General features: G+C 40.9%; 9 protein-coding genes across 17 annotated transcripts in view; 3 read left to right on the forward strand and 6 right to left on the reverse strand.

Annotated features, from left to right (window-relative positions):
* Positions 1-5,553, forward strand: part of bcorl1 (BCL6 corepressor-like 1) — a 19,186-nt gene extending 13,633 nt beyond the window's left edge. For all 3 annotated transcript variants that reach the window (XM_084085873.1, XM_084085874.1, XM_084085875.1), the window contains exons 7-12: positions 1-231; positions 344-510; positions 1,334-1,479; positions 1,621-1,698; positions 2,782-2,956; positions 3,492-5,553. The exon at positions 1-231 is cut by the window's left edge and continues 36 nt beyond it. In XM_084085873.1, the coding sequence (XP_083941999.1) occupies positions 1-231; positions 344-510; positions 1,334-1,479; positions 1,621-1,698; positions 2,782-2,956; positions 3,492-3,852 (1,158 nt within the window). In that variant the 3' untranslated portion in view covers positions 3,853-5,553. The remainder of the gene's footprint in view (positions 232-343; positions 511-1,333; positions 1,480-1,620; positions 1,699-2,781; positions 2,957-3,491) is intronic.
* Positions 5,554-18,360: 12,807 nt separating this feature from the next.
* Positions 18,361-20,659, reverse strand: mid1ip1l (MID1 interacting protein 1, like). The gene is made up of 2 exons (XM_084041012.1): positions 20,532-20,659; positions 18,361-19,798 (listed from the first exon to the last, which is right to left on the reverse strand). Exon 2 carries the CDS (start codon positions 19,718-19,720, stop codon positions 19,232-19,234), a length of 489 nt encoding a protein of 162 aa, XP_083897138.1. The 5' UTR covers positions 19,721-19,798; positions 20,532-20,659; the 3' UTR covers positions 18,361-19,231.
* A 4,254-nt stretch (positions 20,660-24,913) lies between these two features.
* On the reverse strand, positions 24,914-29,886 carry tspan6 (tetraspanin 6). Its single transcript, XM_084041181.1, has 8 exons — positions 29,634-29,886; positions 27,094-27,285; positions 26,933-27,007; positions 26,741-26,836; positions 26,326-26,481; positions 25,816-25,899; positions 25,556-25,640; positions 24,914-25,376 (listed from the first exon to the last, which is right to left on the reverse strand). The coding sequence occupies exons 1-7, from the start codon at positions 29,718-29,720 to the stop codon at positions 25,572-25,574; spliced, it is 759 nt and encodes a 252-aa protein (XP_083897307.1). The 5' UTR covers positions 29,721-29,886; the 3' UTR covers positions 24,914-25,376; positions 25,556-25,571.
* Positions 29,887-31,478: 1,592 nt separating this feature from the next.
* On the forward strand, positions 31,479-39,857 carry srpx2 (sushi-repeat containing protein X-linked 2). Of its 2 annotated transcripts, none has more exons than XM_084041082.1 (10): positions 31,479-31,735; positions 34,920-35,006; positions 35,663-35,854; positions 35,981-36,157; positions 37,104-37,227; positions 37,315-37,436; positions 37,562-37,741; positions 38,060-38,193; positions 38,338-38,459; positions 38,567-39,857. In XM_084041082.1, the coding sequence occupies exons 1-10, from the start codon at positions 31,693-31,695 to the stop codon at positions 38,745-38,747; spliced, it is 1,362 nt and encodes a 453-aa protein (XP_083897208.1). In that variant the 5' UTR covers positions 31,479-31,692; the 3' UTR covers positions 38,748-39,857. The 2 variants fall into 2 exon arrangements, with proteins under 2 accessions (XP_083897208.1, XP_083897209.1); XM_084041083.1 differs by lacking the exon at positions 31,479-31,735 and adding an exon at positions 33,131-33,237.
* Positions 39,858-40,151: 294 nt separating this feature from the next.
* On the reverse strand, positions 40,152-50,608 carry sytl4 (synaptotagmin-like 4). 2 transcript variants are annotated; one of them, XM_084041080.1, is made up of 17 exons: positions 50,309-50,608; positions 47,847-48,013; positions 47,083-47,298; positions 46,553-46,662; positions 46,077-46,188; positions 45,791-45,964; positions 45,598-45,712; positions 45,369-45,474; positions 45,174-45,274; positions 44,923-45,015; positions 44,101-44,279; positions 43,322-43,424; positions 42,449-42,610; positions 42,108-42,210; positions 41,911-42,019; positions 41,230-41,438; positions 40,152-40,697 (listed from the first exon to the last, which is right to left on the reverse strand). In XM_084041080.1, exons 2-17 carry the CDS (start codon positions 47,963-47,965, stop codon positions 40,549-40,551), a joined length of 2,160 nt encoding a protein of 719 aa, XP_083897206.1. In that variant the 5' UTR covers positions 47,966-48,013; positions 50,309-50,608; the 3' UTR covers positions 40,152-40,548. The 2 variants fall into 2 exon arrangements, with proteins under 2 accessions (XP_083897206.1, XP_083897207.1); XM_084041081.1 differs by having other exon boundaries at positions 47,239-47,298; positions 50,309-50,607.
* A 5,008-nt stretch (positions 50,609-55,616) lies between these two features.
* On the reverse strand, positions 55,617-62,182 carry trmt12 (tRNA methyltransferase 12 homolog). Of its 2 annotated transcripts, XM_084042132.1 has the most exons (7): positions 62,043-62,172; positions 60,250-60,415; positions 59,654-59,852; positions 59,415-59,565; positions 59,208-59,317; positions 58,743-58,900; positions 55,617-57,315 (listed from the first exon to the last, which is right to left on the reverse strand). In XM_084042132.1, exons 1-7 carry the CDS (start codon positions 62,093-62,095, stop codon positions 56,938-56,940), a joined length of 1,215 nt encoding a protein of 404 aa, XP_083898258.1. In that variant the 5' UTR covers positions 62,096-62,172; the 3' UTR covers positions 55,617-56,937. The 2 variants fall into 2 exon arrangements, with proteins under 2 accessions (XP_083898258.1, XP_083898259.1); XM_084042133.1 differs by lacking the exon at positions 60,250-60,415 and having other exon boundaries at positions 62,043-62,182.
* Positions 59,497-95,287, forward strand: zdhhc9 (zDHHC palmitoyltransferase 9). Of its 4 annotated transcripts, XM_084042128.1 has the most exons (10): positions 65,816-66,799; positions 74,825-74,985; positions 78,655-78,813; positions 82,019-82,156; positions 83,467-83,513; positions 84,170-84,274; positions 87,804-87,907; positions 88,836-88,935; positions 90,866-91,201; positions 94,726-95,287. In XM_084042128.1, the coding sequence occupies exons 1-9, from the start codon at positions 66,633-66,635 to the stop codon at positions 91,187-91,189; spliced, it is 1,305 nt and encodes a 434-aa protein (XP_083898254.1). In that variant the 5' UTR covers positions 65,816-66,632; the 3' UTR covers positions 91,190-91,201; positions 94,726-95,287. The 4 variants fall into 4 exon arrangements, with proteins under 4 accessions (XP_083898256.1, XP_083898254.1, XP_083898253.1 ...); XM_084042130.1 differs by lacking the exon at positions 65,816-66,799 and adding an exon at positions 59,497-59,573 and having other exon boundaries at positions 90,866-95,287; XM_084042127.1 differs by having other exon boundaries at positions 90,866-95,287.
* Positions 95,288-95,377: 90 nt separating this feature from the next.
* Positions 95,378-119,080, reverse strand: sash3 (SAM and SH3 domain containing 3). Its single transcript, XM_084042131.1, has 8 exons — positions 118,835-119,080; positions 115,665-115,766; positions 112,040-112,177; positions 111,047-111,191; positions 110,040-110,197; positions 98,038-98,250; positions 97,554-97,698; positions 95,378-96,465 (listed from the first exon to the last, which is right to left on the reverse strand). Exons 1-8 carry the CDS (start codon positions 118,925-118,927, stop codon positions 96,182-96,184), a joined length of 1,278 nt encoding a protein of 425 aa, XP_083898257.1. The 5' UTR covers positions 118,928-119,080; the 3' UTR covers positions 95,378-96,181.
* A 3,454-nt stretch (positions 119,081-122,534) lies between these two features.
* Positions 122,535-139,773, reverse strand: part of xpnpep2 (X-prolyl aminopeptidase (aminopeptidase P) 2, membrane-bound) — a 17,367-nt gene continuing 128 nt past the window's right edge. Inside the window, exons 1-21 of the mRNA XM_084085805.1 lie at positions 139,706-139,773; positions 138,162-138,220; positions 136,758-136,868; positions 136,299-136,362; positions 135,195-135,299; positions 134,638-134,718; positions 134,320-134,463; positions 133,726-133,827; positions 131,280-131,361; positions 130,487-130,688; positions 129,827-129,916; positions 128,591-128,700; positions 128,017-128,094; positions 127,617-127,688; positions 126,998-127,058; positions 126,454-126,523; positions 125,350-125,454; positions 124,644-124,703; positions 124,325-124,401; positions 124,079-124,168; positions 122,535-123,108 (exon numbers count right to left, since the gene is read on the reverse strand). The exon at positions 139,706-139,773 is cut by the window's right edge and continues 128 nt beyond it. Of these exons, the coding sequence (XP_083941931.1) occupies positions 122,908-123,108; positions 124,079-124,168; positions 124,325-124,401; positions 124,644-124,703; positions 125,350-125,454; positions 126,454-126,523; positions 126,998-127,058; positions 127,617-127,688; positions 128,017-128,094; positions 128,591-128,700; positions 129,827-129,916; positions 130,487-130,688; positions 131,280-131,361; positions 133,726-133,827; positions 134,320-134,463; positions 134,638-134,718; positions 135,195-135,299; positions 136,299-136,362; positions 136,758-136,868; positions 138,162-138,220; positions 139,706-139,754 (2,013 nt within the window). The 5' untranslated portion in view covers positions 139,755-139,773 and the 3' untranslated portion in view covers positions 122,535-122,907. The remainder of the gene's footprint in view (positions 123,109-124,078; positions 124,169-124,324; positions 124,402-124,643; positions 124,704-125,349; positions 125,455-126,453; positions 126,524-126,997; positions 127,059-127,616; positions 127,689-128,016; positions 128,095-128,590; positions 128,701-129,826; positions 129,917-130,486; positions 130,689-131,279; positions 131,362-133,725; positions 133,828-134,319; positions 134,464-134,637; positions 134,719-135,194; positions 135,300-136,298; positions 136,363-136,757; positions 136,869-138,161; positions 138,221-139,705) is intronic.

Genomic DNA, 139,773 nt, shown 5'->3' on the forward strand with positions numbered 1-139,773 from the left:
GCCTCATTTGCATTAGATGACGATAGCCCTGATGCAAAGAAACCAGCCAGCCTACCAGTCTCTCCAAAGGGCTTGCCGTCTCCTCCATCAACTAAGAGAGGTTCATCAGGAAAGGGCGTTGCATCCGATTCTCCTCCCAGAAGGCCTGTCCCACCGGAGGTTCGCCGCCTGATTGTTAACAAGAATGCTGGGGAGACCCTTTTACAACGAGCTGCCCGATTAGGCTACCAGGTAACATTTTATTTAGTTAATAACGCCAACTTATAGGTACCAGCGCATTGATTTACCCTCTACCAACATGTAAATGTCACACCACTTATCTGTTTATTACTGGGTTGTTTAGGATGTAGTTCTCTACTGTCTTGAGAAGGATATCCGGGAGGTCAATCGTCGTGACAATGCAGGTTACACAGCTCTCCATGAGGCATCATCCCGAGGCTGGACTCAGATTGTCCAGATGCTGCTGAAACACGGGGCTGATGTCAACTGCAGTGCCCAGGATGGAACGCGGTGAGGATTCATTTAGTATGATTCCGAAATTTCACAGTGGTTGGATAGCAGCGTGTGTACATTGTTATTATCCACTTAAACCCCACATGGGTAACCGGAGTCTCTCAGGGCTCAATACTAGTGTCTTTTCTGTTCTCTGTTATTGTGGGGAAAGCCTTCGCTGAAATTTAGCCGATCGACAAGCTCACAACGCGATGCAAGCTTGTCGATCTGCTATTTTCAGCGAAAGCTTTCCCCACAATACCGATGCTGGGGTTTAAGTGGTTAAAAGCAATTATTCAACCTGTTATTGTACACATTGAAATGGGGCATTATTCCTGGAATTATATTTTGTTCAATGCTAAAATGTGGCTTTGTTATATGTTTTGTCTTTTACAAGTCTGGGACAAATTATATTTGAACATACTTTCCAACAAAATTCATATAATGTAGTTAAAGGTAGGGTAAGTGATATGTTTTGGTTAAAACAAAAAGTTTTTTGTTAAAAGGTTAAAGTACCATATTCTGGCTTTTAATAGTATTCCAGTTCCAATTTTACCTGCTCATTTCTTTGTGTCATCACTTTCAATTCCACTTGTTTAATCTGTATCCTGTCTGAGTTCTCTATACTGATTGGATAAAATGTGTATCCCGACCTAAATATGCATTTTCTGTTTAATAAAAAGCTAGAGAGACTCCTGGTACCGAACAAACACTCTATAGCGATGAGTACTATCAGAATATAGAGCTATTTAACACTTATTTAAACCAATGAAAATCACTTACCCTACCTTTTTTAAGGTTTGTTGTAGGTATATTATTTCTGTTTTTTATGTTTCCTCAGACCCATTCATGACGCAGTGGCAAGTGATAATCTGCCAATAGTTTGGTTGCTGCTCAATCATGGTGCCGACCCCACGCTTGCCACCTACTCTGGGCAGACCGCAGTCAAGCTGGCCCATAGTCCAGACATGAAGACCTTCCTCAAAGGTAATCATCTCTGCACACCTTTTGTATTTGTTGAGCAGTGTGGTATGTTACATGTTAAATTGCTATGGAGAAATGTCTCTTCTTTCTGCCTCTTGCCTCCGGTCAGAATTTCATACAAGATGTTTCCTTCATGTGTTACAGAATATTTCACAGACCTGGAGGGCCGTGGTGAACAGGATCCTAGTTTACCCTGGGAATTCTTCAGCAGCTCGTTGTTTGGTGAGAAATTCTTAATATTATGTATTTATTATTGATTTTCCCAATACGTACCACCTCATATTTCTCATTATGTTCATATTGTGATGTTTAACTTGTGTAGTTCAACTTATTTACTATTAACAATAGTAGATACTCTTTTTGTGTTTTCTTGTGGTTTTAAGTGCAGCCATTGCTGCTGTTTTAGATATGGAGCTGCTCATTGTCATCATCATCTCTAAGCTATTTCCCCTAGTTCACTGATTGGTCCGCCTTCCAGTTTTTGGGCTCAAACGATTCTCCGTAGATGTTTCCCAGGCTAAATATCTTGCAGCAAAAACCTAGCATGTGCGATTTAGGCTGGCTTTGTGAGGATCTCTAAGGGAGAGCAATTCATGATAGGGCAAGGTGGGGAGGTGGAAGAATGGGCATGTAGCTGCAGGGAAGGTAAAACTAAGGTGGTAGTAGGGTACAGGACACGGGCTCGAATGTAGGACTAGAACTTGAATGTTGCCTGGAGGTGCAGGGGTGCGGCTCCTTTAGTGGTTTTCCATTCTGCCATCAGGGGTGTGAATTTGATATGAGCAGTTAGAGGAAGCCAGCGAGGCAGTGCAGGAACGACCATCGTGGTGCCTAGGAAAGGTGGGCCACAGCATTCTAAATGAGATGTAGGGACTAAATCATGTTCATTGGGTGATTTATTGCTACTGCACCACCTTTATTTTAATATAAATTTTGTCAAACATCGCTCCTATACTGATCTATTCCTATACTTGCAATATGTTTCAGATTTGTGTTTTAAACTTTAATGTAAACCTGTAAAATGTCCTTGCAGTTAGAACAGAAATATGTCTTAATAGTACTGGTTTGCAAGACTGCAGCTCAGTATCACAGGATGCTGATTTGCACATGAGTCACTGCTATTTACTCAGATCATCTCCAGCAGTGATTTATTTATGAATCAAGTACAGTACTATGCTTGGTACGATTTGACTGTCCACTAGGGGGTGTCCTAAGCCTTCTCTTAGAAGCAGCTTATTGGCAGTTCAGATCCGTAGGAGTCCCCCCTGCACTCCCCTGCTCACCTCAGCGAACCTTTCTTCACAGAGACTGACCATGAGCCGTGCTGGGACTTCTTGCTCTCTGAGCAAAATGAGGAAGAGGAGGAGGAGAAGGGATTGGGGAGGATGGAGAGAGACTCAGACAAAGATTGCCTACTATTTGAGTTCTCCTCCGAACCCCTGCTACCCTGCTACCATGTCCAGGTGTCGCTGACCCAGGGGTGAGTTGGCAAAGATAAAAGTGATTATCGTGCAGTTTGCTTACATTTGCATACATTTATAGTAATGTCTCTGTCTACACCATTGGTTCTCAAAGTGGGGTCCGGGGACCCCCAGGGGTACTTGAGGGGGTTCCAGGGGGTCCCCAGCTAAATGATAGACAGGAACCAAATGGACCCTTATGGGTCTGTAACTCTGAGAGTGTACAAATGGAACCAAATGGACCCGTCAGAGTTAAATTAACATTGATTTCACGATATGAATTGGGGTCCCATAGATAGAAATGCCATTAAATGGGGGTCTGTAGCCCTAACTGGGGGTCCTTGAAATTAAAATGGTTGAGAATCACTGCTAGAGCCGTAAAAAACCTTCTCTTATTGGGGTCCCTGGATTATCTTTTCAAATGGGGGTCCGCGGGCTAATAAGTGTCAATTTGGGGGTCCTTGACATGAAAAAGTTTGAGAACCACTGGTCTACACATTTGATTTGTTTCGTGCACACCTTTGCCTAATGCAAACCACGTTTTTCCTCTGGCAGCTTTTGCAACTGGTTCCTGCTGACTGATGTCCTCAAGCGTCTGAAGATGTCTGCGCGGATATTCAGGGCACGTTACCCACACCTGGAAGTCGTGAGCTTGTCAAGGGTGGAGCTGTGGAGACAAGTGTCGGTCAGCCAGGTGAGCTCAGTGCTGGCAACACCCCATAGAGACAAATACAAGGACAAGGAGGATGAGGAGGAGGAGGAGGAGGAAGAGGAGGAGGAGGGGCTGGTGGAGCTGGTGCGTTGTGTTCCGGAGCTTCAAAGACTACTGGGATCCTCGATCCACATTCTGCAGGAGGAGGGGGAGGAGGAGGAGGCGGTGGTGCCAACAAAAATAGGCAAACCACGTGGCCGGTAGCCCCTCTGCCGCTCTGCCGAATAGACATTGAACCTATAGCCCCTTTTGATGTTTGAGTGTGTCAACCCCCAGTTTAAGGGAAGACCTTTCCGTCCATTGTAATGAGGGTTATGAACTCCAGCTACAGCAATGAGTTAACACTCCCTATTATGAAATGTTGACCTCAGCCGCAAGGCAATTAGCGTGGTCACAGCAGCACCACCTCCAGGACTGGCACATTGGAGTGGTCAGTGCTGGAAAAGCAGCATTCAGGTTCCTATCTTGCGGTATATTTGCGTACCTGAGAAACTATTGAGAAAAACTTTTTTTTAATAATTATGTATGTACATGGTGGTGTATATATGTATATCTTGCCATCAGGGTTAAAACATTTGGTTGTATAAATGTATTCTCGTGGCAAGGAATTGATTATGTTGAGGACTCTTTTTTTTTTGTTGTTTAGTTTGTTTGTTCCTGAGGGAAAGCGAATATTTTTCAATGGGAGATTATCCAAGGCTTTTATCTTGGTGAACTCTTGCGTAAAGCTAAGAGGCTTATGGCCAGCTAACGAAGTCAGGGAGGCCACTGGCCCAGATGGTTTCTCTGTCAACCTGGGAGACCTGGAGAGAAGAGACCATGGCACATATATTAACTCACAAACAAGAATTCATATACCCACCCAGCATAGAAGCTGAAGTCCATGCCCCAACACCCATTCCCATCTCCCCAGCTCGTAACTGGATGGATATGTAGCTCATATAGCTTGTACTGATGCTTTATTTCCTAGCGCATTTTGCCATTTGTTGTGCACATTTCACTATGTGATATCTTGGTTCTCCCTGGTCGCTGCTCAGATGATAGATTGTTTTTGGACCTTACAAATGATATGTTTACAGAACTGCACAGTCTTGCAAGGTGCCGTTGTAGTTTTCTCCACTCCCCAGGTCGCACTTCTGAACGGACAGAGAATTCTGTAGATCACCCTCAGAGGAACAGTAAATACCATCTCTGGAGTCCAGGGCCTGCTCCCGTGTTCGACCAGTTCTATGGGGAGCCACATGCCCTCTTTACTGCAGCCACCGTCCCTCCGTCCTCATGGCGTTACGGTTATGGACCACCTTCTCCACCCCAACTGTGCTTTGTGTTGCAAATGTTTTATTTTACACTGTTTGTCGTTTGTGCTTAATTTAATAGCCATTAATATATTTGACCTTATCTATTTGACAAAATTGTTTATGGAAATTGCTTTGTATGGTTGGTGCTTCATTATGAAATGTACTCATTAGGATCCCTTTATTCTGAGACTTTTGTCCCTCGATTCAAAAACAGTGTTTCAGCAAGCTAAAGTACAGTTTTATTGTACTGGTGCTAAACTAGATTTTGTGTTGACAATCAATGAAGTTTTTTTGTTTGAAGTCACAAACTAATAAAATATTTAAGATGAAGAGTCTGAAATGTAAAGAAAGTATAGTTTAGTTAAAGAAAATGGGATACATACAGCAAGACTTAAAAGAAAAGACACTGAGCAGCTTGTTTGAGAGCAGGAAAGAACCTTTAATTTGATTCTTATTTCTTTTTTTAAGAAATCAATAAGAATAAAGCATGATTGTGAATTGATGGGTTTATTTGACCTCTTTATCAATGCGCGTTATGCGCCCATGATAATTAAACTAAGTGGATATTGAAGATGTATCTCCTAGACAGAAACCAAACAACCAGGTCTGTCTGTTCTCATCTCTGGGTGACATCTGGATGCTCTATTGAGATTATATGAGATGGGATAGGTTTTTGCTCCCACCATGAAAGTGGAATGGGAAGATTGGTCTCTGTCTGTTCGTCCATGCATTCATTCGTCCGTCATACTTTAATGCTGACTTTGGGCACCATATGGAACCCCGTTCCCTCCACTGGAGGGCACCAGACTTAAGTTAAGGTCACCACCTACACACACATCTGATCCCACTCTGCTCATCAGCTGCTCTCCAGTCCACACCTAACCTCGCATCACCAGTCTTTCCACCTCGGAGGAAAGCCTGGTCTGCGTTCCAGAAGACAACATATGATCCGGTCTAGACCACGCCTACTGGAAAAAAAATGAAAAAAGAATCCTCTTTCCGGATTCTGCCCATCCGGTTTTGCGGTGCCGCTTTGTTTTGGTTCCCCAATCCCTATTTAAATGGAATAGAATTTCCCCGTGGGATAATACCGACGCTAAATAGTCTCCGGATAGTGCACGCACATTTACATTTAAAAAATAAGCTAAACAATGCCGCATCAAGGATTTTATTAGCACGGACCTATTTTGGGGTGAGACGTCTTTCCGGTTCTGCCCATCCGGCCACTTTTTATTTTTTTTACTTCCGCTCCCGACCGGATCATATACCCGAAAATGGAACGCTGCCCAGGCTAGTCCACACCTGACACAACTGACCAAGCCATTGGAAGGGACAAAGCTCTTCAGCAGAGGGCTTGCCCCCTTCTCCTGCCCACCCTATGCGGAAGGACAGCAGAAATGAGTTTAACACAGAACAAAAAAGCTGACCACTAGAAAATGCATGCGTGTTTCCCCACGACACGTGACCCTGATGTCAGGGGGTACCTGGGTGAGACATATCTGGCATTAGCCCTTATGTTATGTTCAAATTGTATTTGTTTCTTATTGTAGGCCTATTTCTTTTTGGGGGGCATTACTAACTGTTAATTAATGCTTATTAACAGGATGTCCGTTTAAAGTGCTACCAAGGAAGAAAACCTTCTCAAGGAGTGGGAGCCATTTTTATTTAAAAGATGACCAGCTAAAGAAGTTGACCAAAGCTGCATCATTTGGTAAGACTGTTAAATGTGACATAATTGCATGGTGATGATGGTAAATCAGTTGCAAGCAGTAGGCTATATCATTTCCCCAGGGGTGTAGTGCTACTTTTAGAAGTGGGGGAGCGCATCAATACCACTTGTTTCCCTCTATACCAGGGGTTTTCAACAGGTGGTCCCGTTGACCACTGGTGGTTCGTGAAGGTATGTGGTCCCTGACCATGCATTTAGTAATGTAGGAAAGTGACCATGCATTTGATAAGTGACCATGCATTTAGTAATGTAGTCCACGGAACAGTGCACCTATTTTTTTGGACCACTCTTATATTTCAGTTAAATAATGCCTGGGCTTGATATTATTTGTTGCACGTTGTATCATGCAACAAATGAAATCAAGTAGTCATTATTTAATTTCAAGCTTTTTCTCCTACACCACGCCTATTAATTCAAAAATGTTCTGACATTTGATTATATATTTTTTATTTATGTATTTACATTTTAAAACATTTTCCCTTGGACCACCTGCAGGCCTAATTATGCCATGGACCACTAGTAGTCTGTGGACCATTGGTTGAGAAAAAGTGGGATCTCTGGGATGTATACTGTAGACATGGGATGCATAGCAAATGTTACCAGATTTACCAGGACCAAGATTCAAACCCCCCAAAGCTTGTGAAGCCTCTCCTTTTCTCTTGTAGTCCATGAGCCAGACAAGATTTCATTATCAAATGAGTGGGCAAAACCATACCTATATTAGATTGTTTGTACGGTCATTATAAGTAAATTAATATACGATACGGATAACCCTTCCACAGGATTAACTTTTTCATTCCATATTTATCACATAAGTTGTTATTTTCACCTATATACATGATAGGTGAATAGGATGAAAAAATTAAGAAATAGTTATCACCATGAAACTTCCCCAGTTGATTACTTACATGAAGACAATGATTTATCGTATCTCAAGTTTTCTGAAATTGTATATTTAAATATGCATATTAAGCATTATAGGAAAATATACCCACATTTGCATAACTTTCCAGAATCAACATTGGAACATTGGATAAAGCCAGAGTCAACATTCTTATTTAATTTTGTGTCAAAGGTTTTTAACGAGGGAATATTCAATATCTATATGTACCACTCCATGAATAAGAAAATACTGCATACTTTTATGCTTTGTTGTTTTGGTGGCCAAATTCTAGTTTTCTTTTGTTTGTTTTACCTTTTCATACACCAAAGGACCAAATGATCAGTTTATCAAGTAAGATGAGTTAGTCATGTGGAAATGTATAGAGAAAGTGGGACCCAGAAGACAGATGGAGGCTGTTGTATTGGTGAACATTTCAGTTTTACTTATACCCCTCCCTGCCAAGGGAGGGATATAAGTGAAGTGGCAGGGAGAAGGTTCAGGGGTTCTGCCTCTGTGATAATCAGGTCCTCTTTTTTTCTATAGACATTAGGAACATGTTGGTTCACAGCACATACTTTCAAATTGGGGATGTTTACAAGACTTATTTTCAAATTATTCGATTTGTGTGCAACATCTTGCATTAAAAAGCCAATTAAGCATATATGGAAGTATTGAATAAGTAAAATAACCTTTCAAATCAATTCCCCATACTTGAATTGTGCAGAAAATTGTGTTCATAGGTCTCTACACAATAATGGCTCAAAAGTTGTTCATATATTTGTTGCAACAATTTGCTTGTGATAATATAGGGGTCCACATATTCAATGCATGATAACTACCACTAAGCTACTAGTCTGCAATGGTTATCATACCAAGTTGTGACGTAGAAATGTATAGCAAGTTAAAAAAAACTCAGACCTAGCTTTGCCCACCAATTTGATAACCATGGCTCAATTTTAGGCCCCTGGCTCATGTTATCACATTAACATAACAGTGTTTCTGACTGTATCTCTAGAGTTACAACCACATGTTACCACTCAAATTAAAGCTTAGAATGGTGAGCAGTTTTCTATAGCCATTAGGAACATGTTGGTTCTCAGCACACACTTTCAAAATGGGGATATTTACTAGCCTTATTTTAAAATTATTATATCTGTGTGCGGAATCTTGCATTGAAAGGCCATTTAAGCATATATAGAAGTTTTGAAGAAGTAAAAAAAACATTCTAATCAATTTCCCTTGCCAAACTGTAGATTTGACCACCCATTTGATAATCATGTTCCAATTTTGGGGCTCATGGACTATTGGGCCACCATGCTTTTCACAGTAGTAAGATGTTCGAGGGCATATTTCTGTGGCTGACAGAATGACTGAATCTACAGATTAAGTATGATAAAATACCACTTTACACTCATGGCATTCCGCATATCAATCAAATCAATGATCATTTACAGGCTGAACTGAACTGCATTGTTTTGTTTTGAGCTATTCTAGTTACTCAGGGATAACAAATGACATAAATTGAATCCAACCACTTATTTATTGCAACAAAAAAAAACAATCAATTTAGACTAAAAAGTACAGGTATTATGGTATTGTATAACTTTAACAGTACTGTATGGCATTTTGTTTAAACTAAAGTATTGCATGACTTCATTTTTTATGACAGTATAGTAGGACACAACAGAAAAAACAAACAGGGATTTCTGAGGCTGCATGGTCTCAACCAACCTAATTATATCCATTAATACATGTGACCACCACACAAAATAGAAGACTAAGATTCAAACCCCCAACCATCAGATTGTGAAGCATCTCCATTTCTCCTGGGCCACCAGGCCTTTCACATCAACAAGATGTTTTAGGGCATATTTGAGGTTGAAGTGAAAGGTGGCAGGTCAAAAGATGAAAATCTACAGCACACAACGCTCTCTCTGACAGATGAATGACTGAATCTGTACATCCATGATCAGGGTTCACTATTACACAAGTTTCCCATATTGTTGTGTGTAAATCAATTTTATAGATCATAGATGCCATTTTCCTCAAAGAGACTCCCTGTGAGACACTAGGGGGAGCCGGCGACTCGGTTACAAAAAAGTCTCCAAGCCACTGAAACAAACTTCCTGCATTCATGACAGCTCAGCCAGTTTCTTATTCACTCATTGTATTTGATCATACACACAGAGCATAGCTTACTGTTTTTTATGATGAAAAGGGCATGATATGGAAAATTGGAATTATTACACTGACGACAATTAAAGTAACTGGACAATAATGAATATGTTGCATGTCGTAATTAAAGCCACTTTGTAGCTTTCAACCACAAAACGCAGATATGGCTATATGCTATAGCCATGCACTCAGTTGGTATTGGAAACAGTGCATCTTTATCCATTATGAACGATTATTGTCACATCAGACATCACAGGTATACAGGTGTAAAAAGTGAGTGAAATTCTTTGTCATACAAGCACCCATCATTTGCATTCTTTCAAGAAAGGGAAAAGGAGTAGAGATAGACAGGAAACTAGGAAACAGGTCACATATGTCAAATATTACTCATAAAGTAGAGTAATATTAGTAGTAATGATAATAATCGGTTGGCACTTTTTTCATTTCGTTGTACTTGTGACAATATAGCTACTACTACTACTACTAATAATAAAGTAAGATGCATGGTTAAAAGAAATGGCAATGAGGCAGTTAAAATAGGAGCTGATGCCTGATATAGTAACATTTAATACGTAAGGTACACAGTTTAAAAAACAGTGCCAACTATCAAGTGTGCTTCTCTGTCTTTGTCAGGCTGGGTTGCACAGGGCCCACATATTACAGAAGGCAGTCATAGCCAAAATTGGAATGGAATCAGAAACTCTGACTGATTCATCTTTATCTCATGATTCCAGAGAAAATGTGTACCGATTTGTGTGAGTTTTGGACAACATTTGTAAGAGTAGTACCAAAATATTTGTGTTGACGAAAACGCAGGACGGATGGACAGGAGCACAAAACTTAGTCTCCAGTTTTCGTCTGTCCGGCCTGGCGGAGACTATAAAATAACAGATTAAAACAAAACATAGTCCCTTGTATGTATAGTCTCATGTGCAGGTGAGATATCCTTTAGCAGCAGATATCAGACATGTATCAGTGTAAACTTAACTGGCTGCTCCCTCCAGTGCAGCAAGTTATGAGAAAGGGATACCTCTATAAATGTTCCATCTACAGTCTGTGCTGGGGAGGACTGCAAGTCAAAGATCAGTCTTGTAGGCCTTGTATAATATTTCGCCTGGTTACGGAAAAAGCTGTTGCTGTTGTGTTGAAGTGTAACTCAATAGATCTAGGAGCAATATTGTGCTGAAAAATGACAGAGCAAACAGCCCTTCACTGGGCCCCATGCTACAGATGGTCTCAGCACGGAAACCTGTGCAGGCACCGTGAGGTTACATGAAGTCACTGCAGACATGATTCATCACATGCTGGTGGTGTGACTGCGCCCTGATCTAAACTCAGTCTAGAAATGTTATCTGCAGTGAAGAGTCAGAGTGAGATTCTCACAAGTACTTTGACAACTGTATAGTTTACTTTTAACAACGTTTGAAAGTGTAACGAAGTTAAAAAATGCACAGTGTTATTCTCTATCAAATGATGCCTAGTAACTTTTTCACCAGTTTCTATATCATTAATCATGGTCATTTGAGGGCAATAGCATTCTTGGGAAGCCTGACTGTTGGCGCTGTAATGTAGCGCCTCATACTCATTACATCACATATTTTACTGGTCCGCCCACTCACCAAGCCCCTGTGCAGAAGGTGCTCATTGGACCACTGCTGTGGGGAACTGCATTGTGATTGGCTTATAATGAGGGCAAGTCTCTACAAGTAGACCTACTGACTGACTGACATGGAAAAGGGGAAGATAGTGCAGCTGGGCAGTTTTGCATTGTCCAATGCAGACTCCTGCACAAACGGACAAAAGGACAATACAACAGATTATGACGTTTCTGTCAAGCTGGTTTGTTTAATAATGGAGGGCCATTAGTATATAGAATAGATTGCCAAAGACTGGTTGTTTTATTATTGAACGTACTCAACAAACATTGTGTGAATAAGAATGCGATTGGTCCTGCTTTTTAAATTGTCCAGCTACATCATTCTTCTGTTATGAAAATGAGCTGCTCTTCCTAACATCTTGATGAATTTCTCTCTAAAGTCCAGTTTATTCTAACTGATTATTATTATTTTTTTTAATAACTTTGTCTTTATTGCAGTTTCACATTGACATGCTTGCACTTAAATACTAACTGATCTTTAACTGAAATCTGTCATTTTATGTGAGCGACATGATCGTACGATGAAATGTAAATTAAGGTCAATGCACTTTCACAAAACCCCTCCCTTCCACCCCATTCCACTGGGTTCACCAAGGCCGTCTGCTGTTGTGTTTGTACCAGCCTTTTGCTTGGCTTACATAACAGCGTTCTTGTTCTTTGAGAAACCCACAAAGGGGAGGTCCCCGCTCACTTGGTTTGCCACACCAGCACAGCCTAGATACTTCCTTTTCTTCAATTTCCTATTGAAAACGACTGAGCATATCACTCTGTCAAGCGTTGACCAGAATCTTAACCACGCCAAAGTAGACGGTGTAATCAACGCCCTGAATTATTCTGTGGGCCTTTCAGACATTTTTAAAAGGAAGGAGTTTAATTCCATCCCATGAGAGTTGCCAGTCTATTGGTGATTTTGTTGTGTGCAGCAAGATTTTAGATAAACTTGTTCTCAGTACAGAAGGGGAAGTTGGCAGGACTCTGTTGTTTGTCTATTGTATCAATCACATTGATGCATTATCCCAATGCCCTGCATTGAACTTCTTTGGCATGAGCATTGAAATGTTTGTTTTAGTGGCCAATCATTTCTTGGCTGCTATTAATATCCTGACCTCTGATGCCGTCTAATCTCTTTCTATCTCTGACTTAAGTCTGGTTATAAATATAACCATAAGGGAAAGGACCATCATACATGCCCTGTTTTTTTATTTTTCTGGCTGAATTTAATAATTATATTTAACCACATTAAGCCCGGCGCCCTATTTTGGGCATGTCATTGTGGGTGAAGATTTTCAAAGCATATTTTTTTAAAATACCAGCTCTACAACATCACCATGTTTCACGATGCGTCATGATGTTTTGAGCTTGTTGATTGACTACTATTTTTTAATAATTTTAAGTAGGACTTAAGTGGTTAAATGTCAGACGTATGTGGGGTATGTGCAGATCTATTGATTGATTGAATACTTTGTTAACAGTTTGCTAAATGTACAGAGGTACAGTTATACTATAATGTTAAAAGGATAACACAAAAAGCCCTGAGGGCTTGTTTCCATTGTGGCACATACAATTCAATACTATACAAGAGATAATCAATACTAGGAGCAGTACAAGTATATTTACAGAAAAACTGTGGGGGTAATTTCTTTTGGCAAGCAAGAATACTTGTCTAGGTCCAGTTGTAAATTGCAACTGAATCTGTTAGACTAAATGCTACATCTAAATGCTGGCCATGACAGTGCAAGGTCAGCGCATTAGACACTTTGAGTACACGATTGCTTAAAACTACGATATCTGAAAGTGTGTTTTCTCTCCTCTATCAAGGTTGGGGTTATGTCGGTTTCTATTCCAGGTCACAAAAACACTTGATAATCTAAGGCCTCTGTAGCTAATGTAAAGATTAGGTTGAAAAAAGTAAATAATAATATTTTCTGTTATACAGTCCATGTGTTTTTCTATGGACTGTATAGTTTTCCAATGGCTCCGGCGACAACACAGATGGGCCTCTTGTAAGCGAATGTGGAATCGCTGACTTGCATAGTGAACACACACAGGCACAAGGATGCACACACACACACACACACACACACACACACACACACACACACACACACACACACACACACACACACACACACACACACACACACACACACAGTCACGCCATTGTGTAGTCCTTGATTTGCAGATTAGATGAAATGAAATAGCTGGCATGGGATGGATACAGGCGCTGACCTGTGGAGAACTCACCTCTTTATCTGTCTGTGATTCCCACTGGCTCTGTGACTGAGAACACAGCTTTTCAGCAACAAGGAATTTGCCTGATTGTTATCACCTACCAACCTGATAATTAGAGTAAACTGATTCCTAGAGGGACACGGTGGCTTTTATATACCTGTACAGCTGTTCACAGTGATAAACTTTATGAAATGACACAAAATGTTGATATACAGATCATCTGCAAATATCATCCTGATTTTGGACCATAGTATATGATTGACAATTGCAAGATTATTTTCTTGTTTGCTATACCTACAGATGGATGCCTGTAGGATTTAATAGAGAATGACTGAGGGGGCACATTTGCAGTGATGGACAGAAGGCCTCATTGACCTACATAAATGGCACAGATTGAGCTGAGACAATGCAAGAGGCATGTGTAAGTGCCCAGTGAGACTGAGCAGCGGGGATTGTCTTGCTCTGAGAGGCAGTCTGTGTCAGGCGTCTCCGGCAGGGCTCCACGCCCCCTTGAATGTTACATAACTCTAAACTGCATACATTCCGCCTCTATACAGTATGTTCTGAACATAGCCGGCGTGCTGATGATGCCTGCGTGGTCTAAAACATCAGGACTGTGTGACTTAACGTATCGCGTAGCTATTGCTTTGCCCCAGATCCTCACAGATTTCATGTCATTCTCAGACTGAATTCATACAGCCAAGACAGCAGTTTGCAACACACAAAACGATGTGCGTTTACCAGGCTAATTCAACACTCTGACATGCTCATTTGAGGGGCCTGGACAAGAACAAGAGTGCTTGGTACAGTCCAGCCCAGCCCCTATCAAAAAGAAAAGGGAATAGGGATCAGGGAAGGGTGGGAGTGGGGTGCGGTTGGGTGGGGGGGTAGTGCTGGCTCCGTGTTGAAGGAGCTCAGTGCGAAAGCATCTGCCCAAAAGAGAACATAGTGTTCCCGGTTTCACAGCTGCGTCCAAGAAGCTGACAAGACAAAAGAGTTACGGACGATCGCTTCCTTCTTTATACTGATATTGCTGTTTAGAATATTGCCTTGACCTGGAGATGGGAAAATACAAAATTGTATAAACTGAACATGGTAACAGTGACAATCAAAGGCTGAAGTACAAATAATTCCACTTCTTCCTTTAGTATTTATGTCAACAACCACAGATAATTTGGGGTTGTATTATATTGAGTAAAAAAAATGTGAATTCAGGCCAAGATTTCTATTAATGTTCTGACAATAACACTTTGTTTATTTTTAATTTCTTTTAATCAATCTAGTACTGAAGCAGTACTGAAGCTCAAGGACAGATTCCTCAAAAAGTAGATACAACTCAGACTACCAGAACAGGACAATTCTCTTCTGGGAGGCAAACAGCAGTAGTTCCGTTCTCAATAGTCTTGCTGCTCTTCTTCAGTTCAAGAGTTAGTTGTTCATGTTTGCAGAAATGTTACTAATGATTTGATTGAGCATGTCGGGTCTCATTAGGTTTGCCGTGCAGTACAAGGCAGTTCATTGTAAGCTTAAGCCATGTGCTGTGATGTGAGTTTCACCCACTCTAAAACCAGATGATGTTTACATAATGGTAATGCGCCTAGCAACACTGATCTGCAGGCATGCAAGCAGTATACATTACTGATCATAACAACTTGGAATAGCCTGTTTTTCATATCCCCAGTTAATAAAGTCAAAGATGTATTATTTATTTATTTATTGATGTCTGTCCTGATGAAGGTCTAACGACCAAAACGTCGACTTAATAAAGAGCAATTCTTTTGCAAGTTCCAGACAGTATGCTGGACCTCTTTCTATGATTTTATTATCAGAGATCCCCATTTGGATTATTTATTTTGTTGTTTGTTTTAGACATCTTTAACATTAACATTCACTTAGAATATCAAAGAATGGAAAATTGGTCGCCCATTTGTTTCTTAAGCCTGAATCACAGGTTGCAAACTCCAGTGGTTTATTTAAACATGCCAGGAGAACATAGAAGCAAAAGACATAGTCAATAGATTCAGGTGTTTGCTCTGGGAGCAGTGTTGTTGCCATAGCGAGGTGGAGACAAACACCTGTAAAACAGGCTACAGGTGTGGCAACCAGGAATATCAAACTACATTTGCTTTACTAGATAAAAGGCCTTATTTAAAGTCACGTGTATCAGCCCTTATACTGCCCTATCCAATGTTGAAATTGACCTACTTCATAAAGATACCACTCTAGGTCTGTGTCTGCTGGCTGGTTCTGTGCTGCCAAGTGAGAGTGTTACAGCCATCAAGCACCCCCTCATCAGATTGTTGAGGTGAAGTAAAGTTCAAGTTCAATATTTTATTACCATTCCAACCATGTTGAAATGATGATGACCTGGGCAGCAATACAGAAATACAGAAATGAAATGCCATGTAAGACATAACTAATATCTGCCAAGTCTCGTCTCTGTGATCACGCAGTCTATTGCTGGCCACAGCGGGGCCATGGAGTGGCCACGGCGTGTGCTATCATGACTTGCAAACTGCAAAAACCATGAGAGGCCTTTCAACATCAACCCGTCTTCTACAGTATGTCCTTAGCTCTGGACTCTTAATCCCCCATGAACATGTTGCATTGCACCCATAGCCCTTTGTGAAATGATTACCACCCAACTGCAAGACTGACACCAATGATATCAGCATTACAGCAATGGATGAGACAATAATGTTCAATAAAACATTGGATGACACAATCATCTTCAATATATTTACAGTATCAAAAGTGATAACTTGGAACGAGCACAACATGTCACCTGGTGTTAGAATAGTGCAGGTGTCCCAAGTATTGGACTTTGTTGCCTTATACTTAGTCCCTCTCCTTCCTAACACCTGCTGAGCAGGTTGAAATTAATCACGTTCATGCAATGCCTGGAGAACTCTCAAGTCTTGACTACAACGAGTGGTTGTATATGCTGGGAAGGGGCTCATTTTTAATTGTCCAGTCACCTCTCTATTTTATTACAATAAATATCACTGTCACTGACCTTTAATGGTAGTTGTATTGGATAATGCATTTTATCCTTAGAATATTATTGCATTTGACTAAACTGTCATTTAAATTGCTTTTACCCACCCTCATGTACCATAGATTAATTCTGATGTTTCATGGAAATGTTGAGTTTGATGCAATTAAATGTATTGTGATACTGAATGAGCAGATGCTGATAAACACTGGTCCTGGATTACATGCCATATTTGAAAGGAACCCCCATTTAAATTCATGTTAATTTCACTGTCTGACCACCAGCTGTCGTCTGTGATATTGAAGATTAACCCAGTTAACTTCAATGTGCTGAAGAACTGACCCATGCAGTCATTTGGTTTTGATTTGCTGCCATTTATATATGGTCCACTGTGAAGTAAAATGAAATAGGGACCATAGGCTCACACAAACAAAACTTGAGCCTGTCATGCAAGCTCTCAGTCCCAGCATGCTCCTAGTTGGGTTGGAATACCATAGTTCTTTCACCTTGCATTGCATGCAGGATGCCCTCCACTCTCTCCGGATGCCCTTCACTACTCTCCAATCTTTTAATCATTGCTATGCCTTTGAGAGAGGGGGGGGGGAAAAACCTTTGTTACCGGATTGGCTACTCTTGGTCGAGCTGTTGCTAAGGGGAGGGGTTGAGGAAATGATGGAGCTGGTGAGGATAGACGTTTTGAGCAAACTAACAGCTAGCTGTATATTAATATAATATTGTTTGTAATTTGTATTGTAATAGGATTTTGCAGAAATTGTTAATGTCTATGTGCTGTAATTTTGAAATCACCTTCATATTTGAAATGTTTTCTCATTGACAGAGTAATGACCTGGTTTAGCTGTCTCCCACCCAATACATTCTTATCTCCTGTCATGTCTGATTAGGCAGGGTAACTGATTTCTTTATAGCTGTCTTTAACCTGTTATAACCTTGTTTGAAATTAACAGCTGTGCTGCCAGTGTGTGAAATATGACATGGACTGTGAACTGCAGGTGTCTGTGGTATCATTGAATTATCCCTAGGTAACACATGGTTATTAGGTCTAGAATAGATATTTAGCTAGCCTCTCATTTGTCATAAGACAGCTTGAGGGCATTTCCCTTTCATATGTTGTGTGAATTCATCTGCATGTTTGGGTGTGCACATATATAGTTATAGGGATTTCCATCTGGTGTCATCTTTCAAGTTTTGGTCTTAAGTGTCCGTTTAGAATGTAAACATTAGAGATGGCATCATTTAAGGTCAAAATATGTTTACGTTTCAAGGCAGAGGGTGGAAAGATTTATTTACCACCAAATGTGACTAACGAGCTTTTAATGGCTTTAGTTGTAATACTGTATAGTGCATAGTTTTTGCAAGTGAAATTCTGGATTTTGTGCCATGTTCACCACAAAGCTTAGGTAGCATAACATTAACCATCTTGTGACAATTGTGTTTAATAAGCACTTGGTTGTTTTCATAACCCATTTCAGTGAGCTGTTAAAATCTGGGAGGCACTGGACTCTAAAACAATCATTTCACTCAGACGACCTTTAACTAAAGGATTACATGTATTAGGTTATTGAACTCAGAGACAAAATAGCACATGAAGTGGCAGGAGGAAACCAAGTTCAATTCATAAATCCCACCCCTCAAGCATGTCACACAATGTGCGTTTAGTATTCAGATACACCAAAATTGCTACTTTAGTAAACTAGTAAGGTGACAAAGTTAAAGACAAAGAAATTTGTTTTAAATTCTTTATTTAATTCTTACTGCATTTCTGCTCAATATAAAAGTTGTTCTTGAAATATTCAAGGAAAACATAGAAATGACACAACACCTTGTTTACCATCTTTTGTACCAGTCAGACAATGGGGACTAGAGATAACGGCAACTGAACAGGGCATGAATTATAGAAAAATTCAAGGCACACCATGTTACACGGGAATACCACTCAGTGACGAACAATGTATAAAATTCTTTAAATCAAGGCCATTACAGCCCAGATCACACAGTGTCGGACAGCCGTGTCACTCCCCGATAACAGATTGAGAAGTTATTTTTGGCAAGTGACGCAGTTGTACATCAAAGTATAAATAATTAGCCTTAAACCCTGCGTTAAAGAATTATTTGAAGAGGGACAGAATAACCAGCATTCCAAATTCTCATTCAATCATAACGTTTTGTTTTTGTAGTCAAGCCATCACAGAGACCTGGTTTCATTGACAAACTTTGAAATGAAAGACAGGGGAAGCTTCTGAATATCTACCAGAGCCGAGAATCATCAGGAACTTAAGCAGTAAACTCACAGGCTTAAAGTGTCCACTCTCAAATTGACAATGAGTTCACCTTACATTCCAAAAATCATTTTCATCCATGCTCAATGACGTCATATGCAGGTATCATTCACTTTCGAGTCATAAAACCAGTGGGGAAGGAGGCTGGGCGACTTGGAGTGTTGCTACTCAGAGGCAAATGCCCTGGTACGCTCACCATTCACAGGAGAGCATTTAGAGGAGATGGGGGAGGGGGGCTATGTGCATCAAGCAGTCCAGGTTAAAAAAAAAAAAAAGTTAAAGAAAAAAAAAAGTGGGTTGGTTTTGAGGCGCCTATCTCATCTCATGAAGTTTCCGCCGCCGATTTCCCTCTTGTAGCGGCTGGTGAGGTGGTCTGCTTGCACTGTGAGTTTTGACAACACTCCAAACAATCCCCTCAGGTGGTAGTGGAACTGATCTTCAAGGTCTGAGTTGTCATCAAGAGGAAAGTCCCCGGTTACCGGCTGCTTTTCCTCCTGTTTGACTGCCAGCTCCAGGAAGCTGGCCCCACTGCTCATTTCTCTTTTCAGCAGGCCCCATTCCATGTCGTTTTTTATGGACTTGAGGAGGAGGTAATGCTCATACATGTCCCTCTGCTTGTTGGGGCATGGCGGCACGTTGTTGTTGGTCTCCATCTGGCCAGAGGTCTGGCCCTCCAGTGGCACGTCCCTCAGCATGCTGGGTACCATGATGGTTTCATCCATATTGTTGGCCGCAGCTATAAAGCGGTGCATCATGTTGAGGAGGGAGTGCTTATTGCTAGCTGGGTCAATGTTGATCTGCATCATGGTTGAAGGCTTTGTTGGCTTAGTTATTGCAGCAGGTTGTTGCAGTAAGGCAGAGTTGCTTGATGTTGAGATTTCACTCTGCAAGGGAACGACATGAAAACGTGACTAATATGCACATCAGGTCAACTACAGCATTTGATCAGTCTTGCTAGCATCTGCATGCCTACTAAAGTAACAAGTGGGAGTAGGCTAGAAGGCTTTGTACAAAGTGTGCCTAGTTAATGCCAAGGTTTCGCACATAAACGTCTATTCAGCCCCCCCCCCCCCCCTTTTCTACTCTGTACAGTGTTTTATATTTGTTATATTATTATTGTATGTGTAATTTTTTTATGCTATGCTGATGAATTTAATACATAGGAGCTCAATGGAAACAAGTCCACAGGACTTTGGGGTTATCCTTTTAGACCAAGTGTATGACAGAAATGACTCGTGCCGTTTGCATTTCTGTCTAATAAAGTAGTCAATCAATATCCAAAACATCGACCGAACCTATAGTGTGAAGTGAAGTTTGCCAGGGTATGGTGACATTAACATGTTTTAGGAGGCAATTCAGTGCGTATTCAGCCTTCAACCTGATTAAAGCATAGAGTTATAATATATCGGATTAAAGCAGCACGACTTCCTGATCTGCTGTGTGGAAACCATCATGCATTTGGAGGGAGTAGCCTAAGCTAGGTTGACAACCGAAAGACAACACCTTGCCGCATTGACAACAAGTCCCGTCAGGCTGAAATTACATCCAACTTGACCTTGACATCGGAGTGAGTAAACAAACATACAGCTCGGAGATGGCATTAAACATTGTACCGACCTGAAGTACGAGGCTTGTTGGACGATGAAGTGGTTTCTTGATGATTAATAAATGTCCAATTCAAGCTTCTCCTCTGACTGCTACACACCACCCGCCGGGAAGAAAAGTGACAATTTCCCCACCCGCTGACGGGCGTAGCACGCTCTTTATAGCAGTGACACCGGGTTACACTGACACACGCCACGCCCCCTGGCCGATGTACAACTCCAGCTATTGGATAATACCGGTGACTATGGGCGGTCCCTCGCGTTGTCTGACACGAGGGAACCAATCACAGACCACATCATCAGTGTCAATCAATATGTTGTTTGTGGGATTGTCTGCGATCAGCCGTTAGCCCACGGCCCCACTTTAGTGTTGCCATGTCCGCTTATTGTAAGCGACTTGTTTTTCTGTAAAGTCGCTTGTAATTTAATATTTGTTAGTTGCGGGTTGCGGCTTTTGGGGCTTGTTTCTAAATTGTAAGTTGCTTATTTGTGCTTGTTTCCTATTGTTGATCAAACCCAGTGGTTCTCAAACATTTTCATGTCAAGGACCCTAATATGTATTTGTCTCTGCGGACTGAACATATTTTGTGCCATGGACCCGTGTCCGTATAACAGACTTGTGTTGTTAAAAATATTCCACATTTGTTAAACGACGCGTTGTGAGCTTGTAGATCGGCTATTTCCAAATAGCCGATGCACATAGGTGCTAATGTGGTATAGTGCTAATGTGGTATGGGCCCAAGTTGCTTCTTTTGGGCTTGTTTGCCTAAACCTGGTTGCTTATTTCTCTCAGAAAATCTGGCAACACTGTGCCCCGCTCGCAACTGCATACTTGCCCTCTTTTACCCCCTCTACCCCCGTGTGCACTGTGCAACCTCTAATACAATGCTGAATACACGAGTCTTTTTTCTTCTTCTTCTTCTTCTTCTTTTTTTTTTTTTTACAAAGTAGCACGTTCATTTGGTGAAACGAGTGTCAACATGGATGCATTTTTTAAGGAGCTTTCAACGGGTGTGGTCGTGATCGTTCCAATAATAAACGGCTTAGTTAATTATCATTGCCAATGCACGCAATAAAACACCAGCTGCCAATCTGCCAGTCTGATTAGATAGGCTTATTAGGCTAGTTGTTGCACGTTTCAACTTGTGCGACTGCGACTTGATCGTTGTGCAGTGCACACACATCCCTATCATTCTAGTCTCTGTAACCTAACCAGTCTATGGGGTTTCATCACCCTGACAACAATGTCTTACACAGTACTGCCTCCTGGTGTTTAGACTAACCCATTGATTAAAATAGTGGGCTGCATCACCAGTTCAGCCTCTGGGGGAAAGAAACAATAAAGTGAAATAATAATCATGATAATAATCATAATCATAGTTGTGTCTATGTAGCCTACGTCCTGTATTTTAAAAAGGAAAAAACCCAATTAAAATGTATTTAAAAAAAGATAATAATAAAATGCTCTTGTCAATATTTCATACATTTTCATTATTGTAAACTAACCAGGGTGTATAGTAGCCTATATATGTGAAATCTCACTTTGTAAGTAGCTGTGGATAAGAATGTAGCTGCTAAATGCCTAAACTGTCATTGCCCTCTATTACCGATCAACACAAATAAGATAGGTACAGTATTGATTACCCCCCCCAAAAAAAATTAGACAATTCCATTGTGGGTAGGCCAACCACTGACAACTAAAAAGACTGAAACTCAAAGTATGACATCTTGTTCTGTAAACACAAACGCTTATTAAAGTGCTATACAAATAAGGTTTATTATTATTATTAGGCCTTGTATTGTTGTTGTTGTTGTTGTTGTTGTTGTTACTACTGCTACTATTATTACTAGGCTACTGCTGCTGCTTCTGCTACTACTACTACCAGCTGTTTTGCAAAATGCTGGGAAAGATAAAGGCCCAATAAACAAATAACCATGATGGTGAATTCTGCTTTAATTAACAACAAACATGGCCTATCTCTTCAGATTGAGTAGTTCAATTCATTAATAAACTCTCATCTCCCAAAGTAGACCACACTACCCTCTGGTGCCAACAAGCACCCTGGAGTCACTATTGACATGATAATGAATGGAGCAATGTTTCCCAGGGGTGTCATTCTGAAGTAAAAGTTCACTATTTACTGTTGAAATGTCGCCTACTGTAGAACGGCTGGTGTGACCCATGAACTTCATTCTGGTACAACAGTTCTGAAGCACATAATCCTACCCTTAAAACAACAAGAAGAAAATTCCCTATTTGAAAATGAATCAGTAAAATCATGTCCATTGAAATGAATGGCCCCCAAACACCTCCCAAATATGTTACATATGTCATGTAGGCCTACATGGACAATAGATATTCATATGGTGCTAAATGCACACCTGTTGTCCTATATACTTCACTGTATGACAAATAGCGAAAATAGCTGATATACAAGCTTACAACCTGTCATTGTGTGAGCTTGTTTATCTGCTATTTTTGAAGATGTTAAACATTTTGCGACATATTTTTTGGGGGGTTCTCTCTCCTGATTGGCTGAAACTGGCAACCCACCTGAAAATGTATTTTCTCTTTATTTAAGAGATGGAGAGACCCCTGTTACTGAACAGTCTATAGTCTATATAGACTGTTCAGTAACAGATTACTACCAGAATATAATGATTTTAAATGATGTGTCCCAGCTACACCTGAACTGCACACACAAGCGCATCTTCTTTGCCGGATTAACAGCAGCAAAAAAAAGATGGTGGCTACGAGATGAAAACCTCCTCATACCTTAACATTTCGCCAATGGGCTCTAACATTTTTAGATATAGTATAGAACTGTCAACGACGAGATTACATGGAGCAAACAAGAAAAACGTTAACATATGGTCTAACATTGCAGATACGCTTGATTTAGGCTGCCCTTACACAGTGGTGTAACTTTGCACAGGTATGCATGGTGTTTTGCTGGTGCCTTGCTTTTCTGGGTTCCTGGGTGGGGTGGGTGGGTTTGCTAATTATTTTCTTTTCTTGAACCTTTGTGTTGTTTTTATGTTGTGTACGTATTTGTATCTAGTTTTTGTTTCGTTTATGATAAATAAAAACAATTGATAACAAAAAAATATATAATATAGTGATTTAAGCTTTTAACAAAAAAACGCTTTTTTAAAAACAAATAATATCACTTATCCTACCTTTAACTATTATAAGTCATAAATGAGGTGTCACATTTTGACCTGGCCAGTGTAATTGGGTGAACTTTGGCACATGTAAATGGGTGAACTTTGGTCAGTGTAACTGGGTGGACTTTGGCCAGACAGTGTAAATGGATGAACTTTGGCCAGTGTAACTGGGAAAACTTATCCTGGACGTTCTGGGTCACTGTGTCAACATGGCTTGAGTATAATGTACCTATGGTTTAAATGGCCAGGTCAGGAATGGGAATGTGCAATGATTACAAGGCACACTGCCTTGTAATCATTGCACGTTCCCATTCCTGACCTGGCCATTTAAACCTATAGGTCCATTATACGGAAATACCAGTCCATTTACAAGTACATATTTAGTTTCAGACCTTTGGAACTCTGTTTATCTGGATTCTTACCAGATTTCACACACTGATTTACACCTGTAAAACATGTGATGTGACGATAAAACTGATTCTGATAAGTTTTCCATGTGTTCATTTGGGTATCATACTATAATTCTAGTAACCTCTGTCCGTTTGTAGTGAAGGGCGTAGTGGTGAGTAGGTAGGTGAAGCTACCCGGTTCTCCTCACTGGCTGGACCAATTGCTCTGATTTTGCACACAGCCATTGACCATTACCATCTGAACTTAACTGTGAAGCAATTTTCAATTTCATCAAATCTCAGCTTCTTATTAGCGTTTATGTGTCAAACACTGTCGCCATGGTTACGGGCCTGCCCAGCTATGGGACGAACTGCCTCCCGGGTTGCCAGATCATGTGCGCATATCCCCCCACGCATGCGTCGACCGGGTATGGTCTAGTAAATATAAATGTTATATGCTCTGAACTAAATAATGTCATCTGATCACAAGACTCAAGTCAGTTATCATTTCCATCATTCTGTGATGTAGGAAGTTGTAGAACAGTAAACACGAATTAAGGGGCTTTCTCTGGATTCCTACCATCATGATCTCCTTTAGAACAAAGAATCTGTGTCAAACCCTTATGCTACACGCATATTAAGCATTTCACATACATTCACAAATAAAGAACCATTAACACTGACAAGACAATACTAATGTGAGTGCACATTTAAAAGCAGGCCAAAGCTACACCCTGATAAAAATACAACTTTTATACAACTGCCAACATCTGACCCTCAATCTTGCTTTTGGTTTCTCAGTGATATTGGCTTCATAGACACAAAAGTTCACTCAGCATTGCAGAGCATTCAAACTTTTATCAGCTTATTTTTATATGTGGGTTCGTAGAGAAAGATTACAAAATAATGCCACAATATCCAGAGACACTCCTTGGAGAGAAGTGGAAATCGTTACAAATTGGCACAGTACACCATCAATTCAAATGGTAAGATAATACATCAGAATGGCAACATGGAAACCATGAAGACTGCTCATGGTAACACAAAAAAGTCAAATCCCAAGAACACAAAATTAACTACAAAAGCATATAGTTGCTATTCTTCCCTTTTACAATCTACACAGCAAATACTGTCCCTTGTGATTTCCTTTAATATTATTCCCTTCTGGTTGGGTGATACAAATGGGATCATAAAAGAAGCAGCAAGAGTTTTTCTCTAAAATACAACAGACACAAATACAATATTAAAATAATAGGAGGCTCCTTTAGCTCAGCTTGAATCAGGAGCTGTCCCTCAGTGACCTGTAATGGACAAACGACATGGTAGACTCAAAATAAAACAATAATAATCAGTTATCAACTCTCATCACAACAAAGGGCTTCACAAAAATACAAATAACAGTCATTTATATTGCCTTTATTAGAAAGAATAAATGACAATTGAATGTGTTTGATTGTATATATTGAACAAAAAGTAGTACCTTTGGAAGAACGCTGCTAAACCATTTCATACTGGTTGTTGGTTATGTACCTTGACAAGCAGCAAGCCAAGAATATTCCAATGAGCTGTGCAAATTAAAAAGAATGGTCAGTGATGACTTCCACAAACAATTTGATCACAAGAGACAAAAATAAATCTTAGTTCTTCACTGATTTAAAAACACAATCAGCACTAATGGAACATAATTATGTTTTAGGATTATCCAAAGAACAACATGTACTGTAAGTATTATAATTATACCTGGAAGAATGCAATTCCAAAGGAGATCCCTGCAATGATTCCAAGGTTGGCCTCCATCACTGTTGTCACGAGTAAGTAACAACCCTAAACATAATAGAAAAATAAGATCATATTCAACTATTTAGATAATTGTTGAACAGGAAACAAAGTCTTATGCGCCCTCGATCGGCTCAGAGACTACTGGGTGCGTAGGCAGGGATCAAACGTAGAGAATCAAATAAAATGGCCCGCACACCGTCTGCACTTGCACAATAGGAACAATTTGATTCAAGCAACGTTTCGGTCACATAGACCTTCTTCAGGCATCTGACAGATGCCTGAAGAAGGTCTATGAGACCGAAACCCTGCTTAAATCAAATTGTTCCTATAGTGCAAGTGCAGACAGATAATTGTTACTATATTACTATTAACTTTAACTTTCCCAATACAAAAATGAACTGAGAATTAATTTTCTTAATTTACACAAGCCATTTTAAATCCACACAAACCAAGCTTCCGCAATGACCTCACCGTATTGAAGACTTCTTGCCCAGCCTTTTTAGGGTCCTTAAGGGTCTCTTGTGAGCACTTAAAGGAGTCTCTGCAGCAACTAATAGGGATACCCTTCTCTTTGAAGTAGTCTGTATGAAACCAGTCAGTGTAATTTGTCTCCCCGCAGCAATGGAGCTAAACAGTGCAGACAAAAAAATAATAAAACAGTACATTTAGTATAAATATATACAGTATATCTTCATGCTAGTTGGGCTATATCGGAAATTAGCTCATCAAACTATTTAGTACTGCTGAATATATATTATGCTAACTCAAAAGGAGTCCTAACATAAATGTGAGAGTTACTGGTAGTAATACAGCCACTGTTTCCTAGGAAGAGGAACAAACTGACTAAAATCATATAAAGCAGAGTGATTGCAAAGCTCCCACTTACAGTCCTCTGAATGGTGTCAACTGCGTTACTTCGGCTGTCGGTGGTATTGTAGTTATCCACAGCGCTTGAATAGGCAACCTTTAATATGGCCTTGATCTGACCAATCCAAAATAAATTGTGTTATATTTTGCGACACTTTGTGTTTTACATTTTACTGTAATTCTGTGTTCGATGTCATAATATTAATCTCACCTCATGTCTAAAGAGGAAGCCTGAGATTCCGGCCACCAGCTCTGCTAGAAACACCAAGGTCAGGAACATAGCATACTGAAGGAACAAACAAAGACAAAGTAGAGATTATATACAAAGGGCATGTCTGAAGGGTACTTGGGAATACTGACTTTTGCACTGACCAGTTTAAGCATCCAGGGGCTTCCTCGGCATGTAGCGAAGCAGCCGAACAATCCGAAAATAACGATGGTGGCTCCGGTCCCAATCAGAACATATGGTGCATTGGTGGTAGTCTTGTCAGAAGCCAGGGAGAAATAGGCCTCCAGGCTCACCTTCCCCCACACGCCAACTGCTAGCAGGATCATTCCTGTGACCTGGAAGAGGTTTGAGGGGTAGACCGGTTCTTAGACACAATCATATGATTTAAGGCTCAAAACCCGGCCACTAAATAACATACCTACTAACCGCATCCATCATTTTCACTGACGTCAAACAGCAGAGAAGCTCTTTGGGATTTTGCAGCGTGTGTAAACTAGTGCCCATATGAATATATGCATGTGTAAATATTTGTACCCTTGCACTTTATAAAACTAATGTGCAATTTGACAATGAAAAGTGTTGAAATTATATATATATATGTCACAGTACATGTGAGAAACCAGTACAAGTGAGAAAAATGGAATGGGAAGCGCCCAATTTTCAGGTGCAGGAGGCCGGGGCCGGGTCCCTTTGAGGCCGGGCCCCCGGTGGAAAACGAACCCCCCCCCCCCCCCCCCCCCCGGTCAGATGTCCTGTCAGCTAGTTGCAGGCTTGGGCCTGTCAGCTAGTGCGGTGGGTGATAAAGTGTGACAGACAGATAGCAGACTACTGAAATGGCTAGGCTTAGAAGACTTAGATTAGAATAACTGGAATAATATGAATATTTCCCTTTACAGTCAGAGGTGACTATAATACGTGAGATTCGGTATTTAGAGATGATAAAATGTTTATTTGGGACAAATAGAAACAATAAGGGACAAATAGAAACAATAAATATCAATCTGCAGGCTGGAGTACTGTCTAATTTAAATCTACTCTGGTCTCTCTCTCTCTACCACAATGTAGTGAACTGAGTTACATTAACTCGCATCATAATTGGACACTCCATCTCCATATATTTTTCATCACCTTTCTCTTAGTTTCTCTTAATCAATCTGTTCATTGAACAGTTTTCACCACGGTTGCAGGCAAGGCAACAAGGTTTACTGGGTGAGTTAAGAGCCCCTCTCTGAGTGACTAAAAACACAATTAACTAATGATGAACAGAGATAGAACACACTTTGTCCACTGTGTCTGTCACCAGAAATAACTAAGGCCTATGAGACTGTAGTCATTAGCCAATATTTATGGATATGGGCGCAAGAGAAGATTTAAAGGACCAAGGAAAACTATATAGCTCCTGGTAGAGGACCCTGGAAGACCCTTCTAAAAGGGGGACACAACAAATACAGACTGGACTTTGCCCAAATGCATGGAATACACAGTCCTTATGGGAGAATGTACTTTGGACAAATGAAACCAAACTAGAGTTTTGTGGTAAATATCACACCTCTATGTTCACACAAGACAACATTAAAGCTTTCAAAGAAAATAACACCATGCCTACACTGAAACATGGAGGCTAAGTGATGTTTTGGGGATGGCTATCAAGGTATTTTGTAGTGAAATGTACAGCCCAGAATGCTGTGTCTGAATCACAAGTCACGGGTCTTCCGGCAGGATGAAACATTATCCAAAACATACATCAGAAATCATCCAAGAACAGATGAGAAGAAAACATCTGTATCACACTAAACATCTGTGGAAAGAGATGAAAGTTGCAGTTGGAAGACAGACAGCAACCAAAACTGAGAAAACTAGAGCAGCTTGCTGAAGAATATTACGTTGTGGGTAATAATATTTGTGTCCATTATGTTGTTTATTTGTTTTTATTTTAAATATGTTAAGTTGAAAAAGTAAAAGTTTCTATTCAATGTGGAATAGAGAACACTTCTGTCTGTTTCAACTTAATTTTGGATACCAATATTTTCAGCCACGTTACAGAGGGCCACCAGTGATGCAATACAGCCACATCAGCTGCACTTAGATTTGAGGCACATTGATGTCAGTCATAATGCAGTCGTTTTCCATGTCATGCATTTATGCAGCAGAGATTTTAGGCAAACACAACCTAAGGTAAACAAACACTAACCCCCAGGGGGCTATAGTTGCGTTAACACCGCTGCTTCTTTCTCTTTTACACAAGTCATTAGTCTGATGATAAGAGCCTCAGCTCATCCAACCGAGAGCAATAAATGGACAGATAAAAGCATCGACCTTTAAGCGAAAAAAACAACCATACGGTTCTGTTTGTCGTAGCCTACGTGTTGCACCACCGCTAGAAACGGCAAAATGACAAAATGTTAACAACAGCAGCACAGTTAACACTGTTTTTCTTTGTGTTGTTGTCCTCTACAAAATAACCGGGTCGACATTTCAACAAGTGTTCTTCCCTCCAGAGAGAAAAATCACGTTCGTTTACTTTAAACGAGGGACATTTATGCATATTTTACAGAATCATTTTGGGTTGACCAGTTGGCATCCATCGCCGCTTGCTGCTAAGCCCATTGTTACCTCTTTAGCTTGTTGTCGTCCCCCCACCCCCCCCCCAATATGATGTGTCCCCATGGCTGCAACAACTTACCCAAAATATGAGACTGTAAGAGATCAGAAAGGTCTTGAGACATGTAATCACGGGCTTCGTCTGAAGCCGCCTGGACGGCGGAGACATCGTGGCTTTTTCTTGTTAGGTTGTTAACAAAAAGAAGAGAAACTATGCTACTTGGATGACTGTCTGTCTGTCGTTGGGGGAGAGAAAAAACTTTGGACGATAAATCCAACGAGAGAGAGTGAGCGAGCGAGAGGGAGAGACGGGGGAAGTGTCGTCACCAACCTACATCACTTTCCTGAGGGAACCGCTTTGGGGGGACGGGACTGCTTCGTTCTGACGCGCGTTCGAAAATAGCCGATCTACAAGCTCACAACGCGTCGCACCGTGACGCGTTGTGAGCTTGTAGATCGGCTATTTTCGAACGCGCGACACAGTCGTTATAAACCGGGCGAAGTGTAAACCTGGGCGTTATGCTGCGCAATACGACGGTGTCGCTTCACTCGCTTGATCTTTTGTTCATTTGATTTTTGACTGTCCGAGGAGAGAAGCAAAGCTTTTAGTTGCAACAGATGAACACAATGTTCTGTTAATGAATTCCCAACCAATGCCCGGCATCTAAGAATTATCCAGACTTTCTAAAACTATTAGATTATTAGGCCTACAGAGGGCAGGCTATCCACTCACTAGCCATGGATCACACGACGGTCGTCTGTCATGACCGTCATGCACCTTCTCCCTTTTTGGCCCGTACAAATACATACACGTTCAGATTTCAAATATAAAGTGTTTAACCCATGGCCATGGATGTTACAATTCGGTACGGACCCTCAGAAGTACCCGTATCTTCCGTATTGTTCAATAAAAAGCATTTTAATCCGATTGGTGGCCATATTATCATAGTTATAACGATCAGAGTGCAGTACACCTCCAAACCGATAGGGTTACGTAGTTGAAAGCATACGGAGGAAGTACGAAGAAAATGGCCACCGATTGGTTTCAAATGCTTTTCATTGAACAATACGGAAGATACGGGTACTTCTGATAGGCCGTACATAATCATAACATCCGTAGCCATGGGGTAAGGACTTTATATTTGAAATATGAACGTTTATGTAGATGTATGGGCCAAAAAGGGAGAAAGTGCAAACTTCATGTTGAAGATCATCTATGACTGTGATATAATATATGACAATCATGTTTGTAGTGTGGATTGGGCAAATGAATCTATCACGTTCCCATTATTATTATTTCATTTGTAGCATTTGTTCATTTGAGTCCCAAAGGCTTTTGTACAAGTAAGTGCTGTTTGGAGGAGTGGAGTTTGATAAATATCTAATTATAGGCTTATCTTCATGGAAATATGGGAGGTAGCAGCCAACCTAAACAGTTTTTTTTAAAGTGCCACAGCGCCACCAAGCGGAATTGGGGTTTCTTGACGAAGTAGAAACAAGGATCATCATCAGTGTTGCCATGTCCGGTTATTATAAGCTACTTTGGGCTTCTTTTTCTGTTTTTGGCTTGTTTCTAACGTGTACTTGCTTAGGCTTTCTTCCAATTTTTTTAAATTATTATTTAAACCAGTGGTTCTCAAATATTTTCATTAAAATGTTTTGTGCCAGGCAGCATTTGTGTTGTTAGAAGAATGTTTCAAAAACATTCCAAATATTCCACATTTTATTGCAAGCGTTTTTGAAAATAGCCGATCTACAAGCTCATAACGTGTCACGAGCTTGTAGATCGGCTATTTTAAAATAGCCGACGCGTCGGTTTAAAGTGTGACCCAAGTTTCGTTTGGGCTTGTTTTCCTAGACGGTCTAGACCTGGTTGCTTGTTTCTCTCACAAAACCTGGCAACGCTGATCATCATTTGGGTCGAAAACTGCGAAGACACTGGTCTGACTAAAGAAGAGACTCCGCTTGGTTTTTATTATTAGGTTAAATAAAATACGTAGTTTGTCAACTCTGGATGAACTTATTTCATCTCGGAGTCTGGCTTCTGCACAATAGGCTAACACAATTTAAATCTATCAAATGAAGCCATTATTAGTAATAATTTATTACTCTGGTGTGCTTGAAGACAAATAAGTTTGACCATGTCACCCAACTGGATTGCTGTATTCATTTTATATTTCACAGGTGAGTTGCTGGGTCTTAACAACGACGGTAAGAAAAGCCTGTCTCTTCACTTCTCTTATGGTATTTGCAAATGCCATTTTATTCATCTTCACCAGATCTTCACACATAATAATTGAATAGATAGGATAGGCTACACAAAAAGCTGCGGACTCAGTGGTTATTAAGTAACTACGTACATTTACTTCAGTACTGTACTTAAGTACGATTTCGAGGTACTTTTACTTTACTGCAGTATTTCCAATTTTCAATACTTTACTTCTCCACTACCTCTCAGAGGCAAATATTGTACTTTTTACTCCACTACAATTATTAGAAAACTTTAGTTACTAGTTACTTTGTATATTTTGATTATTATTACAAAGCATGCATTAGGCTACCCACTTCAGCCCTATATACATTTCGGCTATTTGAAGTGATGTTTATTAAACATTTTATACACTTGAAAACATGTGAAATGGGACATTGTCCATAATGATTACTTTTACTTTTGGTGCTTTAAGTACATTTTGATGCCAATACCTTTGTACTTTACTCAAGTAAATGTTGAATACCGAACTTGTACCTGTAACAAGAGTATTTCTAAATTGCAGTATCGATACTTTCACTTAAGTAAAATATCTGAGTAATTTTTCCACCACTGGCTACACAAAAAGCTGCTGATACTTTTGTATTGCGCAAACCAAAGCCTTGTAGAGATAGTCCTCCTGAATGCAGATGTTTTTATTTTCTGTCTTTTTTCCCTGTGCGCACAGAGGAAATACCAGCTGCAGTGTATTAGATACAGATGTGCAGATTGTTTTCAGAAAGACACAATGGAACAGTCGATTGAGGACTGAAGAGCCTACTTGGACTCAATCTAAACGATACTCACAACCTTTAACTTTATGATGTGAACAGATGTTTTGTTTTTTTGTTTATTCCTTTTATTTGTAGGCTATATGTACTGGGACCATGTAGCCTACAGCATAGCCTACATTATTCTTAAACAAAGAGTAAAGATGCTTATTTGTAGGCTACCATGTTTAGCTACTACTATAGCTATCCATAGTTCCTCAGCAGGTGCTTGTGAACAGTCAGAAACAGTATATAGCACAGAGCATCATCTACACACACACACACACACACACACACACACACACACACACACACACACACACACACACACACACACATGGAATAAAATTATATATATACATAGGCTACATACATCCAAAGCTATAATAAAACAATAATCAAAATGTGAAATTATTGCTGACAGGACTTACTTCCCCCTGTGTGTGTGTGTGTGTGTGTGTGTGTGTGTGTGTGTGTGTGTGTGTGTGTGTGTGTGTGTGTGTGTGTGTGTGTGTGTGTGTGTGTGTGTGTGTGTGTGTGTGTGTGATTCTTCCGATTCTGAACATGCATGTCCTTGTCCCCCTTAGATCTTTGTATAATTACAGCACAACACAGATCACTACTACTTAATTAGTGACTTGCTGTGGCAGAGCCATCATTTGATCCAAGTGAGTGACATGACCTTGGCTTAGATCCACCCAAATGCATCCCAGATAAGGTGTCTGCAGGATTTAATGCTTGTTGTTTTACTCACGTTCATTGTCAGATTGTCTACTGTCCTCCTTGAAGGATAAATTCTCAGCAATGACATTTTAAACCTTTCAAAGATAAATGAAACATGTTAGTCAGCAGTTAATTGCAGAGTTGTAGCCTGGTCTGCCATCCCCCACCCCCCTCCCTGCATGTGTGTCTTCCTGGTTGCATCAGTGCTGAGAGTAGTGGGATTGGTGCCTGGTCTTTCTGATGCATGGTGTGTCAGAGTCTGGCTATTCTTCAGCCCCTCCAACAAGACTACCTCAGTATAGTCTACACTGCAAAACCCCTGAGTGTTCTTTTAACTCTAAATGTATAAGAACGGATCACTAAGGACCCATTTTTGCAGTTTCAGAGATAAATGAACACTAAGGATTTTACTGTGTGAGTAATGGAAAAAGGGGCAGCCACTTTTGGTTGTGAGACTTATTCAGGACGTTTGTATTCTATACAAGTTCATTCTTGTCTGGGTTTTATCTGGCCAAGCAAAGCCTACATGTAGTTTTCACTTGGATCACATTACTTAAGCCCTTTCTTGTAAACAGACAGTAATATCAGAAAGAACAGGGCTGTTGATCTTATAGCTTCTTTATTTCCTCTGTGCCTAATTTGCTGTTAAGGGAGACATGAGTGTTAAGTCGGAGAACATGCCAGTGCATATGGAACGCATATGTCATTAAGAAAAAGCTGATGAGGTGAAATACTAAAATCACTGGAACATTCCAGAACATTTTCCAAAGGGGGCACCCGCTGACTGTTGAATGTGCCGACACTGACATAATTTGGAACTTTATTCAGATAAACTTCATTTGGGTGTTAAAGTTAGTGTAGCCGCCCTTTACAAAGGATCTGATTCGAGGTGGGTTGCGTGAAGGTTTAAGGACTGGAAAGTCTCAGGCTGCTTGGCACTCATCTCTAAACATGCAGTCATTGGAGATCTTCAAGGGAGAGGGATCGTGTTCATGAACCACAAATGCTGAGTAGGAATGATGGTGGTCGGGGAGACTCACTGTACGGAAAGTTCGATTCAGCCAGTGCAGATTTTATAGGGCTCTTGTTTTTACTTGTGAACTTGTTAAGGAACAAATTCAAAGTGTCAAATGAAGACATACTGGTCTGTCACCTTGCTGGTGAAATAACCAATGCACCACGTGCTTCAACTATGACTATGAATCAATGAGGGGCAGTAGGAAGGGTGATGTTTGAAGCACCAAAACTGTTTAATTTAAGCCTACTTTATGACATTGGTGTGTCCTTTCCTTTAAAGTGTAGCCCCTATGTCTATAGGTATGCATAGTGTCGAGTATGCTTTAAAACCCATAGTCCTGGGGAGCTCCCTGTGGTCTTGCAGTCTGCTTCACAGATTACATATCCAGGTGTCTGGTGTGGAAAGTTATTGAGCTGCTCAGTAAAGGGACCTGAATTAAGTTTGTGGAAATTGGCTTATATGGGGAAATCCTTTGCATCAATGCTAGACCATACCGTTCCCCCAAAAAAAGAAGAAAAAGAAAAAAAAGGGGGAAAAGGAGCATAGTTGCACACAAGAGCACAAGTATGTTAATTCATTTTTAAATACATTAACGTCTGTTTGTTTCAGGTATCTCTGGGACCACACATGATAGCAGCTACTACAATGAGTTGGAACCAGAAGAGGAGGACTACACTCCAAGACTGGACTACAATAGTAAGTAAGAGAGGACACCTTAATTATAGGTGTATGCCTGCAGGGATGAGGAGCACCTTCACCGACAGGCTCATCGTACACTGGCACAAGACTTGGCCAGTCATTTGTTCCGTTAGCCATCAGTTTGAAATCTAGTTTGAAATGACCAAACCTGCCTACCGATGATGTCATTGCTAGGCATATTTCTGAACTGTCCACAGCTCACCCCTCAAGACGCAGAACAAGTAGACAGAAATTGTGCTATCTTATAATGAGTATTAGTGCGCACCAATTAAATGAAGATAAGGTTAAAAATGGGTGAAGTGCTCTTTTACACTGTAATGCAGTGAGGTTCAGCCAACATTGACTCAATTATTTAGATAAGTTTGGTAATTCGTTTTAAACCTCTTTTGTCACGATCATGGCCTCGGCCCCTGCTGTGTACCCTTCCCCTGCAACATTCTGGACACAAGTTTGGTCATGTTTTAATGGCAAAAATGTAAACATGCAAAATCTAAAAATAAAGCCAAAGCTTTTGCTGACACATATTGATGCCGGTATGGACCTTTGAGCTACTTACTATTTATTTTCAATGTACTGTAATATAATGAGGGTTCAAGGTTAATATGATGACATGTTTGTTGTGCTCTGGTAGACTCATTACCTGTATTATACAGACCCACATTGGTGTCATTCTCCCAATATGCCCAATGGGGAGGTGACCTGCTTCTCCCCTCGTGGAGGAAACTACCGCAGCACACTGGGCACCCGTTGTGAACTGAGCTGTGACCGTGGATACAAACTGCTGGGGAAGAGCTCCATTCAGTGTCTGGCCAACCGCCGCTGGTCTGGCACGGCTTACTGCCGAAGTAAGTGGAAGCCGTAAATGCAAAAGATCTTTTGTCCTCCTTTTTCTGTGTAGATTTCTTTTTTACACTTGTGACGCAATGCTACAAAATTGTTTTAATCTCTACTCGTTAAACTTGTTTCTTCAGAGGTGCGTTGCCATGTGCTACCCCTGATCTTTCATGGCAGGTACACCTGTACCCAAGGCTTTGTGGCAGACTCCAGGTGTGACTTCATCTGTAACCCTGGTTACCGTTTTGAAGGGGTACCCTCACGCACCTGTCTGGTTGATGGGTCATGGAGTGGGATTGAGCCCGTTTGTTCAGGTACATGTCAAGCTCTAGATCAGGGGTTCCCAAACATTTCCATGCCAAGGACCCCCAAATAGCTATCCTCTGGATGCGGCCCCCTTATTGTAAAATAACAAGAAAAAAAAGACAAAAAGACACTATATACAAGCTCAAAATGCATTACGTGAGCATGTAGATCTGCTGTTTTTGCTAGATGTTTGAATGTTTGAAAAATAATGACATGCCCAAAATAAGGACATCAGGTTGAAAGTGGCTAAACTAGTTATGAATATGAATCACTAACGTTATGAACTTGTTTAAATTAATGTATTACTACTATTTGTTTTTAATTATAATTTGTTACTGTTATGATGGTTATTATTACTAGACTGGTGCCCATTGGGCACAAGCCTTTTCGGTAACGATGCAAGTTGGACTTCCAAGCATCCTCCACTTTGAAAAGATGTGCTCTGGGCTCGCTGATCAAAAATACAAAAAAACATCTTGTTCGAAATTGAAAGTAAGCAGTGTTTGAATTGATTTCCCATCAGCTATAAAATACCACTGTCAACTCGACCGTTTACGTTTATGCTCCACTGAGGAACAAGATTCAATCCATCTGCAGCTCTCTGTATTTGTCTGTTGTTCTTTCAATCTTTTATAACCCAGCGCCCCAAGCATGCTGTCTCCCACCCACACAAATAAAACAAACATTTTCATCTTGCAGCTCTGTCTTTCACATATTTCCTGCCCCTCTGTTCTCTGGACTGCCTCCAGCACCATAGGGTATTATCTCCCAGCCCACAAATTCCCCTCTCCATAAAAAGGAATTGATGCAATTAACCCACAGGCCAACAGTGGATGTTAATACACAACTCGTGGCATTTACTTTTTTTTTCTTTCAATTTTTACTTGAATATATAAGTAAAAAAAAAAAAACGGTTGCAATTGTATTTACAAATAGATTTTCTTGTCTATTCAGACTACGATCCACCAAAGATCAGGTGTCCTTTGTCCCGAGTCAAGGTCGCGGAACCTGGGAAACTAACTGCCAGGGTAACCTGGGACCCCCCTGTTGCCACGGATACTGCTGATAAATCACTTAAGTATGTCACTTCTTCTGTTTCCCGTCCTTCTCCTTTGTACTTTACAAATGACATGGAGTGAAACATCTGTCTTTTTGTCTCTTAAAGTGTGATACTCGTAGACCAGGGGCCAGACACCGACTTTAAAGAAGGAGCAAACATTGTTCGCTACAAAGTCTATGACCAAGCCAGGAACAGGGCTGCCTGCAAGTTCATTGTCCGTGTTGAAGGTAAGGCACAAAAATCCTTCATAATTTTAGAAAAAACAAAAACAAAACAAAATGCTGTATTTAAAATATTAAACCTATGTGGTGAACACAATCTACTATTGACAAAGTTGCATTATTACTTCCAGTGAGAAGGTGTCATGAACTCAAAGCACCTCTGCATGGCTACCTGACCTGTGACTCCGATGGGAACAACTATGGCGCGGTGTGCGAGCACCACTGTGATGGGGGATTTGAGAGGAAGGGCTTGTCTAGCAGAGTGTGCCAGTCCAACCGCAACTGGAGTGGAGAGCCTGCTCAATGCGTTTGTAAGTATTGATGACAATCAAATTACATTTGTCAGAGGTTGCCAAACTCTGTGCTGATGCACACTGGCGTGCTGGGAGACAAGACCAGGTGTACTGTGAGACACACAATACAAAAAGTACGGTAATTATTTTTAAATTTATGATGCCAGTGCTTTGTGCACACTGTATGCCATTAGATTTCGACTTGCCCATTGGTGTGCCTTGGGCCCCAGAAAAGTTTGAAAACCACTGAATGATGTCATGGTTATGAAGATGCGATGCATCAATGATGGTGTGAAAAACCTTACTGTAGTTTCTTGTATGAACGTGTATGTGCAGCAATGCAATTTAAGACCGATGTGAAGACGGCCGGTGCGCTACTGGATCAGTTCTATGAAAAGAGGAGACTGTTGATTGTATCAGCACCCGACATAACTGACCCAGATTACAAGATGCAGAACATTATGATACAGGTGAGAAAAACACATCGTCCATGAGGGCGTTCTCAGAAAATATTCACCAAAAAGGTCATCGGAGAAAGTGAGAAAGAAAGTTTGCTATGACATATTTGGCAGGCTCACTAAAAACAAATTGTTTCATTTTTGCACCCCGTTTAGAAATTAGACTGTGGCTTAGATCTGAGACACGTGACAGTGATTGAACTCCTCGACTCACCGCCTCGGGAGCACGGTCGCATCAAAGAGAAAGAGCTCGACTCTGAAGTTATCGAGGGCCTGAGGTAACAGGTGGCTGGCAACCTGAACCACTCAAGGGTTCACTCTCAAATATGCTGCTCATTATGTTTAACCAAATGAGCTGCTAACTCTATTTTGTGTTGTGGTGTAGACAAATCTTCAGAATCACCAGATCCTACTTCAGCATGGTGCTGCTGGATGAACGTGGAATAGACCGAGAGAGATTCAGGACCACCGTGACCTCAGAGGAGATCTTTTCATACATTGACAACTCCCTGTTGGACGAAGAGGAGCGAGAAAGACTGGAGCTCCACAGAGACTTCTGTGATTAGGTGAACAGGGCTCCCTGTAGCTACAGGAACACATTGATCAGCACCATTAGTGACTGACGTGGAAGGCAAAAGTACAGATAAAATATGGGTGATATTGACCAAATCAAATATCATGTTGTATTTGACCAAATACCTCTATATATATTAAAATAAAATAGATGTTCACAAGTGAGTGTGAGCTATTTCCCTATGTTTGAAAATATAAAATAGGGCTTAAGTAAATTACATTTACTAGACCATACCCGGTCGACGCATCCGTGGGGGGATATGCGCACATGATCTGGCAACCCGGGAGGCGACATTCTTTCACACATAAACGCTAATAAGAAGCTGAGATTTGATGAAATTGAAAAACGGGCTTCACAGTTAAGTTCAGATGGTAATGGTCAATGGCTGTGTGCAAAATCAGAGCAATTGCTCCAGCCAGTGAGGAGAACGACTGTGTTGACCGGGTAGCTTCACCACTACAGACAGTCACCACTACAGACAGAGGTTACTCAAATTATAGGAGGATAGTAGGATAGTAGGATGATACATCCTGATATAATATCCCAAATCCCAAGATATCTAGTCTCATATCATGATATTGATATACCATTGATATATTGCCCAGAATGTTACATGGAAGATGAGGACCAAAGAATAATGCAGTTCCTTCCATTCAAATGTCATCATGATTGTACAACAATGCCGTTAGTGGTTACATGCACATTGATTCACCTGCAGTGGACACTCATAGTCCACATTGCTAGGAAAAATACAAGAAGAAAATTATAGCTTTTAGTTATCTTTCATTTAACTGTTTTATGAATTAGAGGCAAAATGGTGAAATGGCTGTGGAGCCAAAACCAAATGACCTTGCTACAATTATAGAGGAAACACATTCTGGAAGATAGCCAGTCTTTGGAACCAGCTGGTTTGTACATTGTTAAAAACAGATGCAGACATTTTCCTGTTTGTCATGTTTTTATTAGATAGAATAGAATATTTAAATCCAACATTTAGATAATTCTGATGGACACTCAGATTAGGTCTACAAATAAAAATGTAATTTGATAAAAAATATAGATTTTGTGCAAATTCTATAAATACAAGATACGTTTACATAAATGTATGAAGCTTGCCAAAACATGAATTACCATGGACCACGTTAGTACTGCATGGACTGAGCTATGCTCTGTTTTTAAACACCAACATTACAGTATCATGATCAGTTTGCCAAGTAGGAAATCATAATGCAACATTACTCCATTTATTTTATGAATGCCGTGTGATTTTTGAATACGCAAAAATATATTATTAGTTGAAACCAACCCTAAAGTGCATTGAGGCACTTAGATAAAATAATCTAAGTGCCTCATATGGCTGCAATGCTTATGGCACATTTTCAACAGTTCAAAGAGAACAGTGACAAGAAAACAATGAATTCCAGCAATAACGTTGGTGCTTTGTGAACAGGCCCAAATGGCAGACAATTGACTATTCACATGACAGCCATGCTGTTCTGACATAATCTTGTGTGAATATGGCCAATGTCATTTTAAGACTTTAAATATTTGTGTCATACATAGAGGCATGCGTCATGAGCTTTAGTGTTCAGCAGGCACATAAGCCATCTGTTAGCTTACAGTAAATAATATTAATGTTTGTTCAGACAAGCCAATTGGGCTGCTGGTCAGCTTGGCTTGCAAATTAATTCAAGTCAATCTCACAAATTGCCTCTTGTCAGCAACTCAGCATGTCCCCATCTTGGTGTCCACACACCTCTTTGAGTTCCAGTTTGGAGTTTATAGTTGTGTCCTCATTTGGCCTGGGTCTTACCCATAGAGGAGCGCAGCAGAAGAGTACCCTCTGCCCATGAGTCAGGGTACTGCATCATCTTCTGCCAGAGACTAATCTCCTCTCCAACAGAGTCCATTTCCACTTCCTCCTTCCCAGTTGTCAGAATGCCTGCAGAGGCAGAAATTACGTAGTGAATAAATGTGTACACTCTGCTATTGGGCATGGTGACTGCCTTTTACTGAAAGGCCTTTTCTCAGCAGGGTAAAAACCCTCTCTTTGAATGAGGCTTTACTGTAATGGAAATTTGTAACCTGCTCCGCTGACAAAAAATTATTACATTTGGACATGGATAATACCATTTAGCCTTTCTACAAGCTCACGTGTGTTCTGAGCTTGTAGATCGGGTCTTTTCAGAAAAAGAAATATATATATATACATATATACATACATACATACATACATACATACATACATACATACATACATACATACACAGTTAAGACAGGTTCATTCAGAAACATTTTAATGACTATGAAGGGGGGGGGGGGTCTAAAAATAAAGCCATTAACAGGGAAATATTCTGTTTTCCTGTGTATGGCTGAAGCCGTGAATAGACAATGACATGTATTGATGCCAGTATGGTCCTTTGGGCCCTGAACAAGCAGGACAAATGCATTCATGTTCAAAATTATATACGTACCTGTGCCAGTGCTGAGGCGAACCCCTCCCAAAAAGTCATTACTAGACAGGGCTTCTCTGTCCCACACAGTCAAATCCAGACACATGTCTCCAAGCTGCTCCAGGCTCAGCTCCTTGTATACAAACGTGTGGTCATATTGAGGATTCAGACTCTTCTTCACCACTGGGGTCTTCCTCTTTGTGGACTTGGCCTTCGCTGGTAATAAGTATCTGTGGTGGCAGAACAAATGAGTGTTTAGATAAGTGACATTTGCTTATAAAACGGATTGACATGTTAAGGGCGGATACAAGGAGAGTGGGCACTAAGGACGTAAAATGTGCTATTTTGTCCAAAATGTTAAAAAATAAAATATTTGAAAAATGGTCTTAAGTAATGTAAAGTATACATGATTTGAAGATGCACGGTAAATCGTTATCAGACTTACATTTACCCTTCAACTTATTGTTTATGCCAAAAATGATTGGATATACAGGTTTTGTAGCATTTTGAAGCAAAAATAAATATTAGACCCTAATTGTCAAATGCTCAATTTGACAATACTTTACATTACTTAAGACCATTTTTTAAATATTAAATGTTTTAACATTTTGGGCCAAATAGCCAATTTTACATCGAGGTGCACACTCTTCCTTAGTGCCCACTCTTCCTGTTACCGTTAAGGGTGCGAGGTTTGCCACTAACCCTTTCACGAAGGAATCTGACGTGCCCCCAGATTTCATTGCCGTCAGACTCTTTGCCTCTTTAATCAGGACGTGCAGCTCTCCCCCTTCTTCAGCCTTTGCCTTTTTGCCTAGAGGGAGACATCGACACTCGCATTAAAACACAGGTTAGAGCTGATTGTGCGCGTCTGCTACGCTCTTGTACAAGTAGTACCTTACCTTTGCTTTTGTCATCTGTTGGCTTTCTGGGTGTGATGTACTTCAAGGAGATTACCAGCTCTCCTCTGTACTGAGCAAAGATGGAAGCCTGGGCAGGCAATGCCTGTATGTAAGAGAACCATGTTACTATTAGATTACAATGAGAACAGGCACTATTAACCACTTGAATCCGAGCATCCCTATTCTGGGGTTAACATTTGCTGAAAATGGCAGATCTATAAGCTCTAACTCGGCTATTTTCAGCAAAGACATTTGGTGTAGAGGGAAAAAGTACAGAGCCAACTCAGGTCAAGTTTACTAAGTATAGAGTGTTTAAGTTAAAATCCCTTTCCGTGACATACCTTTCCCATGAGTGGAACACATTCCTCCTGAGGAGAGTCCAGGTCCTGGCAGTCCAGGGCAACCTCCACCTCACCCAGGAAGGCGTTGCGGCTGATGCGACCGTGGTGCCATACCGACAGCAAAATGGAACGGGTCGGCAGCTGTGAACGACCGATGGCATACTGGAAGAGGACATGGAGTGTCTCATGGGAATCAGTGTTTCTCAAATGGGAGGTACGCAAAGCCACTACAGGTGTTATGTGAAAACAGAAGAATTTATTGTACTGTTCAATTTAATGATAAAACATTGTCAAACTTTGTGTCAACCTCCTGAACTATAAAGTGTTAAACCAGATTAAATCAAATTGCACAACTGTTATTAAATAGAAAGCAATAGTTATTTGCACATTATTTGAATATTGACATCAAAACTGAACTGAAATTATTATGACCACAGTTTCAAATACATATCCTCAGGAGGCACTAATTGCAACAATATTGTTATATAATGTTTTATAAACGATATAAAGAGCTTGTTAAGGCTATTCATTCTTATGCCTTCTGCCACTGTATTTAAGTTTCTTCTATACATTTGTAGGACGAACAAGACGGCAATAAAATCAATATTGGTTTGCCGTCTACAATGTCAACATCAATCTTAAAAGGTCTCTGTAGGTGGAGTCATTATCTAAACGAGACATGGAGTGGAATCAGTAATCAGGGAGTGTCATTAAGTCCACAGCCTCTGGCCATCACACTTTAGCGACTCTCTATTCTGGAAAATAGGCAATCTACAAGGCTGGGGATTTGTTGAAGAGGGGAAAAAAGTGGGGAGGCCAAGTATAGACCCCTGCGGGACCCCAGTCAATGAAGTATATGAGGTGTTTAATCACCTTCAATGTCTCTTTGAAGATGGGATTCACTGTGTTCCTCTTGGTACTGGTTTTCCTTTTGCTTTGCCGGGTCTTCTCTGGGAGAAGGTAGCATTTGACATATCTGAAAAGCAATATTGATTGATTGAATACTTTATTAACAGTTGGCAAAAAAAGGCACAGTGGCACAGATTTATACAAAAGAATGCTAAAATGATAACCCAATAAGCCCAGGGCTTGTTTCTATTTAGGTCCTGTGTAATAAGTGGGGGGGGGGGGGGGGGGGGGGGGGGGGGGTAAATTGTCCTAATAAAATGTTTTATAATTGGTGCAGCTAACCCACCACAACCTTCCGCAATCCCTGCATTTCTCAAATAAATGGGATTAAAAAATGTCTGTTGACTTTCAATTTCCTGTGGAACTCGAGTAATCACCTCTAGGAAGTCATTATGTAAACACAGCAGCCCCCGTATCTAAGTTGATCAAAGTCAAGTTAGGGGTGTGTATGGAGTAAACAAAGATTTCTTGGAGTCACGTTGTGTTGAATCAACACTGCTGCAGCCTTTAGTTTGAAGGGTTGAAATGACAGACATTGGAACAGCTATACAGCAAATAAATTACTGTATATGTGGGAATTAAGTGCTGTAACTTCGAATCACCTCATCAGTACTGAATAGTGTTATGGATAGAAGAGAAGGCTATTCAACACGCAGGGTTGCTGAAAGTTACACTCTTTGCTGTGCTTTGGTCGATCCCCACAGTAACCTGGCTCAGTGGAGTGCTAGCTAGTGTCTACTTACGGGTTTGAGCGCTTCCGAGAGGAGTCCCCATGGGCCAGCCGCTGGCACTCCTTGATGAAGACATTCAAGCTCTGGGTATGTTCATCATAGCTGAGAGAGAAGATGATGTCCCCACTCACTTCTACACTGTCATAGTCCCCATTCTCACTGTAGATACTCATCATACTGCCCAACGTGCCCTGGAGAAACATGAGAGACCTGGGATGAGGTACTGTTGAATAATTCTTAGTTACTTTAAACTGCACATACACACATCAATCTTAAAAGGAGATTTTAAACCAAATCATGTAACCACTTAAACCCTCTATATTTAGTCAACTTGACCGGTGTCGGCTCTGTACTTGGTCCGCTTTCGTTTTTAGATTTGGGTTCCCTAAGGCTTGTGCACTGGTAACTAGAGAAACATATTTAGACGATATCACATTAACTTCACAACACATCCTGCTTGGTGACACAATAAATGACTGTGAAAGTTATCCAACATAAATTCCATTTTGACAACCTCCAACACTGCTGCTGTTCAGCAATGCTGGGATCACACTGACGCCTTCAAGGCAACATGCTACAAGACATTTTCAATGAAGACAGGGACATGATGACACTTGTCACTGCATGACGCCGTGCTATGCAAAAAAAAAACTCCCCTTCTCTCTCCACAATTCCTGCTCCGTTCCGTAAAAGGAAGAAAAACTCACAGTTCCCGGTGCTACTTACAGTAACACTTCAATGGCGACCTGGCAGCAATGTAGCTAGCCAAGCTTGGTTGTTTCGTTAGTGTGTGAACACAGCATTAGGAGAAAGATCAATGACAGTTAGTTTTACCTTTGAACTGGCCAGACTGGAGGTACTTGAGTTCACCGTCTTTCTATGAATGCAAACCAAGTTATCAATATCCTCATCTTCCTCCTCGCCTTCCTGTAGTAGTAAAGTAAACAATTATAAGTCATGGACACAACAGCATCTTTCCCCGTCAACCTGTCCTTGTTGGTTGGACCGATGGATGATTTATTGATCAAATAGGACAGATACCATGATTAGAAATTGTGAAGGAGAAAAGGAGGTTAAATATTCACCTGCAAATCAAGGCCTGGCACAGAATGGCTCCTGTTGCCCATAGAGGCCTGTGATGGCTTTCCACCTCCCTCCTCACGGAGGTCCAGGGCTGACGTGTGCTCTGTTAAAACATAAGAAAGTAGCCTAGATAACACAGCTCAATCTGACACCAGAATTCTCCAATGCTTGTAAAAAAAAGGCATACAAGACCTTACCTGGAGGCTTTGGACCGCGTTTGACACTCTTCTTGAAAAGTCCATCGACTTCCATGGGACTTCCATGGGCCTCAGAACTCGAACTGACCTGTTTAGCCTCTGAGTCCTACAGTAAGGGGTAAATTAAGTTACAGTCGGCCTGTAACTTCAGGTACAGATCAACTGTGAAGTCAAACTGTTATTGAACGAGCTACAGTATACAAAATGCACGTTTAGTAGGGTCTCTCACAGTGTTTGCTAAAGAGTTGGAGCTGTCAATGCTGACTCTGTCAGGTTTGATGGGGGCGGTCAGACTGGAAGCACTGGATCCAGCTGGACTTGATCGACCCACAGTCTTCTCTTCCCTGGAAGATGATACCAATTAAATGTTGTCAAACTAGCATGTACCGCTATTACATTTGTACCTCTGTATGTTAATTTACCTCGGTAGGTCAGGCGTCGAACGACCAGATTCGGTCTCCGCTTTAGCACTGCACAGACTGGCTTTTTCTGCAGACTCTGTGTCGCTGCGTTGTTGCGGGTCCTTCGACTCAACATGCTCCTTCGCAGTGTAAGACTCCCTCGACGCAACAGATCCAGAATTCTCACTTGGTGGACTGTCAAGGAGAATGTGTCAGCACTGGTTGGAAATTTCATGAATCCACAAATCAAACATTAGTGTAGAATATATTTCAGGAATTCAATTACAGAATTCATGTGATTCATCACCTCTTGTTCATTGTCTGATCTTTCTGTCTGGGTCGAGGCACGGGGGTGGGGAGGCTGGGGTTCAACTCTGGATTCTTTAACAGCAGTTCTCCCATTGTCTCCCTCTTTTTCACTGCGTGACAAGACAAATATTTAACTTAAGCCCTGGCCTGTATACTTTGTCATAAGACGAATAGAGAAAATAGCTGATCAGCTTGTAGATTGGCCACTTTTGTTATTCAGAATTTTGGGGGAAGTTTTGAATATGTTTACCTGTGATGACATGCCCAAACTAGGGACACCAGGTTTAAAGTGCTTAAATCACACCCGAGCCTACTCGCAGAAAGGAATGACTACTTTTTTTCCTTTTCCTTGTACTATTTCCTCATTCCATTTATTTCTGACAACATTCCAATGACCCAGACATTCCTTTCGGCCCAGGCCGAGCTCTGCTTAACTTCCTTGTTCAACAGTGTATGCCCTCTTTCTGTACTCACATGGAGGTCTCTTTTTTAGGGAGCTTCTCACCAGGTCATGTCCAGGAGTAGTGGAGAAACGGTTGACCCTTTGGTCATAGAACCAGTCCCCTGTGCTTTTCTTTATATCCCTACAAAAGAAAATAATTTACTTCATTATTGCAATGAGGGTTCTATTACACAGATGCAGGATTTGCGAGTGATGATGGTGCCACAGTCAACTCTTGTGTAGTAGCCACCGGAGATCTCCGTCTAGTCTACCGATGATATGGTGACATTCCAAATTCAATGTAGGGGCTACAACAGCGGAGAAAACCTCTGTTAACAAACCTACGCCCACTGCTTTGGAAACCAATCCAGATACCATCACAATATAAAGCACTACCCTAAAGTCGTTATACTGGTTCTGTAATGCAGTCTTTTTTAAAGTTTTAGCCTCTACATTGAATTTAGATGTTAATAGACGTATCGGTAGGTGGATATCTCTGATTGTCTGGCTACACGAGACTATGGTCAGTCAAGTAATTTACACAAAAAAGGGAGTCTCTTACGACTCTTTGGCACACACACTGCACAGCCAGGATCCACTGGGCTGGGGTGTTCGGCAGTTCCGGCACACATGGTGTTTACATGCCCTACATTGGCTAGAGGTGAGAGTCAGGCGACTCAGAGGCTCCTGGCAGCGGCCACAGCTGCGTTGACTGTACCTTCCACTGGCACGCTTGGCCCCCTTCCTCTTGATGTCCAGCATCTCTGCCTTCAGCTTCCTGAAACAAGAAACACTTAAACTCATCTGCAAAGCACATTGCTAGCCTGAGGACAAGGGTCTTAGTTTTAGCACACAGAGAACAGCCCTGTGATTCTAGAAAGATCATAATAAGGCAGACACGTAAGTACCAGACACTGCTAAGTGCTAAGTAGCTGGAACAAGAGCCGTAACACTTGCAAGTGTTTAGATGCCACCTTTGTGACTTAAAGGCAGTCCCAGTCAAAGTAGTGCTTGTTTCATTACACAATGTCTCTAGAGGTCATAATGGTTTAGGATCTAAAAATCTGCTTACACTTGTGAGTTGGGGAGGTTCCTTTTTTTTACCTAAACTTTAGGTAAAAAGGAACCCACCAAATGTGCAAGTGTAAGCGCATGGACACTGCTTCACTTTCGCTCCCAAGTTAACGCAGCCGTTCTCACTGGACGCTGCTGGTGAGAACAGTCGTGCACAACAAAGCGTGTGTGTGCGGACAAGCATCTGGTGGCTTCCGTAAGTTAGGCAGCTCATTATGTCAGTGGAGTGGATACAAAGCTTGTTCTTCTCACCGTACACGCTGCCCCTCAGCCTGCCTGAGCTCCTCGTCCCTACGCAGGACCTCGAGGATCACCTCACGCTCACTGTCAGTCAGGAAGGCCAGGTTAATCATGTCTGCAGCCTGGGGCATCGTCACTGCACAGGTCCTGTGCACAGGCTAACCAGCCCAATCCAGGGGCTGTAAAAGAGGGACAACATTGATCAAATACTGACTAGTCACTTTTTACTAGAAGTAATTTAAAAAGGTGAATTATGCTTTATTCATGACTTACAGATCTTCAGAAAGTGAATAATGAGAATGGAAGCCACAGCACCTCTGGGCCAAGCTACTGTTAGTCACAGCATTGAACGTCTTAGCTACTGTGGAGTTGTGTACAGAGATGGATAGAGACTCTGACTAAAAGGACTGGTAGTGATCTCTACCCCTAAGGGGTACACTGCACAATGGGCACAGTGCCTGCCATAACACTCACAGGATGACCACACACACACATCACAGGTAGACACCTGCCTGAGGCAACACTTTACACTGAGGGCAGATTGTGAAGTCAAATAAGGCATCACTTAGTATACAATGACATAACTTGCCAAGAATGCCAATTGTATTGACACTATTGACAAGCATATTATTTCCAAAATAATTAACGAGTTCCCCAAATTTAAAATCTAAATATTTCACACCCACACCAGTCATGTGACTATCAAAAGACCATGAGAATTAAGTCACCAGGTTGGGCTTTAGTCAGAGCCATATTTCCACTGTGTCATGATAAGAGGAAGTATGGCATGAGGACATACATAACATGGCCTATTTTTTTCTTAAATCAATAAATCAAGATTCAAGTCTCCCAGCGACCAGGATGTCTGAGACTTAAAACCCTGCAGGGCGCCTCGGCCAGGGTGAAAGGTTAACTTGTGGAGAGAGTGGGAACAGGACGGGCAAAAACAACAAGGGCTCAACCTATCCTAACAGGGCTCCCACCCTCTAAGGATACAGAGGGCCGGGTGGAGCTCAGCTGCTTAATCCTGATAATTATGAAGGTTGTCATTGGCCATGTTCCTATCTGAACGTCACGCTCCATTTGAAGCGTCTTAGGAAAAGTTAAACCAAGTGTTTGAGAAGACGAAGTAGAGGGGAAAAGTTGAGTGTTCAGATGCGTGCTTTTTCTCTTCTTGCCGTGCCCACAGGAAAGTCAGTTAAAATGCTTGGCTGATCTATCTGGAAAAAAATAAAATAAATAAGCTACAAAGAAAGAAAAAAGGCTTGGCTGAACACATCAGATGTGTGCTGATTGTCTTCCACACACATCCAAATAAGGAAACTTTTTCCTCATTGTTTGAATGCCTCAGGCCACCCGACTCCGTCTGGCTCAAGAGCACACACTGTAAAATACCAGTAAGGCAACTTCAGGGAATTATAACCTTCAAGAAAGTAACGCATGCATGCGTCATGAAGAGATGACAGTGAGGATATTGCACTAACTAGAATAATCTTTAGAAAAAAACAGGCATGAGACGTATGGGGTTAGGAATATCAAGCTACCTACCTACACTACATTCAGTGTCTCAAATTTCAACAACTAATTTCCTCTTCACCAAACTCACAACAGTAGACATAGTGTACGTTTTCTTTGCACAAAAATACATTTCTAGTTTACTTATGGAGATTCTAATGAATTTAGACAAATAGGCTGTGATAGGAATACAACAGACAGACAGAGATGTTGACAGATACCAGTGGTGGAAAAAGTACTCACATGTTTTACTTAAGTAAAAGTAGCCTATCAATACTGCAATGTAGAAATACTCTGTAACAAGTAAAAGTCCGGAATTCAAAGTTTACTTGAGTAAAAGTAAAAAAAAAGTATTGGTCTCAAAATGTACTTAAAGTACCAAAAGTAGAAAGTACTCATTATGCAGAATGTCTCATTTCACAAGTTTTCAAATGTATAAACTGTATAAAAATATTTTGAAAATAGCAGATCTACAAGCTCACAATGCATTGTGAGCTTGTAGATCTGCTATTTTCAAATGGCCGAAATGTATATAGGGTTAATGTATGCTTTGTATTAATCATCTAAATCTACAGTAACTAGTAACTAAAGTTTTCAAATAATTGTAGTGGAGTAAAAGTACAATATTTGGACCTCTGAGATGTAGTGGAGTAGAAGTAAAAGTACTGACATTTGGAAATACTAAAAGTAAAAATACCTCAAAACTGTACTTAAGTACAGTACTTGAGTGAATATATTCAGTTACTTTACAGATACAGTAGATCGATAATATATGGAATACATGCAAAGTATGTAATAATAGCAGTCATTGTATGGCTAGTAATAACTGATCATTCACGCGCAAAATCGATATTCGGTCAACAAACGTGCACTGATGCAGTTGTGCAGTCTTGTGAAAAGGTAACACAAGTCTGCACAAAGTCATGTCACTGAAAAAAAAATGACATACTGTACAACACCTGTTGTTCAAAGTCTCCTCCCGGATAGAATGGAACTTCTTCCCACACTGCGGACGGGACGGCGGAGGACAATCTCGCAGATGTAATAGGAAAACGTGTTCAGAATGATCAAGTACTTTCATGATACCTAGACTTTACACGGATGTTGTTGGTGTGGTTGTTGTAATGTAAACAGATCCATTAAATGACCTCCCTCTCCTCTCCTCTGCGGTGCAGATCGTCTCGCCCAGCCGTCCATACACACACTGAGCTCCGCTCCGTGTGGAGGAAGCTTCCAAAGCACCCGGAAGATAAGGAAACGTTGTGGTTCTACCTCTTCAACAAGTGCAGCTCAGCATTTTCCATGACAGGTGTATAATTACCTCTCGGCTCTGTTTGCCTCTCTCACCGTCTATGTGGAAAATCCGGGCCATTATTGAAATTCTGCAACAGTTGTTGATTTCACCAGTGGTGTAAAGTAACTAAGTACATTTACTCAGCAAAGTACTGAAGTATTTTTTATTTAAATGAGTTACTTTTTCTGACTTGTATTACTTTTAAGTATTTTTTTTACAAATGTGCATTACTTTAAGGTATGTTTTACTCAATGTATTTACTTTTAAGTATTTTTACTGATATACTTTTAAATATGTTCTACTCACTTTGATTACTTTTTACCCCCTGTGGTGCCTTTTTAGTCACTTTAGTTACTTTTAAGTATTTAAAGTACTTTTACTCAAATAATAGTTCATTTTAGTGTGTGTGTGTGTGTGTGTGTGTGTGTGTGTGTGTGTGTGTGCACATGTGCTGAGCCAGTCTTTGTGTGTGTTTGTGCATGTCTTTAAGTGGCGCATTGCATGCGATGCACTGTCTACTGTTTGTGTTTAATAAGTGTAACTGGTTGCATCTTTGTGTTGCAGCTGTTGTTGATCACCGCTCAAAAATGTGGTAGGCCTACTGTTGATTTCTAGAGAGGTCGACTCAACCCCTCCTCATCGAGTCAAAAGTATACTTGGTAAGTAAGGCGTTTGCTGCATTGGCTGCATTGGTGGGGAAGTGGTTTCATGGTGGTTTTTGGTGTGATAACATCAGGCACTAAATACAAAACGTGTGATGAAAGTTATGTAACAAAAACAAAAAAGTGGCTGACAAAATGGGAACTGGTGGAACACTAATTGAAATTGACAAATGGGTTCTCTCTCCTGATAGGAAATTATTGAGCAACCTGAATTTATTTTCAGAGACCCCAGGCCTACACTACACAAAGCTATAACAGTGATAATGAATGAAACAAAATTATAACATATTTCATATTTAAGACAAATGGACCATTTACAACTTTTAAGATGAAAGTGTCTAGTTGTATTAACAAAATAATGGAGAGAGGGCTTAGACTTTAAGTATCATCACAATTTTGTATTGCAAGTATGCGCATAATATGTGGAAACTCTTTGCAACAAATATATATATACTAGAGTTTCGGGGGGCTACGCCCCCCTCAACCCCAGCCGCGCACGGGGCCCAGCGTGGGCGTGTGTATATTGGGGGACCCAAATCGCGGGAGTGAAACTGTGGAAAAGTTTTTTTGAAAAAGGAAAAAATTTGAAGAAATAATATTTGTTATGTTTCAGGGGGTCCACAGGGGGTCCGCGGACCCCCTGATGGTCCACTGACCCCCTGTGGAGTGTTGGGACGCGCGGGGACACCCCTGGAACATTGCGGACCATTTCGGTGTTTTTTTTTTTTCATGAAGGTGGTTGCTTGTTTCTGGCGCAGGCTGTGCAAACCTGGCAACCCAGCGCATGCTGCCGCACGTTTAAGTGGCGTAGCGTCATGAGGGTCAGTGGGGCCGTGGCTCGGTCAGTGAAGAGCCTGTAGTGCGGATGATATGTGGCATAGAGGGGCAGATTGTAAATCCACAGAGGAAACATCCGTGGGCTACCATTGGTTCAGCGATGTGTGCGGTCGCCCTGCGGCCCCTCCTCCTCCACCAATGTGCAGTATTGAGAGCCCTGACGTCACAACAATTGGAGCGATGGGCACTGCACTGTGGTTGGTTATGGTACACCTAGGGCCCAGGTAGAACCCAGTTAAAGCCTGCATGGGCAAACCCAGTTAGGACCCGCCTTGGTCCCACATAAACATGGCTAGTTGGGGCCCACCTAAGGGCCAGGTAGAAGCTACTTATAGCCTGCATGGGCATCGCAGTTGGGACTGAAGTGGATGCCGCTGACATTGCTGACATGGGGTCCATATGGTTTAGCCCACCTTGAAACCATATGGGAACTACGCTGGCATTCTGGCTGTAATGCAAACGCTGCATCATACCTGCAGTGTGTAGTTTGATGTTGTGTGTGTAGCAGATATACCTGCAGTGTGTAGATCAATGTCCATAGGAAAGTCAATGCCCAGCAGTGTTTTTTTTCCCCAGCAGAGTTTCTAGTGTCTCTGTGTCTCTCTGGAAGAGGTTGCACATGAACTCTGCAGCCGCACTGAGGCGCTCCAACACAAACACTCTGACATTAAGCTGCTTCACACAACAAACATCAGCACCACGCTGCTGTTTGTCCAAAAGACACAATATCTCCTCTCCCACCGACGTCATGTGTTCATTTATCGACAGCCGTACAGACTCCTTTTGACACATTTTACGTCGTTTATCCAGCTCTCACTGACTGTCCACATCGGGCTGTTATTTTGCTGCGAGCAAGTCAACGATGTGAGAGATTAGCTATCACAGACGGACGGACAGGGGGTGAAACATAGTCTTGCGCCATGCCTTTCGGCCTGGCGGAGACAATAAAAAACCTAAAGTAAAGGAAATGGCCATTTCTGCAACAGAAGTAGTCAATAAACTATGCTATGAAAACATGGGCCACATTGGCAAAGAATGTAAGAAAGAGGCAATCATGTAGAAAATAGCCGATCTGCAAGCTTACAAAGCCTCTGAACGTGAGGCGTGTCGAGCTTGTAGATCGGCTATTTTCACAATATTTACTTGTGGAACGGAGTCAAACAGAATGGGGGGTCCCAGATCAAGTACGTGTATTTGGGGGGGGGGGGGGGGGGGTGGCGGCGTGAAAGGGTTGATAAACACTGCTGTAATCGGAGCGAAATTATCTGAAATTACTACATGACCATAATGCAGCGTAACATGCGTTGCACGGGGCGGTCCTGCCATTAGGTTAGTTACTGTAGTTGCTGTGGAGCTACATAGTTCTCCAGAAGACACACACAAACATACACCATCTACAATGGACGAACTGAGCAGCAATATAGACATTCACCACACGAACGTGCATTGTTGACAAAGTGATTGCACAGCCGCTGCAGGCATGACAACCAGGTTAGCGTTAGCGACATGGCAGCTATCACAGCGCCCTGTCCGTCGTGCTGCAACTGCCTGTGATGGCTACAGCAGTAACAGCAAGCTGTCTGCGATGCCATTGTCTGGAGACTGCTGTTAGCGTGACACGACCAATGAGAGTGAGCGCTGTAGTTGTTGCTAAGATACGGTGGCGTCTCTGCCCCATAGCTTGTAGATCTCTCACACATGATTGGCGTAGGCTGCGTTGCCAGGTCTGACTTTGTGTCTAAGCAATGGTCGGCTTATTTTTGCGCGCCTTTGGGCTCGTTTGCATTGTGCGCACGGCAGCGCTTGTTTAGCGTACGTCAGCGCGACGTGGCAACGGACGTGGCAACGTGAAAGGTGATTGGCTGGTGAAAAGAAACACCCGACGTTACACCAAAAATGGTGCCTGGAGAAAATGGTGACCAAAAAAAAAGTTTGGAAAAAAAGGAAAAAAACCCCGCAGCGGCTGCGTGCTGTTGTGGTGATGAGGTCGTGCGCACGGTAAACGGTACGAAGCTGGCTCCCCTTCCGTTTTGTCCGACATTTGGTGAGTAGAATTAATTATGTTGCGCGGTGGAAAAGGTGTACTGAGCAGTGAGATGTGCCCTACGCGAGGCGTAAATTCAGCGTGGCCGCCGTGGCGAGTCAGTTGGCCACATGTGGTCTGGCGGTGCGTTGTTTAGTCGATAACAGAGCTGTGGGGTGTGGACACCGAGGGTGCGGAAGTTGGTCGCCATTTATATAGTTAGATATGATTACGATTCCTCAATATGAGGAATTTGTCTTGGTTACACTGAAGCAACGGTCGAACAGTGTCATTTCAATTCACAACTATTTAATTTAAAATATGAACATAAGCTGAAATTCCTAGAAACTACATAATGACAAATACAATGTACACTATAAACTGTAGAGGCTGGTGTAGTAGCATAGCTACCTGCAGATACAGTAAATTAATATAATTACTGTACATGTTTAAAGTGTACAGAGTGTTTGATAGAAGTTGGCAATATTCTCTCCTGCTCGCTTCGGCTGTAACCAATGACCACATTGGCTGACTGGATGTTCTCTATCATATCAAGACTGATGGAGAGATAGTCTCTCTGCTCAGAAAACCTAGGTTACAATTACAATGTAACTTTCATCTGCTGCTGCAGTCTGTCCTTGTCAGTACGAGGCAGCCAACCAGATGGTGGTGGATGCAGTGAGGATGGACGATTCAGTGATGGCTGTGTAAATCTGGACTATCATTTTCAACAGCAGGTTTAATTTCTTCAGATAGTGCAGGAAGAACATACAAAAGTAGCAAAAATAACCAATCTACAATAGCTGATAACCAATATTGGAATGCACAGTGTAGTCATGTGTGAGAATAAACGTATTTTGTGGTAGCACTTGTGACACCTAGACCCTGAGGATAAATTACAGATCTTAATTATCTCATTTAAATCACTTAATCCATTACATCAGGGGTTTGAACTGATTATGAACCAGGGACCACCACCCTGTCTAAGAATCAACCTGGGGACCGATGTTGTGTTGGGAGGGGGGGATATGGGCATGGTGTGGGGGGTGGGGGGGAGCTTGAAGTTAAATAATGACTGTTAATGGCTTAATTTAATTTGTTAATTTGTGGTGAATTAAATCAAGCCCTTAACAGTTGTTATTTAACTGAGATATGCTAGTGGTCCAGAGCTCAAAAAAGATTGATAACCACTGATCTATTCCTATCCCATGGTTGCCCTTATTCTGTTCTCTTAACCGTCTAAATAAACGCTAATGTTAACTGATTCATTGCAACTTATGTATGAGTGAGGAGATGCATGCGATTGATTACGTATATGGGACATAATTTCTAATACTGGTGACTCAACCATAGCTCCCATAATCCGGTATACTTTCCCTTGAGATTCTAACTCCCTTTTCTGTGGAAGTAATTGACGTCCGACTTCCCAGTAATTTAGTGCACTGTTTCTAAACTAGTGGTTGATAAAAAAAATACTTCACTTTCCTACATTACTAAATCCATGGTCAGGGACCACATGCAATGCCTTCACCATTCACGGACCACCAGTAGTCCATGGACTACCAGTTGAAAACCCCTGCATTACATGAATGTGTATATAAACCAAAATCCATGTATTGTATGGAGTCTGTGTCAGGGTGCCAAAAGTATTCAGACAATACAATAGCATTTTAAACTTTTATCTTTTGCGTAGCCTTTAGCATTCAACATTAGACTACACTAAAAAGTCTTGTTTTTGGATTAAAATAGGTAAAATGACAAGGTGAATGTCAGTTCTATAAGAATAATGTATGTTCTGAAAATGGGGAGGAAGCTGATTAGATAAAAGATTTTGTTAATCTTTACAACAATATCAAATATATGCATATTGCCCGTTGAGTCTTCACACTTAAATAAAAATTCAGGCACCAATGCATATTTACACACAGAAGTGAAAGATATGTTTTGACAGCATCTGTCATCTCAAGTTTTTCCAGCACTGCTGCGAATTCTTTACATTAACAATTATTCATCAGCATCATGAAAAAATATAAATAGGTTTTCCTTTCTCTTTAAACAATACAATGTATAACCTTGCAAACAAGGCTTAAAGGATTTGTTAGTTTGATCTTAACAGCTGGCCAGGGCCATTGCTAGGTTACAGTAAGATAACTAAGGAGGGTGCTCAGTGCTGATATCAATAAATATGGTGGAATAATATCTCATTATATAACATAGTAGAGCGGTACTTTGAAGTTGAGACAGTATGTTGAGCACACATGAGTTTGGGTTGCCATTTCAAGCATTCAGTGAAATGGGCAATCTAAAAGTTCACAATGTGTTGTGAGTTTGTAGATCGACCATTTTTGCTACTTTTGTGCAACAAAGTATAAAATCATAAAAAGATGCAATATGGATATACAGGGTTATACTTATAACCATCATTGGAATGAATTAATAATAATAATGAATTGCATTTTTATAGCGCTTTTCCAAGTGCTCAAAGCACTTTACAATGGTTCATTCATTCATACGGGAGGGGGGGACATTGGGAGGTGAAGGGGCGAACAGTCGACGCCAGCGTCCTCACTTTTCCCACCAATGGTGGCAAGCTAGCACCGACTAATTAATTGGAGGCAATGTAGGGTTCAGTGTCTTGCCCAAGGACACTTGGGGGGCCGGGATTGAACTGGGAACCTCGCGGTACCCAACCGGCCGCTCTACCAGCCACTCTACCCCTGAGCCACTGCCACCCTAAATTGTAGTGTTACGTAGTTTAGCAGTCAGTTCAGCTTAGAGTGGTCTGCACTCCAGGTCCAGCACCACATGGTGAATATGAGGTGCATAAGACTTGACATGCTCTATATGCTGGATACTTGTTGTCCACGGTCCGCAAGTGATGTCTTTTAATAGAGCGGCAATTCGGTTTGCTGTGTCATCAGCCCAGACTTGCCAAACCTCTCTGTGGGTCTTCTTCACAGAGGCTGTTTGGTTTAGTTCACTGGTAGCTGGATTGACTGCTGGGCTGTGTACTGGTGAGGTAACATTCTGGTGAATGTGTAAAACACCCCCAGTCTTCCTCTTCAGCAGTCGACAGGCAACAGGCCAGCCCTCCTCAGAGCTTGGTATTAGTCCAAGGTTTACTCTGTCTGCAACATCACACAGCTGGAGCTGAGAATCATCAAGCAGATTGGTTGTTATATGGTGTTCGAGTTGCCCCAAGACATTTAAGTAAAAACAGTACTACTGTAGTAGACAGAAATGTGACCGCTTTCAACCTGGCATTCCTATTTTCTGCATGCCATTGTAGGCGAACATTTGAAAAATCTACAACTCACAACACATCAAAATGCACTGCATTGTGAGCTTATAGATCAGCTTTATTTATTTATTAAATATATATATATACACTGCTCAAAATAATGAAGGGAACACTTTGATCCCTTACATTTCTTTGAGCAGTATATATATATTTTCTCTTCTCTCTTATCACGGTCAAGTAGGTTCACAATCACAAAATATCCAGAATTCAGCGTTTATTTATTTTACTGTTTTTGAAAGTATAAAATAGAGCTTAATTGGTTAACTAGTAGCTGTATTACTGTATGATATATTGTGTTGACCATTTCCATATTCTGATGGAAAAGTAAAAAAAAAATATTTTACAGTTTACAAAATGATTGGAACGACTGCTCTCTTTCGTGGAATACTCACTAAATGACTCCAACTGTATTTTTTTGTTTTTGTGTTTGATGTGGACTGAAGCATGGGTTGGGCAAAAGGGGTGCAACTCAACATTCAAAGTGTGTTTCTAACATACACCTAGGAAAGTTTTAATTAAAGGCCCATATCTATTCTTCAGTATTTTCGAGATGCATAATTCTTATGGATTCCCTTCCCCAGTCAACTGAGACTCTACTAAAGGAATACTCCACTGTTTTTCTACGTCTTTATTGGTAGAATTAATGATCACTGCATGATGCTAACGAAGTCTGTCAATGCTCACTGTATTGCAGAAGCAGGAAATTGAAAGGTTGTCTGCGTGGATGGCATAATCATGCAGACATCAAAACTACAGCCAATTTCCACTCTCTGCAATGGCCTTGAGAAACAAGATTTCACAGTGAATTCTGGTTATTGTAGGACCAGACATCAAAGTGCCTGGCATCTCTATTGGGCATGTCATTATAGGAAAACATTTTCCAATGTCACATCTACAAGCTCACAACACGAATCAATGCAACATGTTGTGAGCTTCTAGATCAGCCATTTTTATGCAACACCGTCATACAATCATAGTATAAAATAGAATTAAGTGCTTAATGGTTTATTGCATGATTAAGTGGGGGAAGCTTCAGTCATTGTAAGTCAATGATGATTTATGTTGAAGAGTGAAGTAGTCCCACACAGCTTATAAACTTTAAAAGTTTAATGTGACGTTTCGGTCATAGACCTTCATCACAAGCTGCAGCAGGGTGTGGAACTCCTTCAACATGTCTTTTTGTTTTACACAACTGCTCTAAACGAATTTCTTCAGGTGTAAAGTGTCTTATTTATTCTTATGAAATGAATGCTATGAAATGTAAAAAGAGACTTACTTGTCTGTTGTCTCCATAGTGAACAGTACAGCGATTTGATACCTTGTTTTCCTCAAGGTTTTTCCTCAGTGCTATCACTGCATCAGCATTCCATTCACAAGCATGAATGTGGCTAGCTCCTGCATGCACCAAATATGGGAGAGTAAAGTATCCAATACCTGAGACAAAAAAAAGTTAGGATTAAGTGTACTTATTCACTAAATTTAAGGGGATTGTGAAGTAAAATATGTGATTCCTCTATGTATGTATGTATGTATGTATGTATACAATAAGAAGTGGATGAAAACATGGAAACTAGTTTCAGTTAGCGATGTATATGTATTAAAATTTCGTCCAATAACCGATTTAATGTTGTGGTAACCTTTTAAATACAATAACAATCCAGATAATTTAAGATGGAATCACAGATTCCTGTGTGTAAAATATTTTTTATTTATAGATGATGGTTCTGTATAGTTTTCCTACCTGCATATAGATCCACCACGGTCTCCCCTCTGCAGTCAAAAGCAGCTACCCGGAGCTTCTCTGTGATATTTCCAGCCGAGAACATGGATTTGGTAACATCAAAGTCATACCTGAAACAATAATAGGACTTTTAACAGATGCAACTTCATATGTGGCACAATGTATAACATAAAAAGACAGTGCTGATTGATTAGGCCTATGTTTCACCTTATTCCATTGTCTATATGTGTCACCCAGCTGTGTTCTCCTAAGAGCATGGTCACCGTAGGCGTTCGAAAACCATCCCTGGAGATTTGGCTCATCTGTGCCAGGCGCTTTGCACACAGCCCCTCGGTGACGGCTGGCCACAGCTCTTGACCTAGTGCAGTAAGTATAATGTATTGTAACTGAATATTTGGCACACCTCTTGATGAAAGCAAAGTGTAACCGAAAGGTAAGGCTGTTACCCATTTTCTTCCACACTGGCAGAGAGAAAAGGTTGTCTGCCAGTATTACCAAGTCTCCATGACGTTGGTAGCTGTGAGGAATGTCCCCTTTCAGATCCTCTGTCCAGCTCTCTCCATAAGATTCCAACAGATCCTGCAGGACTTTAATTAGTTTATTGCCAGTTGTCCTTCCCCTCTCCCTCTTTGATTTTTGCAGTGCCTGTTTCAGAAACGAGACCAAACAGTGTGAGTGAAATGTACTGCATTTTTAAACAAACCAATTCACAGGAAAAGGCAAGGTCTTATGCACACCTGATCAGCTCAGAGACGGGTGCGTAGACAGGGATACAGCTAAAATACAATAAAATTAACCACACACCGTCTGCACTTGCACAATAAGGACAACTTTATTTAGGCAACGTTTTGGTCAATAGACCTTCAGGCATCTGTTGCCTGAAGGTCTATAAACCGAAACGTTGCCTAAATAAAGTTGTCCTTATTGTGCAAGTGTAGACGCCGGTCATTTTATTGTATTCTATACAAACCAATTCACCCATTGATAATACTGGAGGTAGTAATACTGAATAGTACTACTCGAACACAACAGCCTCCATTACCTGACTCCAAACAATTTCACAGATACCATTGGAAGCCACTTGGTTTTTGAGGCTTTGCAGAAGTTTTGATAGACAAGAAGGTAAGATGGGCAGGGCCACTCTCCCATCATAGTTTTTCTGTAGACAGAATCTCAGGTCTAGAATTCCTTGGGACTGCAAATCTGTCCTATGAAATAATAATAATAAACAAACAGTAAAAGAAAACAAAATCAAAATAAATTGTTTGATCAAAGGTTTACCAATCAACTGTCTGTATGCAGGATCACAATGGAAACCGGAATTATTTTTGTGTTATCCCTTTAATAATCATTGTAAATTCGTACCGTACTTATTTGCAAACTGTTAATGAAGTGTTCAAAGTAAAATTTTACTTGAGTATTTCCAATTTCCAATACTTTTACTTCTACTCCACTACATCTCGGATCCAAATATTGTACTTTTACTCCACTACATTTATTTGAAAACTTTAGTTACTTAATAGATTTAGATTATTACAAAACAAAAACACAATAACCACTTCCGCCCTACATACATTTCGGCCATTTGAAAATATTTCCAAAAGATTTTTATACATTTGAAAACTTGAAATGGGACATTCTGCATAATGAGTACTTTTACTTTTGTTACTTTAAGTACGTTTTGTTTTGATACCATACTTTTGTACTTTTACTCAAGTAAAATTTTGAATTCCAGACTTTTACCAGAATAGTTCTACATTGCAGTATTGATACTTGTAAGGAAGACATGTGAGTACCATATCCACCACTGGTGATATGACATACATTTCATGTATTCCATACATTTCTTCCAGTGCAGTGAGCGCATATGTATGGGGCACACAAATCGACAGGTGATATTAATTACCCCGCAATAAACAAGTCAAGTGGCAACTGGCAACCAAGTCCCAGCATTTCATTATTGGGTGAGTACAAATGGAGCGCTATGAATGAGTCGCCGACGCAGGAGGGCATAGGAGAAGTAGCCTTAGATCAAGACTATCGTATATGTGTTTGATCGTTTTGTCATTTTTATATCTACAAGAGTCTTAGCGCCCCCCCCCCCCCCGTTTGCCCTGGAATGTCACCAGTAAAGCCCGTATTTCTCCAAACAAATGTACAAATGTACAATGCAAAATATTGCCCCACATGTTAACTAGGTGTCCGGAGTATTTGTGCAGTGTATTAGTCCACATTTTTCAATAAAGAAGAGTTAATGCCGTCTGTGTCCAATTCTGTCGGAAGTTCCCAATGGGCGGTAGTGGCGGGGCGCATCCGGTGAAAGCCAGAATTACACTAAATGTAAACAGGAAGTAAACGAGGGGGGGGGAATGGCGTTCGGCGAGAGACGGGATTAAAACACTTCTTTATTGAAGAATATGGACTAATACATAGCACAAATACTCCGGACACCTAGTGAACATTTGCGCCAAGCGGGTAAGCACCTTATATTTTGCATATTGTACATGTTTGGAGAAATACGAGCTTTACTGATGACATTCCAGGGTAAACTTTAGTATCTTACTCCCGTAGATACGAAAGTAAAAGTCAGACTCGATAAAATACATACGATTGTCTTGATCTAAGGCTAGATATGTGGCTGTGTATATAAATGGAATACACTAAATGTATGTGATATCACAGCTAGCGATTTAGTAGCCTCAGAATGTCTATGATCTTACATTAATTTAGTGTATTCCAAATGTATGTACCGTAAGATCATAGGCATTCTAGGGCTAAGCGATTTCGTTGCAATTACAGTATATTTAAGCAAATATACGTTCTCAACCGAGGTACCTCATTTTCTGTGCATGGCATTGCGGGACACGGACGCACGGAACGTGTTCCATTTCAACGGCCCACGAATACAATATTTGACCAAACAAAAGTAATCGTGAAAAAATGATATCAGGAAGAAGACCTGCAATGTAATCTTAAACATGTTCCCTGTCGGACTATTATTATGACCGGACAGTTTGAAGTGGAAAACTTTATTGTAAAAAAAACAGACAAGTAATGATGGACTGTAGGTCGTGTACATCCATGACTGCAAATAAGAATCTCAAGCAAAGATGCCTTTTAAATGCAAAACATTTGAATGGGACATCACTTCAGTGACTAAATTATATCGCAAGCTCACGGCCAGTCGGCCACTCTGTTGATGAAGGTATCATCATGTACCAGTAGGTGGAGACAAAGAGCCAAAAGCTTACATTCATAACAAGCTTGTATTAATAATGGCATGTTACATCATAAAAGCTAAACCACGTTTATTTCCGTGATATGAGCAATTCCTTCTTCAAAGGACTGATCTCTATTAATTAAATTGGTGGTAAATTAATTTATGGTAAAATGTTTTTTGTTTATGAGCGGTGTTTGTGTATGCTGAACATCTAATTGAAATGTCTTTGATAAATGTATTAACAACATAATACTCAAATGAAGGGCATGAAGGCAAGCTGTCCCCACTGTCCAACAACATGTTATGACCATTAGACTCTGAGGCCGAACTAAAAATTCTGGCTTCAAAAGTTATTGAAGCCAGAATTTTAAGATTCTAGTATTTGAAACATTTGCACACTTGACTTTGGATTCATCAAGCTCTCCTCACACAGCTTTTATTATTTGTGTATTTATATTTCAGACTGTCCTGAGATAAAAAAAACGACTTCAATCACCTATTCCCATCCGCTCCACATAAAAGTGGCACACAATATCAAATGTTTGACTTTTACCTGCCAGTACACCTGGCATTCAGCCTGAGTTCGCGGTTCAGCCGAGGATACTCCTGACAAGCCCTTAATCACTTATGGCCCTCCGTGGGTATTGATGTAAAAAGCGAGACTCCAGCTGATGGTGAGTGATGTGTGCTATCTTATATCTACTACTTTACAGCTTCCGGTACATTAGTGGAAAGGACATCTATTATCCACTCTGGGTCATTTATGGTTTTGTCCTACCTGCTGCTCATGGTAATGTTATTGTACATGTCATCTATTAGTGTAGTCCTTTGTGTGCACACTTAAGGTATACAAATGGACCCTTAAAACAAAAATATTTTACATCATAATATTCCTTTTTACGTTTTTTTTCTCTTAATAACACCGTCTGGTTGTAAATACTTTACTTTACTTATAGTGTTATGACTTAGTCTAATATATTGATATTTATATTGGATCTGATCTTCCTACACGCAAATATATACATATAACTTCTGCTTCATTGAATAGTACAGTTGAGATGCCCCCGGACATAGTACACAAAAGCAAGAAGTGCAAAAAAGGCCTCTGCTAAGTATGAGAATAGATGATTTTCCCCCCACACATTATGTATAACCTTTGTTAAACATAAAAACTAGTTGATTATTATTATTATTTTTGTTGTTGTTGTTACTACTAGACTGGTGCCCGTACTCGTGGACCATGCAAGTTGGGAACGATGTAAATCAGGAACGATGCAAGCTGGGAATCCACGCCCACATTTGAACATTTGATTGTGTGTAAAAAAAAAACGAAAATACTTGAAAACCGCAAAAAAAAAGTGAAATATAATATAATATAATTAAATATTCAAATATTTTTTGACACAGAATCAAATGTTTGATGGTCATGATTCAACAGGAGCCTGAATGGCTTGGTGCAGGCTTAAAATAATTTATATAAATATTTTTGGAAATCTCTATGGGAAATGTATGGGTTTTCGATCTGTGGCACCACAAAATGGCTGCAACTGCTATGCCCTGTACCAGTTGTACACCACTGTCAGAGTACTCACTGTACCCGTTGTTAGTTAGGGCACCCACTGCGGTACCTGCGGGCACCGGCGTACTCCATAACGAGTATATGCAATGACACGCCATTGTACTTGTTGTCAGAGTACCCGTTGTAGCAATTCTGAGTACCCAGTGCGATCTAGACAGATTCAGCTCTGCACCTGCAAATTCAAACAAAACAAAAAAAAAATCGGGAATGCAAGTTGGGAACGATGCAAGTTTGGAATGCATGCCCCACCCATTTATGCAATATCCGTTGTAGCCTACTTGTTGTACTTGTCAGAGCTCCTGTTGTACCCGCTCTCAGAGTACCCAGCGCAGTACCCACTTGAACTTCCATACGACCGATCGACTAAACATGGAGATACAGGGATCCCTGATGTCGTCAAAAACTGCAGACGTTGTGTTGATGATGTACATGCATGGGCATGCACGGATGGAGTTCCATTGTACACACTACTAGCACTTGGTGCAGCAGCACAACGTGAAGCAAAGCTCGGCCAATCCGTGAAACCACCGGATTGTCCGGAAATGCAGAGAGAGAATGCACAGAGATTCCAGACTAATATCTATGCAGTGATATTGGTCTGGCCATGCCAGGCTAACTCACACACACACACACACACACACACACACACACACACACACACACACACACACACACACACACATACACACATACACACATACACACATACATACATACATACATACATACATACATACATATATACACACACACATTTGAAATATTTATGTCCACATAAACAGAAGTACAAGAATGCCTTGTACAAAGGACATAAACACTGCCAGTGCAGTCAGATAATGGGAAAACTGCCAGTTACAAAGTGCATGTAAGGCAGAACATTGTTACATATAATAATGTTGGCATACTACTTGACAAACACAGCAGACAACAATCATGGGTAAAGGAAACAAGGCCTCCTCCAAATTGAGCGGCTTCCTATAGCTGATATTGAGCAGTACCTTGCTAACTGTTTGGCCCTCCTTTTGGAGAGGCCAGCCATTTGAAGGCCCCTCACAACCAACTTGTGCATGTGCCCTATAGGGCCTAGGCTACCAAAGATAAAAACCTAAAGTTTACATCTGGAGCCTAGCTCTAAGATGGTCTGCTCTAGCTGATGATATTTTAGCACTTTGGTTAGGAAGGCTTCCTCTAAGCTCTAATCAAAAGTACAGCCGACCTCGAGAATGAACACGCACACGCACACACACACACACACACACACACACACACACACACACACACACACACACACACAGGTTTTGTGAATTTAAAGATAGATAGATGACTAGCTGATGTTTGGAAAAGCCACCTCAGATGATTGCTAAAGAATGTGGCTTTAATTTGTCATTTTCTTTATTATATAAGTGGTAATACTTTGGAATATTTGGTCCCAGCATTTGGTGGACTGATAACAATTATATGATGCAGATAATTCAATAAATCAGATTTTTTTTCTAACAATCATGTACCATATACTAGTGTAGTTTTGTTACACAGGAAAATATTCCCTTGTCATTGGAATGTATAGGCTTTAGAGTGACCACTTGAGGGTATAACCTCAGAAAAATGTGTAGCTGATTAAATTCTTTATTTATTTTGAAAACAAAAGTTGTTTTATTAGATGCATGTGGTTTACATTTTATGTTTTTTCCTTTGTTCTTTCTTATTTTATTTTACCTGTTCTGTCCCTTTAAGATTAGACAGTTCAATCTAGGCGTGTTTCCTGCTACCATTGACTAAACCAGACAAGCATTGCATCCTGCGGGAAAGCACAGCAAAATACACCTTATCATACAGGCCAACGACTATTTTTATTTGCCTGCTCGGAATCGAAACGAGGAATTATTTTTTTTATTTTCGTAAAGAATTGGGCTTATGCGCCATCTTCCAGTATATCTTATTCTCTTATAATTTATTGGAACATGAAACATTGCGCCTGTTTGATCATTTATGATTTATCGAGATGATATGAATGTCAACTGGCCAAGGTCCAGTCTTCAAATGCAGGAACCACGACTGGATATTTTTTCTCGTCGCCAAAAAGATCCGCCGCAAGCATTTGGATACATTTCAATCAACAACAGTTTACAATATTCAAGGGACAGCAGCAAGGAATCGAGATTGTCAGCTTAATAGAGGCATGGGAGCTGGATATCATCGGAATGAGCTGGTGCATTCATGAGAAGAGAAGCACTTGTCTAAAAAATATGGATGGAACGTTAGTGAAGATATGACCGCGACGCATATACATACATTGATAAAGACGCTTTATATACATTCGTCGCGCTGAGATACATTTATATTCAGGCTGTTATAGAACCGGTCATGCGTGTTTGGATTGTGTGACATTCTTATTCAGCAGTATTTGTTAGTCTACTACCCCAGGCTGTACGACCACACCATCTTCATCGATTTATTGGCCTGTCATTATTTTAGATCATCCATGGACTGATTTAATACCACCACCACCGGAATGGACAAGGCTTACACTTGATCTTTTTTTTTGTATTTATCTTAAAGCTAATGAATCCTGCCATTTAGCAAAAAGGACACCTATACTGGCCCGAAACCGAACGAAGGCATCACCATGTCGGCGGTGATGATGATAACGCGCAAGGTGCGAAAATGGGAGAAGCTCCCGGGTAAAAACACTTTCTGCTGCGATGGACGAGTGATGATGGCCCGACAGAAGGGCGTCTTCTATCTGACCATGTTCCTCATCGTCGGCACCTGCTCGCTCTTCTTTGCATTCGAGTAAGTGACAGTCATTCATACATAGCCTTACATAAGTTGTTCTCAACCTTTTCAGGCCGCGACCCCCCAAAATATTCATATTTGAACTGGAGACCCCCCCAAAATAATCATATTTAAACTGGGGACCCCCCACCCTTGCAAGCACTTGGAATTGTAGGAGTTGAGGTATTACATTTTGTTTGACTGAGTTCCACAGATAAATATTGTGAAAATAGCAGATCTACAAGCTCACACGTTGTGAGCTTGCAGATCTGCTATTTTCACAATTTCTGCCTCTTATTTGACAATTTTATAGGTATTAAAAAGGTATTAAAAGTCCTTTAAATTGTCACTTAACTGTCATCTGGGGACCCCCCCCAAAATCATGTGGGGATCCCCCTGGGGGTCCAGACCCACAGGTTGAGAATTGCACTGCCTTACATCTCTGGTCGTTGATGGCCAATAGCGGCTTACTGTCAAAATAGTGCAGCTATTGTGACCCACTCACACCACCAGCTCTGCTGAAGGGGCCCTGTAGCATGTCTTCGATCAGTAGACTATTGTTTGTTTATTCTGATGCATGCTCTACATTCATAAAGGCACATTCTGTCAGACACTCAAACTGGAGCCCAATATTATGTCCCCATGGTCAGCAATATGGACCGTTTCGGATTGTGGTCTGTGTCTACTCTTCGCTCAAAATTCACTCCAAGGGACAGCAGGGATTTACTATTGACTACTCCTGTAGTGTTTAATATTTAATTGGCTCTGTGAAAGGGCCTCTTGTTGTCTCAGCATTTCTCCTACAGTATCTATCTCAACCCACTAGCACAACCCAATGGATCCATTAGAACACACACCATCAGCAGCTCATCATTTGCAGCATGTGTTTTCCCAACTACTCTTAAGGATTTGTCTTAAGAGAACACTTGTTTTTATTTATCAATTTACAGTATAGTCTATCAATTTCTCAACAAAACACTAGCCCATGATCCCACCCACCCCATTTCCCTCTTCCTCTCTGTCCTCCTCTCCTTTTCTCAACTCTACAATCCCACATATCAGGCACAATCAAAGTCATGGCACTGTAACCGTATTTTGAGTATAGGTGGGCCACAGGACAGCTACCGGCACAAATTGAACGAACCAGCTAGTTAGCCGGGCATTGGCCAGACTGATAACGTGGATTCATTCTCACGTTCCCCCCCCCCGGTATCAGTCTGGACTTCGGCCCATAGGGAGCGAGGATGAGAAATAAGAAAATTATTTTGATGCTTTTCACTGTTGTACGGACAGCAGTTGAAACGCAGTCACTGATTGGCCCGATAATTTTCTGATTTCTCATACTCGCTCCCTATGGGCCGAAGTCCAGACTGATACCGGGAAGGAACGTGAGAGTGAATCCACGTTATCAGTCTGGCCAATGCCAGGCTAGCTAGTTGCTGCTCCTGCATTAGCACAAGCCCATCCCATCCCTGACTCCTCTGTACTGTTATGGCAGTGTGCTCTCCTCTTAGCCTGGACAGAAGGAGCTGTTGTCCGGCTTGGGCGAGACTGATACCAAGCGCCAGGGCTCCGGGAGGCCTTGCAGTGGCTCTTGGCTGGAGGCTCGATAGCACAATACGTTTATATTGCAGCCCAGAATGATCTCTCCAGGGGCATAGATATCAACATGGAGATTGAGCCAGAGAGGGAGGAAGGGATCAGGGTGGAGGGGTGGGGTAATCCTAAACTCAACCATTACAGGGCAATTTGAGACATTATCTGATTTGAAACCCCTGCGTGACAGAGTGTGGCCATACTCTGCGATAAGGCTTTGAGTTTTGGATGCATCTAATGCATCTGGATGAATTAAATGCTGACATTTGATATAATAATTTGTGTAGCTGTACCAGACCAATAAGCAAATGTGTTGTGTTAAATAGGCCTTTGGGCAAATAAGCAGGAGAATATTATATAATATACAGTACATGATTATTATTATTCATTTTTTCATTTTATTTATTTATATTTACCTTTTTTTTTTATCGTAGAACTGGTTAGTTGTACCAATAGCAATTCAACCCCTATGTTTTGATATGTAACCATTATTATTTGGGTGTAATGGTACAAACAATCATTGTTTTGAAGATAAAGAATGAAGATAAGCATGTTAATTTTCAAACGGCTAACCACATAAACCTTGGTGTCGCTATTTTGGGCACATTTTCTAAAGTTTGATTGGCTATTTGTCATATAGCAGTAGCAGTACTATGTATGTTGTTGTGTGACAAATAGACTTCCTCTATATTAACGCCTTAAGCCCTATATTATAATTAGGACTTAATTATCTGTGAGAAAAAAAGTACCAAATTTGTGATATACTATTGTTATAACCATGATCCCTGGAGGAGAACCAACCTCTTGCTTTCTTTCAGCCGCTGGTCTTTCTAAAGCGATTCCAGCGAGTCAATTTGTTTGAGACCGTGCAAAGTACTGATGATGCGTTCTTATCTCATCATCATCTGAGCTCCACCACACGCACTGCCTGTAGCACTACTCTCTGAATGTGAGGATTCATTGCTTTTGGTGTTGGCTTCAGGGTGAGCCGTAACGCGCTGGGGCACAGATGGAAGAACAGAGAGACCAGTGTCCATCAGCGTAGCCTGGAGCACTTCCAACAACAGCCAAGCAGACGTCTCATTCTTATCGCCGGGCATCAGCAGCCCATGTCGAGAGGCGGCACTATGCAAGAACTAGCGCTAAATTGCGGAAATGAGCTACGAATACACAATCAGACAGAAGGCCAAACAAATGGGTGTGTGAGTTGGTGTACCCAGTCTGTTTTCTTACTTGCTCAGCAGATTTAATTCAAGGATTGTGTGTTGGTTTTGCCCCCCCTCTAGTCAGCAGTGATTCTATTTTTAATTGGATTTAACATATTTTCATTACACTGACTATTACTGTACTGTATGCTGTAAACGGGAACTTGCCTGTGATAGGAAGAAGGCTTGATTATCCTCTGGCTCATATTCTGCATTTCATGTCCCCTAACGGTACGTTTTAACAGCGGGCAACTCTGGGCGATGCCGGGCGACATCGCCCAAAAAGATAAAGAAAATCCATCTTTTGGACGATGTCGCCCGGCATCGCCCGGCATCGCCCGATCGCCGGCTCTCATAGACTTTCATTATATTTTTGGGCGACGTCGCCCAGTATTGCCCGCTGTTAAAACGCAGGGTTAGAGCTACTCACATCCTATGTCACACATACAGTACATGTAACACATACATTACATCCATAGTGTGTCTCTCTATGTTTGTGTCAGGGCTGGGCAATATATTAATATATATTTATATCGATCGTGTTATATGAGACTAGATATCGTCTGGGAATTTAGATATCTTAATATTGTGGAATCGTGATATGGCATTATGTGTCTTATCACATCATTATCATCACACAATACGATATCGTCACAGACTCACAGTATCGATATCAAGGTATTTGGTAAAAAATATTAGATTTTGCTCATGTCGCCCAGTCTTGGGGTGTGTGTGTGTGTGTGTGCAGTAGTTAGCGTCCATGAAACTTAGCCAGAGGAACAGGAGTCTACTGGCAGTGTGTCACCTGGGATGACGAGTCATGCCAGCAGGGAAGGCGCATGCATGTAGTGAGGAAGACTGCTTGTTTTGTCTGTGTGTTGTCGTGTGCAGGTGTTCACAAGGCCACGTGTGTGTGTGTGTGTGTGTGTGTGTGTGTGTGTGTGTGTGTGTGTGTGTGTGTGTGTGTGTGTGTGTGTGTGTGTGTGTGTGTGTGTGTGTGTGTGTGTGTGTGTGTGTGTGTGTGTGTGTGTGTGTGTGCGCTTTATTAGATTATGGTGTCATAAGGTGGAGGACACAGTGTGCGTAAAGTTGCTGATGGAGTGGCCCCCTCCTCCAGTAGTGGGGTTGTAAGGAGGGGAGGTGCAGTGCTGACCATGCAGAGCGTCTGTGGCCAGGGGAGATCTGGTAACAGAGATCTGAGTTCCCCCAGCCACCTCCACCCCACCCTGCCTCCCAGTCAGCCCGTCAAACAGCGGCTCCTGGCTGCAGTTTACCAGCCAGGACCTGTGATTTATGCCCAGCTGACAGTACATGCCCCATTTACAATAACCATGATATACTGTCTTTGTTCTCCGCGAGCTGCCCTGGTAGAGGGTGTGTTGTTTTTGTTGCTGGTGAGGAAGAGATGCTTTTACCCATATCATGTGCCCTGCAGGTAGGGAATCAATTTCTACACAGTCAATTCTGGGGTGTTCACTTAATCAGATGAACCCATACATACAGTACATGCATACCTATTCTGGGCATGTCATAATAGGCGAGCATTCGGCGAAAATAAGCAAACATTCTGTGAAAATAGCTCTACAAGCAGACAAGATGTTGCGATGTGTCATATTGTGAGCTTGTAGATCTGCTATTTTCAGCAAAGATGCGTCGAGGGAAAATAGGAGGTGGCCAAGTATAGATCCCTGAGGGACCCCGGTCAACAAAGTACACGATTTTAAGTCAAATAGACTCATAAGGGTCACTGGTGTGCACTCACTGCATATCTAGTCTGAGTTTATGTATTTCATTTTTTTAGGAGGGGGCATAAGGTTTCGGACTCTACTCGGTGTGTAGATAATTGTGGTACTGGGATGTGTTGTTATGCATATATTGATTTTTCCATAAGCGCATTATGTGGCCCTTCCCTCTAGCTGCCAGGCCACTGGTGTTGTGTTTCATGCGCCTGAAATCAAATCATTCTCATCAGATTCACTATTATTTTTCATTCTGCCCTTGTATTTAGCAGTTCAGCTGTTTCAGGCTCATGATGTAACCTTCTTTAATCCCAGCTGCTTGATGATTCCTGTATTTCATGTCACAGTACTTCGTCCATCAGTTATATCATACAGTATTTAAGTGTTGCATAATAAAGATAGGATAGGATTTAAAGGTAACAGATTGTAGCTTTAATACATCCATTCAGAAATGCACTCGCAATCCGGATTAGGATATTGAAGAGGTAAAAATGTTGTATCTCTGAACAGATATTTGTAGCTAAACTGCTCATACTGTTGCTAGTGGTCTGCATGCATCCGACTAGGGGAGAAGGAATATCTGCCGCAGAGGGATGGATGAAGCTAGCTTTTTATCAGAATTTCTGCTGGGGTTATGGATGGAGCAATTTGCTGTGGGTGGGGAACTAAATTACATTTCCAGCATTTGTGTAAGCGGTGCTCTACAATAAAGTTACATTATTGTTTTTCTTCGTAGAAAGGGAGCGTGACTCACAGGTAATTCAGATGTTGTTAAAACAAAGGGAAGTTACAGAGTGTCTCTGTAGATGTGCTTGCACAGCAAGCGCATAATTAATTTATATTTGTATTCTCACAGATCTCCAATGGCTTGCACCTGTAAAAAGGCAGAGCATGACATGTTCAACTTGTGCAAAGAGTCAGGATTTGCTCAGGAATTAGCCTACATCTGACTTTGATATGCTCTTGGGCTTAGTCATACTACAATTGAGATGATTTGAATTCAGCAAGAATCCTTCAGAAGCTTCTTATCTCCAAGCTTGTATCATGCTGTGTTGAGAGGGAAATCCCACAGATCAAAGTGTAGATTAGAGGTTCCTAGTGGCCGCCTGGGAACCGTAAACTTCCCAGTTCAAACCCTGGCTATTCCTGGATTTGTGTGTAAGTGTCCTTGAAAAAGACCCTGAACCCTTAACTGCTCCAGATGAGGGTGGTACCTTGCATGGTTGCCTGCCTCTTGATGTCGGTGTGTGAATGTGAAGCTAACTCAAGCGCTTTGGATAAAGGTGCCATGGAAATGCAGACCTTTTACTGAGAATGCCCCAGAGGCTAGACACTAGACAGTTTGCGGTGAACTTTACACCCCACATAATTTACCTAATGTCCCATGGCAGAGACCGTGATGGTGACTTTGCATATAGCAAAAGTGACGGTCATCTTATCTCTTCTGTGTATTCAAAGAACACATACGGTTGCATTTTAGGAGTAGGCCTCATGCTTGGGATATGACGAAAGTCCACTGTCTAATGATTTTACAGCAGTCGCTGTGGCAGTCCATTAAGTCTGAGCTAAATATAATCTTCTCTATTTGCATGGCAAGGTTAGAGAAAGAGGGGAAGAATAAAGTAAAGAATGCCTTAGAAATGTACTCATTACTCCATAGTTTCAGGCAGGTGACACTAGAGAAATAATTTCCCTGAGGGCTGATTGATGGCCTTGTTGGTGGAAACAGATTTCGCTGTGTGGGGAAAGGGGCCTCTTCCAATATTTGGAGTTTTTTGTCACGGCTGCGGTGACTGATAAACACCCACAGTGTCACTGCCACCCTGAGGGAAACGGCCACGTCCAGGAAGGATGTCGAGTCCTCCTGATGGGAAGCGATGATGGAGTGTGCTTTGAATACTTACCAGTCATCAGGACTGCAATTACACATTACCGACTGACTGCGGGCCTAGGCCGAGTCCCCCGCCCCACCCTCTCTGTCTGAATTGACTGGCTGTCCTCTGCTGTCTCTATGCTAACAAATGGAACAAGCATTCTTTGATCTGAAGAGGTGGAGGTTTGTATCGATTTAATCTGTGCTGACATTTTTCCCCCATTGGTGTGAAAAAGCATCCGTTGGAAAAAACTAATCAGACCCGTCTGGCAGGTGTAGTGAGCCATTGTGCCAGTGTGCTTAGGTATGCTGACTTACCTGCCTTGTGTAGATGCTAAGATACTGTACTAGGAATAGTTGGACGTTCGCTCCTGTATTATGTAGGCAGGCAGCCTTTTTCCCCCCCTCTCTCTACTCCCATTCCTTTTCCACGTTTCCTCTGAGCTGTATGTATTGTGGTGTAAGCAGGAAACGCCATCCAAACAAGACAAAGCAAAAACGTTGTTGATAACGGAGATGAGAGAACATTCCAAACCAAACGAGGACAGTTTCATTCTTCTTCTTTTTTCTTGCATTACATAGCATGTATCTTCAAATCTGCATTTTGACAACATTTTTACTTCACATAACATAATTATTGTCAGACACAATACCCCATATCACAAAGCTTAGTGTATTCTGACGATATCAGCTGTGCATGTATGACATGCGATACTCAGTTAGTCATACTGTACAATACTGTACAACAGGATATGGCACAGTACGATCGAATCCTGTAGCACTATTTAGCATTGCATTATGAATGTATGATCCCTCCGCATGGGATGCAGATGTGTGTGTGTGTGTGTGTGTGTGTGTGTGTGTGTGTGTGTGCGTGTGCGTGTGTGTGGGGGGGACTGTGCAGTTTATCTATTAATAACTGCATGCACAAGCCTCCAGTCTGTGTTGCCATGCTTTGTGCTGCAGCATGCATCGGGCCACCATTGACGAAGACTAGGCCTTTTTGCAATGTTGGCTGTAGCTGGGCTTGGCGATTGGAGTGATGATACTGTGTCTCACCACCAGTCGCCCACCAAAAGTGTTGTGTATTCACCACCATGCACTCCAGCATAGCCCTGAACAGGTCAGATCAAGGAGCATAGTGTCTGACAGAGGCTGGTTCATGACCTCATGCAGAGTACACCACTACAGATTGCGTATCATATTGTTCTCCTATCCACCAGCTGCACATGCTGCCCTGTTTGTTTGACAATTAGAAAACACTGAAGTCTAGTCTCTCATTGATTATTTGAAAGGGAGCGGTTTCTATTGTGGCTGTTATCTCTTCAGTGGATGTTCTGTAGCACGGAAATAAATAATTTTGCGTCAAGTATAAATGTTTAAATCAGATAGCGAGTATTTGTTTGTGGAATTAAACCAGGTCAACACATCATTGCTTTGTGCCCATAATTCACAGCTCAAAGCAGAGGTAATTGTTTTACTAATCGCACCTAGATATTGCATATGCCCTTGTTTATTGCTAACTGAAAGAAGAGCAATTTCCTTGAATGAATTTGTCACAGTGAGATAACCTCCAGCCTTTATTACTGAATTATTAAGCTATAATGTTTTTTTTCCCTCCCCTCTATAGATGCCCGTACCTGGCTATCCATCTGTCCCCTTCCATCCCAGTCTTCGCAGCTGTGCTCTTCCTCTTCGTCATGGCCATGTTACTGAGAACCAGCTTCAGTGACCCAGGGGTGCTTCCACGGGCCCTGCCAGAGGAAGCCACCTTCATCGAGATGGAAATTGGTAAGCTAAAGGGATGTTTTACGCTACTAAAATCATGTACTAGTTCACCTTTTTTATGGTGTTCTTGATTTTAGCAGGCCAGGACAGTGGAGAGAGACAGGAGAGCTAGGTTAGAGAGGTGGAATGACATGCAATACAGGTCCCCTGACCAAGTGTCGACCCTGGGGCCTTGCGACAAGAATCAAAACAAACTGGTTTCAGTGGAAAACAAGAAAGCCTTTGCACAAGTATTTCCATTCATTCTAATTATACTCACATCTATTATTTTTATATTTGGATTTGTCTGTTTATTGGAAAATTGCAGGGGGGGGGGGCGTTTACCATTGTACAGTAGAAAGTAACTTTGTAATGCCAACAACCACCAATCCTTCATCTTCATCTAATCAAGCATTACTTCACAGAGATAAATGGTTATTGTAGTTTGTGTGCCAGATTCATCTTCCACCCCTTTCTGTTATTTGAAGATGAGGCGCCCTGGTGCAAATTTAGAGTTCCTCTAAGCAATGGGGACAAGGTAGCAGTCCTTTTGGTTTATTCATGTTTGTTATGCTTTAATTTGCTTAAGGTTGTGGCTGTTCATCCGTGGATGCTCTGATGAGACTAGTCCCTGTTTGCTTTTAAAGTCTTATCTATAACACACACACACACACACACACACACACACACACACACACACACACACACACACACACACACACACACACACACACACACACACACACACACACACACACACACACACACAGGATATTGTGTTTTCCTAATAAATGCTCTGGTTGTGTCATTGACAGCAAGCCATATGTTTTAGTAATGACGATAAACCTGGATACTGGAGACACAAAGAACATGTTTTGTTATGCTTGTATTTAATGGATTTTTTATGACCACTTCCTGGGCTGTCCAGACTCTGCGTACCACTCTGAAGGGATAAGCCGGTCTGCAGTATCTCTGCCACATCCTCGCCTGCCTCTCCACTCTTCCCTCCCTCCCTCCTGTCTGATCCCTGCCTTCATTGTGAGCGGCGGCTCGTCTTTGTGCAGCACTGTAGTGCTGTAGCACTGTGTCCTTCAGCCATCACATGCCCTCTCTCGTTCCGGGCAATAGGGCCAGTTGGGGGGCAGCTGATCAGAGCCATTTAGGCAGAGGATGGCTGTAAAAATAAGGCAATCACATGATTCCTACTAGAACCCAGTGTCCCTCTTCTGGGGCAAACATTCACATAAAATAGCAGATTGAGAAGTGTTGCGTAGATCGGCAATTGTCGGCGAGGAAATTTGGTGTAGAGGGAAAAAAGGAGTGGACCAAGCCCTGGGCCACCCGGTTAACTAAATATATATATGGTTTAAATGGTTAACTGACTGGATATGGCTTTTCAAGTGGAGAGTCGTAGCTGTATGCTTACATGAGGAAGCAGTGGACTCGGTTAAAGCAATGCCTCTCAATCACACTGTGGAAACCACACGCACCTGCTGCACGTGGATTTGCATGCACACACGTGCCACGCAGATTGAGTTTTGTTTATGTTGTCCAGTACCCCGTGTCCCTTATTCTCGGTTAACATATGGTGAACCACAGACTAGACGGTAGCCTTCAAATACCCCTCAGTGGTATCCTACTTCCGGTCTCATGCCATTTTGGCATCCATTTCACACACCTGCCAGCAAGCCTGGGCTTGGTCAGGTTCAGGCAAAGGTTCCGGTTCAGGTTACTTTATGAGTGCCTGTAGATGGATTTGGTTTGTGGCAGACAAGGCATCCAACTTGAGAGACATTGTACAAACAACACAGACAATAGACTTAAAAATAAAAATAAAAAAACAGTAGAATAAATAAGGTAATGCAGGAAAAACTATCGATAAACAAACACACTTCTATAGTATCTGTGGAATGTTGCCACGTCTTGTACATCTGAGTGATTCCTGCCGGAACAAAGCTATTTTTATACTGCTTTGTTCTACACCTTGGGACTGTCTTTGTCTCCGCCACAGCGAAGCATTCATCACACTGATGCTAAAATGGGCCACACAGCTGTGTGAAGCATGCACTGCAGCAGCAGCAGCAGCAGCAGCTAAAGACGATGTATTTATTTCAATGGCCCCCATCCCTCACTGAGATCTGTTACACGTTGTGTAAATATGCTTGGTTAGTTAAGTGCCGTTGCTAAAACAGTGGTGTGTGTAGGTGTGCTCACAGAAACCAGGAGGTCTTCAGGGCAGGCAGGCTGTTGAGACTCGGCTAACACAGGCATGTGTTGATAAAGCCTTGTCTGCCTTGGTGCTCTGTCACTTCAGCCAGTTAGTGGCTACCTCCAGGGGGGGGATGCTAATATGAGGAGAGGCATCCTCTTGGAATACATAATAGCATTGGCAGACCATTCTCGTTACCCAAGGGAGTGGCCTCATTCCCTGTTAGTGGTGACTCATTAATTTATTCTCCAGTCTTTTGCCCTGAAAGCCACTTATTTGATATTCTGTGCAATTATATTACCCAATATTTCTCTTGTCCTGGATTTGGTACAATATGATAAAGCCGTTTTCACTGTTTTCCAGATATTGATCTGCCCATTTCTCACAAATAGCTACCACACAGGCATTTAAGCAATCTTGTGTTAATTTCACTGTTGTATCAAGGCAGGGAAACCTTTTGCAATACACACCACAGCACATTGATACGAGCCATTTTGCACAAGATAAATGTGTGACATTAATTTCATCTACTGCTTGTTTTAACCAGCCTGGACGTTTATGCAGAAACGTATCCAGATATAAATGACAGAATCAGTATAGTAAGTATAGTAAGTATAATAAATGTACAGGAATAAGTATAATAAATGTACAGACATTTCATTTGGTGAGACTAAACACCCTTACTGACAGAGATAAGAGATTTTCACGCAAATATATACAATATATTGTTTTCATTGGTGTGTGATTCGATATTCACTGACATAAGGGTATACCTTGCATCAGGTTCTAGCTCAATCTTATTGGCCACCAAGTGTTGACAGACATCATAAATAACGGGTCGTCTTGTATGGGACTTTAGACTGATTCAATGTTGTCATTCACTGACATTCTCAAGGTTCAACTCGCCTTATTTATGTGTGTATGCTTTCAAGTCCTTCATCTTCCATCCTCCAGTCGCCTCAATTGTAGCTTTTGACTCTGCAGTGAGTTATTACTTCATAGTTGTGTTATCAGTGCATGCTAGGCGAGACCTAGCCTGTTGACTGTTTAAACAGAAGTACTGGAATTTGGCAGAAGTACCGCCCAAGGAAGTTACGTTGAGGCCTTACAGATCTGCTTACATTCTCTGTGCATGAAATGTGTGTTGTGATTAGTCGAAAGAGACAGTGTCCGGTGGAAGTACACACGACGGAAGTCCCACCCTATAGACACTCTCTGAATTAGGTTGTGACCAGGCTTTTCTCCTCTGAGATCAGAAAAGGCTGGGAACAAGGCTATATCAGTGTGCAATTTGTGCATACTGTAGACATGATCCAGACTTGCTATACTTTTCACGCCGAATATGGCTGCCCTACAAGCTCACAATGTGTCGCAGTGCAACGCATTGTGAGCTTGTAGATTGTCTAAATAAGGCGCATGTGTGGTAGTGGTAAGACATCCTACATGGACTGAGGCCAGCATTGCATTGTGTTGTGTTTCCACAGAGGCTGCCAACGGGAACGTCCCCGCGGGACAGCGACCGCCGCCTCGAATCCGCAACGTCCAGATCAACAACCAGATAGTCAAGCTCAAGTACTGCTACACCTGCAAGATCTTCAGGCCGCCTCGTGCATCTCACTGCAGCATCTGTGACAACTGTGTTGGTGAGAAACAGCTTTTCACTATGCCTTCTCAGCTGACATACTGTAGGGGTAAAATATAGTACAGATAAAAGGTTTTTATAAGTCAGTAAAATGGTTTCATTGAATACTTTCAGAAACAGAGAGGGTAAAGCCTGAGTTATACTTAAGGTCCTTACACCTTGCACACCTGGGGTGTTTATTTTGTGCCATTATTTAGGCTGAAAATATGTTATTTCGAACTGTTTGTCTCATAACTCATGAGAACATAAACAATATTATGTGGGGATACATTTTTATACGGATCAAGGTTGAGCGTTCACCACAAATAAAGGCATCAACCTGTATGAATGGTTTTGATGCAAAATACTTATTCGTCATGCCCCCGGTGTGTAGACCTTTTAGTTGTGTGCGGGTTTCACACACATTGAAAATAGCCGATCTACAAGAGCTTGTAGACCTGCTGTTTTTGGCGTGCGACACTGGTGTGCAACTGTAAATCAATCAGGCATAACTTTTTCTGAGAGCCGGGGGAATGGTAAAGAGTAGCATATTGACGCGACGATGGGTGCTTCTTTGCTGGAGTCTGACCTCATTCTCCTCTCTGTAACAGTTCTCTCTTGTCACAGTTTTTAAGAAAGAAATGCTGAATTGAGTAAATAGATGGCTTATAAAATAAGTTAAGAAAAGCTGACAAAATACTTTACTTTATTGGGTGAATAGCCACACAGACCGCAGTTTTGTGTGTATGCATTCACTGTGTGTGTGCATTCACTGTGTGTGTGCCTGTGTGCGTGCATGCTTGTGCATGTTTGTGTGGGTACAGAGCCATGTCATCTTAGTCTTGGAGAATGGTCATTTGGCTGCTGGTGATTGAGGAATGCCTTTGAAGGCAGCGTAGCGTCATAGCTGATATGAGTAGAACAGGCGAAGCACAGTGAGGGAATGTATGCACCGTCACTGTGAACACTGGGCTATCTGTGTGAAGTCCACCTGCTACACACGAACACACACACATGCACACACACACACACACACACACTCGTGCACAGGTGCATGCACACAGAGAGAGCATGATCCAGCAGCCTGTTTTAATCTTACTGTAAATAATAAATATTTGCCATGTTGACCTTCCATTGTTTGAAACACATTAACCCTGCCTTCCCTATTTTTGGCATGTCATTATAGTCAAAGCTAGATCAGCTATTTTTGCTGTTTGTAATACAATAAATGATCAACCCCTGTTTCACCAAGAATTACTTCATGATATATGTTTGTGAATTTCAACGGTACGGTTACCAGATAAGATCAAGACAGATAATTTGCAGGACAGCAAAACATGGTACATCGTAGGACATGGAGATGTGTGTGTAATAATAATTATTTTAAAATCTAATATTAAATGCCTGGATTTCAGATTTGACATATAATTATTTACCTGCTGTAAACAGCTGTAAACAAGTATGAATGATTTCTTATGTTATTTCTAACAGGCTTTAAAACAGGCTTTAAAACAGGCATCTTACGCAAGAAAGGAAGAATTACGATGATTTGGTACCGGAACTTGTATTCTTATTGGAATGGACAGCATTCTCTTTTAGTACAGTAGGTTACAGAGGTGTAAAACTCCTGACATGTACAGCGCTAGTTCTCCTTCACTTGTATTTTGCTTTTGATGAGATCAAAACTGCAGCGTTTCCTTTGATCGGTCCATCAGTTAAAGTTGTCTCTCGACAAATGCATTGATGTCAGTGATCTGGATGTTTTAAGGAAAAGGATACAAAATATATTTTATTCATGTTTGGTTGGGTGCGTTAGCACAGCAGTGCTGTCCAGTGTGACAGGATCTCTTATCGCTGTGATCTCTCTCACCTGCGGCAACAGAACCGACATGGTCCATGTCCAATTTTAGATCATATTAAGAACTTCAGCAGACCTGACAGGCAAACGTCTGATTTTGGGGACTGTACTGCGAAATGTGGCAAGGGTTGTGGTTAATCAGCCTTATGTCATACAATATGAAGTGAAAATCTACACACACAATTATCATTAGTGAAAATTGACATAATTGCTGTGGATTCTTGATACATTTTTGGTCGACGATGTACAATTTGACAGACTACTGGACGTATCAAAACGAAATGGCTCAAATCAAAACTGAAGCGCCTCCCGTTTGTTTGTGTCGGTGATGTTTATGTTGTTGTGAAACCTCATCCCGGATGTACAGTGTTGTCGGCCACACACGGGGAAACGTGTAAAGCAAGATGTTTCACCTCTGCTGGCCGCCTGACCCTGGTCCGCTCTCATCTGGCAGTGATCCAAATGAAGGGGCAGGCATGGAGACGCAGACGCGTCTTCCTATATTTAGACTTTAGGAATAGAAAAACAGCTCTGATTACCTGCACTGCTCCCCCTGTGTCTTTGAGAAAGAATGAAAAAAAGATCAAAGTCCAAGACAACGTATTTTCTTTTTCTTTTTCAAAGCTGCAGTATGTGGTGTAGAGCTGACGGGTTCGGGTCAGTTCGAATGTCATGTAATTGGTTTGGCGTTTAAAAAATGTATGTAATGTGTGTAATTTTGCCTGGCTCAACTTGCTTGAGCCTGCATAAAGCTCTAATGTGTTGCTGTAGGAGGGTCTGTGTGAATGTCCACTGACTTAAAAATGCTCACCGAGGCACCAGGCTCTATCTGTCTATGCATACTCTGTGTCTCAGAAGTGGACTGTGGATGGTTTTAAAATGTGCCTTGTAGCCTACCGATGACATAATCATCGGTGGTCATTTCAAACAAGATTTCAAACTTCATTTTGTATTGATGCAAGAACAATGGCTTCTATTTCAGCATGCTTAACGTTCCAGGAAGAGAGAGACTGTAGTTTTTATTAGCTTGGAATCCCCACCAATGATGTTATTGGTAGGCAGGTTTCTGAAATCTCCACGGCCAACCTCTGAAATGGAGAGTGAACGGTGCCATCTTATAATGAGCGAGGACAGTTATTTGAAGATACCGTTTAAAATGGATGAAGCGTTCCTTTAAGCCCTATTTTATATTTTAAAATGACAATAATAGCCATCTGCAAGCTCACGTCACATCATGATTGTCAATTTCAGCTATTTCTGAACATTTCTATTCTTTTCTTTTTTAAACATTCACCTATAATGTCATGCCCAAAATAGGTATGCCAGTTTGAAAGTAGTTAAACACATGCTCTCATTTGTCATCCTCCAGACCGTTTTGATCACCACTGTCCCTGGGTGGGCAACTGTGTGGGAAAGAGGAACTACCGATACTTCTACCTGTTCACTCTGTCGCTCTCCCTGCTCACTATCTACATCTTCACCTTCAACATTGTCCACGTTGTCATGCGTAAGTATCCAGTGGAAAGATTGCGTGTGTGTGTGTGTTGCATATTGTAGGTAACGCAGCAAAACCCTGAGTTGTAAATCTACCTTTTTTTTCCGAAAACGTAATGGTTTTGGACATTGAAGGTTTCTGCGCAACAGCGACGATATATTATCATGTCCATGTAATAACTGTTCATATTTAGGGTGCTGCTTTGGGGGGGGATTGTGATCTCAGAGCCAAATACAATGCAGTATTATTGCAATGAATAGCTTTCATCTTGACAAGAGTGTTTGACTGAAGTCCAGTTATTGCCAATCGTCTTTATCAGTTGCTTCTGTACTCTGTGGTCAAGGAACCAGAAGTAGTGATTCCATTCTCTGTCACTACAGTATATGGCCAAACAGTTTTCAAAATCATACTTTTAGCACATTTACATGAATAATAGTACTGGTACCTAATTTGTAGCCTAAAGTTATTTAGTGCAACAAAAATCAATTGGTAACCAATATTTGTTACGCAAGTGCCGCCACCATAAGGTCGTTTTTGATATGTTGACAGACTTAGTTCCGTTAGTTCCGTAACTTAGTTCATTTATATACTAAAATGAGATTTTGAGACCTGTCCATCATACAATGAGAGTGGTATCGCTACTACTTTACCAAAGTTCAACATCACTTTCGCACTCTTGCACTTACGGGTCCATTTTAACGCTCAGTATTTTTGTTGTGCAGCACGTACGTTTGTGCATTTTCTCAGAAATCTAGGCTGACGTTCGTTTTGCTGTGGCGGCCGCAACATCTATGAGTGTGACACGCTGATTGCTAACAGAATGTGACAAAACAGGAAGGGGCAGTTTGTGTGACACACAGAGAACACCTAACTAACTACAGTACCCCCGACCCACACACACAGCTTTGCCAAAGGCATTCCCTAGACTAGAGCGTAACTTGACATCTAACATCACATCCTCTCCCTCTCATCATCGCATTTGCTTCAGTATTCTCTTGCATGTAGACGGCGGGAGAACAGAGCCATGGCCACCAGGAGAATACATTACAGTCAGGATCATTATCGCCTCATGGGCGCACGATCTTCATTTGAGGGCCGCACCACTCTTTGAACGTCATGCTAAAGAATGAACAAGGAGAATATGCAAGCGCTTGTCATCTCAGATGGAAGGGGAGGATATGTATGTGTGTATGTGCATGCGTGCAGAGATTCTACAGAGGTATGGAAGGGGAGGATATGTGTATGTGTGTATGTGCATGCGTGCAGAGATTCTACAGAAGTTCTCTCTTTTGAAGTCCTCTCTTGTGTGTGCTTCTTCACAGGTTCAGTGGATTCTGGCTTTTTGAACACTTTGAAGGAAACACCTGGAACATATCCTTTCCAACACACTGACCTCCGCAAGTTACAAAACCCCCAGCTGCCATGCATGCCTACATGCGTGTGCGCATGATATTTTTACCCTGCTCTTGGGACAAAAATAATAATAAAGTTCCCAAAGTCGTTAACAAAGACCTTCAAACCACTACTACTACTATGACACCACAAGTGAAACGATATCGTCCCGTTTCACGCTCTGTTTCATTCTCCTTTTGCACTCTCTCAAAATGTCAGCTCAAGGGTACGTTTAGGAGGGCTTTGACTGCCCGCATCTACCCATGTTCTCTCAAAGTAGACCTTTCCTTCTTTGATTTTGTGGACCACCTGGTTTATGAAATGGTTGTGTGTAAGTGGGCTAGCCGTTTAACCACTTAGCCATATATACTTTGTTGTACAAGGAATACAGAAAGCTCACAACAAATCTCACTGTTATGTGTTGTAGTGAACTTGTAGGTTGTCAATTTTCACTATTTTCAAAAAAAAATGTAAGCTAAAAACAGGAAATCAAACTTTTTACGCAAACATTTTTTGTGTGAAATGATTTTCCGCCTGTAATGACAAAATAGGGATGCCAGGTTGAAAGTGGTTAATCAGTAATCACGGAGGCAGGCAGATCGCACCCGTGTTGTTTTCTTAACTCTTTAGTTCACTGTGCTGGAGGTGCTGGTGTGCTTCTTCACGCTGTGGTCTGTGGTGGGTCTGACTGGCTTCCACACGTACCTGATCTCTCTCAATCAGACCACCAATGAAGATGTAAGTATATGGTCTGAACCTTTGCCCCCTCAAGTACAGTGCATTCCAACGTTATGTCCATAGCCGCAATCGTGCAATGATGATAATGCAGTGTGATTATGTATCTGTAGTGCAGGTTATATAACAACTCCCACACAAAACACAGACACACACATACCACCCTACACACAGTTTTTATGTGTCTTTGTCTTTGCAAGTGTTTATGTACAGGCTGTATGCAAACTTGTGCATGTGTTTGGGTGTGTGTACCTTACGTGGTTGTGTGTGTGTGTGTGTGTGTGTGTGTGTGTGTGTGTGTGTGTGTGTGTGTGTGTGTGTGTGTGTGTGTGTGTGTGTGTGTGTGTGTGTGTGTGTGTGTCTGTGGTTTTGTCACGATCGGCCAGTGTGGACTTCACGTGGTTGGAAAGATAAACACACGCCCTGGCCCCTGTTGCAAACACTCCAAAGTTCTAAGTTCCACTCAGCTGTTTCCTTGACAACTGCCCTGGCTCGGTCAGAATCGAAATGGTCCTGGTGAATGCTAGAACATTTTAAAAGCACAGGCTGTTGTCAAGGGATTTGATCGATTCGTCTTTACTCATTTTCTCTAGACTTAGCTCGGCGTTACGTAAACACATTCTTTTTGTTAGTTCTGTTGAACTCAACGATCACTTCCTATCCTAATCTATCCCATAACTCTGGTGGATCGTTGGGGTATATTAATTGTTGTAGAAGTTAGAAATGTGCATTTTAGAACAAATTGGGCTGGCAGAAGATGCTTGTCAACTCATTAAATTCACTCAGTTCTCAGTTGGATTTAAGAAGCTTTCCCAGGCTGACTTTGTGGGAGAAGATAAGGTCTACAGTGAGGGATTGGATCACAATGTATAAATTAATTCAACCATTGTTGTTTGGCCAGCTATTCTATCAAAGTCTGCCACACACACACACACACACACACACACACACACACACACACACACACACACACACACACACACACACACACACACACACACACACACACACACACACACACACACACTTGATGGAAAGCAGACGACATCTAGTGCCATCGCGGTTGGACAAACCCACTGCGGGAGTAATTCTTGTTGTCTTTGTATATACCATCGTAATAGCATACATAGATCTTCTGAGTCTTTGCTAGCTCACATTTGACTGCAGAGGCTCTGGCAAGAAGTGCACAAGCACAGCAGTGGTCGTGGGAGGCTCTAGACGGCTGTTGAAAGCTTCAGAGCGCTCCCTCATACTTTACTGTAATGATTAATTTAACATTCCTTTTCTCTATTTCCTCTGGGTCGGCATGCTTGGTTTTTGAACATGTAATAAGCCATGTGAATGCAGCAATAACGCTGCTGTTGGTTAGTTAGAACAATAGCTGTCAGCCTGGCTCTATCTATATCTGTGATTGGCCTAATAATAGGCACGTCAATACCTGCAGGGGCTTGGCAAGCTGCCAGGCATGCTGGTCTGGCAGTAAGGGAGAGCAGCAATGCTGGCGAGAGAGAGGGAAAGTGGAGAGCAGCAAAGAGAGCGTAGTCACGGTGATGAGGGACAGCGAGAGAGAAAGAGAGAGAGGGCACCTTGAACTATGGCTGGTATCTAGGTCTGGGGGCGATAACCGCATCACCGCCATACTGCGGGGTCGAGTTCATAACCGCAATTTCTTCTTATATTTTCATATTTGCCATCAGTAATCGACTGACGGCACTGTCGAAAAAAATACGATGGCTTGTCTACTTACGCTTTTGTGAGCAACCCAGACAGTTTTTAATTAGCTTGATTCAGTAAGTAGATAATTGATATTTATTTTATCATGGGTTTCCTATAGAAACCCCTTGTAACTGCAAACTCCACCGTCTTAGATGCATTGAAAGCACCCGTCCTTGGATCTGGTGACTAATATTGTCCTTCTAAGTGTTTCTAAGTGGCAGTGTTTTTTCAATTACTTATTTCTTTTCTTTCTTTATTTCTATTTTTAAGAGCTAACAGAGTACATCCCATAGCCTGGGGGACCGTGACAACAGACCCTGTGGCCGAGCATGCATGCCCACGGCTGCAAGTGGCCACGCATGCGAAATAACGGCGAAAACTGTGGCCGTAGAGTTACACAGCGTTTCCAAAAAACGCTAATAAACAGCTTGAATTTGGGAAAAGTTAAAAATATCGTTCCTGTCTGCACATGGTAATGATCGTATACCTGTGTGCAAGTTCAGATACATTTTTCAACACACTGAGGACAAAACATGTTCACTTCAGACAGACAGACAGACAGACAGACAGAGGTTTCCTTAATTATAGGAGGATGACAGCCAGGTGAATCCAAACTACTGCTGATATTTGCATTGTATTTTAAACAGCTCAACGTTACCCACTTTGAGTTTCTCACTTGCGGTCACAGTCGTGATACTTGTCAGTTGTGTGGTCCCTAAACTGTGATTTATTTTTTTCTGCTGTACCTAAAAATCCATACTGCCCCAGGCCTGCTATATACTGGTATGTTCTCTCTGAGGGCTGAGCTGTGCCCAATATGCGTACATACACATGAACTGATCATATAATCTACTATATGGAGAGATGTTGACCTATATACTGTGTAGGGGTTTCATTTAAATTGAATTTACCTTTTGTGTGGTCCAGCTAACATGGCTACCGTGACTTGGCAGTATACATATTTTCGAAAGAGTTATTCATGTAGGAATATGGAGGACTCTTTTACACAGTTTCTTTGAATTGTTATTCACTGAATTAATAAAGTCACTCCCAGGGTTGTCATGCGTTCACCCACATACTATTAATCTTAAACCAGGAATCATCACAGCCCTTTATATAGGTCAAGCACATGCCTGTGGGAGTAACATCTAAAATTGGTGCTGTGCTTTTGAATAACGCATAAAGCATATACTGTAGCGTGTAAGAAAATTCTCCCAGAAGACGTGGCAGGCAATCTGCTGTGTTCAGCAAGATTGTACGCAGTTATGGTGCTTGAGGGTGCTCAATATCTTTTTAAGGGGTTGACTTTGAAAACGGGCGGTGGTTTGGAATGGCTAGACCCTGTATGGATCAAGGCTATTATAGTTTTGAATTTTTAATTCGTTTTTATTTTTATTTAATTTTTACTTTGTTTATCATTTTCTGTTAGTTTTAGTTCAGTTCGTTTTTAAAGCGGGTTTGCTAGTTTAGTCTTTATTTTGTGAAAAACCTATGTGTTTTTATTACTTATTTTAGTGTTAGTTCTATTTTTTGTTGTAATATGCTGATATCAAAAACTGATACTGATAAAGTGACAGACTGAAACTAGGTAAAAACATGTCTTTGATTTTGTTTGTTTTGTACACACACAATACAGTTTCCGTTAGTTATCGTTTGTTTTGTAAAGCCTCTTTTCTATTTTTATTTCAGTTAACTAAAATGATAACATTTTCTTTTTCCATTCTAATCTGAGTTATATTGTTAGTTATAGTTAACTATAATAACCCTGGTATGGTTGTGCCCTCTAATAATGGACCTCTGTTTTTGTGTTGGCTAGATCAAAGGCTCGTGGTCGGGTAAGAACAGAATTCAGAACCCTTACAGCCACAAGAACTTCATCAAGAACTGCTGTGAGGTGCTGTGTGGGCCTGCGTACCCCAGGTAAGAGTCACTCTAGACCAGTGGTTCTCAAACGTTTTAATTTCAAAAACACCCATAACTCTTAAGAGTTACAAATGGAACCATTTGTACACTCTGAGTTAAAGACCAGAGTCCATTTGTAACCCCCTCAAGGATTTATGAGGGTCCTGGGGTATATCTGCACAATACAAGTCTTGTAACGTTGGTGCATTACAGTGAATAATGACAATATGAAACCATATTTAAAGTTAGTTATGTTTTTAAGTTAAAAAAATATTGATAAATAAGATTAAGTTATATAAGGTAATGTCATATATACCTTCAACCTGTATCCTCTGTGATACAACTCGGTGAACCAAAAAAAACATTTTTGCTGTTTATATGATATAAAGGGTGATGCATTCACGGTTCGAAGGGGTTCAATACTGTGTAAACACTTTATCCGTATTTTATACTTTGGCTATTCAAAAATAGCAGTTCAGTTTTGAAAGCGAACATTTTTAACTCAAATCTTTGCTTCTGGGGGGTCCCTGGAACAAAATATTTTGAGATGGGGGGGGGGGATCCGCGGCCATCATTTTGGGGGTCCTTGGCATGAAAAAGTTTGGGAACCACTGATGTTTTTTTTTAAACGGTTAGGATTTAGAAGACATTAGTAGAATATGTATTCAAAGACTTGCAAAAATCTTGATTTTTTTTTTAAAATCACGATTTAAAAGAAATAGCAGATCTACAAGCTCATTCTGAATAGCCAAAGAAATCTAAAATGGCAGACGCATTCCCGGATTGAATGGGTTAATTTGAAATTCTAGTCAGTTATCTGAATCTGAACACCTCACTGCTAGCATCCCTCCTCTGCTGCTCCCCAAACACCATCTCTCTCCGTCCCTCTATGGTGAATAGAGAACAGAGTGCTTTCAGTGACTGATAGCCTTGTCTTACTCACCAGTGTCTTGGACAGAAGAGGACTGATGAACGAGGAGTCGCCTGTTCCCGCAGACGACACTGCTCCCTCCTCCGACAGCAGCAACCCAGTGCCACAGACCACGGTGAGCCAAGGAACACACACACACACACACACACACACACACACACACACACACACACACACACACACACACACACACACACACACACACACACACACACACACAGCTCTATCACGATTACACATTTAAGTTGTCGATTAATTGTCACTCAAATAATTGCGATTAACAATTCAATTTTGTGTTCGGCATTGAACATTGGAACATGTAAATACATTTTTTATTTCTATTTTGTGTTTTAGACTTGCTAATCAAAAATTGCACAGGGCAGATATAACAAATAACTTAAATATACAAATAAATTGTTGACATATTTAATCATTATATTTGAAAATGGGAATATTTTTCAACATGGAAACGATTATGCCGATTATGCAAAAATAATTGCGATTAGACGATTATGTAATAATTGTGACACACACACACACACACACACACACACACACACACACACACACACACACACACACACACACACACACACACACACACACACACACACAATCACTGTGCCCTGTCATATTTGTGTGTCTGGCACTAAAATGGTTCCAGCCTGCCAGACACTGACTATTGTGCAGTGAGCAGGCATGAAGGAGAGTCTAAACCAATTATAGAGAGCAGCAGGGAGAAAGGGGCGAGCACAGGAGGTGTGAGCGCTTTCCATATTCCATTTCTTTTAATAATCCACCTTGTGATGCACTGACATGGAGCCACTTGGTGCATCTCATTGCACGGCTGCCATTGGATTTCTTTTTGGTCCATTCCTGTGAATTGGTCATGAATCATAACCACACTATACCCATTTTCATGCTTCGAGATGAATTGTATAGTTTTTCTATCCCCTGTGCAGCCAACAGACACTCGAACATTATTTGACCCTTTCAAAAAACAATGGGTTCAGAAAAAAAAAATATATATGGAAGGATACACCTCTAAAGCCTCTTCCCACTACTGATTCAGAGCCTCTGCTGCTAGTAAGGTTAGTTTAAAATGGAGGACAAACAACTCTGCCCTGCGGTTATGTTAATGCTCACCTGGGAAGACTTGAATGACTGTACCCATTGACAGCCAAGACGATATGATATGGTAAAGTACAATGGCGTGAAAACATACAGAGTCTTTTATTGAAGAGGGTCACAGCATAAAAGCAAACAAGCAGTAGGAGAGCTTAACCCGCAAGGCCTAAGCCTCACGCCTCCGCCGTGTCTTCTCTGCCTCTGAAGGAGATGTAGGAGTTAGGTAGGAGGACAGAGTCCATCCAGAGGGTAGGTCATTCCTCTTGTGCTGTCATAAAACAGCATAAAATAGTCAGGCTTTTAAGTCAGGGACCAGGTAGGTAAGGTAAGGTACGGAGCTTTATTGTCATTCCATACAGAATGAAATTTTCCCAGGTCATGGCAGAATAAATAAAAATACACCTAAAACACAACAAAACAAAAACGAAAAACTGTTCAATAACAACAACAACAGGTACACACTATCAGTAGGTCTACATTCTCTAATCAGTGCAGATCAATTAAGGAGAGACATATTGGAACAGCTGCTTGACCCACAGGACAGGATGAGATAACATCCATAATTGCCCCTCAATATCCTTCCCCTAGGCTAGAAAATTATAGTTCACAGAGATTCACAGATAGTAAAGAATTGAATTATCTTATATATATATATATATATATATATATATATATATATATATATATATATATATATATATATATATATATATATATATATATATATATATATATATATATATATATATATATATATATATTCTACATGTACTGTAGTCACACAGTCAAAATAATGACATATTTAAGGGTAATTCTTGTTAAAAAAAATAAGAGACGGCCATGTCGCAATGGCTTTAGTGTGGTTCAGAATAATAACCTAAATATTTCTTGCTGTGTCTATGTTTGCCTCTTTTCAGCGTTCACTTCTCTGCCTACAGAAATCCACTGCCCCACTCATCCCTAACGAGCACACCCCCGATGACGTGAAACCTAGCATTGCATTCTCAACAGAGAAGAGCATTGCATCTTCAACAGAGAAGAGCATTGCATCCTCAACAGAGAAGAGCGTTGCATCCTCAACAGAGAAGAGCATTGCATCCTCAACAGAGAAGAGCATTGCATCCTCAACAGAGAAGATCCCCTCCCCCAAGGAGGAGAGGCCGCCCACATCTAAAGTCCCACCCCTTGCCTCACCCGAGACTGACGCAGAAACGTCCATCGCCAAGGACAAGACCCACTAGCTGCATGCCTGTGTGAGTCTCTTTTGGCTCGTCTGGCAGCTGCTGCCCACCCAACCCCCCCCTCACACCCCCCTGCATTGTCAGGAAGTGGAACATGAATCATCAGTGTCCGATTAATGCGCGAGGAGACTCAGTTATTGTTGAACTCTTGCCCTACATTCCACTACAAATGCGGAGATACTGCATCCTCCTTCTCTTCCCCTTTCTTCCAAACCTGTGGATGCGGCATCGTGTAATTGACACTAAACCCCTCTGTGGGGATGGGGTGTAATCTAATAGAAACTCAGATGCTTCCTCTATCCCCTGAACGTTGCATGGAAAAGACAAAACAAAACAAAAAACACTCCCAAGCAGTGGACATCCCCACAGGCTACCCATGGGCTTGTTCTGTTGATGCTACTCTGTCTTTATTTAATATAGCTGTAAAGACTTTTATTGTGGAAAAAAAAATCATCCAAATATACTCCTAGGATTGCAAGTGACAAACAGAAGACGATATTTCTTCTGGACATCTGTAAATCTCCTATCATGCATTCGATCAGTTTTCAGTTTCTCCAGCACACGCCCTATGCAATTCATACGCGGCTGGTTAAGGATCATATGTGTATCAGTAATAGCTACATAAGAGGATAACATGCAAACCATCCTCTGAGACAAGTCCGTTCTCAGAGGATGTCTACCTGGTAATCTGATATTGCTGCATTCAGTGCTGTGGTACATTTGCGTCTGTTGGTTAATTCGAATCAAGCTACCGTCCTTCCATTTTTATACTGTCAAATATGCAGAGCGGCATCAGTTTTCTGAGTCAGTTGAAATGATTTCAGACACTGTTCGCAGGGTACCTCCAATACAGTTCTGTGTCTAGTCCTGGAGACCCAATTGGTGTTTGAAACGGTTTGACGCGTAACATACCGTGGGTCCTGGAGCAATGCTACAGTATATTCTTCCACTAGCAGATTTCCCAGGAAGTGCCGTTCTGCTGAATTGCGCTGTTAACGATAAAATTATGAATCGAGGGTTTGTATCAATACATAAATACATATTATCCATTTGTTGTGTGAAGTGTGTGCAGTTGCCCAATTTTCATTACTTTAGAATTGTTTGCCAGCTTGCTGAGAATATTCAAAGTCCTATTTCTGATCAACAGCCCTAGCATGTTTTATTAAGTATTTGGATAATTAGTATAATTATTATTAGTGAAGAGAATCCAAAACTAGGTGTCCTCAAAATGTAAATGGCATCATTATGCTCTTGTGCAGTTGATCAGAAACAGAACTTTTATATTCTCTGTGCGAAGGTTGACTCTTTTAAAGTAAGATTTAATGTGGAAATTGGGCAACCGCACACTTCAAAACATGTATAATATATTTGTAAGACCATGACTTCAGAATTTGATTTTAAACAGTGGAATTGAGGATCCAAACAGTGTCAAACATTGTCTCCAGGGCTATTCTGTGTCTAGAGGAAGATGCTTTCGCCAGTGTCCAAGAGTGCGTGCGAAGGAAGGCCTGATGGCTCTTGATAGCAGACACTAGGAACAGTGCCTTATCTTTAACAGTTGCACTATCAAATGCAGCAAAGGTCAACCACAGAAGAAGCCCTGTGATTCCGTTCTAAACACAGTTACATGCCATCTTCTAAACACAATTACATTCCCATTGAACAAGTGTTTGATGGGAAATGTCACTTTTTATACACTACCAATTGAACTACGGGAAGCAAAAAAAAAAAAAAAAAGAGAGAGAACGAAGCCATTGCTCGATTGTACATACTGTAGTTTATGTTTGGGGTAGATACTAAAAACCTCCCATTGGACTGATAAAGGAAGTGCCAGTGTTAATTCCGCCTGTCAGCTCAAACACCATACTATAATGTAAGTCCAACCGCTGACCTAGGGGCTGAGCTATTTGTTCCTATAATCCTTCCTCTTGCTGTTGCCCTTTAACCCCTCCAAACATCTACCCACTGATTTTAAGTCGAATTGTATTTATCTTGTCTCCCTTTCTTTTCTATGCCTGCTATTTTGCTGTGACAGGTATTTCAAGCTCAAGGAATAGGTAGTTGTTATCTAAGGCAGTGGTTCTCAAACGTTTGCCAGGGAGCCCCGTACAAGATTTGTGTTGTTAAAATGTTACAAACATTTCAAAAGAAATCCAAGATTTTTTTATGTGTATAGAGCACCGAAGTCCTGACGTCACTGCTGCTAGAGGGCGCTATCCCCCTGGGTCGTGGTGTTATTTTTTGTGCTGAAATCCCCGTAGGGGAATCTTGGATCGCCTCATATAAGAACTGTGTTCCAAAAATAAACAAATCATCTGGGCGATTTTACTCATTATGGACATGAAGCATCGACTGAAGGTGGAAATGTACAAATTTACCCTAAGAGTATAACACAATAAACGCTAGAAACAAGTCAAACGACCCAAATTCTACATTTCCCATGGACACGGCTGCTGTAGGGACAGTGATTTCAGACGACGGAAGTGTAGTTTTTAAGACTTTTTAGGGCAGAATTAATTCAATTTTCTCCAGTAAAAAGGCTGTATCAAATATGAATGAAGATCATAAACGATGCAGAGCCACCCCCCTGACAGAAACGCCTGGATGATTTGTTTATTTTTGGAACACAGTTCTTGAGGCAATCAACGATTCCCCTATGGATCAACACAAAAAATAACGCTGCAACCCAGGGGGATAGCGCCCTCTAGCGGCAGTGACGTCAGACTTCGGTGCTCTAGTGGTTAACTGATTCTGATGCTGAGGACCCCCTGGAACCCCCTCAAGGACCCCTGGGGGTCCCCGGACCCCACTTTGAGAACCACTGATCTAAGTTGTCCGTGGTGGACTCATTATCACCCAGAATAGTGAGACGCACATCAGACAAGTATCTCTCCTTCTTTTCACACATCTGTGCTTCCAGATCAAACGGAGTGCAGGATTCATTGAAGCACTGCTTTCAGGTCACATAAACTCAAAGGGACAGGATTCACAAAGGAAGCGAGAGACGGCCAAGACATTTGCTGTTGATTCGATGCTAGCCATTAGAGAGTTTGTGTTTTTGTCATTGTGTTGTATGCAAGAGAGTAAATGTTTGTGCATTAAACTTAGAAATAGAGATTCTAGTATAACAACCGCTTCACTATTGATTAGACTCTGATACTTGCCCAAGACGTGTCTTGCTTTCATTGTAACGTTGGTCGATAAAAATGGTCTCCATAAATACTGTATAATAGGATATTATATGACCTAGTGACCTAATTCTAAACAAACGGAATGCTAAAATGCAATGTTAAGTTCAGTTGCTGGGAGACACGGTAGCTGTATTTATCTTATTTTTAATTATTATAATTTGAGTGAATCACTCAGAAAACATACTGATACACATTTCCTTTGTTTATTCTCAGACAGTGGAAAGAAGAATGTCATCTTTCCTTTGAAAGATGCTTTAATTTGGCTGGCCGTGTTGTGTCTGGGAAGTGTAACTGTTCAACGTTTGCTTGAACAGGAATGTTTTATTTTCCCCTTTTGCCCTGCAGCTCTTCATGATCTAAAGCTGTCCCAAGCCAATATCCATATTTAAAGTTGGATTTGTTGAGTTTGCCTTCTCCAGAAGTAAAGTATAATGACGACAGCTTCAGTCTACTTCGTCACTCTACGTGGCTGTCACAGATAAACTGGAATGCACGCACAAAGTGATTGTCTGTAAAAGACGGGATGTTCATGTTGGAATCCTGTGTATGATGGTTTTAAAGTAAATTTTTAGTGGGACTATTGGACCGTAGATATTACCTGTATCAGTTTACAGTTTAGTAAGATGACTGTATTGCTACCATGTTGAGCTCAAGGAAACTCCACATTTGCTTAACATGTTGATTTCTATGTTAAAACATGTCGGGGTCAGATCTGAATGCCCTGTTCAGTCTATTATGTTGCATCATACAGTATACAGTTACAGTACTATACCATTGATGGAACTCTTATTTATGTTCACTTTGTTTAGTAATAACACTGTGATTTACATGTATTTCATTCAGATTCCCTCACTTCTTTTTACATGATCGATGTGTCTGTTAAATAAACAATATTGTCTTATTATTATTTCATACCTTGACTTGTTGTCCTAAACAACACTAAATTTACAACGAGGAAATGTTTTGGAGACTTTTTTTATTGTATTTACAGCAAAGTCACAAGACTTCCTCACTCATAGAACAACAGAACAAATGAAATAATATTCTTGCAAAATTGTGAAATGTAAATCACATCGCATTTGTCGAAAAAATATATACACATGGCAAAGGACTTTATACTTACACATACTGTAGCCTATCTACTAAAGCAGGAATATTTAAAAACATAATTGAAAACATTTTACAATCAGAGATCCGAGAGATACTATGACACGCCACACATTTTAACAATGAGATGAGGGACATTTTGGCAAGCACAAACAATGACACATCTTCTGTTATCCTGTATATCGAGCATTGCTCCGTGAAAAGTGATGGCAAGTTCATAGTCCATACAACACAAAATGTAATTCACTGAAAATACTATACTCTGATATGGTCATGCCAGTAGCAACCACAAATAATGACACATCTATTATATCTATCATAGCTCTGTAAGCATTGAGGGTAGCAAGTTCATAGTCCATACAATATAAAATATAATTCACTCAGTAGCTGACCGGACAGTGTGTCAACCACATACTTGCACTGAGCCCGGTTTAAATCTGGCTGGAGGCCTATGTTGCAAGTCTTTTTCCCTCTATGAACCTTAATTTCCTGTTTCTGTATATTGTCCTGTCTATAGAAACGACTGAAAAAATAACAAAAAATGTTTTATACTGAATGTATGTGTGTGTGTGTGTGTGTGTGTATTATGAAGTCCCAGGGCTTTACAGTATCCACCATTACATCAGCTGAGGACCAGGAATGCATGATGTTCTAGCATATTATATAGTTTTGTTCCCTCACTTCGTAAAAGACGTCAGTCCACAGTGAGCTCCTCCAGTTGCTCCTGGACAGACTCCAGCTGCTCTGTGTCGCTCTCCTCCTGCTCCCCAGATTCCTCGTTCTGTTGGCCAGGCTCTTGGTCTTGTTCCTCTGGTGTGTGATTCTGGAGCTCTCCCTCTGCCTTTGGTTCCTCGCCGCGGCCGCTCTCCAGGTTGTCTGAGCTCTCGAAACAGCCTGAATCCCTCGGTTCCTTGTCCTTATCTTCCTCAGACGCATCCGATCTGTCCTCCTCCTCGTCTGGGCCTGATTCGTCTTCAGCTGAACAGGTGCAAACACAGATGTGGTAAGAAACTAAGTAATTCTACAATGCACTAATAATTCAAAAGGCCTCCAGCCTGGATTCAAGATAATAGATTCTCAAGGTTGTGCATAATATAAGACTTATCTTTATAGGACCTTGGAAATTTTGCCAAATCTGATATTTAAATCCTGTTAAGCATTCACATAGCTACTGTTTTTTTTGAGTCTTCGGCATGACCAATCTTGTAGTGTTTATTCGCTCGGAGTCATTTCTAGGCAAGGCAAGTGTATTTGTATATAGCATATTCACACAGAGGCAGTTCATAAAATAGATAAAAAGAAAAGAGAATAGAAAATTGAAAAAAGATTTAAGAAAAACGTATTACAAAGTCACAAGCATAATAATTAAAAAAGAAACAACAGTTGTAAGAAGTTCCATTCCAATTAGCTCAGGAAAGCATAGTAGCTCCAGGGCTAATGGGTATTCATAAACTCTACTCAAAGCACAGCTCATGCTACAGGAAAGGTGTTTAAATTGCAGCTAATGATCTGTCTTGAGGGAAAAGAGCTCACATATCAAAGGCTCTCTGAGGACTAAATAGAATTTCCTGTAGGCCAGTGAGCATACAGTACAGTATCTGCAAGATGAATGGAACATAAACATAAATGTACTTAATTAGCATTGTGACAGATTTTTTTCATGTTTATGACACCATCAAATTATCCCCACAGATGCTTTTATTTATCTTACTATGACTACTATGCTTAGTTTAAAGGACGACTTCACCCATTTTTAACGTATCTTCAGATAATTGGTCCTCACTAATGTTCATAATAAAATGGTAAAAGAAAATTCTACTCTGTGTCTCATAGGAGAGCTGTGGACACTTGCTTACCAGTGACATCATTGTTGGGCAGGTTTTTTTTTTCAAACAAGATTAATTTATTTTCGAAGATGGGTGAAGTCGTCCTTTAATACAATCTGATATATGAGCACCACAATATGACTAAAACGTTTAATCCTAGAGTTGTCATCGTAGTTTGTAGTTTCTAATAAACATGTATTGTTTCAATATTGCAAATAAATTGTTCTCATTTGGACTTACAGTCTCCGAGCAGCTCAGTGGCGTTCAGGAGCTTGGCGCGCTGGTCTGCGTTGGTGATGTTCAGCTCGTTCAGGTGGGACTCCTTGAGCCCCCCAAAGTCTTCCAGGGTCATGAAGCCATGCATGGACAGCAGGGAGCAGAGCTCCTACAGCACAGCAAAACCACACGTTGAATTAACAGATACAGCTTAATTTATAATCAATCAATGTAATAATGCTGCTAATGAACAAAAGTGGTCAAAGTAGTGTCCAGTACAACATACTGTAAACACAGTAAAATCTGGTGTGTTCATTTAACTTTGAAAATGTGTAGGATAAAAAAATATAAATAAATAAATGGATGAATGAATACAATTTTAATTGACAACTTTTTCCAAAGATCCTGTGAAAACGGACCCTTTCAGAGTTAAATTAACACCCCGGGTTAACACACTATGTATATACATACATTGTACAGTATGTCACTACAACTGAATGTATCTTACACTCAGGCCGATGGTCTCCAACACCTCCTCCAAGGTTTTGGGTTTGGCTCCGCCCCGGTGGGTCTTACTGTGACTGCGGTTCCTCCTGGCCGGTGGGCCCTCGTCAGGGAGAATGTTAACGTAGATGAACTTGAAGGAGCCCACTTTGTTGTTGAGCTTTCCTGTCCAGGTCCCCACCGGAGGCTTGTCAATGATGTGGATGATGTCACCTTTCTGGAACAGAGATGACATCATGCTGAATACTGTAACCTGGACTATACAGTGACGGAACTAAACTGAGGAAGTGGTTCTATGGTTCCCCCTTTGTTAGCAAAATATTAACAAGCCCTCTGGTTGACTGTAGTCAGATTTTGGATGCTAGGGAACAAATATGTTTGTTCGTTTGTTGTTGTTTTTTCACCACTTTGAACAAAATTTACAACTGATATCATTTTGATAATATTATGTTATTGTATCATTCTATCTTGTGCGCAGTTCTTCTGACTCATCTACTAGAGAAATCAGATAGCCTACTGTAATTTACTCAGCAATCAAACAGCCCAAAGTTACTTAACCCAGGGGTCTATACTTGGTCCCCGAATTACAAACGTTGTGAGCTCGTAGATCTGATATTTTTGCTGAATGTTCACCTATTTTCGCCACATGTTTGCCTATGACATGCTCAGAATTGGAACGCAAGGATGTAGTTAAATGGGCAACTATGAATGATACTCTACTTAAGACTATAAACAAGTTCCCTATAGAGACAAAAAAGGTTGAACGAGAGGAAAGATTAAAAAAATATTTGATTTGACACATTCATTATATTTCAAAACAACAAAGACAAGCATGCAGATGGGGATTTGAACCCAGATCTCTCATATCACAGGCAGCAGCACTAACCAGTGGCCACTAGTAACCAGACTGGTTTCTTATACATGTTACACTTATACCAAACTCATGGACACAATATCATTGGGGGGCCAGGCCAGGTGTCGATCAACCCCCAGGTTCTGAGAGGGGGTGGGACTAAAAAAGGAAGAAGAGAGACAGAGCCCGAGTGAGAGAAACAGGTGAAAACAGTGATGTTTATTTATGTGTTGCTGCTTATAAATTCAATAATCTGGTAAATGTTGTCACCAAACTAAGAACCTGGAGGAGAAGATAGTGTGTGTGACATTTCAGCACACGCTGCATCCCGTAAACCTGTACAACCAGGAGCTCCTCGTCACTACTGTGGAGTCTGGCATTCATGGTGAGTCACACATGCCCACACACCCCGTACACATAAGATAATTGCGTAATGAGGAGTTTTTTTTTGACTGTGGTTGTTTCACAATATTGATTAGCCATTGTTACGGCCCTACATGGCCTCATATTGTGTTTTCACAATATTATAAGTGTTTTCAGTGCCCCATGGTAATTGGAGGGTGGAGTACAGATTGGAGGAGTGGCGTGGTGTCTGGAGACACACCTGGGCCTCATTTCTAAATCAGCCACAGCCAGGATAAAACCCTGGGAGAAGCTCTTTTTCAGCTCTTTTGCCATCCGTCACCTCCATGTGCTGAACCCTTTTTGTGTAGCTACTGTAGCATCTATTTGGGTTTTCTGAGTGTAGGCTGTGTGCCAAACCTTTATGCTTGGTGCGAAGGGTGTGCTGCCATTTCCTTTTACCCTTTTTGAACATATATATGTTTAGTTGGGGAGTGTAGACTGTAATTTTTGTTTTGGTTGGTGTAGTTTAATTTGATTCCTTTTCAGGTAGGGTGGAGTGTTGTCTGTTGTTTTGGCCTTGGTCACCCTGAGTTTGACACTTGTGTTGTGGTACATTGTGTTACTCCTTAGCCTCTAGACTCCATATAAGGTTGTAACCGCCAATCAGCCATCAATGGATTATATCAATATCGATTGAGAATAAGGTCATATCAATGGGGATAACAGAAGGTGCGTGTGGTAATTTGGCGGTTATCTGTAGCTGCATGATTTTATTTGTGGCTGGCAGTCATTATCTGTAGTTGCATGGTTTAACTGCTTTAGTAAATCTGAAACTCCTTCCACCATGTCATTTACTCCTCTCCCCATCGCTGCTTCTTTCTCTCAGGAGAATCTGTTCTCCTGAGAGCAACACACCACAGGTACTCCCAGTCAAGGAGACGCCCAGTCAAGGATAACTTTTCTTTGCTCATGCTCATTGTCTGATGTGACTTACTGTTGAAATGTGAATGTTAATACAAACTTTTATTTTGTGTGGTAGTCGCATGTTAATTCCAGGAGGCGGAATGTAATTGGGTTGATGGAGAACATGCAAAATACCATACTATGTCATAAAAAATTAAGTCATGCAATACTTTAGTTTAAAAAAAAATGCCATGCAGTAAATAAAATAAAAACGTTATAAGTTATACAATGGCATAATAGTTTGTTGTTAGCCTAAATTGTTCACAGCACAGCTATTTGTTTTTGTATTTCATTCTTGATTGTGTTTTCATTATAAGTGATTATTGATTTGATTGATATGCAGTGTAAAATGGTATTTTATCAAACGTTATTAATACAGCACTGTAAGTGCGAACAGCAAATGTAGCCTACTTAATTTAACTTAATGAAATTAAACATGTAGTGGACTGCTTGATTAAAACTGTTTTTGTTTTGATCATTTGAAAGTTAAAGTAATAAAAAGGGTATGAATTTTAAAGACATTAAGCTAAAATGAAATATCCCTCTGTTTGCTTTCAATGAAAGTGTAAATCTGGGTGCAGAGTAAAAATGCTCTAACAGAGGGTTTTAAACAACCTAAATCTCAGATGTGTCATAATGAACCCTGGTCATCAGAGGGTGTATCTGTAGATTCAGTCATTCTGTCAGGGGGAGAGGTGTTTGCTGTAGACTTTCAACTTTTGACCTGCCACCTCTCCCTTAAACCTCAAATATTACCTCCAGTTTCTAATTAGTGTGAAAAGCCTGGTGGCGCAAGAGAAAAGGAGAGGCCTTGCAGGTGGAAGGTTGGGGGTTTGAATCTTCGTCTTGGTAAATCTCTATCTTTGCTCTTTTGAAGGCGAGAAGCAACTGAGAATGTAATAATTAACTGAGAACGTGATACTTAACCCACCTTTTAGAATTTAGATGGAAAAGTGAAAAAGTTCTTTAGGAGTTTTGAACCCTTGACAACCGGTTTATAAATCACTGATAACAATAACTGTTGTGTTTTCTTGTTGTGTTCCTTGTTTCTTAGTTATGCTTGGTGCTTTACAACACAGTTGTGTTTCTTTACATATTTTAGAAATATATCTTCTTAGTTCTAGTTTGAATTTACACAATTGTGTACCTTTTGTTTTGTAGTGATGTCTGAGTGTTTCCTGTTTGCTGCTACCTACCTGTCTTGTCTCACGCCTGTCATTTGCAAATGTTGTTCACCTGTGTCTTGCTTAGCCCTTTAATTTCAATGACCCCCATATCTCTGAGAGTGTACAAATGGACCATTAGGGGTCCATTTGGTTCCATTTTGTACACTCTCGGGAGTTACAGAAATGTAAGGGGACATTTAGAACCCCCTCAAGAAACCATGAGGGTCCCCTGGACCCCACTTTGAAAACCACTGCTTTACACACATCCACTACAGATTCTGCAGACTAACTCACTCATAAACAATTAGTTAATTCGCCTTTGTCTTTATATTCATCAATTCTGTGTTTAAGTGTATTGCTCTTAATTTGTTTGAACTCTGAGCCAGGTTCACACATTAAAATGGTCTTCTGAAATTGATAAATGACTGTAATTCAGTTCCTACATTGACACAATAGTATATGAGAAAAGTCATACTAAACTCGTACTGTGTCATAAAAAATGAAGCCATACAATACTATAGTATAAACAAAATGCCATACAGTCCTGTCGTTAAAAGAAATACTTTGTTCTTGTCAGCCTAAATTGTTCACAGCACAGCTATCTATTTTTATATTTAATTCCTGTGTCAGGGTAACTGGTGTGGTTGTCATGGTTACTAGCCATGTCCATGTGTCATGTGTTTCAGAATGATTGGAGGGCGGAGTGTGTCATCAGTGGAGATCTGGCCCACCTGGATTGTCCTCTATAAAAGAGGTGGCTGGACTTCACTCTTATCCTTTCTCTTACCATGAAGCTCACTGGAAGCACTCCAGCCTTTTGGATTTTGGTTGTTAAAGGACAAGACCACTTGGTAGAGGGTTGTGTAGTTAGTTACCTTGCCATGATGTAACTCCAAAGGTGAACAAGAAATCTAAAATAATTGCTCCATTGAATAGAAATTGATCATTCAAAATATGCCTACATTGTACGGTAAAACAGCTCTCAAAGTCACGCTTTTAGCACATAAACGAACACAAACAAAGCGACTCAGTCAATATAGAACCTCACCAAACCAGTACTGTTTTTGTTTTGTTTTTAAATAAAAATGTCAACTTCCTGCTGATTTTACTATTTGAAGATCCGAATCCTGGTCTGCGGATCCAGTCCGGGTTTTCTTTTTAATAAAAATGGCAAAATCAACAGGATGTTAGCCTTATTTCAAAAACAAACGGTACTGGGTTTGGTGATGTTTTATATTGTCTGAATTAACTTTATTTGCGTTCGTTTGTGCTAAAAGAGTGACTTTGAGAGCTGTTTCAGCATACAATGTAATTCAATGAGCATATTTTGAATAATCAATGGAGCAATTATTTTAGATTTCTTGCCCACCTTTGGAGATGCATCATGGAAAGGTAACTACACAACCCAAACGTCTACGAAAGTGGTCTTTCCCTTTAAGCACTGTTAACCACCCCAGTATCCGTATTGTGGGGATAGCTTTTGCAGAAAATAGCCGATTGACAAGCTCACTACGACACGTTGTGAGCTTGTCGATCGGCCATTTTCAGCCAAAGCTTTACCACCAATGACACAAAACAGAAAATACACTAGTATTGAGCCCTGAGGGACACCGGTTACCCATATGGGGTTAAGTTAGTTTTAATAAAATCATTTAAACCTTCTTTGTTTGAGTTTCCTCATTTTGTTACAAACTCAGCCGTTTGGTCGGTTGTTGCAATAAATACATTACATTTAAGTGGTTGGATTCAATTTACGTAATTTGTTATCCCTGAGTCACTAGAATACCTCAAAACGAAGTATGGAGCTCGGCCTATATGATTTGATTGATATGCTGCATGCCATGAGTGCAAAGTGGTATTTTCTTAAACTTAATTCAGCTAATAAAAGAGGATCTGTGGTCATAATACAGCACTGTTTGAGGAACTATTAAACATTTTTGAGGAAAGTTTGAGGAACATTAAAAAATATGTCTGTAAAGTGTTCAACTATATAGTTGAACACTTTACAGACATATTTTTTAATGTCCAGTCCAAAGTGAGAACAATGTAGCCTACTTGATTTAACACCAAAACTGCTATAGTTTTGATCATCTCAAACTAAGGAATGTATAAATGACAAAAAGGGTATGATTTTTTATGACATTAAGAAACATCTCTCTGTTTGCTTTCAATGAAAGTGTAAATCTGGGTTCAGACTCAGTCAGAGTAAACGTTTTCTAACAGATGGTTTTAAACAACCTAAATCTCAGTTGTGTCATAATGAACCCTCTCCCTGATCATCAGAGGGTGTATCTAGTAGATTCAGTCATTCTGTCAGGGGTAGAGGTGTTTAATGTGGATTTTCATCTTTTGACCTGTCACCTCTTGCTTTAACTTTAAATATAACCTCAAAATCCTAATTAATGTGAAAGGCCTGGTGGTGCAAGTGAAAAGCATAGGCTTCACAAGCAGATGGTTGTGGGTTTGAATCTTGGTCAGGGAAGATCTCAATTTTCGGTCTTTTTAAGGCGAGAAGCATGGATGAAGCCCGCCTCCCTCCTCACGTCCTCTTTTAGCTCCGGTAGGAGAGGGAGGAGCATGGAGGGAGCCCACCTCCAGGGGGAGGAGCTTAAGAATCCGGTAGGAGAGGGAGGAGCATGGAGGGAGCCCACCCCCAGGGGGAGGAGCTTAAGACATTTACATATTATGCAAAGTTTTTTTATTTTTTATTTTGTGATTTTATGGGCTCTGTTTTTTCACATTAAGTTGTTTGAGTTTTTTTTTTTTTTTTTTTATTGTTTAGTGTTTTTTTTTATTGTTTAGTGTTTTTTTTCCATCACCAGTTTTTGTATTGATCCCAGTCTCATTTTAGTTGTTTTACCCTTTCAGTTTTTATTTAGTTGTTGTTTGAGTTGTTTTGAGTGAGCTTTGAACCAGTAACCCTGGGATTATGAACCACGTATTTATCTTTTAAGCCACGCTGGCATGGAAGCTACAATTGGGAACGTCATACTTAACCCACCATATAGAATTTAGATGGACAGTGAAAATGTTCTAAAGGAGGTTTGAACCCCAAACCTTCTGTTCTCAGACCCTGTATTTATCTCTTGAGCCACACAGGTATATATGATACAAAGAGAACGTAATACTTAACCCACATAGAATTTAGATGGACAGTGAAAATGTTCTACAAGAGGTTTGAACCCCAAACCTTCTGCTATCAGACCCTGTATTTATCTCTTGAGCCACACAGGTATATATGATACAAAGAGAACGTAATACTTAACCCACCATATAGAATTTAGATGGACAGTGAAAATGTTCTACAAGAGGTTTGAACCCCATACCTTCTGCTATCAGACCCTGTATTTATCTCTTGAGCCACACAGGTATATATGATACAAAGAGAACGTAATACTTAACCCACCATATAGAATTTAGATGGACAGTGAAAATGTTCTACAGGAGGTTTGAACCCAGAACCTTTGGATTATAAACCCCTGACTCACCTATTGAGCCACACAGACAACTTTTGTTTCGGTAAAAACGTTTCGGTACAAAGAAAATGTACTAAGTCCAGAGCTCGATGAATGTTAGGGACAAAAAAAATGTCACTACAAAGTACTACCAATCAACTCTAAATTGCCTGAAACGTACTCCTAACAGGTTTTTGGGGGGACGATTTACGGAAACTTTCGTTTCGGTAAAAACGTTTCGGTACAAAGAAAATGTACTAAGTCCAGAGCTCGATGAATGTTAGGGACCAAAAAAAATGTCACTACAAAGTACTACCAATCAACTCTAAATTGCCTGAAACGTATTCCTAACAGGTTTTTGAGGGGACGATTTAGCGAAACTTTCGTTTCGGTAAAAACGTTTCGGTACAAAGAAAATGTACTAAGTCCAGAGCTCGATGAATGTTAGGGACCAAAAAAAATGTCACTACAAAGTACTACCAATCAACTCTAAATTGCCTGAAACGTACTCCTAACAGGTTTTTGGGGGGGACGATTTAGCGAAACTTTCGTTTCGGTAAAAACGTTTCGGTACAAAGAAAATGTACTAAGTCCAGAGCTCGATGAATGTTAGGGACCAAAAAAAATGTCACTACAAAGTACTACCAATCAACTCTAAATTGCCTGAAACGTACTCCTAACAGGTTTTTGGGGGGACGATTTACGGAAACTTTCGTTTCGGTAAAAATTTAAATCTGTTATTTTTGACGAATGTTCGCCCCCAGAATAGGGATGCTGGGCTTTACTTCTCCCACCACTGCTGGTGGCTGAAGAGCATACAAGACAGTAGACAGACAACTAAGAAACCCCAGTGGTGCAGTTAGAGCATACATGGGCAACTGGCGGCCCGGGGGCCACATGCGGCCCCCACCCTCACTTAATACGGCTCGCAGGTTAATATCAGAATACTGATATATCATTGATTTCAGCTGTTACAATTCCAAACATGCAAACATGACCCGCTTTAATTACTTCAGTCTATATTAGTAGCTTGATGACTAGTATTAAAATTCTATTGTCTTTTTATGTCCAATGTATTTGTATTTAAGTTCATATGGTTAACATAAGTATAACTAAATGCATTTCAAATTAGATACAAATGTTACTTTTCAGGATCCCAATTCAAAAATAGCAAAGTAAAATCAGGATTCCAATAAAAAAATTGCAAAAATAGCCGATCTACAAGCTCAAAACGTGTCAACTTTTGTGTGACATAGAATGGCATAGTGAGTGTGGAAATATAGTGGCCCTCTCCATTATCAGAGTTGCCCACCCCTGAGCTAGAGATATGTTGCTTCTCAAACCAGAGGTTAGGGGTTCAAACCCAAACTCAAAATATTGAGCCTAGCTCACCCCCATTCTCTCACTGAATGCCAGGCTGCCCAAACACACACCTCACCTGACATAAACTAAAGGCGATGAGGGGACACACAGCAGGAGCTAATCAATCAATTAGGACGTGGGACATCGAAACAAAGCGTGGGAAGAACCAAACAAAAATAAGATCAACAAGCAAAATATACCTACACTATAGGTGTTTTTTTCATGTTTGTAGCTGGCTGTGATCTTTCACTGAAGAGCATGCAGGGCAATGCTAAATACACACAACAGTTCTATAGTGGTAAAAAACAGTCAGACCTCTGTACCCTGCACGGTTTAACTGCTTCAGTAAATCTGAGACTCCTTGGACCATGTCATTCACTCATCTCTCCATCGCAGCTTCTTGCTCTCAGGAGAACCTGTTCCCCTGTCGTCAGCCTCCAGCACAGAGGTACGCCCAGGCAAGGATAACTTTTATTACAGTTTGAAAAAGTGACAGATCATGCTCATTGTCTGATGTGACTTTAAGGTTGAAATGTAAATCAGTGTGAATGCTAATGTGCACTTCATTATCATCATCAATGTATGATTATTTGTCTAATTGTTTGTTTTTAATGTCACCTTTTCTTCAATAAAGCCCTGCCAACTACATCATATGGCCTGTTCCTTGGAGGAGTTGATGCAAAAAGGAGTTTAGCTTGTTATTAAGATATGACAATAACGAATATGTGTTTTGATAACATTAAACATCCCTCTGTTTGCTCTCCAACCATCTGTTGTATTCATTTTTTTCAACAGATGATTTTTTTTAACAATGACCTAAAAATCAAAAAGGTTGTGTAATAATGAACCCTGATCATCAGTGAATCTAGTAGATTCAGTCATTCTGTCAGGGGTAGAGGTGTTTGCTGTAGACTTTCAAATTTTGACCTGCCACCTCTCCCTTAAACTTCAAATATTACCTTGAGTTTCTAATTAGTGTGAAAAGCCTGGTGGTGCAAGAGGAAAGCATAGGCCTCGCAGGTGGAAGGTTGGGGGTTTGAATCTTGGTCCTGGTAAATCTCTATCTTTGAGTTGACAAGCATCTTCTGCCAGCCCAATTTGTTCTAAAACTCAAAAAAGGTTGTGTCATAATGAACCCTGATCATCAGTGAATCTAGTAGATTCAGTCATTCTGTCAGGGGGAGAGGTGTTTGCTGTAGACTTTCAACTTTTGACCTGCCACCTCTCCCTTAAACTTCAAATATTACCTCCAGTTTCTAATTGGTGTGAAAAGCCGGGTGGCGCAAGAGAAAAGGAGAGGCCTCGCAGGTGGAAGGTTGGGGGTTTGAATCTTGGTCCTGGTAAATCTCTATCTTTGCTCTTTTTAAGGCGAGGAGCGTGGAATCAGCCCGCCTCCCTCTTCACGCCCTCTTTTAGCTCCGGTAGGAGGGGGAGGAGCATGGGTAAAGCCCGCCTCCAGTGGGAGGAGCTTAATACATAATAAGCAAAGCAATTCTTGTTGTATGTCATTGACATTATTAGTATTATAGCTGACTTATTTGTTATTTTTTGGACCACTGTTTCATGTTTTTTTATTGAGGCACTTTGAAGTTTTGTATTGATTGTTGTTTTGGTTATTTGAGATACTCTGTATTAGTTGTTGGAGTTGTCTTTTGTATTAGTTGAGCTTTGAACCCTGAACTTTCAGTTTATTAACCTCTGGTTCATCATATTGAGCCACGCTGGCATAGAAGATGCAATTGGGAATGTAATACATAACTCAACTTTTCAATTTAGATGGAAAGTGAAAAATGCTCTTTGGGAGTTTCGAACCCAGAACCTTTGGTTTATAAAGCCCTGATTTATCATTTGAGCCATGCTAGCATGGAAGAAGCATGCGGGAATGTAATACTTAACTCACCTTTCACAATTTAGATGGAAAGTGAAAAATGCTCTTTGGGAGTTTTGAACCCAGAACCTTTGGATTATAAACCCTCGATTCATCTATTGAGCCACGCTGACATAGGAAATGTAGTTGGGAATGTAATAGTTAACTCACCTTTCACAATTTAGATGGAAAGTGAAAAATGTTCTTTGGGAATTTTGAACCCAGAATATTCAGATTATGAGCCCCTGATTTATCATTTGAGCCATCCTGGCATGGCAAAAGCAACTGAGAATGTAATAATTAACTGAGAACGTCATACTTAACCCACCTTTTAGAATTTAGACGGAGAGTGAAAAATGTTCTTTAGGAGTTTTGAACACTAATACGACCAGTTTTTGTTTCTGCCACCAGTTTGATTGCTGTTTTAGTGTTATATTGGGGCGCTTTTAAGTCTTTTGAGTTGCTTTTTTTTAAGTTAAGTTTTAAACCCTAAACCTTAAAAACCTTATCTCTTGAGACACACTGGCATAGAAGATGCATCTGAGGATGTAATACTTAACCCACCTTAAAATTGAGATGGAGAGTGAAAAAAAAATGTTTTGAACCCTAAACCTTCAGTTTATAAACAACTGATTTATCTTTTGAGCCACTGAGATGCAACTGAGAATGTAATACTTAACCCAACTTTCAGAATTTAGATGAAAAATAAATATTTTTTTTTAGCTTTGAACCCTAAACCATTGGTTGATAAAACCCTGATTTATGTCTTCAGCCACACTAGCATGCACATTGCAACAGAAAATATAATTCTTAACCCACCTTTTAGAGTGAAAAATGTTCTTCAGCGTTTTTCTTTTTAAACACTTTTTTTCTGCTAACACCAGTTTGATAACTGTTTTATAGTTTTTTATTGAGGCACTTTAAAGTTTTGTAGTATTACACCATTAGTGTGATTTGCAAGCTGTTTGAGTTGTTTTGGTTGTTTTTTGTTTTAGTTTAGTTTTGAACCCTAAACCTTTGGTTTTTGAACCCTTAATTTATCTCTTGAACCACGCTGGCATAGAAGATGCAACTGAGAATGTAATACTCAACCCACCTTTTAGAATTACACACCTCTCAGCGGAACATTTGCATATTACACATAGTAAATTCTATTTATTTAGTGCTTCCCATCATTAGTATGACGGAATATGAAAAATCTGACCGATAGGCCTTGAACACATGACTATAGACATGTAGCCTGGGTGCCAGCCTGCTTCGCTACGTTCGGCGGATTTTTTTTCTCTCTGCGCTTCTCAGTCTGGAATGCCCCCGATTGACTCGTCTTGTAGAACTACACTGGAACTACATATGTTACGTTAGGCAACGTCGTTGCTGATTGGATGTTGTTCAAACGAATGACGAATCAAAACGATCACACCGTTTTTTTTGTCCCGCCCCGCACCACAGACCAATCAGAAGCCACGGTAGGTTTCGAACCTTGGCTGCTGTGTCCCGCCTCCTGGAGATAGGAGGCATTCCAGACTGAGAAGCGCAGAGAGAAAAAAAAATCCGCCGAACGTAGCGAAGCAGGCTGGCACCCAGGCTAATAGACATGGAGGTTTAGACAAAATCTGTAGGAGTAATATTGTGTTGCAAAAATCAGCCTCCTGGTGGCACTATAACTGCACTGATGTGGGGCAGAGATTCTTCCTTGGCATCCTGGGAGTATGTGTGCCAAACGGTCCAACGGTGCCGGAGATTAGCTGTTCACAGACACACAGACACAGGGACACACAGACGGACGGACGGACGGACGGACGGACGGACGGACGGACGGACGGACGGACGGACAGACAGACAGACAGACAGACAGACAGACAGACAGACAGACAGACAGACAGACAGACAGACAGACAGACAGGTTCGAAAACATAGTCTTCGGCCTTCGGCCGTCCGGCCTGGCAGATACAATAACAGTAATAATACTCAAAGCAGAGACACCAGGGGGCTCACCTGGAGTTTCAGTGATTCCACATCATAGGGACTGGGAATGAAGTCGGTGTGAACCAGGGCGCGGCCACAGAACGGTCCAGTGTAAGAAAGGCCATTCTCTTCTAGTCTCATGCTGTCCCTCTGGCTGTAGCCACTGTCCAGGCTCTGCCGGTCGCTACCTGAGACACACAGGTACAAGAGGCTCTGAGATGCATGCAATGATTGCAGACACTTTGTTTCATTATGACCAAGGGTTAGCAGCATATGATCACTGTCGGGCAGAAACCTTGTCTTCTCATGTTTTTTTCACATATGAATGCCCTATTTTATACTTGGGCGTATCACTGTTTCATGCTAAAGTAGGAGTGGAACTTTTTTCCCATTTCCTGAGAGGTAGAAAAATACAAGAACCATCACCCCCAAATATACTCACCCCCAGTCAAATCCAGTGGCACCAGGTATTTCTAAACTTAACCTCAATAAAACTATGCATAAACCTAACCTTATTCCTAACCTTAACCTCAGTAAAACTATGCCTTAACCCTTATTCCCTAATTTACCAATTTCTGGTGCCTAGCGTTCTGAGAAAGAAATGGGGGCAAGTATTGTGTGTGTGTGTGTGTGTGTGTGTGTGTGTGTGTGTGTGTGTGTGTGTGTGTGTGTGTGTGTGTGTGTGTGTGTGTGTGTGTGTGTGAGAGAGAGAGAGAGAGTTTGAGGGGGAGTGATAGTCCTACAGTCATACCCTAAAACAGCGATTCTCAATCTGTGGGCCCCCAAGTAATTGGCAAAACACCAAGATTTAAATTATATAACATAAATATAAAAACAAGAAAAACATGGTATTTTCTTCCTTAAAACCTTTAAAAATTAGTTTTCAGTGTGATACAGATAAATAAAAATGCTGCGTTAGTTCCATTGATCCAAGCCGGAACACAATCGATTGATTCATCGTTAAAATAAACCTGCTCGGAAAACGCACGTGGCCCGCCCATCTGACCACTTAACACGGCACTAAAGGGGTGACTTACTGCCAGAGAGTTGTCTGGTTACAGGGATGGGTGTGGTGTCCTCTGATCCCGTGGAGCAGACAGAGGTTCTCTGTCCTGCGTGCAGATCTGGAAGCCCACCAATGACAGGAGAACCACACAGAGAACCCTCATCACCACTCATCCCCTGTGATGCACAAAGGACAGCGGCACGCTTCAGTCGTGGTGGAAAGTAACTATAAAGTATACATGTACTCAAGTACTGTACTTAAGTGGAACTTTTACTTTGCTGGAGTATTTCCAATTTTCAGTACTTTTACTTCTACTCCACTACACCTCAGAGGCAAATAATGTACTTTTTACTGCACTACAATTATTTGAAAACTTTAGTTACTTCGTAGATTTTGATTGTTATTACAAACATTTAAACTTTGGCTATTTGAAAATAGGCGATCTACAAGCTCACAGCGCGTCGCAATGCGACGCGTTGTGGGCTTGTAGATCTGCTATTTTCAAAAGATTTTGTATACATTTTAGACATATGATATATCATTCCACATAATGAGTTATTTTACTTTTGGTTCTTTAAGTACATTTTGATGTCAATGCTTTTGTATGTTTACTCAAGTAAATTTTGATTACCGGACTTTTACTTGTAACCGAGTGTTTCTACATTGCAGTGTTGATAGTTTTACTTAAGTAAAACATGTGAGTACTTTTTCCACCACTGCTTAATGATGACGTTAATAATAATTGTTGTCAATAAATAAGTTAAAGGGAACTATTTATGCCAAAGTATGTCTCCTTAAAAAAACATAAAAAACCTGTAGGAATGTAGCATTAACTGACAGGAACCCTGACTTCAGGTGTCTCAGGTTCCCTGAGACACCGCAATTCATGCATATGTCCACTAGGTGGAAGCCTTTTCAATCTTTTGTGTTAGCTGCATACAGTATTGTGTTACACAGTCAGTTTGCATAACCTATAATAGTTTGACTGTATCATGACACAGTGTTTTGGTATAACAAGCCTTACCCCCTCCTCAGCAAGCGCTTTCTGTACCATCTTGGATGTTTTGCGGGACATGGTACGGGATATGACATTGCGCCATGATTTCTTGCCCAGCTTGCTCCCACTTTTCTCGTGTTCCTCCACGGGAAAACCTTCCATCACCTAGGATTACAAGGCAGAATAATGGTCTTAATTAATATCAATTTTAGGGTTGGGTTTGCATTTTTTTTTTGCTTTCATAAAGCTAAGTCAAATGGCACATGGCAGATGTCAATGAAATGTTGCTTAGAGCAATGGTTCTCAACCTATGGTTGACAGTGAAATGAAAATTTAAGAACTTTTTAATACCAAAAAAACTGTGTTAAAACGCCTCACAAGTTCACAACGCCTCGCGTTGTGAGGCGTTGTGAGCTTTTCACAATATCTATCTGTGTGGAACCGAGTCAAACTACTGTAAATGTAATGCCTCAACTCCTACAATTCCAAGTGCTTGTCAGGGTGGGGGGTCCCCAGTTCAAATGTGATTATTTTGGGGGGATCGCGGCCTAAAAAGGTCGAGAACCACTGGCTTAGAGCATTCAGTCACCACACGTGTGACATGTCCATGCAAGCACACACAAATGAGTTCCTCAGTGGACCAGTGGGCACAATGTATTAGCAGAAGCAGAAGCAGAAACACACACACACACACACACACACACACACACACACACACACACACACACACACACACACACACACACACACACACACACACACACACACACACACACACACACACACACTTCAACAAACAGACTCAGACTATCGGATTTAAAAAAACAAGAATGACCTAAGTCATAATAAAGCCGCATGGGGCAGGCTTTTTTGGCCCCAATCTTTTCATAGACCTGATTACTTGTTTTTTGGGTTGCTTGTTTCTCTCGCCAAACCTGGCAACATTAGCGTCTCAGATTAAGGCTCTAATGTTTTTTATATAAGTGGTGGCAACATTTTGTGACACCACACGGGTCTTCCCAACAATAGCTAAGATTGAAGTCATTGTGAACATGGCCAAATAATAACTTAATAGCCAAACTAGGTCTAATGAAGCACGCTAGCATTTAGGCTAACCCTCCTCCTGTGTCGTGTTACTCCGTGCGTTGCCTTGTTATGATTTGTGTTCGTCCATGCTGGCCCCTAATATGGTCTGCTTCCGGGTGGATAGACCTAACTAACAATGAGGATCGTTCTGATTGGTTCCCTTCCCAACTAGTCCCTCAAAAAGAGTAATTCTGATTGGATCTCTTCTCCATTCGTCCCGCCCTAACATTTTCGTCTCGTCTAATTCGTTGACTAACGTGTCCATTACATTTTCGTCTCCCCATTGGCTTAAAAGGGGAGCTTAAAAGGGGGGAAGTGTGATGGACAGTCAGGACAGCCAATGAGACTTAGGTGTCGACACTTTTGACTCAGGTATCGACACTTTTCACTCGGGTGTTGGACTAAGACTAGTGCTGTTTATAGAGCCGACGCTAGCGCATGCGGCTAAAAACCTTGACTGTGGACTGAGAATCTAAGTGGAAGGATGGTGCCTTCGTTAAATATAATACGTGAGACTGTCAATCATCCTGTCTGTCTGTGAGACAGACAGGATGGAGGACTGAGGTTCTCTGCATGAGCACTCCCAGAATACATCCTGTCTGAGTATTTCTGTCATTTAGTCTCAGCATGATAAGCATGCATGACGGGGTTTCATTGTAAATGCTCAATTTCGTCCTCTTTTTGACTTCCTCCCTTCATCTTAAAAGCCATTACTCATTTGTCTGTCAAATTGCCATGCAAACTTGCTGGGAAGTTGAAGTTCTCTTAATTGCAGTACTATGATAATTACATTGTAAGGTGGGTTTTGAGGAAGCTTCATCTGTGAACTTCTGTAATGGTCACTTTCTGTTTGAACTTTAATTCTGGCTATTTCTGGATTCATATAGAAAACACTGTGCAGTCGAGGAAAACCAAATGGTTTGATCAAACGTGTCTCATTTAGAACAGGTGTCTGGGTGTGTGTGCTGGAGCGAGCAAGACATCTGTGAGTGAATGTTTGTACTGCATGTGCCACTGTTCAGTGCGTGGAAAACAATATCAGTGTCCCAAGTCAGTGGTTCTCAAACCTTTTCATGCCAAGGCTGCGGACCCCCATCCTAAATTTGATTGTGCTAGGGACCCCCCAGAAGAGAAGATTAGTGTTAAATAGCAGATGTACAAGCTCCCAGCACAGCACGAAGTGATGTGTTGTGAGCTTGTATATCTGCAATTTTTGAATAGCCAACGCATAAAATATGGATAAAGGGTTTAAAATGAATGCTGAATGCTGTATTGACAAATTTTGCTGGGGACCCCCTGGAACCTCCTGAAGGACCCCTGGGGGTCCCCGTCCCCACTTTGAGAACCAGTTTTGATAAAAGCTCATTTGGGGCTTTTTACCTGTACAATTTCCCTTGTCTGTAATTTGTAATGTATAATGTACGTATATCTTCTGTGTTTATACAGTATAACATGTTTCTGTATACTGTAGGATAACTGTTTTACCTTTTAATCAACTATAAGGAAAACAACTAAATGTGCTCTTTTCTTCACAGTGTGCAATTCACCCTCATCCAGTAGTATTATGAGAAAATGATGGATTAATATTACATGTAAAAGGGAATACGATTGTGGTCATAGCTATTTATTAGCTGGCTAGCTAATCACCACCAAAACAGGTGGTAAGGCATTGTCTTTACCAAGTTGTCACAGTGGTAAACTAACGCTTTCGAGTTGAGTTAGTTAATTATCTTGCTGCCTTCTGTTTAATAGTCAATCACATTGTCCATCTCTGCAGTACTATATACTGTAGTATGATGATGAGTCATGGCAGGTGTTGGACCCCAAAAAATGTGTGAACTTGTTTGATGATTGTAAATGATACATTGTCTCAGAGTCCAGTGTGTACCCTCGTCAAACCTGAACCATGCACCCCTGTCACTACTGGCTCTATCAGCGCGTATCAGACTCCTGACAGCTCCATAACATCCCTCAGTCCCGTTACACCCTCAGAGCCCCTGGATTGCCGTACAGCTGATGTCTCATCAAGGGATTGAAAAAAGAATATCTCCCAACAATGTTTTGTGTTACTTATAAATACAGATGTTTTGTAAATTTCTCATAGATTGAATTAATCCATTTTGCACTTCAAGCACCCTCTGCTGGCAAAGCAAGAGTTGTGTCTATTCCCTTTACTGACCTTCTTTGGGTGTACTCAAAACAAGTGTGTTTTAACACTGAGCATAACTATGTAACTTTCCTCTTCTACCCCGGTTTGAACCCGGTTTCCTGCGCAATTGCTGAAAGTTTTACCAATGAGCTAATAGAGCCGACCTGCTTGCTCAGGGGATAAATTTGATCTTGACCATCAGGTCAAAATTTGTGTCAGATTCTCTGTCTAGGTGAGACATGACCTTTGACACGATCTAAATGTCTCAAGAGCAGGGAGACAAAATACAACCACCCCAATTATATAAGTTATATTGTATTAACATACTCTACCATACAGATTGGACAAAATTACATTTTATTCATTAAAAAAGTTACATAGTGAGGCTTTAATGTTTTTCCCATAAGCCCAACTTACTGTTTCATCAAGGGTGAACTCCTTCTCCTTGTCTGACACCGCAGGAGAGGTGGGCTTGTGTTTCATAAAATCCTTGAAGCTGCTGGACCTCTGCAGACTGAGCTGTGGACACATTGTAGATTTGATGTGTTTTAATTAAATCATAGTTGGGACCAGAGAAGAATGTACAATAATATGCTAAATCATGTCCACTACCACCATGATGCACCTTGATCAAAACATTAAGCCAGCATCAGTCAAAGCAGACCTGAGATGCATACAGTCAAAGTTTGACTTGTTCTGAAACTCAGTGTTAGATAAAACTGATCTCATGGCAACACAGTATGTGACCTTATTTCCATATCCTTAGATTACTCAGAACTGCTAGGTCTGCTGTTGTACATGCTGCATGTACTCTCGCAGATTTCAGTTATTTCTGTCATTGTTTTCTACTTCTATTGTTTGTATAACATTTTTATACAATATTATATATACATTGGTGTTACGTTCTGAGCACATTTTAAAATGCAAAATGACATGGAAACATTTTGTTGATTGAGGGCAAAATGGCAGTTCAAGAGAGATCAAGTTGCAAATTCATTGTTTGCTGGAAGAAAACAGTGCAATGATGAACAGGATATATCTGACTGTGACTTGAGTAGAGATTGATCTGACTTCTTTTTAACCATAAAAGCATGAGTCTATTTGCATCTGTCCACAACTGACACTATGGCCAATGATAGCAACTCATGGAAACTCACGGCATTAGAATTAGCATAACCTTTGACTGTACTACCTGCACTGTTAAGTAACTTGTTAATAAAGTATTCAATTATGTTAATGGTGTGTTACGGTATATCATTTTAATCATTACAAATGTTCAATAATTGAATACACTACATTGTACATTTTTCACTAGTCATTTATTTGAGACAATCCAAGTCAAGTCTTTTTAGTCAAATCCAAGATGTCTCTGCAGTCTCTCAAAGCAAGTCTAAAATCAAGTTTTTCAGGGCAGGCCACAATTAAAGTCTTGAGACTTTGTAAGCAAGTTGCAAATCAAGTCTCTGAATGCTGACTATGCCCAACAGCACCAGTTCCAATGGGTTTTAACCGTTTCCTCCGTTATAATAGTGTTTCTGCATACTGTAGCTGAGACCAGATCAGGTTCAATACATTAAAAATGATGACAAAAATAAACACATTCTACATTATTTTTCACACTTGATACTTATAATTCAAATACTCTTACCAGACTTTCAAATAGTGAAGTTCTGGTAATGTTGTTCAGAGGTTTTTATCTTTCAATAGATTGATCATTGTAGCATAATTAAGTGTATACCATTTATCTTGAGTCCAGGTACAACACACAACTGAAAAGGCACCAATATTAATCTTAAATATTTTACAAAAATAAAAAACAGCTCAAATTATACAATAACAAATATAACCAGTACTAGGTATAGAGTCAACCTGATCATCTTCAGCCAAGTACGTGAACCCTTCAAGAGTTTTTCAAGCTTTCCTCTGGAAATTGTTTCTAAAAATTCACATTTAAGGTGGAGGGCTTGAACACACAACCTTTGCACTTTTACCTGAAGGCACCGGAGTGTCTTCAGCTAGTCCTAATCACACTGCGACAGAGACTACAGTAGATCTACTTCTCCAGAGTGGTTCTAGCTTTCCCCAAGGACTCTAACTTTCAAAACATGCTTCACTGAAACAGAACTTCCTTTTCCTATTTATGAACTGTGTCTACAGTATACATGTGTATCTCAAAGTAAGTACTGTAGTCGGTCTATAATTACGCTTTGTAGTGACAGTACGTCTCTACAGTATGTACTGTAAGACATTCATATACAGACAATCTGGGCAATAAACACATGCACGTGTGTGTGTGTGTGTGTGTGTGTGTGTGTGTGTGTGTGTGTGTGTGTGTGTGTGTGTGTGTGTGTGTGTGTGTGTGTGTGTGTGTGTGTGTGTGTGTGTGTGTGTGCGTGTGTGTGTGTATTGACTGTTTCTACCAGTTTGCATGGAAGTCTTAGATATGATTTCCCTCATAGCACTGGTCTAATGTAAATCATATCATCTCAAGGCATCCTCCTCAATCCTTGGTAAGAACCACAGGAAGCAGACACCAGCTTGAGCAACTGTAGGCAAACAATCATTGCAGATATTGTATTTTTTCAACATGGGGGGATGAGTGTCTGCATCTAGGTTTAAGAATTAAACCACCAATAGAAAAAATTGTTTTGAGGCAATCTTTTCTTTCTTTCTACATGCAATGACTTATCTCACCCTCCGCGCCCTGCTTTCCTCCCCCGTACACAGGCCAATTGTTATCGCATAGACACCCGACAACCTCCATGGTGGTGGGCAGGGACTTTACCACTGCGCCACCCGAGCGTTTTGAAGCAATCTTAGTGAAGAATGATGATTATGTTTTTCCTGTCACAGTTCTCATTCCTAAAAAAGAAATACAGTAGCTGTCTTCAAACGTTTGCCATCTTGGCTTCAATTCGCAGACACATCCAGTGGAACAATGACCTTTCCCCAGTCATCATCCTTGGCAATATATAGTGTCAAGGATAGTGGGGGAAAGGAAGGTAATGAGATGCATAATGATAAGGCCTGGCTTCTACAGCAGAAGAAGAGATGCAGATGGAAAACAACTGGTGTGAAGCGTAGGAGGTTCTTCTTACGCAGCCAGAGACACCGCAGTGAGAAACAACCACAAAGCACATTCAGACCCAAACTACGTCTGCAGCAGTGACTCACTCCAAATTAGAGGAACTTGTCTTTTCTGAAGTACATATTTCAAAAACAAGTCTGTTTCTCAAGTTGAGAGGTAATTTAACAAATGGCTGACATACTGTAAACATTGCCATTGCCTTGGAGAGCTCAGTTGTGTTGTGTTCTGTGCTCACTAAGGTTCACCAGGTTCACCGTATGATTTTTTTTGTTTTTGTTCAGTGTCACCGCAAAGGTTTTTGCAGCACATCCTGTGAAGGGCAGCTGCACACTCAATCCATACACGTTTGTTGCTTAAAGTGGTTGAAGGCAATAGTGTGGCAAGTTAAACTGGACGTGTTCCCAAACAGCAGTCCACAGACCCCATCTTTATCAAGGCTAGCCCACTCCACTTGCCCCCTCAAAACAACAACAACCATAATAACCCTACTCATGCTCACCTTTTTCTTCTGCCCCGGCTCTTTCTTCTGCGCCTGATCTTTCTTCTGCACCTGCTCCTTCTCGGAGGCGTTGGAGGGTCTTCGTCTCAACATCTTCTTCCTTGGTGGTGTTCAGCTCTCGGTGGTGGTCAAACAGTGAGGAGGTGCGGGCACCGGCGCAAATAGAAGGACGAGGATTCCTGTCACTCTCTTGTCACAGCCGCTGCAGTCATGAGGAACAGAGGAAGGTAGAACTGCTGTACCTTCCTTTGCAGTGAGTGGAGTGGTGCATAAAAGCGGAGAGGAAGTCACATGGCCACACAGGAAGTAAAGGAGCAACTTTTTGTGTCTGCTGGTTTACAGTCAGTCTACACTCATCCCACGGCTGGTTATTTCTCAACATTGTGGCTACATGCCCGTTAGACTCTCTTACACACAAAAGTTCAAAAGTATGTCAGCAAAAAGCCACCTTTTGGATAATCTGATGTAATCATGAGTACAATTTATTTATTTTACAACAGGTAAAATAAATAAATACATAAATAAATATCATTTGTTTTTTCCCAATTTATTTTATTTTTTTATTCAGTTATGATGTACGTGGGGGGCATTTTCCTGGCATGGGACATTGCTATCCTCGAAGACACGACTCCCATCAGGATAGAAGTGCTTCATCATAGGATATGCAGTGACCCTTCCCTCTGAGGGAAGTGGACCGAAACCATGGCAGGAAAATGCCCCCACGTACATCATAACAGAGCCCTCTCTCTAGGACAGTGGTTCCCAAAGTTCCTCTCCCCAGATGATTAACTTAATGTGCAACATTGTTTTCTCACTCAACAGTGAACAAACCAACATATTGAATACAGGGTATCTGCACATTTCTAAAGTTACAATTTAATTACTTTTAAGACCTTGGCAAACCGATCTACAAGTTCACAACACCTCGCAGTGTGAGGCGTTGTGAGCTTATAGTTTGTAGTTTGGCTATTTTCACAATATTTATCAATGGAACTGAGTCAAACTAAATGTAATGCCTACAATTCCAAGTGCTTGTCACGGTGGGGGGGGGGGGTCCCCAGTTCAAACATTATTTTGGGGGTCGCTGCCTGAAAAGAACCCCTGCTCTAGGGCTCATGCATTCATGCCTGTACTGTTCGCTTGGTACAGTATATGCCACAAATGCATGAGCCCACTTGTGGAGAATATGGTGACGGATGACTCATCTGACCAGATCCCTTTTTTTCCACATCTCTGTATACCAATGCCTTTGATTTGTTCACCACTGAACTCTCAATTATGCATTTGTTTTATCGCACTAATGCATGAGCATCAAGGTCGTTGAATGTGAGCTTTTGACCACAATTTCCATCCCTATTTACTGATGTATTTCACTTAAATCAAAACCCTGATGTCATTTTTTTATTGTTCCTATTGAAACACTAACCAGTTGAGCAGCTCATGCCCTCTGCTCCAATGAAGCATCCTCTTTCATAGTCGCATAGATCTTTTCCTCTTGCCATCTTGAGGTCAACTGGTCCTGCAGCTCAGCACTTGTACTGTATACATTCCACAGAGCATTATAGGATGTTAATTGCTTATTTGAATCATGCAGTCCACCTGTGTGTAAGCAGATCCATTATTTGTTTGTCCACTCAGTTGTTCTAATGTTTCCTCTAATTTGTCTTCCATATGTACAGAATATATTAAGTTGTATGTTGGCAATACAAATTATATTTGTCTTGCCAACATAGCACAATAGATTAAGAAAAGACTACATCAGGGATAATGATGAAGTCCAGAGCAAGTTCCAATGCATTGGTCCTTTTCTATGTACTTTGCCATGTGAAATAAAGGCATTCAATGTTATACAACAGAGTGCCTTGGATATGTTGGAGGAGACAGGCTTTGACAATTTTACCTGAAAATAAATATATTCAAGAAATTCAATTTGCTGAGAAGCTTTCATTCCTTGTGCTTCTAAATATGTTAACAAAGAAACCTTGCAGCTACAACATATTTCAGTCCTATCATTTTAACCTCAGCAGAAGTAAAATTTGGTGTACCATTGGGTAACAACACTGATGCAATACCTTAACTCTTGTAGTCACTCATGTTGTATGAGATGGTTCAGTGAAGTGAAAGACATTGAAAAATGACACATTTAGAAACCGAGCAACGGTTCCTGGGCAGCTGCAGCACAGACCTGCACAATATACGGGGGGAAAACTCCCAACTAATGCTTAATATACATAGCAAAAAGTGAAGAAAAGGCTGCACACTCATAGCCACGGCGCAGGATAATTTATTAAATGAATACCAACGTTTTGACCTGGAAAGGGATTCTTCAGGGATTGATTCAATCCCTGAAGAAAGGTATTCCCTGGAAGAAACGTTGGTATTCATTTAATAAATTATCCTGCATCGTGGCTATGAGTGTGCAGCCTTTTCTTCACTTTTAGACCTATTTACTTATTTCAGCAACACCTCATCAATACTGGTGTGCGCCCTTCTCCTGTTTGTTTGCTAAAATACAAATCAAACCATCCAAATGAGATGCAAGTTTTGTGTAGAAAGAGAGAGAGCTAGAGAGAGAGTGAGAGACCCCTGCTGATATTGCACAATAACTACGCAAAGTCTGACAAGTAATGTAAGACAGTGAATTGAGTGCCATGGCCCATAGAAATGGGCATGCACTTATTCTTGTCAACAAGGCAAACATTAGTTGATCAGAGAGGGAAGTAGAAATGTGAGATGAATTTAGCATGTTATGTTCAAGTGGTGGCAAGCCACATGAAATGACGGTGCCCTATTTTAGTTTCCTGTCATTCTCTTTTCGAGGTTGATGACAACTTTGACTTTCAACAAGGTGATAACTAACTAAAAATGTTGTATAGCAGTTTGTTTGATGAAAACCAGAATGACATTGTTGATCATGGTGAGTTTGAGTTAATAGACACTTCATAAGGACATCATGGAGGCCTTACATGTTTGTACATACAGTAGATACCAAAGATAAACAGTTCTAACAGTAACTGATTAAACAATGCAAAGGGGAAGAAAACAAGTTTGTTCCTTACACAGCACAATGATCTCATATTTTCAACAATAGTCATATTATTCTTCCTCTTTTAGGGGCCTCTTTACCACAACCACGTCATTGTAAGCCTGCATATGGTTGAATATGCCATTTCTAAACAGATTTCTGTCTTTAATTCACCTTTCACATAGACTGACGGCATATGGATGCAATGCCTTCTAATTATGTGTAAAAACGAACTAGTTTCCTGCTGCAAGTGACATCCTTGTTAATGAAAGCGTGCACACATGCAGAGAGAAAAGAAAAACCTTCAATCTTCAGAAACAAAAAAAAGACAACAACAGTGTTTTCACACCTTCACACAGCTCTGACAGTAATAGTTGCCTGGCAACCGAGTTTCCTCTGGCACAAACCTTCATGTGGCAGAACTGAACCTCAAGAGCTGTTCACGTATGACATGTTAAAACTCTCTCTCACCAGGCGGTGAGAGAGATTGCTGCTGGGTCGCAGCATGCAGCGGTGACCCCAATTACCTGGCACTGTTGGACAAAATCCTGGTAGAAAAAGAAAACATCATGGTTTGGACAAAATTTAATAATTTAAATTTACGGTGGCTGAATGTGGTATATGTGAATTTCTTTGATAAGACTATTGTTTTGAAATATGCAAGCAGGCGAGGACAAGAGTAGTCGGTGGCTTGTTTTCTTAAAAGAGCATTACTTTAATAAAACATGAATCATATTGCATTGTCAACTGGCAATGGCCCCTTTCAGGCGGATATACAAAAAATAAATCAAATTTAAATACTTTTACCGTCACAAGATAATTGACACACATTTAACACAAAAGCAAACTTACCTAATTACAAGATCTAATGCAAATCTCCCTTAGCCAAAACCAAAATAAATGAGAAAAAAAACCCAGAAAAAAAACAACACCACCAACCACTGTATATTTCAACCTGGTTCAGTTACTGTCAATAGAGACTGCATAGAGGGCAACATCTGTTATGCAATTCTGCCATAAAGAGTGAGACTAATGGAGGGATGAGAAACTAATAGAGGAGAGCAGTGACCATGACAGTGAGGATGAGAGAGGACGAGGAGAGGACTGTGGGGACGGCTCTAGAGCCAGCACTCTGGAAGGGCTCTGTATGCTTCTGCATCCATTCCCTCTCATTGGACAGGCCCTGCCTCTCCAGCTCTGGCCCCATCACCTTACGGACGATCTCATAGTAATTGTTCAACCATTGCACCTGGAAGTTGAGAGACCACTAAAGTGAGAGTGAAACTCACACACGTGTGGATGTGTGCACTTACACACACACACACACACACACAGAAATAGAAACGTACACACGTGCATACACAGCAATAGCCATTTATACCAACCATTTATATCAACTTTACTCTGAGATTGTAAGAATTTTACATTTTTACTCTGAATTAATAAGCGATGTAACATGTACACATGTACATTTGTTACAAACGCTTTGGCAACCTAATTTCAAAAGGAGAGGGTTGCATAAAGCATGACAAGATGATCCGTTTTCCATAAAATGTATACAAATATTACCGAGTTGCTGTACACTCGTAGCTTCTGATGCAAAAATAATTTTACTTTCTCAGAAGATTTTGTTTAGCTTGAGCTGCAGAGACAAGAATCTGAAAGACGCTGCATGCACAGGGGATTTTAATAGGAAATGTAAACTTTTCCCCAAGAAACCTTTTTAGTATTAAACAGGCCACATCACACAAATGTAATGGGAACAACCAGTGAACGCAGGAGCACTCCTAATCAATCAGCCATTATAATGCTGTTCTAAAATATGATTATTTTGCAAAAACAGTGGAAAAAACATGCATAAAATCGTGTTATTTTAGACTAAATGTGAATGCTAGGGGGTTGCAACTGCCATCCCCTCAGACCCCAAATTATGCCCCTGCAGTCAAGCCCAACCAGGTAATAAAAATGATTTGACCTGTAATTCAATTTGGTTTAGCTTGTGTTTTATTGTTTTTATTCAGATTTATACGTTCATTTATACGTTTATTTCAGGTAACAAAATTCATTTACCACTGCTAGTTTTAGTTTTCATCATAGTTTTCTTTAACGATAATAAACCTGGCTAGAACATTAATATTCATAATACAAAATAAGAAGCTGTCAGGAGCAAAATGGAGTTTAAATACAGTTAACTAAAATACACGTATTTCTTATCTTACCTGTTCATGGCTAAGGAGAGCGACGTCAATCAGCTTTCTGTCATATGGTACCAATGACACAGTGTCAAAGGTCAGGTAGTTGTTACCGTACTGAGGACAGAAAACCACAAGGGGCCAGAAATCATTCACATAGTCTTTGATTGATAATAGATCACTGGTACAGTCACTGATAACCAATAACGAGTCATGTTTATCTAATTTTGTCGATTAAGGCATCCCCCTTATGCTGTAGCTCAACAACTGTACCTTTGTAGAGACGGGTATAATCACAGCAACGTCTTCAATCCGAATGCCAAATTCATTGTCCTTGTAATATCCTGGTTCTGAGAGAAAGGTGTTTCAAAAATGTTTCTGTAATTTTTCACTCTGTGTTATTATCTTCAACTTTAACCCTGGCAGCCCTATTTTCGGCATGTAATTGTAGCCAAACATGTTAAAAATAAAACTCAAAAATAGATCTACAAGCTCACAATATGTCATGCGACACGTTGTGAGCTTGTAGATATCCTATCCTCTAATAGCTGAAGTATAAAATAGGGCTTAAGTGGTTAATGTTATATATTACCTATAGAGGTGAACATGCCTTCCCTGAAACCAATGTTGTTGCTCTGAAAGCCAACTGGCCCTGCAAGGGAACATCCCAGAGATACAGTATTAGAGGATTATGTGACTATTAAAAAGTGAAATCTACTGAACATGTATCGTAATTCCCAGCCAACTAGTGTGACATAGCTGTGGTGTTCATGTTAAAGTGCTTAAGCAAAGTCCTACAGGTATACAGTAGATGGATTATAGAGGATTGGCTGTTTTTTGTTTTTGTTTTTTTTATTCAGTAACTATACCTCACCACCAATAAATACTCATAAGCTAGTAAGATTTCACATTTACAAACAAGGATGGCTTGAGGATGGTCAGATTTGAAAGGATTGCCTGACAAAATGAAAAGCGTATTTGTTAAGTTATACATTTGTGCAATGGATTTTCTTTAAAGCAGCATTTGATATACTATATTCCACGGGTATCAAATGATTTTAACTAACTGACAGAAAGACAGACAGACAGACAGACAGACAGACAGACAGACAGACAGACAGACAGACAGACAGAGTGTTGTGGGCTTGTAGATCGGCTATTTTTGCCACTTTTGTGTGACTGTAGTATGATGTCACAAAAAAAAACATACAAAGTTTAACTATTTAGACACAAGGTTTCTGTCCGACAATAGCGATATAGATAATGTTGAGTAAAATCAGTGGAAAAATAGAACATACACTCATGAACCCCAAAGTAATTTCCAACACCGTGCCCTGTGCCATGGCCGTAGTTCAACCCCACCGCCCACAGTGCACGGCGACCCAGCATCTCCATGTTGGCACCTGTTCATTGATGAAAGAGAGAGATTTGAGTCAAACACCCTGCAGCAAATGACAAACACACCTTTCCGTTTTAATGAGGAAAGACAATAAAAGCAGTGGCAAGTGTATAAATAGCGTCCTCTAGTGGTTAAATGGAAAACATTAGATTTAAAGAACAATTCAACTTTGGTAGAGGTTTGATTTGTGTAATTACTGTGCTTTGCCATGATATAACGCGATATATTGGTGAGATTACCTCAACATTTTATTAAATATTAATATTCCAATTTACTGTATGCTCCCAATTGACTTACACTGCATAGCAAAACAAAACAGGTTTCAAAGTAACAGCTTTAGCACCAACAAATGCGAACAAAATGGATTCTGCCAATGTAAAAACAAATCCAAATCCGGTTTAGAGTTTGGGGAAATGAAAAGGTTAATTTTGTGTTGATTTGACTATTTGAATTAGAAGATCTGGCAGGTATCTTATGCTTCAGAGAAAAAAAATCACGATGTTTGTTATTGCAAGTTTGCAGGTTTGTTATTTGTATTATCATCACTTTATCATCCAAATAAAGCTCAAGTCGAGTTAGGAGTTTTTTTTACTATTAATGTGGAGATTAGGTGGTTTGACAGACAGTTTGAGGATCCAATGGAGTTACGTAGTAGGTTTAGTCAGAAGTACTTTTTAATACTTTTCATTGGTTCAATATTTGTAAAACCCACACACAGACTGTTCAATAGCATTGATTTATACAAATAAACGAAAAAGTTGAAAAATGGAGATAGCTGGTTTCTGCCCGACAGCGACGATATACAGTATCTCGACAATATTTGGAGTTAAGTCATGGGAAGGTAACAACACAACCCAAACCTCTACTAAAATGTAATTGAAGGGAGTGTTAGGGTGTTATTTCTCTAGCCTGGAAACCAGACAAATCTGCTAGAGCTATAAAAAAAAATAGCTCTGCGCAATGATATTAGTCTGGCCATGCCAGGCTTTTATTGCTCACCCACCTCTGGTCCCTGAGGGAAAGATGGTTCGAGATATCTCAATATTTCCCATGAGCACACGAGTGAAGGCCTCCTGTCAAACATTGCACATGACTGACGATGAGGAAATTGCATGCAAACATACACATTTAAACATACATTATTTAAATATCTGTTTAATTCCCATTGGAGTCATACCCATCTTGAAAAATCAAGACAAATCACAATCCACTATGTGGGGCTGTGTCCACAGAAAGCTTTTTTTCCCCCCGCTGCCGAATGTCACTGTTTTAGACCGAACAATCGTAGTTGAGGAAGACTACATACTTAGTAAACTGTCATCCCCTCCCCTCTATGCCGAAGGTCAACAAACAAACATGCTCCATGCGTTTTGGAAGCGCTCTTCAACTTCACAGGTTTACAGGTGTAAATAAGTGGGTGAAAGCGTTGGATATAAAGGGGTTGTGTGGAGTAGGAGTAAAGCAACTCCTACTGCTGAGCACTCAAGTGAAGTCCAAAAGTACCAAATATAACTACGTATGTTTGAGTGAAATATGAAAAGCTGTACCCTTTGAAATGCTGTGGGAGTCCCCCAGTGAACTGTTCGAGTGATGTCAGTGGTACCATCCCTAAGAGCAGGGACAGAAGGGATTAGTCAAATCAAGATAAATGTTTAGTGTCCGGGTAGCTCAGTCGGTAGAGAACTATCCTTTCCACCACAAGATCATGGGTTTGATCCCAGGCACCGCCAACTCAGCGTATGAGTAGCACGGCTTGGGTGTGGTACGTCATGCGGTAAGTACTGGGAGCTGATGGTAGGTGTTCCACCTCAGCAATCCATCTCCCAGGGGTCTAGTGCATTGCGAAACAGGGATAGACTCCCGCACTCTGGCTGATACCAACAATAAGCCTCTCCGACCTACTTAAATCTTAAACACTTAAGCCCTTCTTATGTTTTACGACAAATAGAGAAAATAGCCGATTTACAAGTAGATGGGCTATTTTTGCTATTTTGGGACGAGGGAAGGGGGATAATAAAGAAATAAAGATTTGAAATTGAAAATTAATAAATTGAATATTTTCGAAAACGTTTGAAAGTTTTCGCCTATATTTAATGACATGCCCAAACTAGGGATGCCAGGTTTGAATTGGTTAATTACTAAACTAGAAATAGTGCATTTACTTACAGGTACTGGCCACCGGAATCCACCAGGTACATCTCATCAACTGTCAACTTCCTGCTGCTTTCAGTTGTAGGGCTGAAATACAGAAGTCATGACCAAAACACACAAATGTAATTGTTTGATTCCCTTAATGTTTTTATTTCACACTGTACTTTATATTGTAAACTACTGTACATGTCATCATGTTTTTATTCTGTTGCTGATTTTATTTTATGTACAGTAATATAGCAATTTGTAAAACATTTTTGATAAATGCTTTATAAACAAAGCTTAATATTATCATTAAATAGTAATATACTGTACATTGTGATAGCAATATGATGCTGTATGATGCTGGAGATCCACTTTGATGAATAAACATGGTGCCAGAATAAAGATGAACTTTCAAATGGACATACAGTACCTGTAATGGGCGAGAGCAGCATTGGGTCCACTCGCAGAGATGGTGTCAAAGCTTGGGCCTCTGCTGTCCTTCTGGTGGCTACAACAAAGTTTATAACAGGGAGCGTACTTTTTTATGTATTAGACATGGAATTTTATTTCATAGATGGTGCCTACTCTGTTTTCCGCTGATCAATATTCTTTAGGATTTTTGTTAAGGTTTGTTTCAAACATATCTCTACAGTTCCATGCACACCGCCTACAGTATACACTTTGTTGAAAGGGATTCCCCAGGGATCTATCCTTGGCCCACTCAGCTTCTCCCTCTACCCCTAATCTTTTAGGCAAAAATAGCAGATCTATGAGCTCACAATGCGTCGCAATGTGACACGTTGTGAGCTTTTAGATCTGCTGTTTTCACTGAATGTTCACCTATTTTTGCAGATGTTCATCTAAAAGACATGCCCAGAATAAAGGCACTATGGATAATGTGGTTAAATGTTAGAGTATAATGACACATTTAACTTTTAACTGAGGTAAATGAGCTTGACTGAAACCATTCAATACTCTGCTATACTGCACAGTATGCTTCTCACCTGCGAAGCTCATTAACATACTGCGCAGCAGTTAGCTCTGTTTCTTTGCCTTCAGGAACGGCCTTTTCCAACCACATGAGGAACTGGATGACTGCAACCGCATCCCTCACCTACAGTATACAGGGCCAGAAGGACACATATGCACATCTCAGCTACCATTAACATCAAACATACTGTAATCACTTACTGTATATTGACATTAAATGGGCATGAAACCCTTGGGTGATTAAGTTTGTTTTCCTGTACAGGTTAAACACTACAGAAAACATGGCAGCCTAGTAAGCAACACAGCTGCAGCTAATCTATCTATCTATTAATTCATAAGACCTGTGTGTGTGTACTGTATGTCTGTATGTCCCATATGAGCAGCACTGAGTGGCAATTCAATCGGACCAACGGTTTCCGAGAACCGGCAAACCACGAATGTCCGTACAGTATCTGTCTAACCACGAGGACAGACCGATTCTGCGGAGGACTGAGATTTTGCAAAGTCAGCCAAATATGATTGCAGTGTTTTAGATCAGACCAAGACTCTGCCTCACCCCTCCAGGGTCTCGGTCTTGACTCAACCTCACCCCTCCAGTGTCTCGGTCTCGACTCGGCCTCACCCCTCCAAGGTCTCGGTCTCGACTCGGCCTCACCCCTCCAGGGTCTCGGTCTTGACTCGGCCTCACCCCTCCAGGGTCTCGGTCTTGACTTGGTCTTGCCTTAGGTCTTAACTACGGCACTAATAGCTAGTTTATGCACTGACAACATAACTGCAGCATCCCTGATTTGACTCCTGGCTTGTGACCTGCTTACATACTGCATCATCTCACCTTTCCCACCACTTAGTTTCCTGTCGCTCTTCACTAGCTAATATAATATTTTAAAAGTGTACAATGTATAAATGAAAACGCCAGCACAATTTAGCTGGACTCATAAAAGTCCCACTATTTTGGAGTGAGGATAGACTGATGGATGAGGTTGCTCTCAGACAGACATAATGGGAGGCATTGGCGTCCAGTGAAGAACTTTATGGCTTCATAAATAGTAATTGAAAGTGTTTTCAGAAAGGTTTATGCGTATGCATGTTATCTGTGTCTGTGTGTGTGTGTGTGTGTGTGTGTGTGTGTGTGTGTGTGTGTGTGTGTGTGTGTGTGTGTGTGTGTGTGTGAACGCGCGCGTGTGCGTGTGTAAGTGCTTGGGTGCATGTGTGTGTGTGTGTGTGTGTGTGTGTGTGTTTAGATATCATACGTGAGCATCTCTCAACACACGCTGCTCGGTTTGGTCCTTTACTGCTTTGGTGGTCAGCACAGGAGAGTAGTCGCTGGTCAGCAGCCTTTCCTGCATCATGAACAAAGACGAGTCAAAAACGTGTTTTTGAAACAGAAACGCCTGCTCAGTTGTGCCGTGAATGCATAAATGTTATTATAAAATAGTTGTATCTATCATCTCATAGACACTAGAAAATTGCATCTGAGCTTTTACCACAAGTAATGACAGCATCCAGTATAGTACATATAGTATAGTACTAGTAGTATAGTATAGTATTCTGATAACATGTGAACATGTAACATGTTTATTAGAACCGTATTAAACTGGTAAAAGTCTAAATGAATTGAATGGCTTTCTAAACTCCAGAGATAAATAAAGTAAATTAATATTGTCTTATTTTCCAACTTCAAACAAAGCTCCTGATTAAAGGAGTCGGAACACAATTGATTGATAGATCATTAAAACAGACAACTCTGCCGGCCCACCCATCTGACAAATTAACAAAGTGGTCGGATGGGTGGGCCGCAAACGCTTTCATGGTTGTCAAGTGGTCCCTGATCCGGAAAAGGTTGTGAACCCACCGGGCTAAATAAATTCCATATATTAAAGTCAAATTTGTACCTCCATCCCATCCATTACCTGTGGTGTAATGAGCTCATAGAGCGCGTAGTTTGTGTACTCTGTGCCAACCCATACTTTTGCATCAGGGTTAGCCACATACCCCTGGAGGACTGTCCGCACACTGTCATAACTTCTCAACTGGACACACATGCTCAGGCTACAGGATGCATTCAGATAGACCTTCAACTCCTCCGTGACTCTCTCTGTGTGTACAAATAGCCTGAGAAAAGGACAGAGAGAAGGACATTTACAGGTGGAGAAGGTTTCATTGGTTTGAAAGTAGTCAAGTGCGGCAAAGAATGGGTTGAAAATTCTGAGAAGATATACAAGCAAAATGACCATGAACAACATGATATACAAGCTTGCACTATGAGCTTGTAGATCTGCTATTTTTGGAAAATCGTGAAAATGTTCGCAAATCTTTGAATATATATATTTTTACAGACACATTTTTTAACCAAAATCTTTGCTTCTCGGGGTCCCTGGCACACATTTTTTGACATGGGGGTCCGCGGCCAAATACATATCATTTTGGGGGGTCCTTGACATGAAAAGGTTTGAGCACCACTTTTAAAACTGGATTTAAAATCATTATTTTTGAAACAATGGGGTTAATGGGGTTACATTTTACAGCATACACAGCAGAAAATGTTTTACACTTGCCATACAACGGTGCCAAAAATAGCTGATCTTCAAGCTCCCAACGAGCGCGCAGAATAAAATCTGGCTTTAAACAGAAATTGCATCATCAAAACCATCTGCATTGCACTTGTCCAGAGTTCACATGACATTATTGCACGAAAGGACTTGCCAGATCTGATCCAGTGTCAGCAGAGTGTAGGAGTAGAAGAATGGGTTGTATGGGATGTCGTTGCCACGCAGGTTAAACAGCCCTGTAATAAAACACAGACATCTCGTGCTGTCAGGAGCCGTCCATAGTCTCGTTCACATGATTTATTACAGTGTGTCCGTCTCCTATACTGTACAGGGCTGCATGCTTCCCCACATACTGTATGTGCTCCACAGACAAAGTCTGTGTTCTTTACTGAGGCATATGAAAGCATATAATAATATTACCCTCTTCATTTTCTTCTTGATAAGTTTATTAGAACCTAATAAACGGTGGTAGAAACAAAAGGGACAGAAAAGAGAAAACGAATTGTAATTTCCTACTCCCCAACAACAAAATAATTGAACACCTACTGTAGCTCCCAAATTCCCAAAACAGAACAAACAGAACAAAGGTGAAATAACTTCTGCGGGTACAAAAGTACAAATGTATTGGCATCAAAATATACTTTTTAGAACAAAAAGTAAAAGTACAGAAGTTTTTTCAGTATCTGTCAAAATCTGTCGAAAATATCCCATCTCCATGTGTCTCTATGTGTCACATCGCGGTGTGTCGTGCGTTTGTAGATCAGCAATTTTTTAAAAGGCGAAATAGAAAATAGTAACACACCAATAGTAAAATAGTGTATATTAAGGTTGGGTTTCAACCTGGTAAGTTCTTGCTGTGACCTAGATAAACACCCTCTCCTCCTGACTGCATGACGTCAGCAGAACATATTGCATTGCAAAATGAAATCAACCACTTAAACCCTCTATTCTTAGAGAAACAGACTCGAGGTACTACTGTACTTGGATCGCCTTTTCCCGTCTACACCAAATCTCTTTGCCAAAAATAGCAGATCTACAAGCTCACAATGCGTCACATGAGCTTGTAGAACCCCCCCCCCCCCCCAGAATGTGGATGCCGGGGTTCAAATGGTTAAATATTTAATAATTTGTTGTATCTTGTCTGAAATATTCCTCTTCAGTTTTGATTAAAAAATATATTATATAAAACTAAGCCATTAAACCCTTATTTTGAATGGCAGAATAACTAATCATGGGATTAGCCAATGAGAGGCAATTTGTATGTTTTAAAGCATATGAACTTGAAGCTCATCGTTTTATGTAGTCTGGCAACACACCGCACTGAACACATTGGGAAGTGTTTTTCTTTTGTTCGTTTTTTCCCCCCAGATTATTATGTAATCATAGAACAATAGGATTTACATTTAATATAGCGACAGAATCCAACAGCAATGAGAGATTGCAAATAATTAAAAACAAAGCTCTGGAGCACACAGATGCAATCAAGTCGTTTTAGTGGAGAAAATAAAACACTAGACTTTTATTTACGTCATTAAAGGGACATGATTGCATCATGTGTGCTCAAAAGCATTGTTGTATACAGTGATGGACTGTAACAAAGTACATTTACTTGAGGTCTGTACTTGACCCATTTAGACCTGGAACACCTTGTTAGACCTTTCAAGCTCGGAACACTTCTGTGTCACATTAGCTGATGCTAATCAGCTAATGGGTTTGGGTGAGCACTTTTATCTATATATATATAATATATATATATATATAGTATGATGGTCAGGAATTAGAAGGCATTTTTAGAATCGGCCTCGGGTCTAAATGGGTTAAGTAAATATTTTGAGTATCTGTACTTTACGTGAGTATTTGTAAATTACTTTCACTCCACTACAATTCAATGGCAAATAGACATACTTTTGACTCCACTTCCAGGAAGGGACAGTGTGCATTATGAATTAACCACTTACACTCTACTTCAAATAGAGTAAAAATAGACGATCTACAAGCTCACAACTTGTAGATCTGCTATTTTGACTATTATTGATATTTGTTGTAATGTGTAATTTGTACTTTTGAATATTTTAAAATCTACTTTTCAATACTTTAGTATTTTTTTCAAAGCAAGTACTCCACTACTTTAACTCAAGTACAAATTTGATATTTAAACAGGAGTACTCAAGCACTGAGTTTGAGTTATGTACTGTATGCAACCATAGAGCGCTGAAGTCTGACAACACTGGTCCCCCTCGGTCACAGAGTTATTGGAAATCCCGTAGGGGAATCTTAGATCGCGTCATAAGAACTGTGTTCCAAAAATAAACAAACCAGCAGGGCGGTTTTACTCATATGGATATGAAGCATCAACTGGCGGTGAAAAAGTACTAATTTATCAAAAGGGAATGACGTTATCAAATGTAAATGTAATATCACAACACAGAGTCACACACTGACAAAATCGCCGGGCTGATTTGTTTATTTTTGGAACGCAGTTCTTATATGACTTCTAATATTTCTAAGATTTCCTGATGGGAATTTCAATAGAAGAAATACTTCCGTGACCCAGCGGCAGTGACGCCAGGACTGCGGTACTCTATTGTCAGGGTTCTTACAGGCACTCTCATCCAGGGCTGAAAGCAGAAGGGCCGTAGGCTGGTAAGGACTGTCCTTCATTTGAGTCCTGATATGATTCACCTTCATCTGCCAGGTCCGCTCTGTGGGTACACACACACACAAGCACACGCACACACACACGCATGTACGTACACAAGCACACCATTAACTTTATGGTCCTCTCCATTTACCTACAATAAACATAGCTACTCCCTGACCATGACAAAGGGTAAAGAGGCGGATATGAAGATAGAGAGACAATGTGCCTCCAGACATATTCACTATCTGTTGCTTTTTCCATTCCCTTGATGTTGTTGCTTATGACAAACAGCCATAAAAGAAAATGAATGAATGGACTGTTTATGGCTGTGTTTGTGTCGTGGCCGGCTGCTTTCTGTCCAGTTTGCAGGTATTTATCAGCACACACCGATAAGGGGCACAACACTGGCAGACACACACACACACACACACACACACACACACACACACACACACACACACACACACACACACACACACACACACACACACACACACACACACACACACACACACACACGCACACACGCACACACACACACACACACACACACCTATGACACGGTCTGGTAGGCGGGTGAGGTTATCGGGAGGGACGGGAGGTCTGTCCGTCCACACTCCGTCCACCAGATTATCGGGGATGGACTTGAGGATGCGGTTTCCTGGTTCCAGGTCCATGCTGTAGCGCTCGTGCGTTTCTAATGGGGGGAAATTGCCGTCGATTACGCACTGGGAGCAAAAATCAATCGCAAACAAACAGTCCGCACAGCGGCCCGATGCTCGTGTCAATACTTTCCCCATCTGCTTGGGTGAGCACTTTATTGATGCTAAGCTAGACTGACAGGCTGGCTGGCAGGTCGGGGCTTCCTTACTGAGGGAGAAGAGGAAGGGGTCAAAGCCGATCTCTCCACCTTCTGGAACCTGGGAGAGTAGCCAGTCTGCCAAGGTAGACGCTGTGGAACATCACAAATGACAGACTAAGAGAAAGTGACAGGTTATCAACGACACCCGTTCTGATGCTATGAATGATACAGTGCAGAATTTTGATCTATCAATGATGTGTCTTGAATTTACAAAGTATAGTATAATCATTATTGTATTTAATACCGCACACAAACATTAGCACACAAATTAGCATGGATTATGTGGCTATTAGAGTCGGTGGGCCAGTACAACAGCTTAATCAAATCTCATATTAAAATGAGCTACGCATAGGTAAATATAGTATAGTGACTAGTCATTATGACAGTGATATACCTTATGACAAACCACACAGTACGGTGATTTGATTACATTTTACATCTACACGAGCAGTTTATTCACTCATGTTAATTAAAACACTGACACCATATTGGAGGGATGGCCAGACAATCATTCCACGCAAACCTGCTGGTGTGTCTTTAATTGACATGACTAGTTACATCCCTACCATCTTTCTCAAGGTCCCAGTTGCAGTCCATCTGTCTCTCTGCTTGAACCCAGTAGCGGCTGTCTGTCCACAGCGCGGCCTTGGTCAGGGTAACTACAGCAGTGCCTGGAGGAACGAGGACAGCGGGCTGTATCATGGTGGGTTGGCAGGTAGGCGGCGTGGGGCAGTGACATTGAATTACAAGTGACTGTAAATGTCAGAGTTGACGTAGCGCTACGTGATGGGGCCGGCTAATCTGCAAGTTAATTTGGGTGTGCGACACATGCAAGGTTAAAGAACAATACACAGGGAGATTGGCGGTCCAGCCATGTGCGGTGGATTTCTCTATAAGAGCTTGTCGTTTGCTTACAAGATATTGTCACTTTGCTGTTGCACTGTGATGGTGCATTTACACTAGCAGCGACAATGTGGCTACAAGCCAGTCACATAAAGATACAAACTGAAGTCCAACACTTGTCGCTGCGTGACAAGTTGAGCTCGCTTCAGCTTCTTTGAAGTGCCAGTCAATCATACTGTACATATGTGTTTTCCACAACCCTTCTCCAACACACAATTCCTCCTTTTAATGTTGACAAACTAATATATGATGCAAAAAAAGAATCCCTTTTCTTTTTTACTCTACCCTTTATATGTTCCATAACATTGCCGAATGGTTGTCATGACATCAGCAAGAGCATTGAGCAACACATCGCTAGCAAGCAACACGTCATACAACGAGATATAAATGAAGCATGATGTATATACCTCGTCGTACGACTGAGAATACATTTGGCCATGAGGCTTTATAGATTGTGCCAACCGAAGTGCTTAGAAACATTTGGGCGAGTGCACGGGAGCAATTCACCAGGCCTATGGGGAGCGATCAGTCTTCATAAATCCATTCAACTACATGAGTGCAGAGTATTAGAGCAGAGCTGTGATCATTTACTCTGGTCACCACTACAGTCCGTAATAGATCTCATGATCATCTGTGTGGAAGCAGAACCACCCTGAATCACCAGACATTAGTCATACCACCAATGGCTGCATGAGTAAGTGAGTGAGTGAGCTCGAGCTGATGAATGGGAGAAGAGGAAGAGTAAGGATTGAGGAGGTGTACTGTACCTGCAGAGCCTGTGAAACCAGTCATGAAGGCCATCCTGGCATCGCGTGGAGCAATGTACTCGCTCTGTCAGAGAGATGAACTGCTTCAGTATCGCTTGCGTGCACACAAACACACACACACACACACGTACACACGCTCACTCACGTGCGTGAATCCACATGCGCACACACATCTCCACGCACCCACATAACAAGTTATGCTTTTAACCACTTGAACCCTAGAGGCCCTATTCTGGGCATGTCATAATAGGTGAAAATTTGGCAAAAATAGCAGATCTACTAGCTAACATGTCGCGTTAAGAGTGAGACGCTTTGTGAGCTTGAAGATTCAGTGAAGAGATATGGTGTAGAGGCAAAACAAAAAACGAGGGGTCCAAGGATGGACTCCTGGGGGACCCTGGTCAACAAAGTATATCTGGTTCATGTGGTTAAATGATTTTGTCTGTCTGACAGTCATACCAGGTGAGCATCAGTACCAGGGATGATGTAGGCAGAGATGTTATGGGACCGCATTGCCTCTCTTAGAGACTGCAGCCTGAGAGTGGTGTTCACCACAGTCTGGGGGAGGTACTGCAACACACACACACACACACACACACACACACACACACACACACACACACACACACACACACACACACACACACACACACACACACACACACACACACACACACACACACACACACACACACACACACACACATTAAGAACACTTTCTATAAGAATAATAGAATAGCTTGTGCTTGAATGGAGGACACACACACAAAGACAAAGCTAACTGATAATAATGATAATGATTAATAGATAAGCATACTGTATGATTTCTTACAGATTAACCCATTAAAAGCCTATCAATGGAACCTACTGTAGCAAAATCACAATTTTTGGTGTGCATAATGTCTCAGAAACACTAAGGAAGACCTAGGGCTGTTTCCGTCTGCTGATGTGTAATTAAAAGTGTTACATACTTATTGGCGAGTGCTGATGACTTAAACCTTTGCTATTTTTTGGCTTTTGGGCTTGCACACATCATACTTTGGGGATTTGAGTTGAGGACACCAGTTCCCTTGTTTCTTTCTTTCTTATCAGGTGGGGAAAACAAAACAACCTAATCAAGCTTTTGTATTGAATGAGAGAAGGAGAAGTTTAGTTGAGCAGGGTTCGATTTATAAAAAAATAAATGAATGTCAGCATCCCTTAACAGTATAAAACTGAACAAAACAGCAGCCGCACACTCAAAAAGAATGAGTAAATAAAAATAAAGCTTTTGGTCATGTGACATTCAGGCATGCAAGGACATGGGAATGCAGCAATGCTGTGCGTAAGGGTTCGAGCAGTGTCATCACATAGCCAATGCAAGACACCTGTGTCCAACATACCAGTGACTAGATAGACATCAAGGGAATTGTAGTACCAAATGTAGTGTACTACAGAGGCCATATCAACATCAAAGAAATTGTAGACCTAGACCTATATTGACTACAACAGTCTTAGACACGAGTGTCTAAGACTTAAAATACATTTAAATTGTTTAAAATATGTACAAGAAAAAGCACAAACACAATAGACAAATGCTACAAAATATATGCAGACATCAGGTGGTAGCCATCATATACAGTAGCATAGTAGAGTAGAGCATAGAATTACACATCAAAAGCAGACGCCTGCATTACCCACCCCGCCCAAGCAAATCGAACCCTGAAAATGAGAAAAATTACAGTGCACTGTACTGTATGTAGACATAGAGGGAAGGCAATGGGGCAGGTGCTCAAGCACTGGTTGGCTCTAACGTGTGCATGTGCCTGATTGCATGCATCATTCCTTCCCAGTGCTTTGACACATGTGGCCCACAGGACTCACCGGTGGGGAGACAGAGCAGTTCCTCTCAGTTCTCGCATCAGCAAAAGCAGCGCCCTTTCCTGGGGAGGAACAAGGAAAAAGACCTTGAAAAGTGACAATACCACGCCTGAGCCGAGCTGGGTAAGCATTATTCCCAGATCAAGTGAAGCGCCACTGTCATAACTTATACTCTATTTTGGGGGCTGTCGTAGCTGGTTTGACCTCCGGCTCACTCCGTATAGCTGTCCCTGAGCAAGACATTTAACCCTTAATAGCCCCCATGTGCTCATCATAGCCATCTGAGCAGCGATTTGCTGGATAAAACTGTAATAGCAATTTCCCCTCTCCGGGGTCTAGCAAAATAGTCCCTTTCCCTTCCCTTTCCATCTTCCTGCCATTGTGACCAGCAAAAAGCCAGGATAGCAAATTTCTGTCCCAAAGAAAAGTTGAACTGAGAGATGTCAGCAGTCACGGCAAGGCAATGTGTATTGCCTTGCCGTGAATGTGTATTTGTATTTGTATAGCACATTTGAACAACAAGTCACTTCAGTGCTTTACATAAAACATTAATGCTTAATCATTAAGACAAACAAAAATACACATTGTTGTGCAGAAGGAATTTGTCTTGCAGAGCATGTGCTGCCTTCTTGTACCTGTGTGAGTGTAAAATAAACCCTCTTGAATCTTGAAGGTTTTCTGCTTCGATCAAAAAGAACTGATAACTGTAGCAGACCTCCAGTTTTCTGGGAGTTCGTCAGGGTTTCACAAACTGATTTTGACTTTTTCCTGGCTTGTCCGTTATAAGTCTGATTGTCCGCAATCTACTGCCAGTGGCTCTGTGGCTACGAAGCCACTTGCTACCTGGCTGCATCTGAAAAGGTCTTTCATAAGCTTGCAAGCTTTGCTGACACAATATCCGTTGTATATGTCCTGGACTGACATCTGTGCTGTACTCACTCGGTGCTTGTATTGGACCATAGTCCTGATATTGCTATGTAAACGTGTGTGTCGTCTATGGTAACATATTTTGTTGTTTTCCATAATCTGAGGCTTTGACTAACGCCAATTGGAGTCAGTCAAAGTTTTCTGCAGAGTCATTTCAAAGTAGCCGTAAGACACCTTGAAGAGTTTGTCAATCAAATCATTCACCTTCAGTCCGGTGAGGGCATTCACAATCAATCAGGATGCTGCAATACAATCATGCTTGTTTGTAATTTGAATATGGTCTTGGGTATTGGCTCATACACATATGAGTATAAAAAAAATAAAGTCAGTGAATCTCTAAAGAACATAACTGGCATTTGACTGTTCCACAGCCAAATTGTAGGCAAAGAAATCCCAATGAATAATACAACAGGCACGGCAAAAGCAGCAGATGTCAATGGCTTATGCTCCTTTTACAAGCAACATGCACACAGATTTGTATCTTAAATGCTGTTTAATCAACTGCACATGGAAATGTCAATGGATACTGCACATTAGTAAGCCTTCTATGAGCCCGTATGTAGTACAGAACAGTACGATAGATCAATCATTACATGGTTTGGATTAAAAACAACTTTTACCTGTCAGTGCTGCGAGGGACAGAGCTAAGAACCAGCTGTAGGAGGGCATCCTGGCACCACCAGCCTGC

This window comes from Gymnoscopelus microlampas (genome assembly GCF_963454915.1).
Source record: "Gymnoscopelus microlampas genome assembly, chromosome: 18".
Lineage (NCBI taxonomy): Eukaryota > Metazoa > Chordata > Actinopteri > Myctophiformes > Myctophidae > Gymnoscopelus > Gymnoscopelus microlampas.

Excerpts from the sequence above, each read along its gene's own strand:
- tspan6 (XM_084041181.1), bottom strand. The coding sequence starts at position 29,720 with ATGTCTCCGCCGTCCAGGCGGCTTCAGACGAAGCCCGTGATTACATGT. Across the intron at positions 27,008-27,093 it reads GCCCCTGGATGCTTAAACTG|TATGCTATGTTCCTGACCTT; the intron begins GTCAGTGCAAAA and ends TTGTTCCTTCAG. Across the intron at positions 25,900-26,325 it reads GGCAAGAAGTCTTCAATACG|GGTTGTTACTTACTCGTGAC; the intron begins GTGAGGTCATTG and ends TATTATGTTTAG.
- sash3 (XM_084042131.1), bottom strand. The coding sequence starts at position 118,927 with ATGTTGAGACGAAGACCCTCCAACGCCTCCGAGAAGGAGCAGGTGCAG. Across the intron at positions 112,178-115,664 it reads AGTTCACCCTTGATGAAACA|GTGATGGAAGGTTTTCCCGT; the intron begins GTAAGTTGGGCT and ends TTGTAATCCTAG. Across the intron at positions 96,466-97,553 it reads CACTGAGCTGCTCGGAGACT|CTGAAGACGAATCAGGCCCA; the intron begins GTAAGTCCAAAT and ends GCACCTGTTCAG.
- trmt12 (XM_084042132.1), bottom strand. The coding sequence starts at position 62,095 with ATGGAACACGTTCCGTGCGTCCGTGTCCCGCAATGCCATGCACAGAAA. Across the intron at positions 60,416-62,042 it reads TGCCATGCACAGAAAATGAG|GACAGATTTGCAGTCCCAAG; the intron begins GTACCTCGGTTG and ends ATTATTTCATAG. Across the intron at positions 58,901-59,207 it reads CGTGGTGGATCTATATGCAG|GTATTGGATACTTTACTCTC; the intron begins GTAGGAAAACTA and ends TTTTTGTCTCAG.
- sytl4 (XM_084041080.1), bottom strand. The coding sequence starts at position 47,965 with ATGCCCCAGGCTGCAGACATGATTAACCTGGCCTTCCTGACTGACAGT. Across the intron at positions 47,299-47,846 it reads GCTGAGGGGCAGCGTGTACG|GAAGCTGAAGGCAGAGATGC; the intron begins GTGAGAAGAACA and ends TTCTTGTTTCAG. Across the intron at positions 40,698-41,229 it reads TCGCCTCAGCACTGGCACAG|GCATTCTGACAACTGGGAAG; the intron begins GTACGTATATAA and ends CTGCCTCTGCAG.
- zdhhc9 (XM_084042127.1), top strand. The coding sequence starts at position 66,633 with ATGTCGGCGGTGATGATGATAACGCGCAAGGTGCGAAAATGGGAGAAG. Across the intron at positions 78,814-82,018 it reads CATCTGTGACAACTGTGTTG|ACCGTTTTGATCACCACTGT; the intron begins GTGAGAAACAGC and ends GTCATCCTCCAG. Across the intron at positions 87,908-88,835 it reads TGTGGGCCTGCGTACCCCAG|TGTCTTGGACAGAAGAGGAC; the intron begins GTAAGAGTCACT and ends CTTACTCACCAG.
- mid1ip1l (XM_084041012.1), bottom strand. The coding sequence starts at position 19,720 with ATGATGCAGATCAACATTGACCCAGCTAGCAATAAGCACTCCCTCCTC.
- srpx2 (XM_084041082.1), top strand. The coding sequence starts at position 31,693 with ATGTCACCCAACTGGATTGCTGTATTCATTTTATATTTCACAG. Across the intron at positions 35,007-35,662 it reads TCCAAGACTGGACTACAATA|ACCCACATTGGTGTCATTCT; the intron begins GTAAGTAAGAGA and ends TGTATTATACAG. Across the intron at positions 36,158-37,103 it reads GATTGAGCCCGTTTGTTCAG|ACTACGATCCACCAAAGATC; the intron begins GTACATGTCAAG and ends TTGTCTATTCAG.